The sequence below is a fragment of the Ambystoma mexicanum genome, chromosome 1p (assembly GCF_040938575.1).
Source record: "Ambystoma mexicanum isolate Mex_15411 chromosome 1p, UKY_AmexF1_1, whole genome shotgun sequence".
Classification (NCBI taxonomy): domain Eukaryota; kingdom Metazoa; phylum Chordata; class Amphibia; order Caudata; family Ambystomatidae; genus Ambystoma; species Ambystoma mexicanum.
Window position 1 is genome coordinate 845,331,350 of NC_090921.1, and position 144,179 is coordinate 845,475,528.

The window sequence follows — 144,179 nt, forward strand, 5'->3', positions numbered from 1 at the left end:
ATGTTTACGGGATTCATATCCCCTTTCTTCATTCACCATTCAGGATTCAATTCTCTTTTGCTCGACCTCATGTATTACCACTTTGAGTTCCTTTGGCAGCCTTCCTGTGGCCCTCTGGTTGTGGTTGTTACTCTCAAATGGGACTCGACCAGATTCTTTCAAATTAGCACCCACATGGTGCTGTTTTCCCTCTGCACCTGGTCTGCCCTTCACATTCTTAACAGTTCTTTCAAAGTTAAATATGGCCTTGTTTTTCAAAGCTTGCCTCACTCAACACAGCCCGATTCTTATCAGTTCTCCCCTCGACTTAACCGCTGTGATGAACTGCTTGGCCTCTGGGCTTCTCTGGAGTCAAGGCCGGTACCACATGCGTGGAAGTCTCTGTATCAGCATAGGCTTGCCCTGTGTACCATTGACATCTGCAGCAGGACACTTGTGCTATAGTTTGCGGTCTTAGATTCTCCTCCACAAAGGTTCTGCGGGCCTGGGACAGAAAGGGAAAGGTCACCCCTCTCCTCACCATGCTCCCGTTTCCCACGGCCTTTCTCCTTCACTTGAGCTTCCAGGTAGTAGCTGTCTCAATGTACTGTCTACTGTGTTCGCCTAACACTTTGCTCTCTGGGTCCACCTTTTATCCCTATGGGGAAAGTAAAGGGTTGTCAGGTGTGTGTGATTCTGAACAATTGCCTGACTTTGCCTGACCCTGGTATTGTAACATGTCAGGTAAACGGCTCTAGTGTTAGGCCGTTGTCTGCTATGTTGCACGAAAGTGTTCGCAGTTGAAAAGGGGGGTGGTTGTGGTTTGCAATGTCCTACATTAGAGGATGGGGAAAAGGTGTTAAAGGAAGGGGGATACCATGTCTCACCCGTCGGTGTCCCACTCCCACTGCCCGAGGACTCCCCATCCAGGTGATCCTGCCTCATTGGTCCACCCCCAGGAACAGGATCCAAAAGTGATATCCGTGTTCTGCCCACCTGGATGACAGATCACCAGCTCCAACTCTCTAAGGGTCAGACGCTTCTCCAGACAGACAGTGGGGGGTAGATGTCTGTTCTCGGCTCAGGCCTCCCGCTGGAACAGCCTCCCTGCTTCTCTCAAAATTGAGCAGGACACCTAGGGTTCAGGAATGAACTCAAGACCTTCCTTTTTGCTTCTGCTTTCTCTCTCCCTTGCTGAAGTCCCTGACTGCTGCACATACTGGTTACCTGGCCACCCACTGAACTTATGGGGCCAGGCTCCTGCATTACTAGTTGCCCTTGCACTGCCTCCGGGCCTCCCAACCACTTAAGGGACTGTATCAGCACTTGTGAGCCACTTCCCGGCAGCACTTATTAGCTAATTGCACTCTCCCATCCGCCTCGCCCCTGTCACTTCTCCCCTCCAACCCCACACTTGCACGATGTGAATGGCCTAGTAAGATCATTGTTATGTCCTCCTTCTGTCCTCCCTTCCTTGTCTTGTCGCACCTAGAAACACTTGTGTACAGGCGTATTATAAAGTACTTATCATATCAATAAGTAAGGTAATATTTCGAACAGAGTTGCTCAAAAACTCACTGACACTTACTTGCTCCATCCAGCTGCAGTGTTAACACCTTAAAAGCCTCTACCTAACAACTGTAGACCAGTTACACACACACACACACACAATTATCACTATGCTCCTGCTCACACAACTACGTCCTCCCACCACCCATTTAATCAGTCCTCCTTTGCCACTCTCATCATGCACAATGAACAACCTAATCTATTACCACCTATTTAAGTATCATAAACCAATGCCCTAACCCACTATCTTATTTTTCACCAACAAACAAATCACAACTATTGCTACTCAACAAAACCAAATAACATAGATGTCCTGCCACCACAGCTCATCCCTACTCTATCTACGATTTTAATGGCCAAGTGCCCTAAACACCCCCATACAGCTACCTAAGCTAACCACATCAATAATACTATTTCCCCATCCCACTAAGCACTCCTATTCATTTTAAATCTCCCTATGCCAGTACTAATCTTATACACCACCGTACCCATTTTTTTTTACATAACCTAACAATGCATGATAAAGCAGACACAAATTAAAAGAAACACATGTAAATTTTACAATACAACTCTCAGCCACTTCTCAACAGAAAACCTTCACTCCAAAATTACCAATTCAAATTAACTTCCACAATTCAAACGCACTACAAAATCAGCAATATAGAGTCATAGAGAAACAGCTTAGTGCGAAGTGCAGAAGTGTTCAGTCTGTTCTACACTTCCTTTCCGAGAAGTCACTTTTTCTTGCTGCTGCTTTCTTTTTCAAAAGTATCCTCTGCCTTTAAGAAGAATACTTCAAAAAGTCAGCGAGATCGCCAAGCGAAGTGCGGAAGTGTTCAATGGGTTCTACACTTCCTTTCAGAGAAGTTGCTTTTTACTGCTGCTGCTTTCTTTTTCAAAAGTACCATGTGCCTTTAAGAGAATACATCAAAAAGGCTGCAAGATTGCGAAGCGATGCATGGAGTGTTCAGTGTGTTATACACTTCCTTTCGGAAAAGTCTATTTTTCTTGCTGCTGCTTTTTTTCTCAAAAGTTCCCTGTGCCCTTAAGGAGAATACTTCAAAAAGAAAAGAAGCAATGTGAAGTGTGGAAGTGTTCAGTGTGTTCAGGTGTGGGCAGGCTGGCCAAGGATCCCCTCTACTCCACGGAGCTTGCTTTCTATGGACTGCGACGGTGAAATTTGGTTGCCTTACACTGTGTTGGCGGCTGGCTCTAGTGGGAGTATACTGGTGAGTTTCTTTATCTGCATTAAAATAACACTGCCTGATTATGAAACTCCCGAATTACGCACTTCGAGCGCAGCTGCAAAAAGAGCTCATAGCCTAGCCCCCATTAAAAGGAAAAGTAAGGTACGTGGGACACACAATCCCCCTGCACCCAAAAAAGACAGGCAGGACTTAAGTATTGCTACTCCAACGAAAATGGCAGGCTTTTTTCGTCTGGCTATCAGAGTACACATGGAAAACTCTGAGAGTATCGATCTTTCCATGCCTCATATTAATAAGGATACCCTTGCAGAAAGAGTTTCGTTTGGGTCACCGACTATTGATAATAGTCAATCTTTACTCAAGATGTGTGTTAGCTTACAAAGCATTCTTTGGGGGGAGCAGGTGCTACCCACGACAACCCTAGGACTTCATAATATGATTGGCACTCAACTTTCGGCGGCTCCAGATCTACGAAGATTCTTGTCTTCTTCTGACTCCTCAGACTTATGCAGTATGGATGAGAGCTGTTTGCATTTGGCCACCATCACTTTTGCAGAGGCCACAGAAGCCTAGTCTCCTACATCATGTGATAATATCCTACTGGCTAAAATGGATTCTTTAATGATGTTGTGCTCAGTAATGCCTGAAGAACAACATGAGCAAAAAACATTCTGGCTAAAATATTTGATGTTATTCTTGCCTGTCGCATTGGCTCGCTTCAGGATGTACCCTTGGATATAGCAAGCCAGCCACCACTTGAAGCCTCGAACCGCCATTACTTCTCAAGAGGACTCATGCTGTATTACCCATTTTGAGAGGCCTGCATCACTACCTTTGAATATTTTGGCCCCTGACACCTTGTCTGCTAACAGGGTGCAGGATGAGAAAGGCCTCTCGGCGGCCTTGATTTCTGTTGTAGGCCCTATCTGTTACTCTGCCCTGGTTTAGGGTCAAAAGTAAAACAAAACACCAGAAGAGTATGTTTTGAAATACGGGGCATGATACAGCTAAAAATGTGCATACTGATACACAGCTTAGTACTTACTTGCTGTGACCTGTCCTCTTATTGTTCCCGATGCTAGGGGCCTGCTGACAAAAACTTTATGATATGATATGATATGATATGATATGATATGGCATGGCATTTGTAACGCGCCTATACACAAGTGTTTCAAGGCGCGACGAGGCAGGGAGGGGGGAAACAAGGGGAGACAGACAACGATCCTACTAGGCCAGGTGTCATTCAGATCGCTCAAGTGCATGGGTAGGGGGGACGGGAAAAGTGCAAGGGGGAAAGGGAGAGGGGAAAGTGCAGTACAGGGTTAGTAATGAACAAGATAAATAATAAGGACCAGCTGGTGGCAAGTGCAAGATAAGTGCAGACAAGTGCTGGGAAGGGGGGTTGTAGGGATACAGAGACAGTCCCGCAGTGCAGGGGTTGCCAGGAAGGCAGTGCAGGGGAGAGTGGCTGGGCCAAGGACCGAGATTGGTGAGTGGCCCAGTTACTGATTCAGTACAGTTTCAGTGATTTAGCAGGGGAGAGGGAGAGAGAAAGCAGAAGCAAAGAGGATGGTTTTGAGGGGCTTCCGGACCCGGAGATGGTTCTCCTCAAGTTTCAGGGAGGCAGGAAGGCTGTTCCAGAGGGAGGACCCTGCTGCGGAGAGAGATCTCCCCCCAACTCGTTGCTTGGAGAAGCGGCTGACCCTGAGGGAGTTGGAGGCGGAAGAGCGAAGTGCTCGAGAAGGAAGATATTTAGGAAGGGAGAGTTGAAGGTAATTTGGCCCCAGGCCCCAGAAGGCCTTGTGGACAATGCAGATGTTTTTGAACTTAATCCTCGCAGCCACAGGGAGCCAGTGTAGCGATTTCAGTCCTGGAGAGATACGGTCCATGGGCTTGAGGCCAAGGACAAGTCTTGCAGTCCTGTTCTGGATGAGTTGCAGAGTGCGGAGAGTAGAGGCAGGCAGATTTAGATAGAGGCTGTTACAGTAGTCAGCTTCGAGAGAACCAGGGCTCTGGAGACAGTGAGCTTCTGGGGGAAGGAGAGGAAAGGAAGGATACCTCTGAGGAGGTGTAGCTGGTAATGTGACTTCTTAGAAACGTCAGAAATGTGAGGAGAGAAGGAGAGTGTGGAGTCGAAGATGACCCCAAGGTTTTTTGCCTTGCAGGTAGGAGCAGGAAGAGGGCCAAGAGAGGCCAGCCAGAGAGCTGCAGGGAAGGAGGGAGTGGGTGTGCCGATGAGTAGAATCTCGGTCTTACTGGCATTAAGGCAGAGGTCGTTGGCGGCACATCATTCCTGGATAGCAGAAAGACAGTCAGAGATGAGGGACGGAGAAGAGGAGGCCGAGGGTAGCCTGAAAATGAGCTGGGTATCATCCGCATAGCACTGAAAGTTGGGGCAGAGAGCAGCGATGCGGTGGGCGAGAAGTGCCAGATACTGGTTGAACAGCCAGGGAGAGAGGTTAGAACCCTGGGGGACACCACAGGTAGAGAAAAAGATGTCAGACAGGAAAGACCCCAGTTGGACCTGGGAGGGTCGATTTGAGAGGAAAGAGGTCAGCCAAGCCAGAGCCTGACCAGTCATACCCAGGTTATCACGGAGGCGGTTGAGCAGGATGGTATGGTTGACAGTATCAAAGGCAGAAGATAGATCAAGCAAAATGAGAACACATGGAATGTTAGAGTCAAGGTTCGAGAGCAGGTCCTCACGGATGTTCAGGAGAGCAGTTTCCGTGCTTCTGGCAGCTCTGAAGCCAGACTGATGGTCAGCAAGGCTACCAACAGATTCAGTATGGAGATTAAGCTGGGAGATGGCAAGTTTCTCCAGGAGCTTGCCCAGGAAAGGAGTGATAGAGATAGGGCGATAGTTAGCTGGGCAGGACGGGTCGGAAGAGGGTTTCTTAAGAAGGGGGTGCACAAGGGAGTGCTTGAGAGGGGATGGGAAGACTCCAGAGGCGAAGGAGTGATTGCAGAAGTCAGCAAGGGCAGGATCCAAGGAGTCGATGTGGTCCTTAATAGTTTTGGAGGAGCAGGGGTGGACCTGTGTTGACGAGACTTTCATAGATCGGACTTGTCTCGAAACCTCATCAGCAGAAAAAAGGGGAAAGGCAGAGAAGGAGAGAGGAGGGGTGGCTGCAGAAGGGCCAGAGGATGGGCAGGAAATGGTACATTCAAACAGGTATCTCTTCGGGGGCCTTTGGACAAATGGCTTTGCCCTGGAATTCTACTGACTACAAGCCTCGAATGATGTTATAGCCATGGCAACCTTTGGGCCCATTGATTATGAATTCTAACCTGGCAAACACCAACCCCCGGCATACCCAGGTGTCTTGGCCAGCCCCTGCATTGTACCATCAAAACCACAAAGAATGGGTGGTGCCTCAAGTATCTGCAGTACCCTATCCCTCTTCTTTTATACCCCGGTCCCTTCCCCCTCACCATTTGGATCTAGGTAACAACATGGCCAATGATCACAATATTAATCCAACATCAGCCATTAACAGTAATAACCAAGCCACTAGAATACCTGAATTGTACCATAAAGGACATCTACCTGATTCAATGCCGAGGATCTTTCCTCCCCCTTCTGTACGCAAGGGCTGCTCACCCCATCTAAACATACTTAATGGGACAAATGCCTAGTTTCAAGGCAAACAAGTTCTGACTCTTACGTAAAACTGGAAGGGGCCAACCTGAGTGATGAGAGCCCATTTCTTAATCGATCATTTCTTCTTGATCTTTGGCGCAAAATTCCAAGACATGGTGGCATTACTGCTGAAGATATCCTTCATACAGAACTCCCTACTCCATATAGTACCACCAAATGGCCCTTGATTGAATTTATCTCACCAGTTTTTTCAATTGTATCGAGCACCTGTAATGCTAATCTTAGTGGGCTTTGTTTTTAAAAGTTTGTAGGAAACACATACTCAGCCCTGTGGATCAAAGTAGTATTACTGCCTTGTATGTTAATCAAGTGAGACTGGTTTTTCATGCTAAACCGAGTACAGAAAGGGCTAGTCTACGTGCCTCACCTCTAAAACATAAGGAGATTGTTACTGGGCAAAAGCAGGTTATACAGTGGATACCTGACATGTTGAGTGCCGGTAGCCAATGATATATCAATAGTAAACTTAATATAGACTGCCCGTGTTGGAATACTCGTGGGTACCATTAAATCTTGGTGCATTCGGGGGGTCTTTCCTTTATTACAGAATGTGAGGTTTTTATGCTACAGGAAACTTGGCTCACTCAAGATTTTTCTATTGATGGGTTTCAGGTCCTTTGTCGCCCAGCCACCCGCCAACCCTGTGGTCGTCCCATGGGGGTGGGGGGTAGCTATAGGTGTACATGCACAATTTATTCTGACACAATACACCATTGGACCCTCTAACACTAAAATTCTTTCTGCAGTCATCTCTGATCTTTAATGCCTTCGGGTGCCCATATTGATAATTAATGTATATGCTCCCCGGTCTGATGGAGGACACACTTGTTGGATGAATATTGGTGAGGGCCTCCTTTTTATCCTGGTTTGAACAGTGCCCGAAGGGAAGAGTAATTTTAGCAGGTGATTTTAATTCTCCCACGTTCAATGCTCACCTTGCCCTTGTTGGTGACATTCTGATCCCCATTATACATACTGAGGCAGTGCCAAAATGCTGCTAGAACTGCTGGTTGGGGAAGGCTAATTGGTTCATTTGATATCTTTTGTATTAATACCACTGGGGACCAGGCTAGGACCCCTCGTCCCACATGGACTAAAGGTAGAGTATATTCCTGTCCTGATTATGTTCTAGATGATTATGAAACTGCCTTTTAATGTAGTGGCCTAATTATAAAACTTTCAAGGCATAGTGATCATGCAGTTTTGAAATGGTCCATTCGGTTGGACAAGCCTAGCTGTAATAGAAGTTTTGGTTATAAGGTCACTGTAAAAACGCAAGGCAACCGCATTATCTGGACATAATTGAATTTAAGAAAGCTTACAAAATATATTTCAGAAACTAAACCTACCCTCTTATTCTGGCTTGAATACCATGGTTGAGATTTTGGTGGGATGATAAAGGCACTGGGCAAACAGCTTGGTTTAGATAACATCATAGCTAATAGCGGTGCTACTTGTCATGGTCCTTTTGACACTATAATACATAATAAAAGAAGGGAATATTTCCATGCAAGATCTATGGTAAAGAGAGATAGCGATTGAAAAAAGGAGAATAATGTCACATTTGGCGACACGTTAAAAAAACTGGCTTAAGTCGCACAAGGTCTCATTGACTAATGTTAACGGGATGCTTCTTTTCAGGTTAGTATGTGGAAATGATACCAAAATATTATGGTCTTTAATTAGGAGATTTATTTCAGCCCAGACAGGCTCAGGAAGATAATGTGATTTCAGGTATAACTTGTTCTGATGCAATAAAAACCCTATATTATGATACCAAAATTAAACTTGACCCTGTTGGACTTTCGTTATCTTTCTCGGTTGAGATCTTATCATTTGATACAGATGATTTATTATTAATCATTAAGAGACTTAAGAACTCCCATGCACCTGGACCCAACCTCTTGTTTTGGTCTACTACTCTGGCACAACCTTTCCATAATATTATGATAACGGTCAGTATCCCTGATAGTTGGCGATGACAATACTTGTCCTTATATTTTGGAAGGGAGATAGTTGTAGACCTGCCAAGTATAGGTTTCTTGCAATGATGGATGGTAGTGAGAAGATTTTTGCTATGATGCTTCTAAAGAGATTAAGCAAATAAGCAGATGAAAAAAGCTTACTTAACAAACTCCTAACTAGCTTCAGAATGGAGCATGCCACTAACTTGAATATTTGTGCCATACATTGTCTTATGTCTTAAGCAACCCGCCCCAAGGCTAAGAAATTGTATTTGTGTTTTGTCGACTTTAGTAAAGTCAACACTGTGCCTCGAGCTTGACTTTGGGCAAAACTGCTGACTTGGGACATTGGGCCGTGCCTCCTACTTTTTTATTAAAATGCGTCATACTGACATTTTAGCTATGGTCTGATTAAATCAAGAGGGACTGACCACTCATCCCATATTGACAAATAGCCTAATAAAGCAAGGATGTGCCTTGGGCCCCCTTCTTCATAATTTATACTTCTCCGACATGGCCTTGGCTTTGTGAGCTGCAGGTAACTTTCCCCCAAAGTTGGGGTGTGAGCCAGTGGCTTGGCTTGGGTGTGCCAGGCCACTGGCTGGACCACACCCTAATTGGACTTCAGCACTCTATCGACACGAAGTCGGTATACACTAAGAAAAATAAGTCAAAAATCAACATTGGAAAGATCAAAATCCTTATTGTTTGCCCGCGTTCCAGGGGTAAGTACACCTTTACTTATAAACTGGATGACGCTCCTTTGGCGATAGTAGATAATTATACCTATCTCGGGCTCCCTATTAAGGATTGCCCTAAGCAGTGTTTTTATTTTGATATTATTTTGAGTAAGGTTTTGAGGAAATGACTAGTTTACATAAGTTACAAGGGTGGACAGAACATAGATAAACTAATATCCATATATAAGTACAGCATTGTACCCAGAATATTATATGGTACTAATTCCCTCCACAAATCTATATGAAATGGCTTAAGATCTTGGAAGGCAAGATACTCCGCTCTATTATTGGCGTGCCATCAACTTTTCCGGTGGAGGTGCTGAGGCTTGAGTTTGGGCTCCCATCTCTTAGATCAATGTAGCTACTTCAATAAGGCAAACCTGTACTCTCTTTCCATTTACCCATGTTACATCAAAATCGTCTGCTGGGTCGATAGCCAAGCAACGCCATTAGTTACTTACCAGATCTCTTTTTTCTGAAGTACAGGCCTCTATTTCGAAATATCTATCCGATATTGGGCCTTTTATTGAAGATCTGATCTCTTCCCCTACTGCCACAAGGGAAATGAAAAATAAGACAACTGTATGGAATATAAACTCAAGTCTCTGCTACTTGCATGGAAAAAAAATGAAGCCATGTTCGCTAAAAGTTTTTTTTTTAATTAACATCGTACTTATTTAGTCAAGGCATGCAGTATGCAATTAAAACTTTTCATTATATACCTGAGATATTCCAACTAAAGTGTATATTGGCACTTGAACTGGGGTACCTTATGAAGAAAGACATTGTCACCTATGTAAATCATCTATTGTATCTTCTCTGCATATTCTTACTGATTGTGCCACTTTATATAAACCATGTGAAAAAGGATATGATACACTGGTTCCCAGTATGGATTTTATCACTAACAACCAATTTTGGAACTCAATATAGTGAATTCAATCTATCGTAATCACTGCCTCTGCCTTTTCTATTTGGAATGAGGCCCTCCGTATAATGTAATAGATCTCAATGTTTCCTTTTTAGTGAAATGATGTTCTTACTACTTTGTAACAAAAGTAATTTTAAATGTATACTATGTATCATTGTAATGTTTTATTTATGTATATACAATGCATTGTGCTCCTGTCATTATGACAAATTCTTAATGTTTTCTATGTTTATTATGTGCTTAAGGTTTTTTATTAATTAAACAAATGCACAATAAGATAAAAGAAACACCTTAATGTCCAATAACAAAGCACATACACACACAAATCCTATATTTAACAAAGCTAGAATTATATTGTTTAGTTCGCACTAGTGTTTCTTATTCACTCAGATGCATATCCCATCTTCCAAGTTTCACTTGCAAATAAATGTGTTGTAACATAACTATAGCATAACATGTCATACTGCTTCATCACTCTCCTAAAAACAGTGAAGTAAAGTATAGAAAACAATGCTTATGCACTTCACTTAAACAGACACCTAAACATACTTAATTTACCATAGAAATCCTACAATTCATAATGTACACAAAATATAGAAAACACACTCACCTTCAGCTGCTCCAGTGAATGAATACATCTTCACAATAGCCCAACACAGACCATCTGCACACTCTAAGCTCTGGGCTCAGAATGTCAAAAGTTCACAAAAAGGTCACTTTAATAGCTTTCACAAATCACTAGCACAAAAAGAGGACTGCATAAAGCAAACTAGTACATGTCCAAAACATCTTTATTACAACATATAGCAATCAATGAAACCCAACAAATCCTTCCAAAGAATACCTTGAAGAACATTTACACACCTTTTTGTTTTTTTAATATGTCAAATTACATAACGGCAGCTATAACCCCGGCTACAGGACGAAAACCCACATATAGACACGGCAGCACGTACATTTTTCAAATATACCAAAAAACACATATCACAAAGGTTTCAAATTGAATTCACACATGCCATCAGATGAGACCATCAAAACGGAAACGCATGTAGAAATCAATACTTAAGCATCCATAATATAATATGATCACTGCACCAAAACACAAACGGTTATAACCGCGGGTACAGCTAACGGGTACATGTCTGCGGCTACCAAAGCCTGCCACAAAATTTGACGCACAATTGCAGCATTCATAGCCGCAGATTGGGTCAACCGTCAGTAGCCGCGACTACCTGTAAAATGTTTACACATTAAAAAAGACATAAAACAAGCTGTAACAATTCAAACAACATAACAGTACACGTAAGATCATGAACTCAATTTCGGACCACTCCCCCCTACTCATGCAGTGGAAGGTTAGGGGACCTAGACCACCGATCCCAACGTGGAGAATGCCCACTGCAGCACTTACTGACCAAGAATTCAGAGAAAACCTGAACGCAGCGCTGGAGGAATACATTAACAACAACAAAGGCTCAGTGGCAAGTTGGGGCACGCTATGGGAAGCCATGAAGGTAGTGACGCGCGGGGAAGCCATAGCAAAAGCGGGAGGTATCCGCAAAAGACTGAAGGCTGAACTAGAACGACTAGAAGAGGAAATAACGAAACTGGAAACGAACCCCAAAGCTGGCCCAGAGGGGGAAGTTAAACTGAGAGAAGTCCGAGAAGAATGTGCCTCAGCCTGGGACAGGCTCGCTAAGTTTGATTTTGCAACCCACACCGCCAGAACACACAAAGAAACTGACAAACCTGCAAGACTGCTGGCCTGGCTCTGCAAACGAGAGAACCCAAGACACCTCCCAACCGAAATCACAGACGACAATGGGACAACACATAGAACACAACAAGGCATTAACGAGGCGTTTGCGGTATTCTACACCAAACTGTACGCCCACGACGAACAGGTGCCCAGAGACGAAATCAGAGACACCTTAGAAGAAATAGGACTCCCAAAACTTTCTGACGAACAAAGGGAATCCCTAGAAATGGAGATCACTCCGGAAGATGTGGCTGAAGCGATCAGATCCCTAGCGACATGCAAGACCCCCGGAAGTGACGGCCTCCCACCCGAATTTTACAAAACATATGAAGCAACACTCACCCCTATACTCTACGAGGTCTACCGAGAATCATACGAGAACGGGATCCTACCCAACTCAATGAAGGAAACGATAATAACCCCAATCCTCAAACCAAACAAACCCCACTCTGAATGCGACTCCTATCGCCCGATAGCGATGTTAAATTATGACAGTAAGATCCTCACCACCATCCTGGCCAAGAGACTAGCAAGAGTGGTGGGTGCTATAGTCCATAACGACCAAAACGGCTTCGTCCCAGGACGCAACACAACAGCCAACCTCAGAAGGCTACAACACACCATGGCTGAGACATACTCGAGAGATGAGGACCTGGCAGTGTTGTCGCTTGACGCTGTCAAGGCCTTCGACTCCATATTCTGGGAGTGGCTGATTGAAATGCTGAGAGAATTTGGCTTCGGAGAGGGCTTTGTGAAATGGATCAAGGTACTTTATAATTCACCAGTGGCTAGAGTCCGGACCGGAGGCACGATATCTGAATCCTGGGACATACAAAGGGGTACCAGACAGGGCTGCCCACTGTCACCAATGTTGTACATCTTGGGACTGGAGCCGATAGCCATATATTTCCGGAGACAGCTTTTTGATGCGGGCATAAGAATGGGAAACAAGTACACCATAATATCCCTATATGCAGACGACGTGCTCCTGTACATAAAAGACCCCCAACATAATGCACAAGTGGCACTGGATGTACTGGACAACTACGCACGCTACTCCGGAATCAAATTCAGCAGGCAGAAATCTTGTGCATTTCCCCTGGCTAGGCTCAGGGGACGGAATGAAACGGACCTGCCAAATGTGGGGATGAAATGGCAGCTGGAAACATTTAGATACCTAGGTGTCAATGTGAGACACACCCCGGAACTAACACATGAACACAACACCGAAGCAGTAATAAAGGGCCTCCGAAACTCTATGAAATTTTGGTCTAAATTGCCACTAGCAATGATGGGCAGGGCAGCAATTGTCAAAATGATAATCCTGCCCCGCTTCTTGTATTACTTTATTAACATCAGTCACTACATCAGACCTCCATTTTTCAAAAAACTTGAAGCAATAATCAGGGACTTTCTATGGGGACCAGCCAGACATAAACTGTCATTATCTACTCTCACACTACCGTACAAAGTGGGAGGAATACAACTACCTGATCTACAAGCATACTACCTATCCGCACAGCTCACCCATGTCACGAAATGGCTTTCAGATGACCCAACCCCCGAATCAGAGATGCTGGAACAAACGCCCTCCAAGCTGTTCCCCAGAGAGACACTCTGGAACCCACTGAAGCAGACACAGAATGATCCAATGATTGCAAAACTGGGTAGGCAGATATGGTCTAGAACTTGCCTGATCCGACAAATGAAACATCCCTACTCCCCCAACATCCCCATCCTGGTGGACGCATGCAGAACCCAAACAGACCTCGTGGTAGCAAGAAGCTGGGAAAGAGCCGGACTCTATGCCTGGGGAGATATGTTCGACGAAGACGAATTCAGGGAGTTCGAAATGCTTCAAGCAAGGGAAGGACTCAACAGTGGACAGTTCCTGTGGTATCACCGACTCAGACAAATAGCCAAGAAGAAATGGGACAGCTGGCCGGAAGAACCCACCCCAGACCCCCTCCTGCAGGAGATGTATGACCTTACAGATGGCTGGAAACCAATAACTAGAATTTACAGTCGATTAATGGACAAGCCCAACCCGAAGAGTGCATCATTGAAAGAAAAGTGGGAGGCGGATCTAAGGATCACACTAACAGACAACGAATGGGAAAGAGCGTTAACCTATCCCAAAGAGGTGTCAAGAAACGCCAGATTTAGACAAATTCAGCTATATGTATTGTATCGTACGTACATGACTCCACAAAGAGTGGCTGGTTTCAGCAATAACACATCTTCAAAGTGCCCCTGGTGCAGTACAGACGATGCAGACTTAATGCACATGTTCTGGACTTGCGCCAGAACGAGAAAACTCTGGTCCAAAGCACAACAGACCTGCACAGATGCTGGGATGTCCAGATATGAATGGAGCCCGAAAGAATGCTTATTAGGTACATATCCCAGGATAAGCAAACACAAGCATATAACCAAACTGATGGACATTGCATGTATTCTTGCCAAAAGAACAATAGCAATGGCATGGAAGGCGCCAGGAGGGCCCAGGCAAGAGCGATGGATTAAAGAGTTGGAGAGATGGACAGAAGCTGAAACCAGAGCATGGCAGGAAGGAACCAATGCAGAAGATGATGGCGGGAACGACACTCTTGAATCATGGAAAGCGCTCCTCCGAGACATAAACTTTGCCGCCGACCACAAGCCCCCCTAGGCAGACTGTCTACACCAGCGAGAAAGAGCAAAACACCATCCCAACGTCATGGGTTCCTTGGATGGGTCACCCCTGGCGCCCCGGAACTCCAGCCGTCTAGACCACCGGCCCAAACTGAACTTGAAAACCATATAACAAAAATCGAAGACTGTTTAGGTTGTTAGTTTAATTGTTCTCATGGTTTTATTTTTCTTATGCCTCGTCACCATTTGTATGTAATGCAACAAAAGTTAATAAAAATACGTTTAAAAAAAAAAATAAGATCATGAACTCAGAAACACATGTGAAATTGTGTAATGTAAAAACAAGGGAACACCATGATCAATGCACAGAAATTGAAATCGCCAAACCTGTGGCTTCACACAACCCAAAAAATATTATGATTGCGGCTACTCCTACCAAATTACAAAACGTCCCATTGGCTTGCTGGTACCCGCGGCTACACCCACCAAATAAAACCATGATGTCTCATTGACTTTCTGATACCTGCAACTATGTATGAAAACCGTGGCTGCAATCCACCTGACTGGGCAGGACATTTCATTGGTTGCTTTTGTAGCCGCGGCTATCAAAAAAACAAAAACAAAGTCCTAAAAAATATGATGCTTGGCTAATTAGGAAATTATTCAGAATGCCAAAGAACCTCACTATTGAATATATTTATTGGGAATTTGAACTGAAAGGAGTTGTCATTGAATGCCTGCAAAAAAATGTTGTGTGCTATGAAAATTTGCTGTTTTCGGATAATGTGAAAATCATTGTTACATACATGCAAGCCCATTTAAAAAACGATAAATACCTTATTAGTGCAACAATAGGAAAACTCATCAAACAGCATAAGAAATGGTCAGTAGGCTATGTGAGATCTTCTGATAGTATACCTCACAAAAAGTTCAAAGTGGTTAAAACAGAAAATGCAAGTATATAGCCAGGAGTCACACTTGGTTGAACTTGCGACTAAGAGGTTGAGTGGGCATTATCGTGAGTATTAGCAGAGACAGACTTCTAAGCCCCTCTACATAACTGCATATCCAAACTCTCATATATTGAGAAATTATCTGTTAATGAAATGTAACTTCTGTGATACCCTTGAAGTAGTAGGAGTAAGGCTACAGAGAACTCGTATTGATAGATTGTGTCGCCTATGTGGGTGCAATGTGAAGGAGACACTAGAACACTTTCTTGTGCATTGTGGAAGTCTAAAATAGATTTGCACATCATTTTTAAAAGCATATGATAATACAGTTGAAACTAGGAAATTATATGAATTTTATGGTGACATTTTATTGGAAAATAATGATGATTTTCAAAGGTTTTTTATAAATTAAGAATTTTAGATTGATGTTTTAGAGAGTTTCATATTAATTGCACATATGGACAAGGTGAGCAATTATGAGCACTGAGTAATCAAACTGTATGGAAATATGGTGTTCAATATATCTGATTTTAAACTTGAATGCATAAGTGTATGTGTAATTTGTAAGTTTGTGTTATATATACAAAGCCGTTGGCTGAAGAGTATATTACTAATAAATGTAAATGTAAAATATTGTCACACGTTTCTCCCCTTCTCACCTGTTTGTTTTCCTTTCTTGTGACGCTCTTGGACGTAGCTTCCTTTTTCCTTACTGTCCGGGATTGTATAAACCTGGACACAGGTCTTCGGAGTCCAGCGTGCGGTTGTAGCCTTCCAAATGGAAGCGTTCAGTATCCGGGCGAGGAACCAGTTTGCAGACGAGTCGGCTCGAAGGAGTCGGGCTCCGAGTCCGAGCACGAGGAATTTCCAGGAGTAGTCCACGAAACAGCTAAGGGGATAGGGTAAAAATGAATACCAGGAAGGAAGGAAGAAAATAGGGTAACAAGGAGAGCGTGAAGCGAACTTCGGAACGCACGTCTAGCTACACCAAGCAGTAGTGTTGAGACGCGCGGCGCCGCAGAGGTGTGGCCTTTTTCTAGGAAGCTGAACGTAGTAAGAGAAGGCTGGCGTGCAGCTTTTCGGAAGCGCCAGCCATGTTGGTAGAACCGCAGAGTTAACAGCGCGGTGCATCATGGACCATGAAGTCCAAAAAGGGTGGGCTCGGCCGATCATGACAAATATATAACCAAAATATATATTTTCAATCAGAAAAATACCCTTCACCTCTATAACAATTCCCAAAAAAATCAATTATTTCTCTAAGCTCTTTCTTGAGATGATGAATTAATTTTCTTTTCCCAAACAAAATAGCCTGTGCTCCCTGTCAAACAATGTCTCCACAATTGTAGCATAAATCTCTCATTTCAAACACTTCATTGAGAATAATATTATAGAACCAAAAGAACTGTGTAAGCCAATGCTTTCCCAACGCATCACCTATATCCTCAACATTACTATGAAACCCATTCTCAAATTCTCCACAGGTTTCTGAACAATCAAAATGTTTTCCTTCTGATATTGGCTCCATGTTTGAAATATCCAATACACAATGAATGTAACACCAAAAATAGCACAATCTACTACAACTACACCTCACTCTCAAGCAACAAAAATGTACTATGCACAAAAACTCTTAATACAATGATACAATATAATATACAATTTCATTGACACATAAAAACATCAATCAAAAATACATTCTCTGATAGGTTCAACAAGTCAACATCCTCTGAGGTACTTGACATCCTATTGACAACCACCCACCACAAAGATAATGAACAACCAATCAAAAAGTAAATACAAACATTAGACCTTCTCTCCTCTTGTACTCGTCCTCCATTGCTAGTTCTAATATCTGAAGTGTCAAGCAGTATTTCTTTTTACCACAGCAAAATGAAAAAACTACATGCAATGGCTGGAGGGCAATTATGCAACAGAGGACGACATATAAAAAGAAGATGATGAACCAGAAAATGCACCAGAAAAAAATGCAGCACAATCAGGATTTTGTAAGTACATTATATATATCCATTCAAAATAAAACTAACAATTATATTTAAAGGAACACATACGATTGTCCAAACACATATAATCTCCAAACAAATATAATGTATCTACATACTATAAAACTACTAAAGATTTTTACAATAAACACAAACAATTTTAAAGTCTATTATATCCTCAATTGATTAAACATATTTGTTCAAACAGATGAAGAAGTGATTCAAATCTCAAAAACATTCCAACAGCAACCAACACAACAAGTACCCACAAATGAAATGATGGATTCCTTGAAAGAAGTAAACAGATTATTACTTAATATTCAACAAGAAATACAATCTATAAAAAAGGATATTCAAAATCTAAAACAAATCATGGACAATAAGCCTTCTGATAATTGGGCAACAGAAGAAGATTTATCATGTGTTCAACCTAAAACTAAACGTAAATCCACAACCACATTCTCACCAAAATAAAGCTATTATGAATAAACTTTTTTTCCATATTTATTTACCTTTCCAAATATGTGCACTTATATGTATTATAAATGTATAAAAAGTATTTTTAAATGTTACAATTACTTATAGTTAACAAACAACACACTCAATACACAAAAACAATTCCACGTACGTTTTTTTCCAAACATTTTCTATTGCCGCGGCTACCAACAACCCAATGGCTCCCCATGTTTTGTAGCTGCGGCTATAGAAGTGTATGTTTTTCTATTGGTAAACTGAGTATAAAATATTAAAAGCATAAGAGACAATAAAAAAGCACATAAAAAGACAGCTTTTTCTGCATTGCATCTTTAGCATCTTTAGCCGTGGGTGAAAATGATCAAATTCGTGACTAGGACCCACCCCGAGTGACCCCCAGTACTCTTCTCCATTGATAGTTCTAATATCTGAAGTGTCAAGCAGTATTTCTGGAAAATAGAAAACTACATGCAATGGCTGGTGCAAATCCACTGGGATAATGAGTACGATACAGCTACAACAAAATAAAAAAATGACCAAAATGTATTTACAAAACTCTATCATTTGTACTACCTCACAGAAAGCTCAAAACAGCTAAGAGTACTGTATAGCTGAAACTGCATTAAAAGTACAAATACAATCAATTAAATCTTCAACCTCACTAACATGAATACAAAAACGAAATGCCTACATATAAATGCCACTGATTGCACATTTAATTGTGTAAGGCCATGTTAGGGAAAGTTAAGAAATACATTAAAAGATACTTGCCACACAATCAGAGCAGATGAAACAAATAATAATAAACTATAATAAACTTTACCTGCTAGCAGTAACTACTATAACAAACACACACAACACTGCAAATAAATCTTAAATCATGTAAACACTTACGTTCACATTACCCACACTCCTACCATGTACACAGGCAGCGTTCTGCAATCAAAAGGATTAAACTGCAGAAAATGGTGACTTTTATACTTTCCAAAATGAATACCAAAGAGGACTATCAATAAAACTGCTAAAATTGATAACACATTTTCCCCACAACCTATCACAATCAGCTACACAAAAACAAAAGTAGCAATAACCAATAAAAAACAATCAAACTGATATAAATCAATTTTTTTCCCACCTACCATCTTTCATAGCCACGACTATTCGAAACAGCTACAGACCCTAGTTTGTATTTGCGGCTACACGTACATTTTTATGCAACCTAAAAATCAAACTAAACTAACCCACAAAACTTAAAATAAAAGAAGAGAACACCGGAGCACATCAAATAACACACACAAATATTCTTCTGTGCTGTATCATCCACATAACAATATGACTATTGCACAGAAAATGTAAATATTTAAACACAGCTACAAATATAACCGTGCCTACTGTCACAACCAATTCAATGATAAAAAGTCTAGACACGCTCACATATGTGCTATCTGTAAATGCAGTTATATGACAGCCCTTCATGGATGGTTGTCGATAGCCGCAGCTAATCGCTAACACCACAAACTTATTAACACCCTCCCATACTATAAACAAGTGGCCCTAACATCCCTACCAACCCCATCAAATCCCCATGGTCCTTTTCCATCTCACTCTAACCCCTAAAACACTCTAGGTATGTATGTAACAATGAAACAAAACATGGCAAAACTAATGGAACAATTTCCTCACACCATCTTTATATTTTCCAATATGACTCAGAGGCAAAAATGCAGATTGGCCACCAAATGTAATGGTAAAATCGGGAAATCCCAAATAAATGTTAACATACCACTTTCCTCATTCATTAGAGACCACAACCAATTATGGATATTCAACAACAAAATACAGTTCTACATGGATAATTTCTATAGACATGATGGAGTACACGTAACCATTGAAAGAAATGCGGTATTCCTTGAGAACCTCAAAACAATACTGCAGATGTACTAAAATACTACACTCAGTGTATCCCAAAACAGTCCTTTTAAGGACTATTTATGACATATGAATACACAAATACAATAAAATATGCAACAAAAATATTTGTTCTCATGCCTGCATATACAGTTTATTGACTTTTATCATAGCTGCGATTACAAAACTTTGATTGAGAAGAGAGGGACTCACTTCAGATTGAAAACTACAACAAAACTTAAAACATCAATACACCACAACACAGCTCAAGCAGCAATGTATGATAACTAAAATTAAAGAAAGCTAAATAAAGATAAAAATAACAACAATAAAGTAGGCAAAAAAAACTAAGAAGCATAAAATCTAATAGCATGAGAAACTCTACAGTATATGGGGTGTCTAAACTACAGCAGAAAACACAGATGCCCCAAGGGATATAGCCGTGAATACAGAACTCCTCTTGCCCACGGTTATTTGTATTCTTTTGTAACCTCTGATATAGTCACGAATATTGGAAAAACAGTGGGAAAAATAAATGTTTTCCTGCCCCCTCAGGCTATCACCAATTGCCGCCCTCATCTATGCCAGCTCCCTCCACTCCCCAGACAGCCTCCTCACCTCCCCTGCCCTCTCCCTTTCACCCCTGTATTCTTCTCCACAGTATTCCCAAAAAAGGATATTGTTTGTGCTTTGCTATACCCACAACAAGAGAGTGCACTTCTTCTGCTCATTTCGCCATGTACACTATGTGACTGATATCCTGAACATGTGACACCAAGAGCAATAGTGACAAACCCAAAAGCACCTTGAAATGTCAATTGCTTGTAACTGGACAGAATGTAAATCGAGCCCTTCATCATCCACTAAAACATTGGCAGAAATTCCCTGGCTGGGTTAACAGCAGAAATTGAATCCTGAAGCCTGTTTAAGTAGCTAGACAAATGCTGGCATTGCAACAATCAGCTCTGATGTGCATAACATCAAGACTTGCCTGGCCAAGTTCGAGATCAATGTCATAGCCCTTAAGATCAAAGACAGGGGGCCTGCTTTACAAAACCTTTTTCAATTGGATTGCACTATTGCAAAATGTGTTTGTAAATCAGGCCCAGGAGCTGTGAAGACAACATCAGGAAGATGAAAAAGATGGAAACTGAATTTCAATCGCTAAGCAAAGCGGTTGAGGAAATTAAGAACCACAGCCGGCACAACAGCCACTATATTTTTGCGGTCACACAGATTCGCAAAAGACAAGAAACGATTCAATTTTTCAATACTTTTTTTTCTCCAGCTATTGGGCCCAAAGGCAACATTTATATTGGATAACCAACGGGCACATAGACTAGGGCCAAGAAATCCCCTGATCTGAAATCATTATGTGTGTTTTCCACTATACACAAGTTTTAGGCATTCTGAAGGCTGCCTTAAAACTTCAACCCCTAGAAGTTGCAGGGCAACAACATTTACATCTAACAAGACTTTACCAAAAGGAGGCAGTATAGGGTAGATCCCGCTTTCTCTCATACATTGTCGCTAATGCTTGGCGGTGGTCTGTCATATGGCACACACTCAAAGCATTGGCCCTTTAAGCGTGGACCCTGTGAACTAAACCCAAGGCAGAGAGTCAGTTCATGTCTTGTAAGTGTAGCTAATAATACAGTGGTAGTACCGCTGGCCAAACTGTGCTGTGAGAATATGCCTGTTGCAGGAGTTGTCACATGGGCCTTCCTGTTGTTGGGTCAAACTCCCAGGTAGGTTCAGGGCTACTAGGGGTTTGCGATCTCAGAACTCGTGGAAGGCCAACTCCTTCCCTTCCCAAAAGGAACGTAGGCCCAGACTGACAGCAAATTCAACTGCGGTTTACTACAGCCAGAACCAACAGGGATCAGTACAAGGATAACAGAGAATCCAGGGACATCTAAATGAGTTCTGGCTCGCAGGCCAGTTTTGTTACTTCCTGATGCCAGAATGACGCTACAACCTGAGCCCATCTCCGGAAAACCTATCATCATCCGGGATTGGGAATTGAGTGGTAGTCCACCTATAGTGGACAGTATATATGTTAGCTCTTGCATGTCAGGTGGCTGGTCTGGTCCATCCCTGATTATCTAAGTCTACACAATGTTGCAGTGTGAGCATCTTATCATTGGTTCTCGCACGTTACTACCCAGCTCTAGGATACTGAAATGTGATTGGCTATAGCTGGCGTCCACCAGGGCTGGGATTAGAAATGGTTCCCAGCTCAATGTCATCCTTTTCAAGGTAACAAGTATAAGTATTTGTCTGTATTGTAACGTGTGTGCACTACCATTGTCTATGAGAGTGCCGTTCATAACATGCAACTCTTGTCTTCTTGCTGCAACAACTTTGTTGCAAGCTTCTGTCTGGTGGCTTTGATACCTCGTCTCTTCCCAGCGTTGGTGTCGATTCATCATTTAGGCTTGTTGAGTCAGGTATTTAGAGACCGTTGCAACACTAGCAAAATCATATATTTTGCCTATCAGAGAACTACAAAGCGCCAGTCTCCATGCCAAACCTGCAACCCTGTTCCTAATAGGCAAAGTATCTACCCTGGGGATGAAACTAACGGAACACCAGGGCTTAGGAAGAATTTACCAACCCATTTACAGCAGACAACCTGAGTAAAGCAATCAGGCTACCATAAAACAGGCTGAGATTTTAAGAATTCGGTTACTGTTCAAGGAGCCAGGAGTTCTTTTGTGGATTGTTGACAAAGAACTAAAGACTTTGGAAAAGGTTGACAAAAAGGATAGGAAGAGCTGGAGAAGGAGCAACACGTGTGGGACGAATGAGCTAGGAATTGAAGAGAAGTGGTAAAAATATTATACGTAATGAAGTGGCAAGAGGCATCAAGAGGGGAGAAGGAGCTGGACATGAGCAGGAGATTGGAGGTGATGACCAGAGAGAATTGAAAAGCAATGAGATAGAGAGCAATAAAGAGGAGAACATTGTAAAGGAGAATTGTAGTATAAAGACAAACCATTTAGTTCAGGAGAAGGATCCTCATGGTGAAGGAAAAGAGAAATGTGGAAAGAGGTAAAGAAGACAAGAGACCACTATGATTTAGAAGGATGGATGTGCCCAAAGGGATGAAGAAGTGGGCAGAGATATAGGGCAGGTGGAATAAGGGAAGGAGCGATGAATATATGAAAGTTGGTTAAACTAGAAGAAATAATTGGAGGAGAGAGATCAGGGGTTGATGAGAGAAGTGGGAGATTGGAGCACAAAAGTACAGACATGGGAGAAGAAGGAGATCTGGAGAAGGGGCTGAGAGAGAATTGCCAGAATAGGGAGCATAGAGAAACTCTGAAGGTTGAAGAAAAGGAGGAAACATGATGCGTGGAAAGGGAGATAGGATGACTGGGAGAGTCAAAAAGTAGTGTGGAGAAAGATGAGGGTGAGTATAGAATTTGAAGAAAGTAAGGAGAAATGCTTTGAGAGGCAGGCTAGTGAAGATATTGATGTGAGAGAGCAACTACTTTGCAGAGGAAGATGAGTTTGTTGTAGACAATAATGTAAGTGGGGAGGGGCACTGCAAAGATTAGCTGGAGTTGAACTCCAAGGACAGTCCAGACAAGGAAAGGATACCAGCACAGGGTTTACTATGAAGTGGCACATCATTAACCATTGGGAAGGAAACTGTGAATATGCTGGCGGCCATTAGCGTTAGCTCTCATAGCTTATGAGGTACAGCTAACATTGCCATGGCATCTGCCCAGGACTCTAATCTCTTGGTTTGACCACAAAGAGCTGACATCTACACATCTGTCTTTTCCAAGAAAAATAACATGTACAAGGAACTAAAAAGAACAAGTGAAGGGGTGAGGAATGGGAGATGTTAAGGTGAGACTGCGACTGGGTTGTGGTCTAATAAGAAGTCTGGAAGGAGATGTGACCTGGGCTAACAGATAAAGCAAGACAGGTTCTGTGAATATATTTAGACAGATGCTCTGTCCTGAGAAGAGAACCATGAGGGAACCCGTAGCTGATTTGGAAATTTTTGTTAACCATGAACGTTTGGTACTACCCAATTTAATCGAATGTTATTGATCGAATGGTATATCTGGACGCATTCAATCAATAAAATTCGATCAAATTCGGTAATCAATACCGAACACGGGGACGCGGGTTGCGGGGTGTCCTCCGCTCCCCATGTTTGGTATTGATGGCCTTCAGGGGTTGTGGGGTGTCCACCACTACCTGAAGATAGGAGGCGGGGACGATAATAAGGAAAAATAAGAAAAGGGCACAATGTGTTGTTGGATCTGACACCCGTTAGAGGGCCGGAACTGATGCTGCAGGGTCAGGAGAGGCAGCAGATGAGGAAAATGTAAGTGGGAGGGTGGGGGGTGTATTGGAGGGGCTGGGGGTACATAGATTTGCAGGATAATCCTTACCATTTAGTTGAGCTTTATTCCTTCCTGGTTTATCCCTGTCAAGTTTCTGACATATCCCAATAAACTGATGATATTTGTTTGCCCTCACTCGGCTTTGATAAGGCACTAAGCCAAAGAAAAGAGTGCAGAAGACATCTGGATTTTAGATAAGGGAAATACAGCCTGAAGATTCAGAAATTGCAACAGTCTCCTCAGATGTTTCTAAGTCATTGTACATGTTGACGGTTTATACAGGTAAGCAACTTTTTGAAGTCTTTCAGCCCTCCTCAGACCTCTAGAAATTTTACTACAAAATCTCAAGATTTACTCTGACTTCATGTTAGAACTGATTTTCGATTCTCTGGCCTGGTGGACAGATGTATAATGATAATGATAATTATGTGTATGAGCTATATTGTCACAGGGACAACTCTTGGGAGCTGTAGCCAAACCAGTTCATTTAGCAGTGACAGGCGGTCTATGCCAAGTTCTTCAGATGTGGTGAGCTTGTAAAGGGTCCACAGTGAGTGCACACAATGGTAATCACAAATTACACATAGACATGATGTATAAAAATACAATTATCATTTATTGGCCAAAACACTATAGAAAAATGTCTACTAGCACGTAGAGCTATCACACAATACTAGCAAAACAGATACACATATACATTCACTTATCAGAGGTAATAAGAGACATCACAAACTCCTGCAAAGGAAAGGTAAGGTTATATGTAAAACAAAGGAGGGTCTGGGAATCTCTCTAGCAGCACAAACACAGCCCAATGACCTGTACTTGCGTGAATAACCACTGGCAGACACTCTACCAAGTCGTTAGCTCACTGTCCCTTTCACCGAGAAGAAATGTCCCCACATATCAGTCTTTGTCCTGCCCTGGGGCAATCCAGCACCGAAATGCTAGGCACTTCTCCTCTGAACAAGAGTACCAACAGCAACCCCATACACCTGTTTCAGCCTTGTTGGGCATCATCAGTGAGGTGAAGCTGTGCCTCTCTAAGAACAGTGAGCAAGGGGTCCACGCCTGGATCGCCCTGGTAACTTAGGGTGAGACCCAAAGTTAATTTATGCAAAACAAAGGGGGGTCTGGGAATCTCTCTACCAGCACAAACACAGCCCAATGAACTGTTCTTGGATGAATAATCCCTGGAAGAGACTCTACCATGTCTTTAGCTCACTGTCCCTTTCACAGAGAATACATTTCCCCACATATCAGTCTTTGTCCTGCCCAGGAGCAGTCCAGCACCAAAATGGAAGGCAATTCTCCTCTGAACAAGAGTATCAACAGCAACCCAAACACGTGTTTCAGCCTTGTTGGGCATCATCAGTGAGGTGAAGCTGTGCCTCTCTAAGAACCGTGAGCAAGGGGTCCACGTCTGGATTGCCCTGGTAATTTAGGGTGAGACCCAAAGTTTATTTATGCAAAAGAAAGGGGGGTCTGGGAATCTCTCTACCAGCACGAACACAGCCCAGTGACCTGTACTTGTGTGAATAACTCCTGGGAGAGACTCTACCAAGTCTTTAGCTCACTGTCCCTTTCACAGAGAAGAAAGTTCCCTGCATATCAGTCTTTGTCCTGCCCTGGGGCAGTCCAGCACCAAAATGCTCAGCAATTCTCCTCTGAACAAGAGTAGCAACAGCAACCCCATACATGTGTTTCAGCCTTGTTGGGCATCATCAGTGAGGTGAAGCTGTGCCTCTCTAAGAACAGTGAGCAAGGGGTCCACTTCTGGGTCGCCCTGGTAACTTAGGGCGTAGCTAGCAAGTAGAGCTATCACACAACACTAGCAACATAGATACATATATACATTCACTTATCAGATGGCATAAGAGACATCACAAACTCCTGCAAAGGAAAGGTAAGGTTACATGTATGCACTCAAGGTCCACAGAGGAGAATTATCCCTAACTTAAATTGTCCAGCCCTGAGATGTCGTGCAGCCTTTTACCCAATAGTTCAGGTAAAGTTCCACAGAATATTTGAGCAGGGGAAAATGCAGGTAGGGTATTTTAGGGTCCAGTGAAGGGTTCTAATTATCAGAGTACAAGTTAAACTAGCTAACAGAAGTAGACCCAACTTTCAGACGTCTTGCATAAGCAAGCAATGGCAAAGCCAATATTGTTATAATTAAGTTTATTATAAGCCCATAAACGTATAATGGGAGTTTAGGGGTAGGTAAAAATCAATGTAGCTTACCGCCCATACTCCAATTCTTCCCCAGGTTGCTTTTCTTGCCGAAAGTCTCAGTCCTCGATTCGCAGGGGTTGCAGGTTCTAGCTAATCTCCTGTTGGTGTATTTCACTGTTGTAAGGACTCTCAAATGAAGAATGCAGCAAAACTCCATGCAGGACCCCTCTCAGGACTGGACTCGGGTCAGTTAAGCAATTTCGGATGGTGGTCACCACAGCACGGCAACACGTTGGGACTCAACTGCTGCAGTGAGACTTTCCCTCCTATATTGGGTCCCCTTGACGCTAGGACTCAAAACTGTGACGTCGGCAGCACAGTAGCCTAGATTCGGAGCTGGTCATCCACAGGTCGGTCCCAGGACACTCCTGAAGGCACTTCTTTGCAGGGTACCGAGCAGACATCAGGAATGGATGTTCCCTCCACTGCCGGGGTCACAGCTCCTTCACAGGACTGCTAAAGATCTGCAGCAAGACAGGGTTTTGGCTCCTTCAGGTTTCTCTAGGATCTCTGAAGTGTTGGTGCAGGGGTTCTCTTCTTATCCTAAAAGCCAGGTAACAGCAGCTGCCCTCACTAGCGAATGACAGAAGTAGCCCACCCACATACCCTTCCAGTGGTCCAATCAGGACCACTGGCGGGAACACTCATGCATATGACTCAGACACACTGAAACCAGTTTGTGGATTGGGACCAGACAGTCCCAACCCACATCCTGCCAGCAAACACACACAGCCCTCCAGTAGCACGCCAAAGGCTTCTGCTTTCCTGGGTACTGGAAGTCCTTAACAAGATGGCAAAAGGACAAGTGGAAAAATCTTGTGACACCACCATGTTGGACCATTAGCCACAGTTAGTAGCCAAACATGGTAAACGCGGTAAGGCTAAAACAAAAAGTCCCAAAAAGTGTGTAAAAAACACTGCTGCCACCAGCTTATCCTTTTAGCACACCTAGAGTAACCAAAATCCTCTGAGTGTTAGTCTACGGCACAACAAAAAGTGTACCCCATTGTACTGCAGTGTAAGCTGCATTTTACAATTATAAAAGTTACCACGAGTGATACAAAGTAACCAAAAGAAGTAATACTGTAACACAACTAAGGTAAACAATGTTTCACAGTACTGACAGCCTGAAGGACATGTCCGTTTCCCCATAGCATATGAGCAAAAGCCAGTGCAGCGAAGCTTAAGGTTTCACTATAGTGCAAAAAGTGCAGATCAGTATCAAAAATAAAAGCAAAATGTTTGGGGGTTCCATAAAGATGAAAGGAAAGTGTGCAGCAAAGAGAAATATTTCCTAACAATTCATGGCAAGAAATTAACACAATAGTATAGGATATGGTGGTTTTCCCAATGCCTCACAGTGTTTCAGGCCGGGCCAATTCTTTAATAAATTACAAATGCAAAAGCTTTGAAAAAAAGTTGGCTTCAAGGGGCAGGTTGGCCGTGGGGTGGCCTTTTATTGGATTTCCAATGGAAAATTCGGTTTTGTTGGGGGCTGACTAGGAGCGGACAAGACTTCCCTCTTCTGCAATGCTATTCAAGTGGCTGGTTCTTCTCAGGTTCCCAATGTGGCTACTTCCCTTGACACAGAGAAAGTGTTCAACTGCATCCTGTCTACAAATGGTTTGGATTGGGTCCAGACATGGTTGTGATGATAAGCATATTGTATAGATTCTCAAGATCCTTTGTCTTCTTCTGAGGAATTGCCATCTGGCAAGGTTGTAGAAGCCCATGTTGTTTTTATTAATTAATGAAATGTTGTGGGTAATTCCATCTCTGAAAGGGTAATTTGCCAATCAAGTTCCCCTTTAATAAGCTCCATGCCAAAAGCATAGAGTACACCTGTGCTCTGCTGCATCAGCAGCCTGATCTGCAGCACCTACTCTTCAGTGGTGCAGAACAGGTTTAGAGGACACAAGTGCCCAGCTGACAGCTGCAGTGAAAGTCCAAGTCCCTGCAGCATAGGGATGGCATTTTGAGACTTGCGTCCCAGCACCAAAACCCTATAATTATGAGTCCACTGTTCTGGTGGCAGAATAATCTCTAAAAATAAGCCATATCTGAGTTGTGGTATGGTGAACAGTATTTCCCATAATTATTGCAGCCACAGTAGTTTGTCATCACACACGTGCCGGCCCTATGAGCCCAGGTCATCTGTGAAAGGACTATATGTATTCTCCAGAGACAAGGCTGTCTTGGCTACTGATAGCAGTAATGTAGCCTTGGGTATTGCCTCTCTTTGTTCCTTTTGTGAGGATAGGTAACACCCATTCACTGAGGAGAAGCCTCACACCTGGGTGATGCATATCTAAAGTCCTTTAATTCTATTGAGAAGGGAGGGGGTTGGTCAGTCAGATGGAACTCTTGTAAGTGTAGCTAATAATACAGTGGTAGTACCGCTGGCCAAACTGTGCTGTGAGAATATGCCTGTTGCAGGAGTTGTCACATGGGCCTTCCTGTTGTTGGGTCAAACTCCCAGGTAGGTTCAGGGCTACTAGGGGTTTGCGATCTCAGAACTCGTGGAAGGCCAACTCCTTCCCTTCCCAAAAGGAACGTAGGCCCAGACTGACAGCAAATTCAACTGCGGTTTACTACAGCCAGAACCAACAGGGATCAGTACAAGGATAACAGAGAATCCAGGGACATCTAAATGAGTTCTGGCTCGCAGGCCAGTTTTGTTACTTCCTGATGCCAGAATGACGCTACAACCTGAGCCCATCTCCGGAAAACCTATCATCATCCGGGATTGGGAATTGAGTGGTAGTCCACCTATAGTGGACAGTATATATGTTAGCTCTTGCATGTCAGGTGGCTGGTCTGGTCCATCCCTGATTATCTAAGTCTACACAATGTTGCAGTGTGAGCATCTTATCATTGGTTCTCGCACGTTACTACCCAGCTCTAGGATACTGAAATGTGATTGGCTATAGCTGGCGTCCACCAGGGCTGGGATTAGAAATGGTTCCCAGCTCAATGTCATCCTTTTCAAGGTAACAAGTATAAGTATGTGTCTGTATTGTAACGTGTGTGCACTACCATTGTCTATGAGAGTGCCGTTCATAACATGCAACTCTTGTCTTCTTGCTGCAACAACTTTGTTGCAAGCTTCTGTCTGGTGGCTTTGATACCGCGTCTCTTCCCAGCGTTGGTGTCGATTCATCATTTAGGCTTGTTGAGTCAGGTATTTAGAGACCGTTGCAACACTAGCAAAATCATATATTTTGCCTATCAGAGAACTACAAAGCGCCAGTCTCCATGCCAAACCTGCAACCCTGTTCCTAATAGGCAAAGTATCTACCCTGGGGATGAAACTAACGGAACACCAGGGCTTAGGAAGAATTTACCAACCCATTTACAGCAGATAACCCGAGTAAAGCAATCAGGCTACCATAAAACAGGCTGAGATTTTAAGAATTCGGTTACTGTTCAAGGAGCCAGGAATTCTTTTGTGGATTGTTGACAAAGAACTAAAGACTTTGGAAAAGGTTGACAAAAAGGATAGGAAGAGCTGGAGAAGGAGCAACACGTGTGGGACGAAAGAGCTAGGAATTGAAGAGAAGTGGTAAAAATATTATACGTAATGAAGTGGCAAGAGGCATCAAGAGGGGAGAAGGAGCTGGACATGAGCAGGAGATTGGAGGTGATGACCAGAGAGAATTGAAAAGCAATGAGATAGAGAGCAATAAAGAGGAGAACATTGTAAAGGAGAATTGTAGTATAAAGACAAACCATTTAGTTCAGGAGAAGGATCCTCATGGTGAAGGAAAAGAGAAATGTGGAAAGAGGTAAAGAAGACAAGAGACCACTATGATTTAGAAGGATGGATGTGCCCAAAGGGATGAAGAAGTGGGCAGAGATATAGGGCAGGTGGAATAAGGGAAGGAGCGATGAATATATGAAAGTTGGTTAAACTAGAAGAAATAATTGGAGGAGAGAGATCAGGGGTTGATGAGAGAAGTGGGAGATTGGAGCACAAAAGTACAGACATGGGAGAAGAAGGAGATCTGGAGAAGGGGCTGAGAGAGAATTGCCAGAATAGGGAGCATAGAGAAACTCTGAAGGTTGAAGAAAAGGAGGAAACATGATGCGTGGAAAGGGAGATAGGATGACTGGGAGAGTCAAAAAGTAGTGTGGAGAAAGATGAGGGTGAGTATAGAATTTGAAGAAAGTAAGGAGAAATGCTTTGAGAGGCAGGCTAGTGAAGATATTGATGTGAGAGAGCAACTACTTTGCGGAGGAAGATGAGTTTGTTGTAGACAATAATGTAAGTGGGGAGGGGCACTGCAAAGATTAGCTGGAGTTGAACTCCAAGGACAGTCCAGACAAGGAAAGGATACCAGCACAGGGTTTACTATGAAGTGGCACATCATTAACCATTGGGAAGGAAACTGTGAATATGCTGGCGGCCATTAGCGTTAGCTCTCATAGCTTATGAGGTACAGCTAACATTGCCATGGCATCTGCCCAGGACTCTAATCTCTTGGTTTGACCACAAAGAGCTGACATCTACACATCTGTCTTTTCCAAGAAAAATAACATGTACAAGGAACTAAAAAGAACAAGTGAAGGGGTGAGGAATGGGAGATGTTAAGGTGAGACTGCGACTGGGTTGTGGTCTAATAAGAAGTCTGGAAGGAGATGTGACCTGGGCTAACAGATAAAGCAAGACAGGTTCTGTGAATATATTTAGACAGATGCTCTGTCCTGAGAAGAGAACCATGAGGGAACCCGTAGGTGATTTGGAAATTTTTGTTAACCATGAACGTTTGGTACTACCCAATTTCATCGAATGTTATTGATCGAATGGTATATCTGGACAAATTCAATCAATAAAATTCGATCAAATTCGGTAATCAATACCGAACACGGGGACGCGGGTTGCGGGGTGTCCTCCGCTCCCCATGTTTGGTATTGATGGCCTTCAGGGGTTGTGGGGTGTCCACCACTACCTGAAGATTGGAGGCGGGGACGAAAATATGGAAAAATAAGAAAAGGGCACAATGTGTTGTTGGATCTGACACCCGTTAGAGGGCCGGAACTGATGCTGCAGGGTCAGGAGAGGCAGCAGATGAGGAAAATGTAAGTGGGAGGGTGGGGGTGTATTGGAGGGGCTGGGGGTACATAGATTTGCAGGATAATCCTTACCATTTAGTTGAGCTTTATTCCTTCCTGGTTTATCCCTGTCAAGTTTCTGACATATCCCAATAAACTGATGATATTTGTTTGCCCTCACTCGGCTTTGATAAGGCACTAAGCCAAAGAAAAGAGTGCAGAAGACATCTGGATTTTAGATAAGGGAAATACAGCCTGAAGATTCAGAAATTGCAACAGTCTCCTCAGATGTTTCTAAGTCATTGTACATGTTGACGGTTTATACAGGTAAGCAACTTTTTGAAGTCTTTCAGCCCTCCTCAGACCTCTAGAAATTTTACTACAAAATCTCAAGATTTACTCTGACTTCATGTTAGAACTGATTTTCGATTCTCTGGCCTGGTGGACAGATGTATAATGATAATGATAATTATGTGTATGAGCTATATTGTCACAGGGACAACTCTTGGGAGCTGTAGCCAAACCAGTTCATTTAGCAGTGACAGGCGGTCTATGCCAAGTTCTTCAGATGTGGTGAGCTTGTAAAGGGTCCACAGTGAGTGCACACAATGGTAATCACAAATTACACATAGACATGATGTATAAAAATACAATTATCATTTATTGGCCAAAACACTATAGAAAAATGTCTACTAGCACGTAGAGCTATCACACAATACTAGCAAAACAGATACACATATACATTCACTTATCAGAGGTAATAAGAGACATCACAAACTCCTGCAAAGGAAAGGTAAGGTTATATGTAAAACAAAGGAGGGTCTGGGAATCTCTCTACCAGCACAAACACAGCCCAATGACCTGTACTTGCGTGAATAACCACTGGCAGACACTCTACCAAGTCTTTAGCTCACTGTCCCTTTCACAGAGAAGAAATGTCCCCACATATCAGTCTTTGTCCTGCCCTGGGGCAATCCAGCACCGAAATGCTAGGCACTTCTCCTCTGAACAAGAGTACCAACAGCAACCCCATACACGTGTTTCAGCCTTGTTGGGCATCATCAGTGAGGTGAAGCTGTGCCTCTCTAAGAACAGTGAGCAAGGGGTCCACGCCTGGATCGCCCTGGTAACTTAGGGTGAGACCCAAAGTTAATTTATGCAAAACAAAGGGGGGTCTGGGAATCTCTCTACCAGCACAAACACAGCCCAATGAACTGTTCTTGGATGAATAATCCCTGGAAGAGACTCTACCATGTCTTTAGCTCACTGTCCCTTTCACAGAGAATACATTTCCCCACATATCAGTCTTTGTCCTGCCCAGGAGCAGTCCAGCACCAAAATGGAAGGCAATTCTCCTCTGAACAAGAGTATCAACAGCAACCCAAACACGTGTTTCAGCCTTGTTGGGCATCATCAGTGAGGTGAAGCTGTGCCTCTCTAAGAACCGTGAGCAAGGGGTCCACGTCTGGATTGCCCTGGTAATTTAGGGTGAGACCCAAAGTTTATTTATGCAAAAGAAAGGGGGGTCTGGGAATCTCTCTACCAGCACGAACACAGCCCAGTGACCTGTACTTGTGTGAATAACTCCTGGGAGAGACTCTACCAAGTCTTTAGCTCACTGTCCCTTTCACAGAGAAGAAAGTTCCCTGCATATCAGTCTTTGTCCTGCCCTGGGGCAGTCCAGCACCAAAATGCTCAGCAATTCTCCTCTGAACAAGAGTAGCAACAGCAACCCCATACATGTGTTTCAGCCTTGTTGGGCATCATCAGTGAGGTGAAGCTGTGCCTCTCTAAGAACAGTGAGCAAGGGGTCCACTTCTGGGTCGCCCTGGTAACTTAGGGCGTAGCTAGCAAGTAGAGCTATCACACAACACTAGCAACATAGATACATATATACATTCACTTATCAGATGGCATAAGAGACATCACAAACTCCTGCAAAGGAAAGGTAAGGTTATATGTATGCACTCAAGGTCCACAGAGGAGAATTATCCCTAACTTAAATTGTCCAGCCCTGAGATGTCGTGCAGCCTTTTACCCAATAGTTCAGGTAAAGTTCCACAGAATATTTGAGCAGGGGAAAATGCAGGTAGGGTATTTTAGGGTCCAGTGAAGGGTTCTAATTGTCAGAATACAAGTTAAACTAGCTAACAGAAGTAGACCCAACTTTCAGACGTCTTGCATAAGCAAGCAATGGCAAAGCCAATATTGTTATAATTAAGTTTATTATAAGCCCATAAACGTATAATGGGAGTTTAGGGGTAGGTAAAAATCAATGTAGCTTACCGCCCATACTCCAATTCTTCCCCAGGTTGCTTTTCTTGCCGAAAGTCTCAGTCCTCGATTCGCAGGGGTTGCAGGTTCTAGCTAATCTCCTGTTGGTGTATTTCACTGTTGTAAGGACTCTCAAATGAAGAATGCAGCAAAACTCCATGCAGGACCCCTCTCAGGACTGGACTCGGGTCAGTTAAGCAATTTCGGATGGTGGTCACCACAGCACGGCAACACGTTGGGACTCAACTGCTGCAGTGAGACTTTCCCTCCTATATTGGGTCCCCTTGACGCTAGGACTCAAAACTGTGACGTCGGCAGCACAGTAGCCTAGATTTGGAGCTGGTCATCCACAGGTCGGTCCCAGGACACTCCTGAAGGCACTTCGTTGCAGGGTACCGAGCAGACATCAGGAATGGATGTTCCCTCCACTGCCGGGGTCACAGCTCCTTCACAGGACTGCTAAAGATCTGCAGCAAGACAGGGTTTTGGCTCCTTCAGGTTTCTCTAGGATCTCTGAAGTGTTGGTGCAGGGGTTCTCTTCTTATCCTAAAAGCCAGGTAACAGCAGCTGCCCTCACTAGCGAATGACAGAAGTAGCCCACCCACATACCCTTCCAGTGGTCCAATCAGGACCACTGGCGGGAACACTCATGCATATGACTCAGACACACTGAAACCAGTTTGTGGATTGGGACCAGACAGTCCCAACCCACATCCTGCCAGCAAACACACACAGCCCTCCAGTAGCACGCCAAAGGCTTCTGCTTTCCTGGGCACTGGAAGTCCTTAACAAGATGGCAAAAGGACAAGTGGAAAAATCTTGTGACACCACCATGTTGGACCATTAGCCACAGTTAGTAGCCAAACATGGTAAACGCGGTAAGGCTAAAACAAAAAGTCCCAAAAAGTGTGTAAAAAACACTGCTGCCACCAGCTTATCCTTTTAGCACACCTAGAGTAACCAAAATCCTCTGAGTGTTAGTCTACGGCACAACAAAAAGTGTACCCCATTGTACTGCAGTGTAAGCTGCATTTTACAATTATAAAAGTTACCACGAGTGATACAAAGTAATCAAAAGAAGTAATACTGTAACACAACTAAGGTAAACAATGTTTCACAGTACTGACAGCCTGAAGGACATGTCCGTTTCCCCATAGCATATGAGCAAAAGCCAGTGCAGCGAAGCTTAAGGTTTCACTATAGTGCAAAAAGTGCAGATCAGTATCAAAAATAAAAGCAAAATGTTTGGGGGTTCCATAAAGATGAAAGGAAAGTGTGCAGCAAAGAGAAATATTTCCTAACAATTCATGGCAAGAAATTAACACAATAGTATAGGATATGGTGGTTTTCCCAATGCCTCACAGTGTTTCAGGCCGGGCCAATTCTTTAATAAATTACAAATGAAAAAGCTTTGAAAAAAAGTTGGCTTCAAGGGGCAGGTTGGCCGTGGGGTGGCCTTTCATTGGATTTCCAATGGAAAATTCGGTTTTGTTGGGGGCTGACTAGGAGCGGACAAGACTTCCCTCTTCTGCAATGCTATTCAAGTGGCTGGTTCTTCTCAGGTTCCCAATGTGGCTACTTCCCTTGACACAGAGAAAGTGTTCAACTGCATCCTGTCTACAAATGGTTTGGATTGGGTCCAGACATGGTTGTGATGATAAGCATATTGTATAGATTCTCAAGATCCTTTGTCTTCTTCTGAGGAATTGCCATCTGGCAAGGTTGTAGAAGCCCATGTTGTTTTTATTAATTAATGAAATGTTGTGGGTAATTCCATCTCTGAAAGGGTAATTTGCCAATCAAGTTCCCCTTTAATAAGCTCCATGCCAAAAGCATAGAGTACACCTGTGCTCTGCTGCATCAGCAGCCTGATCTGCAGCACCTACTCTTCAGTGGTGCAGAACAGGTTTAGAGGACACAAGTGCCCAGCTGACAGCTGCAGTGAAAGTCCAAGTCCCTGCAGCATAGGGATGGCATTTTGAGACCTGCGTCCCAGCACCAAAACCCTATAATTATGAGTCCACTGTTCTGGTGGCAGAATAATCTCTAAAAATAAGCCATATCTGAGTTGTGGTATGGTGAACAGTATTTCCCATAATTATTGCAGCCACAGTAGTTTGACATCACACATGTGCCGGCCCTATGAGCCCAGGTCATCTGTGAAAGGACTATATGTATTCTCCCGAGACAAGGCTGTCTTGGCTACTGATAGCAGTAATGTAGCCTTGGGTATTGCCTCTCTTTATTCCTTTTGTGAGGATAGGTAACACCCATTCACTGAGGAGAAGCCTCACACCTGGGTGATGCATATCTAAAGTCCTTTAATTCTATTGAGAAGGGAGGGGGTTGGTCAGTCAGATGGAACTCTTTACAACTGGAGAAATATTCCAACCTTTTTCTTTATCTCTGCCTCTATTTTTCCATCCTGTCCCCACCACGTTCAGTAGCACAACACGCTTTGGTTGTAATGCCAGATAAGAAAGTCCACTGGTTACAAGCAAGGGTTTGGACCCCCTAAAGCTGACTGGCTGGGTGCCTTTGTCTTTAAACAAAGGGGTCTCTCACCCCTTCTCTGATTCACTTTGGAACAAACACCTAAGGAGAATTTTGTTAGATTTGTGTTGGGAGAGTTGACTTTCCAGAGCCTTCCACCAGCAAGGTTAAGTATGAGTGTCCAAGGAAAAGGCAAGCTTTGTTGCCTACCCATCCCCAGGGCACATTGGGGGTGAATTTGCTTCTGGAATAAGACCTGCATCTCTGCCAGTCACACTGATGCCCAGGTCCTCATAGTGATGAAGGACTCCTGACAGTGTGCAACTTTTATGTCTTACTTCAATAAATAGTCATTATGGTCCAGACGGAGGGGGCTTTCTTCTTTGTTTATCCTACTCTAAAGATAGCAAGGGAACATTAGAGATTACAAGGGGATTCTTGTTTTCTACACTGGTTGCTGCATTTGAAGACCTCATCCATTGTAAGTAGTTAAATCTTGTACTGATTATTGTGACAGCAAAGCTAACAGCAACTGTCTCCCTTTCTGGGAGCCTGTGAATAGGGACTGCACTTGTCCCTGAAACCCCAGAGTGGGGTTCACTGCCTCCTGAGAACAAAGACAACCCAGAACACTGTGTTTCCTTGCATCGAACCAGTTGAACTATCTGTCATGAGCGCTACTCCCGAGGAGCCAAGACTGGCCCAGCGTCCCCGGAAGCAGGCTCATCATCCGCACCCCCGCTTCCAGTAGACCCCTACAGGGGCCCTTTGGACCATGTCCTGGCGCCTCTGGCGCTAGGCTCATAAGGAACCACAGTCCCGGCGCCATGGGCGCCGGGCTCATATTCTTAAAGTGTGCAGTAGTGATTGGGTGGACTTACCTGTGGCAGACCATGCTGTATACTCACCTAGAACAATCCAAGCTGGGTGAAGTCCCAGCCACTGGCTGGGAGGAACCAATCCTCTGTTACAGGAACTCTTTTCATACCTGGGTGGGGCTGATGCTAATCCTCTGACACTGGAACTCTTTTCTTACCTGGGTGAGGGTGGAGGAAGAATACGCACCAAAGCACTTCTCCACTATTTAAACCACGCCCGATAGAATTCACGTGCTTCGCGTTACTCTGCAACAGCAGCAGGACGCTCACCGAGTCGGCTCCTGCATTCCAGGTCCAGACACACCCTCAGCTTCTCGAGCAGCAACCTGTGGATGAAGAAAAGGCACAGGAACATCTACTCACCAGAATTCAGCCACAAGAGTCCAGTCTCCAACAACCTGCAAATAAAGACATAAGGTTAGAAAACGGGCAACACGCTCGCAGCTGCGCTCGCTTACCTTATCCATCCGTGATCACACCAAAGTTCACCGCGGCCTTCGCTTCGGCAGCATCCCAGCACCTGGAAGACAAAAGACATTCTTAGTGGTGTCCGAGCCGAAGGGTTCGCAACTCAGTTATACTTACGCGCTTCTTCACGCGCAGCAGCGGCAGCATCGCCCTCAGCATTTCGGCATCTGAAAGAAAGGAAAAGACATTATTAGAGGTTCCCATTTTGAAGTGGCCACAATTCAGTAATACTTACGCGCTTCTTCACGCGCAGCAGCGGCAGCATCGCCCTCAGCATTTCGGCACCTGAAAGGAAGGAAAAGACATTATCAGAGGCGCCCATTTGGAAACGGCCACAATTCAGTTATACTTACGTGCCACCGCACGTGCAACAGCGGCGGCATCGCCCACAGCATCTCGGCACCTGAATGACAGAAAAGGACATTATAAAAGGGTGCTCCTTCAGAAGCGGCCTCAGATCTTCTATACTCACGAGCCTCTTCTTGCACAGCAGTGGTGGTGTCGCCAACAGCTCCTCGGCACCTGAAGGACTATTACAAGCCACAAAAGGACATTGAGCCTAAACACTGAAATCATCCAGTGACGTAACTGGATTTCACGCGCCCCTGCACCAGAAGCAGGATGGAGAGCTCGGCTTTACTAAACCTAAGGTGAGAGTTCGTGGAGACCAGTCGAGAACCAAGAAGTGGGAAAAGCAGAAGATTGGTGGGAGAACTTATACAACCAGCTTGTAATTACCCCTTTTTCTTCCACCTGCAGAAAACTCACCTTACAAGCCAGACAGTCAATATTCGGAGGTCCGGCCCAGAGCGTCTTCCGAGTTCTACGCCTCATCATAGTCATAGAAGCAACTGTAGCAGTCCAGTTTGGGTCAGTGCCTCCGTGGGAATCAGGTGAGCGTTACAGAACGCGAAGCCTACCAATAATCTCCTACCCAGGCGCTATGGAAACTTCCGACACAGACCAATTGGCCCATTTGTTGGGGGAATTAAGAGCTGAAGTCCATGCTGCTTGCCAGGAAACGAACGCCCTTAAGAGGGAATTGATAATGTCAAAAGAACGAACTGACGATCTCGCCAGACAGTTATTACAGAGTCAAGCGGGGCAAACTCCTCTACCTAACTCAGGGGGGAATTATACCCCAGTTACTTCAACCAATCCCGTTCAAATCAACCTACCTGGAAATGTGCCATTGGCACCACCTGAACGCTTTTCTGGTGACCTTAAAAGATTTGCAGTGTTTATAAATCAATGCCGACTGCACTTTCTTTGTAGACCCGCAGCCTTTCCAACTGACCAGACCAAGGTAGCCTTTGTACTTTCGTATCTTAGCGACAGCGCCGCTGATTGGTCGATCCCTCTGGTTACACAGGATGACCCAATTCTTCGGAACTTCTCAGCCTTCCAGGCGAGTATGGAGAGACTTTTTGCAAGACATTCCCATGGGCAGGCCCTGGACAACGAACTCCTCTCCCTGCGACAGGGCAACCAGGACCTCTTAGCCTACATTGCATCTTTTAATAGGTTAATCGTGGAAACTAGATGGCCCGAAGATAAAAGGATCACGCTATTTCACAGAGGTCTGCATGGTGAACTTAAAGACGTCCTTGCCCAGGTCGTGAATCCTCCTCAGGACTGTTCGGAATATATTGATTTGGTGGTCCAATTGGATCATAGGCTCCAAAACAGAAAGGCGGACCGATCCAGGTTTGAAACCCGAGTATTCACGAAAACACAAAGCAACGCCAAAGGGGTCGACACCGTTGAACCTATGCAGATTGGGGCCGTAAAGGGTCCCTTAACCCAGAAAGAGCGTGACAGAAGACGACAAATGCAATTGTGCCTCTATTGTGGAAACTCTGGACATTTTCTTCGAGATTGCCCGGTAAAACCACCTAAGAAGACAGTAGGAGCTTCTGACAAGAACTCTGAAAAGCCTGAGCCGGGAAACAACCTCGCTCGACAAGTGTAGAGGTCCGCTTGACGAGCTTAAAAAACAGTTCTTTGACCTCGCACTTCATAATGCCTATGGTCCTCGTAAACCCAAAGCAACCAGAATGTTTGCATGCTATTAAGGCATACATTGATAGTGGAGCAATAGGAAATTACGTGGACCGCGAATTGGCTTCCAGGATGAACCTACCTCTTTGTCCAAAGGCGGTTAAAGACTTCATTACCACAGTGGATGGGACCGAAATCGCCTCCGGACCGGTAACCCATACCACTGCTGAAGTGACATTACTAGGCCAAGACGGGCATCGGGAGGTAATTGTGTTCGACGTGATCAAGGCTCCTCAATTCCAAGTAATCCTAGGAATCCCTTGGTTGGAGAAACACAACCCTCAGATTGATTGGCGAGCAAAGACGATAATGTTCCCTGAGAGTGCACCAAACTGCTATCCACGACCCAGCATTGGCCTAGCGTCAGCAACGACTGACGGTCCACAGTTACCTCAAGAGTATCGAGAGTTCCAAGATGTTTTTCAAAAGGAACAGGCTAACACCTTGCCACCTCACAGATCATACGATTGTCAGATAGATCTGCTACCCGGTGCAACTCCCCCTTGCAGTAGGATTTACTCCCTCACCGAGCCTGAGAACCTTCATCTGCGACAGTATTTAGACCAGTATCTGGCCAATGGCTTTATCCGTCCGTCAAAGTCTCCTGCATCCTCGTCTCTGTTCTTCGTACCAAAAAAAGAAGGTGACCTCAGAACCTGTATTGATTACCGTGCTCTGAATCAGATAACAGTAAAAAACAGATACCCCTTACCTCTGATCCCGGAACTCCTCGACCAGGTGAAAAACGCCTGTATTTATACCAAGCTTGATCTCCGGGGAGCTTATCATTTGGTACGGATCAAGGAAGGTGATGAATGGAAGACGGCATTCCGCACTAAGTATGGGCTATTTCAATACCAAGTGATGCCCTTCGGACTATGCAATGCGCCGGCCGCCTTCCAATATTTCATGAATGACGTCCTCAGAGAGCTCATTGATGTCTGTGCTGTCGTCTACATAGACAACATTCTTGTGTACTCATCTTCGGAAGCTGATCATCGAAATCATGTTAGGGCGGTCCTTGAAAAACTTCACCAACATAAACTCTTTGCCAAGCTCGAGAAATGTGCCTTTCATGTCACCGAGGTCGAATTTCTGGGATTTATTCTGACACCCAAAGGAGTCCACATGGACTCGAGAAAAGTTGACGCAATCCTCAAATGGCCATCTCCTACTTCCGTGAAAGGCGTTCAAAGCATGCTAGGCTTTGCCAATTTTTACCGCAGATTTATTCCAGAGTTTTCACGAGTGGTAAAACCCATCACATCCCTCTTAAGAAAAAATAAGCGCTTTGAATGGTCTGCAGAAGCTGAACAAGCCTTCCAAGAGCTAAAGGCCAAGTTCACCTCGGCGCCAATACGGAAACACCCACGCCCGGATCTCCCTTACATCGTTGAAACCGATGCCTCCAGCTTAGCAATGGGAGCAGTTCTATCACAAAGGGATCCAGAGACTAACCAACTGCATCCTGTGGCGTTTTGGTCTCGAAAGTTCTCGGCGCCTGAGATTAATTACACCATCACGGACAAAGAGCTTTTAGCTATTAAATCCGCAATTAAGGCCTGGCGGCATTATCTCCTCGGGGCAAAACACACCGTTACCGTGATCACTGATCATCAAAATCTACAGTATCTGAAAACCGCCAAAGCTCAATCCTCCAGACAGCTTCGCTGGGCTCTATTCTTTGCTGAATTTGACTTTGTGATCACTTACCGCCCGGGCAACAAGAACGGCAAAGCGGATGCTCTTTCCCGAATTGGAATGGGAGATAACGTTGTCAATCCCGAACCCGTACCAATAATCCCTGAACAAAGGATCTTGGGTCTGATTTCTTCGCAAACCATCGAGGATATTGAGGCAAAAACTAAACAACTTGTGACCCCATCAGACTTACAGAGCTGGTTACAAAGAGGAGAGAACTTCACCGTAAACAATGACTTGCCTTATTTCCAAGGACGATTATTTCTACCACACGCCGATTTACAAAAACAGGTAATCTCCTGTTATCATGATTCATTAATGGAGGGTCACCCTGGCATCGCCAAAACCACAGAAAAAGTGAAGAGACACTTCTGGTGGCCTTCATGGAGAAAAGACATAAAAGAATTTGTGATGTCCTGTGGTGTGTGCGCTCAAAACAAGGGTCAAAAGAAAAGGCCGGCTGGTCTTCTGCAACCATTAGACATTCCACCGTGTCCCTGGCATACCCTTTCCATGGACTTCATCACAGACTTACCCTCTTGTTCCGGGTACAACACTATTCTCGTTATTGTGGATTTGTTTTCTAAAATGGCCCACTTCATTCCGCTAAAAGGCTTACCTTCAGCTTCAGTACTAGCCAGAGAATTCCTTGAAAACATTGTCCAGTTACACAGCTTCCCGTCGGTACTAATCTCTGATAGAGGAAGCCAGTTTATTTCTCACTTTTGGCGTAGTTGTTGTCGGTCAGCTCAAATCGATGTAAGACTTTCAACCAGCCATCACCCCCAGACCGACGGGCAAACCGAGAGAACAAACCAGACTCTCGAACAATATTTACAATGCATGCTACAACAGTCTGAAAGCAACTGGAAGGACATCCTTTGGATAGCTGAATATGCATACAACAATTCAGTTCATTCGGGAACCGGGAAGAGTCCCTTCTACATCTTGTATGGAATTCATCCTCGAACCTCCAACCTCGACCCACCTCAAGATCTTGGAACACCCACCGTAGATCAGTTGCACTCTGTTATTACCCAGGCTTTCAAGGAAGCGACTGCACATCTACAATAAGCTAAAGAAAGGTACAAAAAAGGAGCAGACCAACACCGAAGTGATGCCCCTCAATACCAGGTTGGGGATCAAGTCTGGTTGTCCACCAAACATTTATCACTAAAAGGACCTCGCACCTTCAACCCCAAATACCTGGGACCATATTCAATTACGGCCATAATTAATCCAGTGGCCGTTAAATTAGATTTGCCAACTCATATGAGAATACATCCTGTGTTTCACGTATCTCTTTTGAAACCCATGCAACCTGGAACCAGACTGACCAGACCTCCAGAACCCATTCAGGTGAATGGAGAGCCCGAATTTGAAGTTAAAAACATTTTGGACTCCAAGATCATCAAATCAAAACTATTCTACCTAATCGACTGGAAAGGCTACGGACCCCAGGAAAGATCCTGGGAACCCTATGACTACGTCCATGCTCCTCGTCTAGTCAGGAAATTCCACCGAACCTTTCCCGATAACCAAAACCCCCGGGGAGGACAAGTTTGGGAGGGGCCTTGAGGGGGGGTGCTGTCATGAGCGCTACTCCCGAGGAGCCAAGACTGGCCCAGCGTCCCCGGAAGCAGGGTCATCATCCACACCCCCGGTTTCAGCAGACCCCTACAGGGGCCCTTTGGACCATGTCCTGGCGCCTCTGGCGCCAGGCTCATAAGGAACCACAGTCCCGGTGCCATGGGCGCCGGGCTCATATTCTTAAAGTGCGCAGTAGTGATTGGGTGGACTTACCTGTGGCAGACCATGCTGCATACTCACCTAGAACAATCCAAGCTGGGTGAAGTCCCAGCCACTGGCTGGGAGGGACCAAATCTCTGTTACAGGAACTCTTTTCTTACCTGGGTGGGGCTGATGCTAATCCTCTGACACTGGAACTCTTTTCTTACCTGGGTGAGGCTGGAGGAAGAATACGCACCAAAGCACTTCTCCACTATTTAAACCACGCCCGATAGAATTCACGTGCTTCGCGTTATTCTGCAACAGCAGCAGGACGCTCACCGAGTCGGCTCCTGCATTCCAGGTCCAGACACACCCTCAGCTTCTGGAGCAGCAACCTGCGGATGAAGAAAAGGCACAGGTACATCTACCCATCCAGAATTTAGCCACAAAAGTCCAGTCACCGACAACCTGCAAATAAAGACATAAGGTTAGAAAACGGGCAACACGCTCGCAGCTGCGCTCGCTTACCTTATCCATCCGTGATCACACCGGAGTTCACCGCGGCCTTCGCTTCGGCAGCATCCCAGCACCTGGAAGACAAAAGACATTCTTAGTGGTGTCCGAGCCGAAGGGTTTGCAACTTAGTTATACTTACGCGCTTCTTCACGCGCAGCAGCGGCAGCATCGCCCTCAGCATTTCGGCATCTGAAAGAAAGGAAAAGACATTATTAGAGGTGCCCATTTTGAAGTGGCCACAATTCAGTAATACTTACGCGCTTCTTCACGCGCAGCAGCGGCAGCATCGCCCTCAGCATTTCGGCCCCTGAAAGGAAGGAAAAGACATTATCAGAGGCGCCCATTTGGAAACGGCCACAATTCAGTTATACTTACGTGCCACCGCACGTGCAACAGCGGCGGCATCGCCCACAGCATCTCGGCACCTGAAAGACAGAAAAGGACATTATAAAAGGGTGCTCCTTCAGAAGCGGCCTCAGATCTTCTATACTCACGAGCCTCTTCTTGCACAACAGTGGTGGTGTCGCCAACAGCTCCTTGGCACCTGAAGGACTATTACAAGCCACAAAAGGACACTGAGCCTAAACACTGAAATCATCCAGTGACGTAACTGGATTCCACGCGCCCCTGCACCAGAAGCAGGATGCAGAGCTCGGCTTTACTAAACCAAAGGTGAGAGTTCGTGGAGACCAGTCGAGAACCAAGAAGTGGGAAAAGCAGAAGATTGGTGGGAGAACTTATCCAACCAGCTTGTAAATATCCCTTTTTCTTCCACCTGCAGAAAACTCACCTTACAAGCCAGACAGTCAATATTCGGAGATCCTGCCCAGAGCGTCTTCCGAGTTCTACGCCTCATCATAGTCATAGAAGGAACTGTAGCAGTCCAGTTTGGGTCAGCGCCTCCGTGGGAATCAGGTGAGCGTTATACTATCGTTGAATCGGGGTCACAGCATCTCTGAACATCACAATCCTCCCGAGCTGACTTTGACACTCGCTAAGCTATTCAAACTCAAAGTGCAGGTTCAATCCTGATCTACGCTGCTCTATGCTGGCTGAGCGCCTCATTGCCTCGGCACGAACTACAAGCTCTTCATTGCATCTGCCACCTTCAAACCGTTGCTCACCCTGCCAACATCTTTGCTGCCAATAATCATTGACAATTGGACCAAACCTGGTGCATCCTCCAGCCTTGACTGTTGGACACTGCATTGAGCCACTCAAACCGGATCTGCACATCCAGTCGCCAGCATCTTCGTTGTCTACTCCATTGTCAAATCAACCCTGGTGGAACACATCCACAGTTACCCAAGCACTTCATCGAACCAATCCTTCAGACCAGGACATTCAGTCACCAGCTTCCTCGAATGGTCCGTCATATCGATTCTTGTGGTCCTCACGATCCGCTCATCTCCAAGCATTGCCTTCAAACCACACATCCTCCATTCAACCCCAGCTCGACACAGCTCCCTGCTAGGACACCGTGGCTGCCACACTCAAACAGCCTTGAACTGTACAAACAGCACCAAACAGCCTGGTTCACAAAGAAGGTACTATTTATCCATAACTACCCTCTTAGTCCACTTTAGGTCCTAGAGACTGGCTAGGTCTCTTTCAAAAATGTAATTGTGGTAGTTGAAATAGCCTTTTCACCCCTGTATTCACACCCACAGTTCTCTTTTCTGCCTATTCTGTTCTTCCCAAAATGGGTGGAATTTTGTAAACATGTTCTACTTAGGTTTTTTGCAGATTGTGTGTTTTTTTAAAGTATACATTACCTCAGTACCTCAGTAACAGTACCTCTATGTTGTTATGTTTTGAATATAGGTTCACCTTCCATAGAAATTAAATGTCCAACATCTGGTCCTGACGAACCTCCCGATACCCCTGGGGTCGCCTACAAAGCCAATTCGAGTGATATCCACAGTGTCGTCTCCTCTCTGTACAAAATGCTGCTGGCTGAGACCCCAACCCTCCAAAGCACGCACTGAATGGGCAGACAAACTGGGCCTCGAGATCTCTGACATCTATGGAAAGGGATGTGCTCACACACGAACAGAGTATCCCTTAGTTTCCACTACTGTGTCATGCAGTTTAAACTGGTTAATTGGCTGTATTATACTCCCTGAAAAATCTCTAGGTTCACAAGTACTGGTACACATGTCTGTGCCTGCTGCAAGATGGAGGGTGCAGGCCACCTGCACATGTTCTGGACATGTTGCATATTGGGAGATTTTTGGGATGGGATTTTGAAAGCCCTCACTGACATCACCGGCACAGTGATCGACCCTAGTCCGCTGGGAATCTTGTTTGGAGTGTGGGGAAATGATGATACCAGACGGATGGCTACATTTCCAAACATGGTGGCCAAGAAATATCTGCTTCAGTGCTGGAAAAACCCTCCCTCACCCCCAACCTTTCAGAAATGGCTTAATGCTCTCACCTGGTCCCGGACCTGTGAGGAAGAATACCTGACAATGCTCCCAGTACACTTTCGCCCCAAGAATGTATTGTTAGGGAGAATTCTCTGTAAAGGCTAATTTCCCAAACCTAGTGAGTCCCCCAGCAGCTTTGCTGGATTTTTGGGGTTTATTTTTTTCTCCTGCTAAGAGTGAGACTCTTTTACTCCCACTCTTAGACATGATTTGAGATGTTCCTTTATCTTTCCATATGTTTTATGGGCTATGGGGTCTTTTACTCCATAGGGTCTCATGTGTTTTTGATGTGGGTTACACAGCACCCTCCGTGCCGTAACCCAGGGGTGTCGTAGCGACCCCCCAACATAGACTCCATACCTGGGACTGACTACTGTCTCCCAGGGCATGTAAAGTCACCATTGGCTTTACTAGTCCCAAATTATGAACAGAAACCAGTACAAACCATCATATTGTGGACGCACTGGTCGGGGCAATTCGTTTGCCCCGGGGTCTGTTGTTCGAGGGGGCACGTCTCCGTCCCCCCTGATCGAGTTTTGGCTGGTGGCAGTCTATACTACTTTTTATATTCGACCGCGAATATATCTCTATGGGATTTTCCCATTGTTGGAGGCTACCAACTTTAATTATTTAATTCTTATAGCCTCGAACATACAGCCAGTTTATTTATTTAATAATAATTCACCGGTTGGTATTTTTTGCCAGAACTCGATTCTAAAATGGCGTTTGTGTTCTCTTCTGTGACTCCAACCCAAGTCGAGCCCTTTGTTCCACTTTTTGGCGGGCTTCTCCACAGAAGCCTCCAAAACTGGTGCCACTCTGTCTGGGTACCACAGGGGGTGTGGGAGGGGGTTTAGGCACCCTGGACTGAGTTACCTTGGTAACTCAAGTCGCACTCTTGTGTGATTGGCCCAAGTGGTGAGCCGGCCGGCTCACCACTTAGCATGTTTGATTGACAACTAGGCTGAATGAATGGGGGTTTGCTGCATAAAAGCAGGGCTTTGGGGACTGGAACTTTAGAAGTCGCCACAGGACCTAAGAATCCGAGGAGGGAGAAGCTGAGCCGACCTGCAACGACGACACCACCGGTGGAGCCCTGCTGAACCGTCTCACCACTTTTCCCGACGACAGAGGAGATCTCCAGTCTGGAGAGTCTTCTTCCTTTGACTGGTGGGGATAACCAGTTTTGCCTTCTTTTCACCTTCCTGGAGCATCTCGTGGCCGCCTTGCCCGTGCCAAGCACCCCGGCAACTGGAATACCACGGTTTACCACTACCGCAAAGAGAAGGGTAGTACCTTTTAACCGAAGAACTCCGCGGCTGGTTTCTTCCCTGGCAGTGCAACGACCTTCAGCTTTCCTCCACGGCGAGACCTCCTCTTCCTCTGAACGAAACACCGACTTGCACCCGCTGCCAGGAACAACTGCCCCCGCTGGTGCTTCCTTCACACTTAAGGTACTGTGTCCCTCCTGGCTTCCCTTGCAACAGATCATTCAGGGTGACAGTGAAGCCTCAACTTTCTAACCTGGGCTAGCCTGGGACAACCTAACTAACTTTTCCTGACTTTAATTTCATCCTTTTGTGCGGACTCTCTACAAGACTCTTTGGGCATAACCCCACTGAGTGAACCTGGACCCCTTCTGCTTGCTCTCTCCAAGAGTGGGCCTTGCATTTGACTTCCTTGCTCTCCAGTAGAACTCTGCCTATCCTGCCTTACTGTGGTTCTTATAAAAGTATTGAAACTTGTGTGCTTCCATAACTCTGCCTTTTTCCCTCTCTTTTTTAATAACTTATTAGAGTGCCATCTCATGTTAAGTGCTCACCTCTGTCTGAAAATAAGTGGTGTTTCTCACTAAGACTTGTCTAATAAGTAACTAGGGTTGTATATATATGATAGTGACTGTGTGCTGAATTTACTCACCTCTTTTTGCTAGTGTGTCTTTAAATAAATAATTATATACTTTTACACCAAAACTCTGGTCAGTGTTTGCTTGTGCTACTGTGTCTCTGTACCTATTGTGTATACTCTATATACTGCCTAACTCTTCTTGAGGGAAGTCTGACTGCTCAGCCACAGCTACCAAGTGAATCTGTGTGGTACAGACTGCTACCAAGTGGGTTTACTGCCAAACACCTGTAGTCTTAAATCTTTTGCAGTGGTCCCCAATGGAACTGCACAGGTTTCTGCCTAACATGTATGGACAGCCTTCAACAGTTACCTTATTAATCAGGCTGAGAGTGCATCCAGCAGTAGCTTGCCTAGGGTCTCACAGGGATGTGCTTGAATGTCATGGTGTTTTACAATTTACTGCTTCTTCCTCCTGTTGATGTATTGCTTCCTCTCCATGCAAATTGTATTGACTGTACATTGTGCTCTGACATGTGTGTTTGCTGTAAACCTCTGCCAATACATTTTTTAAAAAAAATGTCCATCATCTGGTGAAAATCCACTGGGATGATGAGTATGATACAGTTACAACAAAATAATAAAATAACTAAAATGAATTTACAAAACTCTATCATGTACTACCTCACAGAAAACTCAAAACATCTGAGAGTACTGCCCAGCTGAAACTGCACTAAAAGTACAAATACAATCAATTACACCTTCAACCTCACTAAAATGAATGCAAAAACTAAATGCCTGCATATAAATGCCACTGATTGCAAATCTAATTGTGTAGGACCATGTTAGGGAAAGTTAAGAAATACATTAAAAGATACTTGACACACAATCAGAGCAGATGAAACAATAATAAACATGATCTGCTAGCAGTAACTACTATAACTAACAAACAACACTGCAAATAAACCTTAAAACATGTAAACATTTTATAACACTTATTTTCACATCACCCACACTCCTGCCATGCACACAGACAGAGTTCTGCAATCAAAAGGATTAAACTGCAGAAAATGGTGGCTTTTATACTTTCCAAAATGAATACCAAATAAAGAGGACTATATACCAATAAAACTACTAAAATGGATAACACATTTTCCCCACAAACTATCACAGTCACCTACACAAAGACAAAAGTAACAATAACCAATAAAAAACAATCAAACTGATTGAAATCAATTTTCCCCACCTACCATCTTTCATAGCCGTGGCTATTCGACACGACTACAGACCCTAGTTTGTATTCGCGGCTACATGTACATTTGTATGCAACCTAAAAATCTAACTAAATCGGCCCACAAAACTTAAAATAAAAGAAGAGAACACCTAATCACATAAAATAACACACATAAATATTATTCTGTGCTGTATCATCCAGATAACAATATGACAATTGCACAGAAAATGTATACATTTAGACCCAGCTACAAATATAACTGTGCCTATGGTCTCAACCAATTAAATTATGAAATGTGTAGATACGATTACGCACATGCTATCTGTAGATGCGGTTATATGACAGCCCTTCATGGACGGTTGTCGATAGTCGTGGCTAATTGCTAACACCACAAACTTATTTCCATCCTCCTAGACTATAAACAAGTGGCCCTAACATGCCTACCAACCCCCTTCACTCCCCATGGTCCTCTTCCATCTCACCCTAACCCCTGACCTAACCCCTAAAACACTCTATGTATGTATGTTACAATGAAACAAAACATGGCAAAACTAATGGAACCATTTCCTCACACCATCTTTATATTTTCCAATTTGACTCAAAAGCAAAAATACAGATTGCCCACCAAATGTAATGGTAAAATCGGGAAATCCCAAAGAAATTATTAGCAAACCAGTTTCATCATTCATTAGAGACCAAAGCCAATTATGGATATACAACAATAAAATGCAGTTCTACTTGGATAATTTCTATAGACATGACATAGTACACCTAACCGATGAAGGAAATGCGGTATTCCTTGAGAACATCTAAACAATACTCCAAATGTGCTAAAATACTACACTCATTGTAGCCCCAAAATAGTCCTTTTAAGGACTACTTATGACATATGAATAAACAAATACAATAAAATAAAATATGCAAAAGAAATTTGTTCTCATGCCTGCAGATACATTTTATTGACTTTTATCATAGCCGCGATTTCAAAACAACACAAAGCTTAAAACATCAATACACCACAACACAACTCAAGCAGTAATGTATGATACCTAAAATTAAAGAAAGCTAAATAAAAATGACGACAATAAAGTAGGCAGAAAAAAACTAAAATGCACAAAATGTTATAGCATGAGAAACAATACACAAAGTAAACTACAGTATATGGGGTGTCTAAACTACAGTAGAAAACATCCCTTTAATATACATTTTTTTTAAAGTCTCTTCTGTTTTTCTCCACAGTTTCACATGTACAAAAATCTAAAAACACACAACCCAAATAGATAACACTCCAAAAGACCTTCTGGGTCACTGACCATGGCCTTTTGGCCATGGCCAGTGATTTTACACCCCCAACATCACCTATATTTACCTATAAAAACAAATGAATAAAACACAGGTGCTCCAAAAGATAGAACTACGAATACAGAACTCCTCTTACCCACGGGTATCTGTAGTCTTTTGTAACCTCTGATATAGTCGTGAACATCAGAAAAACATCAGGAGAAAAATGCTTTCCTGCCCCCTCAGGCCATCACCAAGTGCCCCCTTATCCATGCCAGCTCCCTCCACTCCCTAGATGGCCTCCTCACCTCCGCTGCCCTCTCCCTTTCACCCCTGTATTCTTCTCCACAGTCGCCCCGAAAAGGGATATTGTATGTGCTTTGCTATACCCACTACAACAAGAGATTGCACTTCTGCTCATTTCGCATTATACACTATGTGACTGGTATCCTGAACATGTGACAACCGGAGCAATAGTGGCAAACCCAAAAGCACCTGGAAATGTAAATTGCTTGTAACTGGAGCAAAATGTAAATCGAGCACTTCATCATCCACTAAAACATTGGCAGAAATTCCCTGGCTTGTCTAACAGCAGAAATGGACTCCTGGTGCCTGTTTAACTCGCTAGACAATTGCTGCAACAATCAGCTCTGATGTGCATAACATCAAGACTTGCCTGGCCAAGTTTGAGATCCATGTCATAGCCCTTTAGATCAAAGACAGGGGACCTGCTTTACAAAACCTTTTTCAATTGGATTGCACTATTGCAAAATGTGTTTGTAAATCAGGCCCAGAAGCTGTGAAGACTTCATTAGGAAGATGCAAAATATGGAAACTGAAATTCAATCGCTAAGCAAAATGGTTGAGGAAATTAAGAATCACAGCTGGCACCAACAGCCTCTACATGTTTGTGGTCACAGAGAATCGCAAAAGACAAGAAAGGATTACATTTTTCAATACTTTCAGAGGACGTTCTGTTCATTTGTACTTACGCTGCAGGAAGGAACGTGTGTGAGTGTTCACTGAATCCAGCTCAGCACTGCGAGTCTCCAAGACTCTTGCTGCCCTGTGCTCACTCCCAGGAGGGGGCGGAGCCTATTGGCAGTCACGTGCTGAATCACGTGACTTTTTTCTGCTGTAAAAGCCGGCCACAGTCGCCCGAGTGGCGAGGACGTTCTGTTCATTTGTACTTACGCTGCAGGAAGGAACGTGTGTGAGTGTTCACTGAATCCAGCTCAGCACTGCGAGTCTCTGAGAATCTTGCTGCCTTGTGCTCGCTCCCAGGAGGGGGCGGAGCCTATTGGTAGTCACGTGCTGAATCACGTGACTTTTTTCTGCTGTAAAAGCCGGCCACAGTTGCCCGAGTGGCGAGGACGTTCTGTTCATTTGTACTTACGCTGCAGGAAGGAACGTGTGTGAGTGTTCACTGAATCCAGCTCAGCACTACGAGTCTCCAAGACTCTTGCTGCCTTGTGCTCGCTCCCAGGAGGGGGCAGAGCCTATTGGCAGTCATGTGCTGAATCACGTGACTTTTTTCTGCTGTAAAAGCCGGCCACAGTCGCCCGAGTGGCGAGGACGTTCTGTTCATTTGTACTTACGCTGCAGAAAGGAACGTGTGTGAGTGTTCACTGAATCCAGCTCAGCACTGCGAGTCTCCGAGACTCTTGCTGCCTTGTGTTCGCTCCCAGGAGGGGGCGGAGCCTATTGGCATCACATGCTGAATCACGTGACTTTTTTCTGCTGTAAAAGCTGGCCACAGTCACCCTTGCAGCGTTAAGCCCGTCAGGGGTAAATGTCATGATCACTGCTTCCAAGGAGCCAGGACCAGCCCAACGTCCTTGGAAGCAGGCCCCTAACCATAATCCTAGGCACCAGCCGGTCCCCACGGGGACCTTTTGGACCATGTCCTGGCGCTAGTGGCACCAGGCTCCTCAGAATCATAGGTCCTGGCACTGGAAGCGCCGGGCTCATAATATGTGTGCAGATGCTTGGGTGGACTTACCTGCAGCAGACCATGCTGCTTACTTACCAGCCTCTTAGAAGTCCTCTGTGAACAGGGACTACTTTCTTACCTGGGTGGGGCAAGCTCCACTCCCTGGATTCAGCACTGGAAAGCTTCTGGAACTGGAACTCTTTTCTTACCTAGGCGGGGCCGTGGAGGAAGACGCCTCATCACTCCAAGGCTATTTAAACCACACCCGATAGACGAAACGTGCTTCGCGTTATTCTGCATCTGCAGCAGAACGCTCACCGAGTCTGTTCCAGCCTTTCTTCTTACGATCCCGAATCTGCAAGAGTCATACTCACCATTCCTGCATCCTGAATCTGCAAGAAGCATACTCACCATTCCTGCATCCAGTCGACAGCAGCACCTGCAGAGACAAGAAACAGCAGGTTAGCAAGGCAGCCTTATCTCACAGTGCTACTCACCTGATCCATCGGCTGCGGTCATTTTCGGCACGCTGCACCTCCGCCTGCGAAGACAAAAGCATTGTCACTACTTACCGGCACTCCGTGAATTCTGGATTTCTTCACACCGCATCGCCGCCTGCGGAGATAAAAGCATTGTATCTACTTACGGACATTCCGCGGACTCCGGCGCTGCAAACCAACTTCTGAAAGACAAAAGAAGAGACATTAGACAGGTATTTACTTACTCCCATCGCGCTCTTCGCAATAGAACGCCTGCTCTTTAGCACAAACTACGCTGCAAGGAAAAGACAGTTAGAGCGCTTGCATTTACTCACGCATTTCCAGGCGCTTCACTCCATCTTCCTCAAGAGTCCTGCAAGACAAAAGGGAGAAAAGCATTATACAAAGTCCTGTTCAAGGTTAACGTGCCTTGCACCTAAAGACTATAAAGACTAAAAAGGTGTCTGGAAACTCACCGCTTGTGCAGTTAACGACGGTAACGGTCTTCTGAGTCCAAGAGGCCTATGTTTCACCAGTGAAGGAACTGGCAACAGCGCCCTGCACCAGACGCAGATGGAGAGCCCAGCATTCACCTATCTAAGGTGAGCACGTTGACCTGGGGGCTCTACGGAGAGGGAGAGAGAGGAAGAGGGACATTGAACAACCCAGACCATTAACCCCCATATTCTTTCACCTGCAGAAACCTCACCCTACGAGTTCGACACACAGTGCGAAGAGGTTCGACCCCAGAAGCCCATCGGGTTCTGCACATCACCTTTCGAGTCACAGACACCTTCCTGCCAAGATCAGCGCCTCCGTGGGAATCAGGTGAGCGTTACAGAACGCGAAGCCCACCGCAAAACTCCTACCCAGGCACAATGGAAACCTCTGACACTGATCACTTAGCCCAGTTGCTCGGGGAATTAAGAGCAGAAGTACATGCAGCTCGTCAGGAAACAAGCTCTCTAAGAAGAGAACTGATAATTTCCAAGGAGCGAACAGAGGACCTCGCTAGGCAATTGCTACAAACGCAGGCAGGACAGACACCCCTGCCCGCTCCAGGAGGAAGCTATCCTTCTGCATCATCTGTAAATCCAGTGCAAATCAATCTACCTGGTAATGTGCCCTTGGTTCCGCCCGAACGTTTTTCTGGTGACCCAAAGAAATTTGCAGTGTTCCTCAACCAGTGCCGCTTACATTTCTTATGTCGACCAGCTGCATTCCCAACAGACCAGACCAAAGTGGCTTTCGTGCTTTCTTATCTCAGTGGCAGCGCCGCAGATTGGTCGATCCCTTTAGTCACCCAGGATGATCCGGTTTTACATGATTTCCAGGCCTTCCAGTCCAGCATGGAGAAACTGTTTGCGAGACATGCACAAGGGCAGGCCTTGGACAATGAACTTCTTTCATTACGACAGGGTAATCAAGACCTCTTGACCTATATAGCCTCATTCAACAGACTCATAGTGGAAACTCAATGGCCCGAGGATAAGAGAATAACGTTTTTCTACAGAGGCCTGCGTGGAGAGTTCAAGGATGTGTTAGCTCAAGTTGTGAACCCTCCACAGGAATGTTCGGACTATATTGACTTAGTCGTCCAATTGGACCACAGATTACAGAACAGGAAGGCTGATCGTTCTAAATTTGATACCCGAGTGTTTTCTAAACCACAGACTTCTACTAAGGGAGCTGACACTGTGGAACCCATGCAAATAGGGGGGATGAAAGGTCCTTTAACCCAAAAGGAGCGGGAAAGAAGAAGACAGCTGCAATTATGCCTCTATTGCGGGAACTCCGGGCACTTTCTTCGAGACTGTCCAGTGAAACCAGCTAAGAAGGCTGTAGGAACCGCAGATTCCAGTACCTCAAGTTCCGAGCCGGGAACGACCTAGCCCGGCAAGTGTAGAGGTCCTCTTGCCGAGCGTTAAGATCTGTCCCGTGACCTCGCATTTCGTGGTGCCCATGATCCTCATTAATCCTGCACGTCCAGATCGTTTGCATGCAATTGAAGCTTACATCGACAGCGGAGCAATCGGCAATTATGTGGACCGTGAAATCGCATCAAGGATGAATCTACCCCTTGTCCCTAAGGCAGTAAAAGACGTCATTACTACAGTGGATGGCACGGAGATAGCCTCCGGACCAGTAACGCACGCCACCCAAGAAGTGACGCTAGTGAGCCAAGATGGACACGGGAGAAAATCGTGTTCGATGTGATCAAGGCCCCTCAGTTCCAGATCATTCTGGGAATCCCTTGGTTAGAGAAGCACAATCCTCAGATCAACTGGCGAGCAAAGACGGTTCAGTTTCCAGAATGTTTTACCACTTGTTATCCTCGGCCTGAAGTTTCAGTGGCGGCGATCTCTTCAGAGGTTCCCACATTGCCTCCCGACTACCAAGAATTCCAAGATGTCTTTCGGAAGGATCAAGCTAACACCCTGCCTCCTCATAGGTCTTACGACTGTCAAATAGACCTGATACCCGGAACAACTCCTCCTTGCAGTAGGATTTATGCCCTCACCGAGCCAGAGAATCTTCACCTCAGGCAATATCTGGACCAATACCTACCTAACGGGTTTATCCGTCCTTCTAAATCTCCAGCTTCCTCGGCTTTGTTCTTCGTTCCGAAAAAGGAAGGAGACCTTAGAACTTGTATAGATTACCGCGCCCTGAATCAAATCACCGTTAAAAACAGATACCCGTTACCTTTGATCCCTGAACTCCTGGACCAAGTCAAAGAAGCATGCATATATACAAAGTTGGATCTCAGAGGAGCCTACCACTTGGTACAAATAAAAGAAGGCGATGAGTGGAAGACGGCCTTTCGCACCAAGTATGGGCTATTCGAATATCAAGTGATGCCCTTTGGACTTTGTAACGCTCCTGCCGCTTTCCAGTATTTTATGAACGATGTCCTTAGAGAACTCATAGATGTGTGTGTTGTTGTCTACATTGATGACATCCTTGTCTATTCATCATCTGAAGAGGAACATCAGAAACACGTTAAAAAGGTTCTCGAGAGACTGCGTCAACATAACCTTTTTGCCAAGCTTGAAAAATGCGTTTTCAACGTAACTGAAGTTGAGTTCTTGGGATTCATATTGTCACCTTATGGGGTTCATATGGATTCAAAGAAGGTTGATGCAATCATCAAGTGGCCATCACCAACCTCGGTAAAAGGTGTTCAAAGCATGTTAGGCTTCGCTAACTTTTACCGCAGATTCATTCCTGAATTCTCTCGGATAGTCCAGCCCATCACCGCTCTGTTAAAGAAGAACAAACGTTTTGAATGGTCTACAGAAGCAGAACAAGCTTTTCAGGACTTAAAAGCTAAATTCATTTCTGCTCCTGTTCTAAAACATCCTCGCCCAGAACTCCCCTACATCGTGGAAACAGATGCTTCTAGTCTTGCTATGGGGGCAGTGTTATCACAAAGAGATCCGGTCACACACCAATTACATCCAGTAGCCTTTTGGTCCCGCAAATTCTCGGCTTCCGAGATCAACTATTCAATTACAGACAAGGAACTTTTAGCTATCAGATCGGCCTTTAAAGCCTGGCGGCATTATCTTTTGGGAGCCAGACACACAGTCACCGTAATGACTGATCACCGCAATCTACAATATCTGAAGACGGCCAAAGCTCAGTCTTCCAGACAGCTTCGTTGGGCTCTGTTTCTGGCTGAGTTTGACTTTATAATTACCTATCGACCCGGCAGTAAAAACGGAAAAGCAGATGCCCTCTCTCGGATGGGAGTTGATGAACATTTGACCAATCCAGAACCAATACCCATAATCCCAGAACAAAGGCTTTTGGGGTTGGTCAACGCTCAATCCTTTGAAGACATCAAGACTACAGTCAAGTCACTCCTAACTCCGGCCGATTTGCAGGACTGGCAATTAAAGGGAAAAGAATTCTCAGTGGATCAAGACCTACCTTATTTCCAAGGGCGATTGTACTTGCCCTGTGAGAAAATACAAAAACAAGTAATTTCCTGTTATCACGACTCTCTAATGGAGGGTCATCCTGGCATTACCAAAACCATGGAAAAGATCAAGAGACATTTCTGGTGGCCATCATGGAAGAAGGATATTAGAGACTTTGTAATCTCCTGCGGTGTGTGTGCCCAGAATAAAAGTCAGAAGGAGAAACCAGCCGGCCTGTTACACCCTCTGGATATTCCTCCCTGTCCATGGCATACCCTGTCCATGGATTTCATCACGGACCTACCTCCATGCTCAGGGTATAATACCATTTTAGTAATCGTGGATCTATTCTCCAAGATGGCTCACTTCATTCCCCTGAAGGGCCTACCTTCGGCTTCGGTATTGGCTCGAGAATTCTTAGAAAACATCGTTCGGTTACACGGTTTTCCCTCGGTTTTAATCTCCGATAGGGGAAGTCAATTCATCTCCCACTTTTGGCAAAGTTGCTGTCGTCTAGCCCAAATTGATGTAAGACTTTCAATCAGTCACCATACCCAAACTGACGGACAAACCGAGAGGACAAATCAGACTCTAGAGCAATATCTGCGTTGCATGCTCCAACAAACTGAAAACCCTTGGAAGGATATTCTTTGGATCGCTGAATACGCTTACAACAATTCGACTCATTCTGGAACCGGGAAGACTCCCTTCTTCCTATTATACGGACATCATCCTAGAACCTCTAATCTGGATCCTCCCCAAGAATTCGAAACACCTGCTGTGGATCATTTGCACTCTGAGATTACCCGTGCTTTTAAAGAAGCCACTGCCCATCTGCAAAGAGCTAAAGCTCAAGTCAAAAAGGGAGCAGATCGACACCGTAAAGAGGCCCCTCACTACGCAGTAGGAGATCAGGTCTGGTTATCCACTAAGCACCTGCCTCTAAAAAGACCCCGCACCTTCAACCCGAGATATCTTGGACCTTACCCCATCTCTACCATAGTTAATCCGGTGGCGGTCAAATTGGAATTACCTGCGCATATGAAAATACATCCAGTATTCCATGTCTCCTTATTAAAACCAGTACAACCAGAAACCCGATTGGCTGAACTCCCAGAACCTGTTTTGGTAGACGGAGAACTCGAATTCGAAGTAAAGAACATTCTAGACTCCAAGATCTCCAAATCTAAGTTATATTATCTGGTTGATTGGAAAGGATACGGCCCCCAGGAAAGGTCTTGGGAACCCTCTGAATATGTCCACGCACCTCGTCTGGTCAAGAGATTCCATCTGAATCACCCCGACAAGCCAAAACCCCCAGAGAAGACACGCTTAGGAGGGGCCTTGAGGGGGGGTACTGTCATGATCACTGCTTCCAAGGAGCCAGGACCAGCCCAACGTCCTTGGAAGCAGGCCCCTAACCCTAATCCTAGGCACCAGCCGGTCCCCACGGGGACCTTTTGGACCATGTCCTGGCGCTAGTGGCACCAGGCTCATCAGAATCATCGGTCCCGGCACTGGAAGCGCCGGGCTCATAATATGTGTGCAGATGCTTGGGTGGACTTACCCGCAGCAGACCATGCTGCTTACTTACCAGCCTCTTAGAAGTCCTCTGTGAACAGGGACTACTTTCTTACCTGGGTGGGGCAAGCTCCACTCCCTGGATTCAGCACTGGAAAGCTTCTGGAACTGGAACTCTTTTCTTACCTAGGCGGGGCCGTGGAGGAAGACGCCTCATCACTCCAAGGCTATTTAAACCACACCCGATAGACGAAACGTGCTTCGCGTTATTCTGCATCTGCAGCAGAACGCTCACCGAGTCTGTTCCAGCCTTTCTTCTTACGATCCCGAATCTGCAAGAGTCATACTCAGCATTCCTGCATCCTGAATCTGCAAGAAGCATACTCACCATTTCTGCATCCAGTCGACAGCAGCACCTGCAGAGACAAGAAACAGCAGGTTAGCAAGGCAGCCTTATCTCGCAGTGCTACTCACCTGATCCATTGGCTGCGGTCATTTTCGGCACGCTGCACCTCCGCCTGCGAAGACAAAAGCATTGTCACTACTTACGGGCACTCCGTGAATTCTGGATTTCTTCACACCGCATAACCGCCTGCGGAGATAAAAGCATTGTATCTACTTACGGACATTCCGCGGACTCCGGCGCTGCAAACCAACTTCTGAAAGACAAAAGAAGAGACATTAGACAGGTATTTACTTACTCCCATCGCGCTCTTCGCAATAGAACGCCTGCTCTTTAGCACGCACTACGCTGCACGGAAAAGACAGTTAGAGCGCTTGCATTTACTCACGCATTTCCAGGCGCTTCACTCCATCTTCCTCAAGTGTCCTGCAAGACAAAAGGGAGAAAAGCATTATGCGAAGTCCTGTTCAAGGTTAACGTGCCTTGCACCTAAAGACTATAAAGACTAAAAAGGTGTCTGGAAACTCACCGCTCGTGCAGTTAACGACGGTAACGGTCTTCTGAGTCCAAGAGGCCTATGTTTCACCAGTGAAGGAACTGGCAACAGCGCCCTGCACCAGACGCAGATGGAGAGCCCAGCATTCACCTATCTAAGGTGAGCACGTTGACCTGGGGGCTCTACGGAGAGGGAGAGAGAGGAAGAGGGACATTGAACAACCCAGACCATTAACCCCCATATTCTTTCACCTGCAGAAACCTCACCCTACGAGTTCGTGCGAAGAGGTTCGACCCCAGAAGCCCATCGGGTTCTGCACATCACCTTTCGAGTCACAGACACCTTCCTGCCAAGATCAGCGCCTCCGTGGGAATCAGGTGAGCGTTACAGTAAAGGGCGACGACTGTTGTGTGGCTGTTAGATGGCTTACTCAAGTTGACTACAGCAGAGTATTGTGACTGTCATGACGGCTCAATCAGGCATAGGAGGCCAGGACGGCCCAGTAACCCGACGAAAGACCATCCAGCAACGTAGGATGCAGAATCCCTGGCCTGCCCTTAAAGCGGACTCGTCACTCGAGACTTTGAAGGTAAGCTCTGCGTCACGTAAACGTGTGCCAAAGAAACATTTGGAGTCTTCACACACTTGACCTCCATTGATTGTAACAAATTGCGCACAGACGGTACGCCCCTTGTAATAACAAACAAAACTTTTGAAGGTTTATCTACTAATGTACCTGAAGCCAGTGCAGAAACATCCATATTTGAGAATCGGGCCGAAAATGCAGGCTCAATGAGTCTTACCATTCCACTCGATAATGCTGACACCTTAAACTGTCCGTCGCTGTATGATCACGTTGACCGAAGTATTGATGCAACGTCTGCCGACGATCTCGTTGTCGAAGAGGTGCGGCAGAGTCAGGTAAATAATCCTGCGGATCCTTGTGTGTCCGAATTCGCCTCTGAGAGCCAAGTTGAGGCCACAGCTGCAACGGCAGACTTGGATAATGAGGCTGTTCACCCCGCCAGTCCTCGACAAAGACCATTATTATCTCTACTTGATTTACGACCTTTTGAATGGAGTGCAGTGAGACCAGCACCATCTAATCAAAACCAATCTGAAATGGGTGATGAGTTTTTCACTGCATTCGATCTAACAGATGCAGAGTTAATGGAAGCTTCGCAAGATGAGGAGGATAATGTATCACTGAATGACTCGACCGTAACATTGCCGAAGGCCGCATCAGTACTTGCAACTTTCATCGCTGACAACGACGACACAATCCTGGCTGGCAGTTCATCAGTAACCAATATAAACACCAAGAAACATATGGTTTCTGATAACATAGAACTAAGAATAGTGCCACGTCGAGAAATTAAAACAAAAACAATTACAGAATCACCAGCATGTGCTATATTCACATATCCACGGCCCCATTTTTCTGAGAAAGACAACGTTATGAAACAAACGAGCAGTTCAGTATCCGTTCGTGTAGATCAAAGACCTCAAATTGATTCACTTCATAGCAACCTCAAATCCAGCAACGAAATTTTGGAATCATCTTGTGGGGTGCAGAGGGACGTCTTAACGGGAAATCTCATTTTGACCGGTCAACCAACAGGCAACAACTGTGCCTCCAATGATGGAGTAACCCAGGAAACAAGCCACTTGTCGCATAAATCTCGCATTCAACATCACAAGACACCTCCAGTGTGTGTACCGAGAATCAGGGGAACGCGTTCAATTCAATTACCCTCATCAAAAGTCGCTTCAATTAATGCAACTGGGGACTCACTATTAACATCTGATCCCCAGTCAGAATCAGTAAACAGCATTGACTCAAATTCAGCAGATAAGTCCGGTGTGGAGTCGAAACCCAGTCTCTCATCAGCCGCTGTTATGCAGATATATAATAATGTATTGGCTGCTTCATCTGCAGCTCTCTTGCCATTCTTGAAGATGTATGAGTCCCTTCATGAGGCTCATAAGTATCAGACCTCACTTATAATTTCATTAAAAGAAATGATGGACAGTTTTGACTCAGCCACAAACTTCTTACAAGCTCAGCTGACGCAGGAAGCTGAACGAACATTGCGGTGGCAAGAACGCCTAAGCGATCTTGCCGCACGCCATCATTGTCAAAACGATTCTTTATCTGACGGCTTACTTGAGGCAGTGAAGTGGATGCGACATTCGTCTGCTGTGACGAATTCTAAAACCGAATCTCGACCAACTGTTGTATTGTGCGAGGGAAGATCTGATGTAACTTCAACCCTCACTGTTGAACCCACGACTCAGGACCCAAATAATTCACAAGAATGGTCTATAAATAGACCTGAAATAAAATTAACATCCAAGGTGATTTCTAAAACAACTTCTCATTCTGGTCTAGGTTCCTTTGTAAGTGAAATATACCTTGTAATGACCTAGGTCCAGTTCAATCAACGTGTCAACCAATGAACGAACAACCTTTAAAACACACATCTACGATGTCTACGGCGCCCTTTGGAATTTTCCAAGGACCAGCTAAATCATTGGAGGAAACGTTAAAGAAGGTTGACAGTGTTTCGAAACGACCATTGGTTCAAACAAGACATGGAAAAGGAGGGCAGGCAATCAGAAAAGGAACACGGTCTCAGAAACCACAACATTTTATTCGAAATGTACCTGCAGACGCCAAGTCAGGTCTATTTGACCGGGTCGAGACGTCTATTCTGAACGTCCCGAACATCATAAAGGATGGAGAAAATCCAACAAAGGACCTTGGCTCATATGTAGTTCCTCCTAGTAAGCGTCAAAGAGTTGACTCTGATTTGGAAAGTATCACAAGCAATTCTCCCAGATCTACGATCGACATCTGTGATCTTTCCACATATTCCGATGATATAGCGAATGAACAACCTGCATCTAATTCTGGAGTGGCTTGGGAAGCCCCTCAAGGTCGACGCCCATCGATTTTAACCTCTGAGTCAAACAGGAACAAGAAGCCTGATCATAGGCCAGGGACATCTGAGGAAAATAAGGAAAAGATGCCATCACGACTGAATCCAAAACACACCAGCTCTCAAAAAAACAAGCCAGCACGCTACATATCACAGGCCTCTACATCATTGGGATCTGGAAATAATTTTGCGACTTGTAAACTGAGATTGCAAAATCTCCATCAGGACGACGACGATTTGAACTTGAATCGCAGCAATGTGATGAAACTACTTACCTGCATTCCTTCACTTCGAACAATCACGTCTGATGACATACGAATTGTGAAGTATGCAACTGAACGATGCTGCAACCAAGTTCTATTGCATATCTTGTCAGCTCTAGTTCGTAATACCATCTTGAATGCTGCAGATGAACTACTGAGCTGTGGATTCGACATTTCACTTGAACCATCTAGTTCCGGCTCCGCCATGTCAAAGTCCATTCCAGAGCACGTCGCTCTCAACAAAGCAGAACAAAGATGTTTTGATTTATGCCGGAACCTGCATAATGCGGGTTCTCAAAGATTGCGCTCGAATCAGACCGCAAAACACAACATGCGAAACGGAAAAGTAAACCGGCATTAGCCACCAGCCATCGCAAATGATTGTTTGCGAGAATTTCTTTCTTGGAATACCAGAGGGTTCACCCATTTATTCAATCAATTTGACGTGGAATTGGGAAAGGTATTTGTCATCTGCCTACAAGAGACATGGTTAAGCGTGCCCCCGGTCAGTGATGGATTTGTGATCTTATTAAATCCAGCAATTAAAAATGCAAAGGGTCGTCCTTCCTCTGGCCTACTGCTGATGCCACATGGTGGCAGCTTATAGACTCATTTACTCCCAAACCATTTGTGCAAGGAGCCTTACTGCAATCAAACAACCAAAATACAGGGACAAGGAAGCACTTGCTTATTTTAAATGGGTATTGGAACCCGAATAAAATCAACACAAAATCCTTCCTTGATTCAATGATTTATATCATTGATAAAGCCATACTGAACTACAATAATCTTTCAATCATTTGCGCCGGTGATTTAAACTGTACATGGTTTAAATACGATCATGCTAACCAGATATATAAGTTAGCTCCGACCAACGAAATAGTCTGTCGTGGGCACAAGTGGAGTCAGGCGCTTTATATTCGGAACTGTCAAATGGTCAATGGACATGTGTCAGGAGATCAACCACCCAGACAATCATGGTCGAACAACAAGGCTCACTCAATCATTGACTACTTTTGGATTTCACAAAATCTAATTGAAAAAGAATTGTCATTATCAATTCTACCTATGCCAAATAGTGACCACAATCTTATGCGGCTCACTTGTACAGTGGAATGGTCAACAGAAACTAGATCCCATGACATTCCTGTTTTAGTGAATGCTGGCGGAAATCGTCTTAGGATCGATAGATCAAAAATACAAAAAATCAATCAAAATTTCACTTATGACGAAGAATCGTCGGTTGAGTACGATCCCTTGTTTTCAGACTTTGTAACTGTAAGAGCGTCAAACTCTATTATGGGTCAAAAATATAAACATCTATCATCAATGATACTGACGCAAGCCAAAAAAGCGATGCGACGGGATGTGAGGAACCTGAAGAAGAGGCATATGATCGCCAACGATACAACCTCCATTAAAATCGCAATCCATAAACGTCGCCAACTGTATCGAAATTGGCTAAAATCTCAGAAATTCATAATAGAACAAGACAAGGCAGAGTTACTAATGAAACAGATAGTCCAGAGGAACACATGTGAAATATGGGCAATCCTCAACACTGGTAACTCAAAATATCAGTCCATCGTAACAAACGGGATTGATTCAGCGCAATGGGAACTTCATTTTGTGGGGTCATTAGGGAAGTGAGAGGGTTCTCCCAATTCTCCTGACCTTAGTCCCTCCCATGTGGTACTCCCGCAGGACACCATCCCCACGGTCAGAGTCAGGTAGCAGCTGCCTCTCTCTGGCAACATGAGAAGGGTCCCAAGACAGGGTCCTTAGGATGATTACCTCAGATTCATCAAAGTTACCCACCTCCCCAAATCTCCAGTGATGATGATGATTAACCAACTATAAATATAACTGTCTGGCTGGGTCCTGTCATTCACACTCCCAACCTCTCTTAATGCAGTGAAGTTTAATAATAGTTCCCTTACCAGCAACAATCTGTTGCCTCTCTCAAAACCGTCTGAGAGTTAAATGAAGCTTTAGACAAGTTTTTCCAAAAGTTTGAGGTTCAACCTGGCCTAATTGCCTGCCACTCAATTGGTTCATGGTTTGTTTGTGCATGTATGTTGTCCAGGCCCAATCAGCAGGATAGGAAATATGAATCGCTTAAATTTATTTGAGAATCATGATTTAATTGTCAACATGTGGTAATCCGTAGACTGTTCAAATAGCAGATGCTTGAAAAGTATTTTAGTAGAACTGCTGGATGATGGTGTGAAGAAAGCCCTAATAAGAGATTCATTTTGAATAAATACCATGAATTATGTACTTAATGGTCCAGAGGTTATGTTAGCTTTACAGCAAGAAGTTATACAACGTGTATTGTTTGCTGTTGCAGAGTGTGAAAGGTTACATTCTGCAATGGTGGCCACTGAAGTGAAAAGATCATTGAACTGAAGTCAGCTGAGGTTTTAAATGGGCAGGCAATGCCATTAGACTACAACAAAAAGGCATAGGCTGGCTTGATTTACTTGGAGAAGTTGACCTCTAATTCATTAGTCAATTTCTGGGACTCTGTGACAAATGTCAAGTTAAGCTGCAAAGAATTTGAGACTTGTGACTGGTACTACAGGTAGAGTTAGTGAGCTGGGACATCGACATGATTACAGATTCTTAAAGGGATGTTTGTGAAAAAATCACAGTTCCCCTTGTTCTTCTTTGGCAATCACATTCTACAGGTCTCATTGCTTGATGTGGAAATAGTTGACATAGCTGGCACTGTCTGTGAGGAAGACATGCCTTACGTGGCATTGTCTGATGTACAATGTTTGACAGCACTATTCTTGATTGCATTTGAGGAATTGAAAGTTGCTGCACATTTTGCATGTGTTACACAGGCCAACGGGCCACATTACTACATCCTCCTTAATTAGTTCTAATATTTTGGCTTATTAAAGCATTTTGAAAAGAAAAAAAGCATGTTGTACACATGTCTGATCAGGCAAGTCAGCAGATACCTTCAATGAAATTGCTACTTGCTGATAAGCCATACACATATCAGATAGTTAAGCAAATCTGCAAAACATGCAATAAGTCAGGTGTTGAATGCTACTGTGAAGCCCGACTTAGTTGTTTCATGTTTCAAATCTAATGCACACACCAAATGCCTTTGCAGAGCAAACTCTCTACCTGCTATGGATTGACTACTCTTGAGAGATTGATTGAGGCAGAACCAGATGAGGTGCATCCTCAATTTATGTCATGTTTTTCTAAAAACCATCACCTGCCCAGATTTATCACTTTAGGTCAGACCCTTACACCCTGCAGTTTATTCAAGAAATAGTTTCTGATGTTACCAACGTATACCATGCATATAGGTTGCACCTCCTTTCGTGCTATGACAAACCAGTAAGTTTACTGGGATGTCTATTCATTTACACATATCGGGTTTGTTTTGTGAACCATGCATTTCAGTCCATAGCGCCACAATTGCCAACCTTTGGAAGTATTATCTTCCAATGTGGTGGCCTGAATTACCTGGCACATAGTTTCCTTGTAGTAGGTGCACACGTTAATTTGGTCACGTGACCGCCACGCTAGATGAGATGCAGCTTGGAGTACTCATGGGAACCCGATACTGCTGGAGCGAAACCACAAGCTGCTCAGACACCTGGGCGACTGCCTTCTACCCCTCGGTAAGTTTGCCCGCAGTCTAGCGTTCACACTAAATCAGTAAAAGGCTTGCACCACTTTAACACCACCACTTTAACAATCCAACACAGAATAATATTGCCCGCTCTCTTCCTGTTTATATATAGGAAGGGTTTCTCCCAGCACGGATATCTCCGATGCCACAGAGGATGCTGCCTAATTCAGGGCAACTTGTGCCCCACTAAGAATACGGACACACCAACGTTTGCGGTATGTCGTGGATCTTCTTGTGCTTTCATATGTTCTACACTGCACAACCTCTCCACATTATTGATTAAATCCTATCACCTTGCAGGAGTCTAAGCTTGTGTTCAGCACAACTGGAAGTTGTGCTCCAACCTTGTGCATGATATACGGAAGAGATATCTTTGTCTCCCTGATACAAATAAAGGGTGTGTTTCACCTTCTGGATGAAAAAATATTTCTCTGTACTTTGCTTTTGCTGGCTATCATGTCCTTTACACTGACAGGTGGAGGTGTTACACAGGGTGTCAGGTGTTGTAGATAGGTGTTCCATCACAATATTTTTACCCAGTTATTTTTGCATAGCGATCTCAACATTTTATTGTCTTTTGGTTCTCAGGGGTTCCTTTTGGTCCTGATGAAGGCAGAGCTTTACTACAGTTGCGCCAAAACGTATAGCCTCTTTGAAACAGCAGTGGACATAGCTGCAAGGCTGCTAAGTCGTAGTGATTGTAACTGTGCCTTACGTAGGTCGATGTGGCTCCTTTCCATTGTCAAGAAATGTGTTTACTTAGACAGGCATATCTTGAAATAACACATATTGAATCCATTAGACAATTAGATTGTTCTCTTTTTCTTTTGCTCCCTGACTGACTGACCGACTGACACATATTTATTTGATGAATAAGTCAATTGTGTGTTTTTTATGTGTTTTTTATGTTCTTTTGATGTGTCCAGTTTGTTTATGTTGTCATTCTAAGCACTTGATATTTTAGTTTTTATGTCTTATATGCTTGTTTAAAGATAAAATAAATTAATTGCATTTTTGCAAAATAAAAAAAACTTGCTGCACAATGCCTTATCAAATATTTCGATGTTGCCATATTTCCTGTGTTTAGACTTCCAGGAATGAGTTAAATTTACCCTGTGCACTGCAACTATAAACACCAATGAATTAATGTCAATTCATTTCTGTATATAAATTGTTTCCAGGTAGGACCATTTTCTGTTCATGCTTCTGAAATCTCCCAACCGTTTTCGCATTAAGTTCTCATGATTATGTTTGCGTTGCTGGAAAAAGAAAGTGTACCAGTGGATTCTTTCATTTGACTGTCCTGTGACAGGCTTCATGTTTGCACAGGTTGTAACCAGCCGAGAGCCAAGGCTGTGCAACCTTTGATACCAGATGACCAGAACATGACTTGCAGTCAGTGTGGTGCTTATTTACAATCCTCACAAGGAACTTACCATCTCAAAATTGTTTTCTACCAATGTTCAAAAGATACCAAACTGATGGCTAAAGGACCCAGACAAAAGTTTGGAACATTGTGCAAGGCCAGCCAGGTGTCTATTTCACTGAGAACATTTGGAATCAGATTCCATGATGGTATCAGCATCCACTATTGTCATTGTACAAATTGGATATGAGGATAATCAAATAGGCTGTTGTGCAATGAGGCTATGCTTTCATGCAAGCTTTGATTGCTTAGAAATGTAACCCCTTAGCTGCCATGGGTTTTCCCCCAGTGCCAAGGCCTTTTTTGGTGATTTCGGTATGTCGCCATTCAATGCCTTGTAACGTTTTTCTTACATGAGATATCTCGGCCAAATTTGGTCCCGTTTTTTGCCACATATAGGCGGTCGTAAAGCCACCAAGGAATCCTAGCTTGCTGTAGGGGGGTGAGAGAACATAACCCAAAAGGGAGAAAGTTTGGGGTTTTTTCAGAAAATGCCAATAAAATGATGTACAAAGAAGCCCGTGTTTTATTTCCTTGTAAGTTCTAGAAACAAATTGTTTGCTGTGCTGAATTCCCCATTTTCCAGGCTTTCATGAACAGGTTGATTGCAAACCAAAAAAAACATATTTTGATATGGTTACCAGCCGTGAGAGTTAGGCGATTTTGGCCTTTTTTTCCACTAGGACATGCGTGGAGGGAATGGAAGAAAAGGGTAGGAAAGCTGAATGGGAGGACAGAAAGGCATACAGACAAATTTCAAAGTTTAGGAAGGGAGATTTACGCAGGTCAGGCAACAACTATGTAGGGAGAAATTCCATAGTTTGGGGAACAATTGGGAAAATGACAGAAAAAAAGGTATGTGGTGGTAATGGTTGGCCTGGTAAGGCAATGCCTTCTGTGAATTTTGAGAAAAGCAATGCTCCGCTACATTCCCCTGACTCTTCCAGTTTAGGAAATCACAAATATTTTGTAAAGTTTCACAAAACAAGCAATACCACAAGCCAAAAATTGAGCTACGGTGCACAGCTTTTTTATGCTTACGGCCTGAACAGACGTACTTAGCATGTGTAAGTAAAGAAAACAAACGTGGTGAGGAAGGGCATACAAACCTTTTTTGATAGAGCACAGGCAGACTTGTGCAGGTTTACGAAAGTTTATAGTGCCTAAAGCACCGACTAAATGTAGGTCATGTTTGGGAAATGAAAGGGTTGTGTGGCAAAGTGAAGCAGCAAATGATCGAAAACATTATGAAAAACATGCAAACACGACAAATGTCCTACCTTCCGCATTCCCACAGGTGTCCTGATGACAACGGTACCTCACATGTGTGGGTACACCTACCTGGGCGCAAAGGGAAAGGCTAACCCACTGGTAACCCCAAGTCTTTCGGCAGAGCAGATTTTGAGGAATTTTGCTCATGTGGACAACCTACAAATGTGGGCGGGGGTGTAGCAGCCACCAAGGAAAACAGGAAACCCCATGCATTTCCAAAAAGAAGACATCTCAGGGAATCCACAGAGGTCTGACTTGCGCAAATTGGTACATAATGTATTACCCACAATCCCTGGCAAAGTAAAAAATGTGGCAAAAAAACCCAACATTTTTGGACATTTCACTCTGCCCACCCACTGAACCACACGACCAACAACACATGTCCTACCTTCCTGCGTTCCCACAGGTGTCCTGACACAAATGGTACCTCACATGTGTGGGTGCATCTACCTTGGCCCAAAGGGAAAAGGCTAAACCACTGGTAACCCCAAGTCTTTCGGCAGAGCAGATTTTGAGAAATGTTGCTCTTGTGGACAACCTACACATTTGAGCCTCGGGTGTTGAAGCCACCATGCATTTCCGAAAAGAGGACATCCGTGGGAATCCACAGGAGTGTGACTTACGCGAATCGCCCCAGAATTTATTACCCACAACCCCCGGCAAAGTCTGACATTTGGTGAAAAAAATCACAATTTTCAGACATTTCACTCTGACCACCCACCGAAACACGCCACCAACACCACATGTCCTACCTTCCCGCGGTCCCACATGTGTCCCGATGAAAACGGCACCGTACATGTGTGGGTGCACCTACCTTGGCGCAAAGGGGAAAAGGCTAACCCACTAGTAACCCCAAGCCTTTCGGCAAATCAGATTTTGCTCATATGGACAACCTACAGATTTGGGCCTTGGGTGTTGAAGCCACCAAGGAAAACAAGGAACCCCATGCACTTCCAAAAAGAAGACACCCGTGGGCACCCCCATTTCCACTAAAAACATCCATGGTGTTTAGAGGCCCCCCCAGACCCACCCAAAACAAGTTATAATTTTATTTCTTTATGTTTTTTCTTTAGGTTTCTAGTATTTTAGAGCATCCCATGTAGGTCACGGTGTGCAGAGCTTTATGGAGTTCCTCATGGGAACAGGAGCCCTTATCTTGTCTCGAACCCTAGGGGGGTTGTTGAGGAGCAGGCTCAATGAATGTGGCAATCACATTCTACAGGTCTCATTGCTTGATGTGGAAATAGTTGACATAGCTGGCACTGTCTGTGAGGAAGACATGCCTTACGTGGCATTGTCTGATGTACAATGTTTGACAGCACTATTCTTGATTGCATTTGAGGAATTAAAAGTTGCTGCACATTTTGCATGTGTTACACAGGCCAACGGGCAACATTACTACATCCTCCTTAATTAGTTCTAATATTTTGGCTTATTAAAGCATTTTGAAAAGAAAAAAAAGCATGTTGTACACATTTCTGATCAGGCAAGTCAGCAGATACCTTCAATGAAATTGCTACTTGCTGATAAGCCATACACATATCAGATAGTTAAGCAAATCTGCAAAACATGCAATAAGTCAGGTGTTGAATGCTACTGTGAAGCCCAACTTAGTTGTTTCATGTTTCAAATCTAATGCACACACCAAATGCCTTTGCAGAGCAAACTCTCTACCTGCTATGGATTGACTACTCTTGAGAGATTGATTGAGGCAGAACCAGATGAGGTGCATCCTCAATTTATGTCATGTTTTTCTAAAAACCATCACCTGCCCAGATTTATCACTTTAGGTCAGACCTTTACACCCTGCAGTTTATTCAAGAAATAGTTTCTGATGTTACCAACGTATACCATGCATATAGGTTGCACCTCCTTTCGTGCTATGACAAACCAGTAAGTTTACTGGGATGTCTATTCATTTACACATATCGGGTTTGTTTTGTGAACCATGCTTTTCAGTCCATAGCGCCACAATTGCCAACCTTTGGAAGTATTATCTTCCAATGTGGTGGCCTGAATTACCTGGCACATAGTTTCCTTGTAGTAGGTGCACACGTTAATTTGGTCACGTGACCGCCACGCTAGATGAGATGCAGCTTGGAGTACTCATGGGAACCCGATACTGCTGGAGCGAAACCACAAGCTGCTCAGACACCTGGGCGACTGCCTTCTACCCCTCGGTAAGTTTGCCCGCAGTCTAGCGTTCACACTAAATCAGTAAAAGGCTTGCACCACTTTAACACCACCACTTTAACAATCCAACACAGAATAAAATTGCCCGCTCTCTTCCTGTTTATATATAGGAAGTGTTTCTCCCAGCACGGATATCTCCGATGCCACAGAGGATGCTGCCTAATTCAGGGCAACTTGTGCCCCACTAAGAATACGGACACACCAACGTTTGCGGTATGTCGTGGATCTTCTTGTGCTTTCATATGTTCTACACTGCACAACCTCTCCACATTATTGATTAAATCCTCTCACCTTGCAGGAGTCTAAGCTTGTGTTCAGCACAACTGGAAGTTGTGCACCAACATTGTGCATGATATACGGAAGAGATATCTTTGTCTCCCTGATACAAATAAAGGGTGTGTTTCACCTTCTGGATGAAAAAATATTTCTCTGTACTTTGCTTTTGCTGGCTATCATGTCCTTTACACTGACAGGTGGAGGTGTTACACAGGGTGTCAGGTGTTGTAGATAGGTGTTCCATCACAATATTTTTACCCAGTTATTTTTGCATAGCGATCTCAACATTGTATTGTCTTTTGGTTCTCAGGGGTTCCTTTTGGTCCTGATGAAGGCAGAGCTTTACTACAGTTGCGCCAAAACGTATAGCCTCTGTGAAACAGCAGTGGACATAGCTGCAAGGCTGCTAAGTCGTAGTGATTGTAACTGTGCCTTACGTAGGTCGATGTGGCTCCTTTCCATTGTCAAGAAATGTGTTTACTTAGACAGGCATATCTTGAAATAACACATATTGAATCCATTAGACAATTAGATTGTTCTCTTTTTCCTTTGCTCCCTGACTGACTGACTGACACATATTTATTTGATGAATAAGTCAATTGTGTGTTTTTTATGTGTTTTTTATGTTCTTTTGATGTGTCCAGTTTGTTTATGTTGTCATTCTAAGCACTTGATATTTTAGTTTTTATGTCTTATATGCTTGTTTAAAGATAAAATAAATTAATTGCATTTTTGCAAAATAAAAAAAACTTGCTGCACAATGCCTTGTCAAATATTTCGATGTTGCCATATTTCCTGTCTTTAGACTTCCAGGAATGAGTTAAATTTACCCTGTGCACTGCAACTATAAACACCAATGAATTAATGTCAATTCATTTCTGTATATAAATTGTTTCCAGGTAGGACCATTTTCTGTTCATGCTTCTGAAATCTCCCAACCGTTTTCGCATTAAGTTCTCATGATTATGTTTGCGTTGCTGGAAAAAGAAAGTGTACCAGTGGATTCTTTCATTTGACTGTCCTGTGACAGGCTTCATGTTTGCACAGGTTGTAACCAGCCGAGAGCCAAGGCTGTGCAACCTTTGATACCAGATGACCAGAACATGACTTGCAGTCAGTGTGGTGCTTATTTACAATCCTCACAAGGAACTTACCATCTCAAAATTGTTTTCTACCAATGTTCAAAAGATACCAAACTGATGGCTAAAGGACCCAGACAAAAGTTTGGAACATTGTGCAAGGCCAGCCAGGTGTCTATTTCACTGAGAACATTTGGAATCAGATTCCATGATGGTATCAGCATCCACTATTGTCATTGTACAAATTGGATATGAGGATAATCAAATAGGCTGTTGTGCAATGAGGCTATGCTTTCATGCAAGCTTTGATTGCTTAGAAATGTAACCCCTTAGCTGCCATGGGTTTTCCCCCAGTGCCAAGGCCTTTTTTGGTGATTTCGGTATGTCGCCATTCAATGCCTTGTAACGTTTTTCTTACATGAGATATCTCGGCCAAATTTGGTCCCGTTTTTTGCCACATATAGGCGGTCGTAAAGCCACCAAGGAATCCTAGCTTGCTGTAGGGGGGTGAGAGAACATAACCCAAAAGGGAGAAAGTTTGGGGTTTTTTCAGAAAATGCCAATAAAATGATGTACAAAGAAGCCCGTGTTTTATTTCCTTGTAAGTTCTAGAAACAAATTGTTTGCTGTGCTGAATTCCCCATTTTCCAGGCTTTCATGAACAGGTTGATTGCAAACCAAAAAAAACATATTTTGATATGGTTACCAGCCGTGAGAGTTAGGCGATTTTGGCCTTTTTTTCCACTAGGACATGCGTGGAGGGAATGGAAGAAAAGGGTAGGAAAGCTGAATGGGAGGACAGAAAGGCATACAGACAAATTTCAAAGTTTAGGAAGGGAGATTTACGCAGGTCAGGCAACAACTATGTAGGGAGAAATTCCATAGTTTGGGGAACAATTGGGAAAATGACAGAAAAAAAGGTATGTGGTGGTAATGGTTGGCCTGGTAAGGCAATGCCTTCTGTGAATTTTGAGAAAAGCAATGCTCCGCTACATTCCCCTGACTCTTCCAGTTTAGGAAATCACAAATATTTTGTAAAGTTTCACAAAAGAAGCAATACCACAAGCCAAAAATTGAGCTACGGTGCACAGCTTTTTTATGCTTACGGCCTGAACAGACGTACTTAGCATGTGTAAGTAAAGAAAACAAACGTGGTGAGGAAGGGCATACAAACCTTTTTTGATAGAGCACAGGCAGACTTGTGCAGGTTTACGAAAGTTTATAGTGCCTAAAGCACCGACTAAATGTAGGTCATGTTTGGGAAATGAAAGGGTTGTGTGGCAAAGTGAAGCAGCAAATGATCGAAAACATTATGAAAAACATGCAAACACGACAAATGTCCTACCTTCCGCATTCCCACAGGTGTCCTGATGACAACGGTACCTCACATGTGTGGGTACACCTACCTGGGCGCAAAGGGAAAGGCTAACCCACTGGTAACCCCAAGTCTTTCGGCAGAGCAGATTTTGAGGAATTTTGCTCATGTGGACAACCTACAAATGTGGGCGGGGGTGTCGCAGCCACCATGGAAAACAGGAAACCCCATGCATTTCCAAAAAGAAGACATCTCAGGGAATCCACAGAGGTCTGACTTGCGCAAATTGGTACATAATGTATTACCCACAATCCCTGGCAAAGTAAAAAATGTGGAAAAAAAAGCCAACATTTTTGGACATTTCACTCTGCCCACCCACTGAACCACACGACCAACAACACATGTCCTACCTTCCTGCATTCCCACAGGTGTCCTGACACAAATGGTACCTCACATGTGTGGTTGCATCTACCTTGGCCCAAAGGGAAAAGGCTAAACCACTGGTAACCCCAAGTCTTTCGGCAGAGCAGATTTTGAGAAATGTTGCTCTTGTGGACAACCTACACATTTGGGCTTAGGCTGTCGAAGCCACCAAGGAAAACTGGAAACCCCATGCATTTCCAAGAAGAGGGCACACGTGGGAATCCACAGAGGTGTGACTTGTGCGAATCGCCCCAGAATTTATTAGCCACAACCCTCAGCAAAGTGCGAAATTTGGCAAAAAAATCACACTTTTTGGACATTTCACTCTGCCCACCCACTGAAACACACCGCCAACACCACATGTCCTACCTTCCGCATTCCAACAGGTTTCCCAACGAAAACGGTACCTCACATGTGTGCATGCACCTACCTGGGTGCAAAGGGAAAACGCCAAACCACTGGTAACCCCAAGTCTTTCGGCAGAGCATATTTTGAGAAATGTTGCTCTTGTGGACAACCTACACATTTGAGCCTCGGGTGTTGAAGCCACCATGCATTTCCGAAAAGAGGACATCCGTGGGTGTGACTTACGCGAATCGCCCCAGAATTTATTACCCACAACCCCCGGCAAAGTCTGACATTTGGTGAAAAAAATCACAATTTTCAGACATTTCACTCTGACCACCCACCGAAACACGCCACCAACACCACATGTCCTACCTTCCCGCGGTCCCACATGTGTCCCGATGAAAACGGCACCGTACATGTGTGGGTGCACCTACCTTGGCGCAAAGGGGAAAAGGCTAACCCACTAGTAGCCCCAAGCCTTTCGGGAAATCAGATTTTGCTCATATGGACAACCTACAGATTTGGGCCTTGGGTGTTGAAGCCACCAAGAAAAACAGGGAACCCCATGCACTTCCAAAAAGAAGACACTAAAAACATCCATGGTGGTTTAGAGGCCCCCCCAGACCCACCCAAAACAAGTTATAATTTTATTTCTTTATGTTTTGCCCATTTCCTAGGGGCAGATGTGCACATTAGTGTGCCCAACTGATCCCAGGGTGGGCAAAACGTACTGCCCCATGCATTGGGGGGCCATTCCAATGTATTCTGGTGGCCCTCTCCCCCCACCCCAAATGGATGGGGGCATCTCTTGTACTCCTTCTTCTGCCCCCAGGGAGGGCTACATGAGAACCCCCCATCCATTTGGTGTCGGGGAGGGGACCAGCCCCCTTTCCACTAAAAGCATCCATGGTGGTTTAGTGCCCCCCACACCCACCCAAAACAAGTTATAATTTTCTTTTGTTTTGTTTTTGTTTCGCCCCTTTCCTAGATGGGCACATGTGTGTGCCCATCTGCCCCCAGGGTGGGCAAAACGTACTGCCCCATGCATTAAAGGGCAATTACAATGTTTTCTGTGGGCTCTCTCCCCCACCCCAAATGGATGGGGGGCATCTCATGTGCTCCTTCCTAGGGGCAAATTGCACTAGCAATCTGCCCCCAGGGAGGGCTACATAAGATGCCCCCTATCCATTTGGGGTGTGGGGAGAGGGCAACCCCCCTTTACACTAAAAACATCCATGGTGGTTTAGTGCCCCCCCAACACTCACCCAAAACAACTTATATCTTTTTTTTGCCCCTTTCCTAGGGGGTGGCAAAATGTACTGTCCCAGGCTTGGGGGGGCCTGTGCCGGTATTTCCAGTGGCCTCTCCCTCCACCCCAAATGGGAGAATCTCATGTACCCCTTCTTAGGGGCAGAAATCTAATTAAACGTACTGCCCCAGAATTGGGGGGGGGGGCTGTGCCAATATTTCTTGTGGCCTCTCCCCCCACCCCAAATGGATGGGGGGCATCTCATGTACCCATTCCTGGGGTCAGAAATAGGTGGGGGGAGAGGGCCACCAGCCCTCTCAAGGCATGAACATCCTGGTGGTCTAGTGGGCCCCCGCCGGGCAGAGCCCACCCAAAATGTTTTTATTTTTTCCCCCTTGGGGGCCCAACACTTATGGCCCCATGCCTTGGGGACGGTGGTGGGGAGATGGCTGCTTACTGTAAGCAGCCCCCTATACCTCCCACTTCACAAACAGATCCCTGGTGGTCTAGTGTCATTGCTGGGCGTGGATCAAGTGCTTTGCGCCCCATCTGAGGGAGAAAAAGAAGAAAACGTACCTTCTGTTTTCACCACGTCAGGCGAAATTGCTGCCGCAGTGAAATTTACTTTCAGTTTCACATCTGCACGCATTGTGCAGGGATCGCACAAAACAGAATGCCAAAAAGGACGACCTATCTCATCCTTGGCAATGCCTTTTCCTGATAAAGGCCGTCAGACTAGGATAAGCCATCAGAATAGGATAAAGGCCAAAACACAGTTGTGTCGACATTTTGTACTGCATAGTGTCTGTCACACACACCGGGCACTTATTATTTTTTGTTGTTCAGATCAATACCAATACAATTCCCCTCTCAATTATAACAGGATGTACTGGTGAGATACTTTATACAAATATGTACTGAATATCATTATGATTATAAATGTTATTGTATGTTTATTGTTTGGAAAGTTTTAGGGTCACTTACCTGTGGTTATCAGTGATATGTATTAAATCTTTTTTGGGCTCTTTTGGTTTTAACCGGGCTCGCCCATATCATTTATTATAAAAAGTATGTATTACCTGGGGAGATCAGGCAATAGTCAGGTGCCCTCTTTTTTCGATATATTCTGTATTTATTCAGAGCAATAATGCCTTGTCTCCCCTTCCCTTTCCCGGGCACTTCCCCCATACCCTTTCCCCTTGTACTTCTCGTTTCTCACACTTGCACACTATAAATGACTCAAAGCCTCGCAAGATCATTTGTCTTGTGCTCCCCCTGTCTTCCCGCCCTTATCTTGTGAAGCCTAGAAACACTTGTACATATTGCTTTTTTGTTTTTTTTTATTGGATGTTTGGCCACATTGTCCACTGATCTTGATGGTGGTTTGGCCCCAATGTATCTACAATAGTGGCCATACACAGCCTTTTGAGACACTGTTTAGTATTTCAACAGTATGTGGTTCCTTCTGACTTACGAGGGTGGAGGAACCTCCAACTGCATGTGTTAGCCCTGCCACAGGCAGACTGTGAGTAGGAGGAGAGTGTGACATAGTAACCTTTAAAGCAGATCGGCATTCAGACTCTTGTTGATCTCTACAGCAGCTGCAGGGGTGAAAGGCTACTGTGATGAATCAAGGAAATTCGTCCATTCTCCCTAAAGGGAAGCCCTGCAAGGCTAGGGAGGCGAGCCTGCTCCTCAACAACCCCCCTAGGGTTCGAGACAAGATAAGGACTCCTGTTCCCATGAGGAACTCCATAAAGCTCTGCACACCGTGATCTACATGGGATGCTCTAAAATACTAGAAACCTTTATATGCCAAGACTGGGACAAAGAAACACCCAACAGATGCCATTATTTTATGGAAAGAGAACATGTCCCTTTAACTCAAAATATCCAATCCACTGGGATGAGGATGTTGATAAAAATGCAGTCGAGAAGCCACAGAGAGAGAAGCGAGAGAGGAGAGAGAAGAGAGAGAGAGGAATGCATGCGCAGGCCAGGGAAGGCTCCTAGCCATGTGACACCTGGAGAAGGAGGAACTCATGATGCCCGTGAGTTTCAAACTCACTCAGTACCCAACAGTGGTTCGCCAGAGTTATAGTGAACCCAAAGCACGAGATGCCGACAGGGCAGGAGCAGGAATCTGGGAGAAGGTGGTCCACAAACCATCGCTGATACCACTGCCAATGTAGAGCCGCAAAGTTTCCAGTCACGGAACAGAGCACCAGACACTCCGAGGAAATGAGAGACCATAAAGAGGGCATGTCAAAGAGGATAAGGCGGCAGTGGTCTATAACAAGAGAGGAGGTGCCTGAGGAACAATGGCTTCCAAAGACATTCTCTTTCAAAAGCAAAGATAACAGGGAGAATGGGAACCCAGAAGGTGTCATTATACCCCAAAAGCAACTTATCACAGTAGGAGCCACGAGACAAAGTTAACCCTGAAACAATTTAACTTGATATGTTGTGATACAAGAGAAGTTATTGAAAATATTAATACTGAGAGAAAAGGACTGTGGATAACAAAACCCTGGGAAAAAGGGGAAAAGACAAAGTTAAGCTTGAAACCCATGAAGCTAAAATGTTGTGGTACAGGAGAAATAATTATTTAAACTCTGAAAGAAGAACAGTGAATAAAAATACTGTGAGAAAATGGGAAAGTACATTCTATACAAGAAGAAAATAATGCCAAAGAGAGAGAACTTGGTGAGCCAACGTTTAGAGGAAATAGACAATTGAGCATACAAGAAGTCAATTAGACCAAAACAAGTTGAACTATAATTTCCCAGGAGGGAAAACCTACTTGAGCAATGGTACCTTCAAGGGTAAGCTGAGACCAACAATCAGAAATATAGATCTTATAAAAAGATCCTCAAAATGGATTACCAGAGGAGGGAAAACTCAATAGCCCATATGAAGAACTACAGAGATTGATCCAAGAAGTCACAGGAGACTATTTGAGGATTGTGCATTGAAGGACCCTACTGACTCGTAATAGAAGTAAACAAATAAGCATTGACCCATTGCTAGCGCTCTTCATACAAGTATATTTTTTATTTCATGAAAAAGAAAAAGACATACATTCACAAAGTAATAATAAGCACTCCATGTACTGCTAAGGCATCACAAAGTAAGACACAGACAACAGATTCAACTTTCCTATATATGTCAGGGTGGAGGAAGGCCTAACTTGACCTATGCTGATGTGGGATTTACCGACCTAAAAAAACTAATAATAGTCAATGTCAGTAAGTTAAAATGAAAAAATCGGTCTGTGCCCAAAATATATGGTTGCCCTCACAACTAAATCTATACAAGTTGTAGGGATCCCAGCAACGAAAGTAAATTGCGTGCAAAAGTTAAGGTTCTGAGCTTCTTCCAGCTCTTTGGCTTTCTCTTAGCTTCCCCTTCCCCAAGTGCAAAATAGTTCCACAAAGATCTCGGGGTTCCCTTCCCCAAGAGCTCAACACAATTCAGCAGTTCTTCAAAGCAAAGTCCTCTGGGTTCCCTTCCCCAAGAGTTCAATACAGTTCAATAGTTCCTCAAAGTAAAGACCTCAGGGTTACCTTCCCTAAGGGTTCAATACAGTTGATAAACAATTCCTCAAAGCAAAAACCCTAGGGTACCCTTACGCAAGGGCTCATAAAGTCTCAGGGAGTCCTTCCCCAAAACGCCACCACTTTCAGTCTGTAAAGGTCAAAAGTTTGTTCATCGGGAAGGAAATCACCAAAACGCAGACTCTTTCAACCTGTAAAGCTCAAATGTTTGTTCAAATACTCTGGGTCTCTAAATAGTACCACTTCAATGTCCTGGTTCATTCCCAGTGGGCTACTCCGTCTATGCGCCATTGTCGGACACACACGGTCCACCCATCACAGGTCATGCAACCGATAGCTGTGCTTTCCTTGGCTCTTTTCAAGTAGGTGTTCCTTAGTCTAGGTGCAGTTGTTGGACCACATGGTCCACCCATTACAGGTCACGCAACCGATAACCCTGCGCACTTGGCTGTACTAATGTATTCTTTAGGCTTTGGATAACACAGGTTTCTTCCTCTATCAACCTGTAGCTCTGTGGACTCTTGTATCTTGAATTCACACTTAGTGCACCTTCTTCGTGGAAGTCTTTTGGCTTAGTCAAAACTTGTATCTCAAACAGTTCACCACATGAGGGTTTAATCCTTCTCACCCCCTTGCTTTTACTTCACTCAGAGTGAGTCACTTGTGCCAAACGTTGTGCGTAATGTCTTTGACCAGATGAGTGCTTAGGATGTGTGGTCTGATTAGAATATCAAGGTATCTCTACTCTGTCACTCTTTCCAGCATCACTCCCCCCAAACACCAATTTTGGGGGCCCTTTGCATGCATCCCCTTACCGCATACCATGATTCTAGTCTTGCTTGTATATGGGCTAAGACCTAAATTAGTCGCAAAACATTGTAATGCATGTAATGATACCCAGAGGCCTATCTTAGTGCGGTCCGATATGGCTGCATAATTCACATATGACATTCACAGAAGGGCCTCTTTCCCATATTGTGGGGGGAAATTTGACTGCTCCTTTAACCTGTGGACTAACTGGGAAATGTACAAATTGAACATCAGTGATGCCAAAGAGCATCCCTGTTTCAGTCCTTCACCTCTGGCGAAAGGCACTGATAGGTCCCCATCCTGTGACAGTCTGATTCTGACCTCTGTTCATTCTAGAGTGCTTTAATAAAATATAACAAGGAAGGATCTATCTATCTTCCAACATTTCCCACAGTTTAGCCCTGTCCACACTGTGAAATACGGATGAGAAGTCAACAAAACAGATATAAAGAGATGTCCCAGAATAGGCATGCGTGTCCGACATTAAAGTCACCAAGGTCCATCTTGAATGGGTTGTGGCACACCCCTTACTAAATCCTGTTTGTTGGTAATGGAGTAATCCCTTTACCTCCACCGAGGCCATAAGTAATTCTAGCAGGAGGCTAGCGAAGATTTTCAAACTACAATATAACATGGCCAGTAATCTATAGTTGGCTGGGATGTCCCAGGGCCCTTTTATATGCACTGGGATTTAGATTGCAGTATGCCACGTTCTTGAGATAGTTCGTGTTTTGCATATATGTTTAAATAGTTGCTGCAAGATGTGCGCTCACAGCACCACGTCAGCTTTCAGAACCTGATTTAATAGACCATCTGGCCCAACCGCACTAGAGGCCTTTGCTTTATTAATACATAGCTCTAGATCTGCATCCATTACATGTCTACCCACTATTGTATTTACCATGGGTATGTCTTCCCCCGGCATCTTTTGCCTGCCCCTAAAATGCATATTGATAAAACCTGCCCAATTATCCTCAGAAACCCCTACTATTTCCAATGGGTTCTAAGGATTCCTTTCTAGCCCTGCTAGCCAGTGCCAGAATTTCCTAGTATCATTTATCCTGATTAGCCTATTCACATATCTCCAGCCCATATAATTTTCTGAAAACCTGTGATTCCTAAGCCAGTTCTTCTGAGAGGCCCTCAGTATGCCTAGTGCTTTCCTCTTGGAATAGGTGTTTTCTGGATATTTTTCAGGCAGGTGAGTTTAGCTCCTGCTTTTTTTTATCATAGCAACGCAGTTTACTCTGAGGGCCATTCACTTTGGCAACGCATCTATGGTCCAATGGGCCGAACCGGGGGCACATATTACTTAGATCTTTATTGCAGAGTGTAAGCATTTCCAATTCACTCAGCCCACTGTTTCTCAGCAAGTTATTGATCTGCTGAATCCTTCCTGCTGACCATCAGAATCTATTTCCCTCAGGGTTCACCTCCGTATTTCCTCTCAATCTTTCTCTGGCCGTCCCCTGGATCATACAGAACTTCATAATTAGCATCAAATGATCACTTGTCCCCGGGTCTCTCCCTCTCACTCCCAATACCGGTTTATACTAGTAAAGGATTACCCTATTTAGGATTTGTCCCAGGACCTGTTGGTCATGCGAGAGCCCTGGGACAGATCCCTATATTGAAAGAATGTTGAGAAGAAGGACCTAATCGATTTGCGCAATCATGCATCTGACCTACCAATTCTTATGGTATATGGAAGCATGACCAACCGGTCCTGGGACAAATCTTAACTAGGGGAATACCACAAGAAGTATTTTGCCTTGAAAACAACCAAGTGTCGAAACATGTGTAGGCTGAAACAATCAAATAAATTCAATACAAAACAATTTGGTGACTCTTAAGATTTATGTAAATACAATAGCCAAATAAGGGGCATTGCGCACCATGACTGACTTAGGCATAGCACAAATCACCAGCACAACCCACTAATCACCTGGCTTAAAGCTCTTGCATTGTTACAAATACTTTCTACAACCAGGAATGAGACAAAGGTTGCAACCACCCAATTGTCAATGCTGTTAAATTTGGGTAGTTATGATATGATATGATATGATATGGCATTTGTAACGCGCCTATACACAAGTGTTTCAAGGCGCGACGAGGCAGGGAGGGGGGAACAGGGAGGAAAGACAGACAACGATCCTACTAGGCCAGGTGTCATTCAGATCGCGCAAGTGCAGTTCCAATTTCGTAATGTCTTTTGACGAATCCTAAGTCAAGAATCATGTGTAGCAGCTCAGGTAGCCAGGATCTATTTACAAACGGGGTCTGTGCAGTGGTATCCTTTTCCATTAATTTAATATGAACTATATCGGCACACCAGACACTGTCAATTTTTCCCGCTCCCAGTCCCTCAGCTCTAGGCCTTGTTTTACCCGGTCAGCCCAGGTTTATAGCAGGTATCACCGGATGACAGCTTTGTAGGGGGGACATATCAATCAGTTCTCTGAGAGCCCCTAAGACCGAATGTGTTGGTGGTGATTTTCCAGGGGGCTCACTCCCCATATTTGGTTGGGCCCTTTCTCTCTGCAACACTTTTATACTCCCCTCGTGATGGCCATCCCTGATGATCCCAGGACAGGCGGTTTGTTCCTTTTTGGACTTGATCGCTTGCTGTTCTCCAACGGCCTCCCCGGCTGCACAGGTGGCCCCTGGATGGTTACCGTCTCCTTAGATGGCTTTTCCTGGGGTCCGGTGATCCATCTGTCTATCGGGCCTCTGAATGTCGCCTGCCTTATCTCTCCATCCTCAAAGGTTTTCATCACTCTGACCCCTCCTTTGAGCAGCAGTTTTCTCTTTGTCTGTGTCACCACAGATCGCTTTGCCTCTGGTTTTCCCAATGCACAGCTCCCCCTTCTCATTCATCTACCTTTTTAATATTCTAACCTTACAAGGGGGTGAATGTAGAGCATTTAGCATGGAGAGTTCGGCACAGATGGCCTCCAGCACCCCACTATCTGATTGTGCAACCACATATACCCTTTCTTGTTGGTTTACCTCAGGTCTGGGGGAGGACTTTGCACTTATGGAACATGTGGCTATTTGGGGGTCAATTTCACAATAATGCCTGTCTTTTACAGACCTTAGCAGAGTTGCTATGCCCACCAGCTCCTCTTTTAGTGATAGTTGCTACTCTTTTAGTGATAGTTGTCACCAGACATATTGGAACATAGTAAAAATAATGTCTCCATTTTTGCCTCCAATGTTCCCAGGGAGTTTTTTTACTCATGGGGAAACACATTTATCAGGTTCCACCATCTCCACCCCGGTCTCCCCCAAACTCTCCTCATCATCACTTTTTCTCGTGCGAGTCTCTGAGGTGGTCATGCAATTTTCCAAACTGGGGGTTCTGGAGAGGTTTGAGCACAAAATATTGTCTTGCTGAAAACCTGCTAATGCCATCGAGTTTCTCCTTACCACGTGGCCCAGTTTCAGTAGAGAGACATTATTGTCTATTGATGTCACTCAATCTAGGTCTGACCCTTCCATTGACGTATTTTCTGTTGCATTCAAGGTCATTGGAACCGCTAACTTAGCTGGGGTAAAAAAATAATTATTTTATTTTGAGCTGGGAAGGCGGGTTCATGCAGCCTGGCGGCTTTATGCATTTCTTTTTCCAGAGCTCCATTTTTGCTGCAGCTTTCTTTGAGACCCGGCTTCTCGTCCGCTTACTGTGAGTCTTCATCTTTCTTAAGGTTTCCCCACATCCGCAATAATCCTCCCACACATTTTTACAATGGGGCAGATAATTTAAGAGCAATGCAACGCCTTACCGTATCACCGTGGAGTGAAATGATCTACAGCTTTCTCGGGCAGGCTGGCTCCTTCTCCCTCTAGCCCTCGGTCCCATGGACCACAGAGCACTTGCATCCATTTCCGTGCATGCTCCGTGCCGGAAGGGTGCTTATGTAGTCTAGGAGTCTCCTTCCTCTTTTCTCCCCTGTCCAATCACGTGAGCAAAAAGCCCAGGTTCATTCAGTTGAAGGGCCAGTAGCAGCAGCATATGTATGTTGTCCCAGGCAGTTAGTAATCACCACAAAGTATGTCCGCTGTCCCAGGCAGTTAGCAGCCACCAGCACAGCAGATTCCAGGAGGCAAGGGTACACACAGGTACCACAGACCACTTGCACGCACTTCAACCTTTGGTCCTTTGCAATATGCAAGATAGCAAGATGCAACTCTGTGGGTAATCAGACAGGGAGAGAAAAGGCAATAAAAACCACAATGTTCAAAAGGATATGTTCTTGAGTTGCAAAAAGGGATTAAGGTGACCTTGCCAGTTTCAAGAGCCTAAAATGGACTTGGGGGCAGTTATCAGGCATTAATACCTTTTGCAGTTATTATGCTATGACAACGGTAAACCTGGTTTCTCAGTACTGCTAGGGTGTTTGAGTCAGTTCGAGATTTAGTATTTATTTGCAGTTATATAGCGCTTTACGCCAAAGCACGGCACGCGATAATTACAGGACAATATAAAGTTTAATGAAGAAAACATTAAGAGGTAAAGATATTAGGAAGAAAGAAGATGGGCATTGAGTCGAGAACGGAACAAGGAATAGGATGAGTGACAGTGAAGAGAAAGAAAAGAGCGTTCCAGTGAAAAGGTGCAGGCAAAAAAAAGCACAAAAGGAGGCACAGGGAGGATGAGGAACTGCGAGAAGGAATTAGTATTCAGAGATTAGCGAGCGAGAGGGAGAGTAGAGCGATACAAATGAAGATAGATAGGGAGGAGCAAGATTATGAAGAGATTTAAAGAAATTGAAGAGAAAGCACTAGTGAAAAGGAAGCCAGTGAAATGAAGTGAAGAGGGAGAAGCCAGGAATGAGATGCGGACACAGTGAGCTCAAAGGTTTGGCTATAAACCTTTATTCAAAATAAAAGAGCAGTGGAAAAGGCCTCACTACCCCTACTCTAGGAGGTATTGCCCTACCTCCATCAAAACAAAAGGTATATCCAGTCTGAAAGTGTCCAAAACAAAATGTCCTGTGTCTGAAATCCTATCCTTGCCCTCACCTTCTATGAAACAAAGCTAATATGTGAAGGGTAATGTTGTTGGCCTGGTAAGTGCCCAAACGTTCAACTTCAAATGAAATGTATAACTCCAACATAAATGTTGCCAATGGATAAAGGTCACGGTTCCAGGGGACAACTCCCTTCCCCAGGTTTCTCTTCAAGACACTTCAAATTCCTAAGGGCAAGAATCTTCCTTAGGGCTCATTTTTCTACAAAATAATTTTATATATGTATTTATTTTTTGGTTATTTGCAAAGCACCTGCACAACAAATGGTGTTTCAAGGCACCACAAGACAAAAGAAAGGGGGGAGGGACAGGAAAGAAAACAACAATAACGGTCCTACTAGGCTTTGAGTCATTTGGATTGTGCAAGTGCAATAACAAGAAGTGCAGGGGGGAGGGAATGGGGAGGTGTAGGTTGGGCGGAAGGGATAATGCTAGAGTGGGAGGGAGGTGCGGGGCAAGATGACGTATAAGTGCAGGGGAGTGGAAGAAGAGGGCCCATGGGGCTAGGCAAGTGCTAAGGGGGACGAGGGGGTGCAGGGAGTACAGGACTACATGCTAAGTGCATTGGTGGGGGTAGACCAGGCTTGGTAGGGATGCAACCCCACCAGACTTGTCAGGAGAAAATGGGCCCGGAAAAGCAAGTGTGGGTTGGGGGGGTCAGGATGACAGGGTGCTGGGTTAGACTGGGCGAGGGACCAGGCAGGCAGTCAATGCGACAGAGGGGGGCATTAGAAGGGGAGAGGGAGAGGGAAGGAAGAAGAGAAAAGGAAGGTCTTGAGAAGCTTCTGGAACTTAAGGAGATCCGGCTCAAGCCTGAGGGGGGTAGGGAGGCCATTCTAGACGGAGGCTCCTGCCGAGGAAAGAGATCCACCTCACCCCCAACCTCTCTGCTTGGAAAAACGTCTGGCCTGCAGAGGGTTGGAGTTAGAAGACAAACACCAACTTTGGATGTAAGTCCAACTTCGTAGGATAACTGGTGTACACCTGCCAAGTTATTTTCTACTTTGTTTAACGTAGCTTTCATTTTTTATTTTGTCTGTGTATTCTCCTGCCAGGACTTTTTTATGTGATTTGTTTTGCACACTGTCAAACTTGACTTTGGCCTGGTGTACTTTCCTGCCAGGACTTTTCATATGATTTACTTCATACAATTGTAAATTTGCCTTTGCCATGTTCAATGTCCTGGTACGGCTTTTCATCTGATTTGCTTCATACAACTGCAAACTTGCTTTTGCCTGGTTTACTTTCCTGCCAGGGCTTTTCATCTAATTTACATTATACAAATTGGAACTTTCTTTTCTGTCCCATTCATCAGATTTACTTTATACAATTACAAACTTGCTTTACTCTCACATTTTTTCAGTAAACCCTTCTGGTAATACTAGGTGTCATATTCCTTCTTATTCACTTCAGAAATGTTTGTCTTGCTCAGGCAGCATAGCCAAAGTGTTCCGGGGGTCCATTCTCTCTCTCTAGGACTCACTGGTGTCTTGTGGCATTTTTCGGTTCCTTCGCGGTAGACAGAAGGTACAGCTGTAGTGCCCTCCTCCACCTCACAGGTCCACTGGCTTCACCGTATAGCTTCCATGTCCTTTGCGGCTCCCGTTTTCCTCTGGGCTTCCACACCGTGTTCGGGAGGTGGTGAGGCTGTGTCCAGGTTCCTGTTGCCACTAGGATGTTTCTTTTTTCTTCTCTCTCAAATCTGATGCACGGTGAACCAGGCTATGTAGTCCTTTCTCTCTTGCCTTCCTCCTGAGGCTACCGGATTCACAGTGGTGTTGATGTCATCACATTCCCTCGGTTAACACTGAGAGGGCTCAACTTCCCCAGGTAGCATTCTCTCACTCCATGCTGGGTAAAACCTTTAAATGTCCCGGCACCTATCAAATGCTCACAAACACTGGAGCGTCTATGGTGCATCTCGTATCTGGTGATGTGCATTACTCAATTCAGCCTTCTTGTCCAAGTATTTTTAGATGTATGGGAGTTGTAGGCAGTTCTTGCTGTCTTGTGTATAGAGTATTGGAAGGTGTTATGTGGGATGTATTTACCCATGCATCCGAGCCCTACCTCAAAACTGTGCAGTACTGACATGGAAAACCTCATGATGGCCAGAGCTTCCCAGAAAATGCACAGGGAAATGCATGAAGAATAGGCTGCCACTCATTTTGCCGATGTTATGGGCACAGAAGGACACTGCCTAAAACCACCATTGGACTACCCACACAGTAGTCTGAAACCATTGGGAATGGCAATGCTGATTGCCAAAAGCAAACCCATAACTGTTGGGAATTCATTTTCTTAAATCCCAAAAATGGGTGCAGTACCAGTACTCACCACTATCCAAAAGCCGGCAATTTAAAACAACACCAGATTTTACTTTTTTTGTGTAAAACTGAATGAACCCAAAGCAGGCTAAAGAAAGACTTACTGTGAGGTGGATACAATGTAAAGTGATATTCTGAAGTGACTTGAAGGTTTATAACAAGACTGGCTTAGCTGTGGATTTCAGCAGTTTAAGTAAATTTGGACTGAAAGACACTAAAAAAAATCTAAATGTTTAAATTGACTGAGTGACCTACTTTTGAGTGTCACATAGGTTGCAATTGTTTAATTGTCATAGTTTTAAACTTAGAATCAGCCTTCTAGCTGCATATGTGAAAATGTTTAGTTTTATTTGAATGCAGAAACTGGGGAACAGAAATGACAGCTTAAAGAGATTCCAATTTGCCTGGCAACTACCCCCATCAGGAGTGAAACTTGAGTCACAGCTGTGTTCCCAGGCCTAGCTGCCCTTTTGCTGCTCACACTAAGGATATGCCATCTATCTGATAATTGAATTACCTGTGCTCTGCAGGAAAGTGAACAAAGCCCTGTCCTGGCTCAGGCAAATGTTTTATTGGCAGGAGTCGTAAATGGTCGTAAAAAGTGGCTTCCTCCTGAGGAAAGGGGAGGAGCACTGCCTGTGAGAGCAAGCTGGCTTGGCAGAACTGGAAAAACCAGAAATGCAACCTTGTGCTGAGGGTAAACCACACCCCTTTGGAGCCAGAACATAACTTTAAAAAGATGAATAACTCATAAAGCGGACATGTGAAAATGTTATAAATGATACCATAATTCTGCCCACATTTTAAGAGGTTTTTCGACCCGGTGGCGTGTTCAGGGGGGTTTTAGCGGAAAAGTGGATATTACTCTAAATGTATGCATGTTAAAAATCTGAAACTTCATCAGTTAATGTCCCTACTCCCTGCACACATGTATGTAAAGTTGGGTCAATGTCAGAAAGTGAAAAATCAGTTAAAAAGTCAATTATCTGCCCTTTCTGAATGCAAGCTCTTAGAAACAGCAGATTTGGAAAGAGACATGGCTAAATTCAGCCACACCATGTATATGTAATTTCAAACAACTGTGTAACTCTGAAATATGTCTTTTATTATCAAATATAGAATGTGTGCAATCTGACAGAGGAGTGTCCTATCTGCAAGCCATAAAATGACATCCCTCTGACTCACAGTTCATTCCCCAATCAAATGATAAATGGAAGTTTGACCAATTAGAAGCTGAGAGAGAGGTAGGGTCAGTGATGCTAGAACACACCCACATTCTAAACACATAAAAGCAGACAGACAGGACAGATAGGGACCTTCAATTCCATTTGCTGCAACGCACTCTGCCGGACCATACAACATCCAGAGATCCAGACTTCAAATTCATCAACCTCCAGAAAGCCAAACTAGAGACCAGACCAGAGAGAAAGCAGTGCTGTACCCAGAGAGACCCAGACCAGCAGAGAGAGCTGACTCAGATCACTGTGAAGTGCAGAGGCCAGACCAGACCAGACCAGAGTCCAGTTTAAAACCCTGACCAGATCCGTGATGAGGCCCATTTCACTCAAGAATATAGTGTGAGTACCTAGAAAACTGTGCAGAACCAATCTCCTAGTTAAAATAATATAATTCAATCCATTTTTAACCTAAGTAGAACTGTAGCTTAGAAATTGTGTTATCCTGCCATCATTTTTAAAGCTGAAAAAGTGTGCGTTTAAAATTTCAAATCTGAAAAACGACCTTTATTCAATCGTTCATATCTCCGCAACCGTTTGTGCTAGAGACTTGCAGTAACTTTCATTTTGAAGCTGAGATCCTAGGCTTTCCTAGGACCCCAAAACGATAGAGATAGTCCTTGTGGTTCCTCTGTAATAGCGCTCGGCGCATCCGCGAATTTTACCGCGATTTGCAAATTTCTTCACATGTAAAAACTGCTGCTGCTTGCCTTCCATTTGCCAGAATTTCGTTTAACCTGCTAACTATCCCTGCATCATTGCTAGTGTGAGCCTGGACTAATATTAACTAGATACCACTCACCCTGAACTCTGAAAGGGAATTAAAAAGCATTTCCAGCATATTTCTCATCCATTGCTAGCACATATCAAAGCATTTGGGCCTGTGTTTTCAAAACTCCTATCTGTGTTTTCAAACTTCTGTAGTCTAAGCTTGCTGGGGTGAACTGAATCACATTTTATTGCATTTCTGAGAACTGTGTGTTTTCCTTCCATTTCCTTGCCTTGCATCAAGGGGGGGAGGGGATTGCCAGAGAAAAGTGATTACATTGTTTTGTTGAAATCATATCGAGTATCTCTATACTGCATTTCATTCATTCAACCTTGCATCCATTTGAACTCTATAAAGCATTTTGTACCACCTTCTTCTTTTGTTCCTATTTACCAGTGTGCTACCTTATCCATTTCATCTCAACTCCTTAGTAATTATAAAGAAGTGTGCTAGTGCCAGATTCTCTGTTGTTAATCTGTATCATATCAGATTAAGTGTGATATTCAATTATTAATTTATTATAAAGTGTCATATATATATCTATTGTTTAAATTATCAAATAAACCCTTTTAACTTGCAAAACAGAACTACTTCTTGGCTCAGTGGGGTCAGGGGGATTCCAAGAGAGGGGTGTTATATAGGGGTAGTCATTCAGAACGCATGAACTGGACCTAAAGATATATCAATAAGGGTTTTCATTCAGTATTCTAGACTAGGCGTTAACTTAGCTATAGTGCTGAATTGAATCCTCTTACAAATTGGGGGCTCGAGCCGGACGTTTGGGTTAGAATACCACTTGTGCAGCTTAATACAGTGTGCTAACTGACGGGATACATACATCCGGTCGGATCACCACGCTGCATTACGCTGTGAAGCATTCCTCAAAAGGGACACTCCAAGAAAAGTTCTGTTCTGCAAAAATAAAATACAAACTTCTGTAAGTCAGGACAGAGACCAATCTCTAGAATGACGACCTTAGTAGACATGAAAATAGCCAGAGAGCACCTCTTGCATAAGCTATTTGTGAGAGGTGAATGGACCGAACAGGGCCAGGATGTGTGGTTGCAGGCCATCACACAACAGGTCACTGAAACAGGGTCAGATATATATAGAGATCAGGGTCCCTTACATGTGGCCCTGAGTGAACTATATATGGCTCCTAAAGCCAAAGAGGAACACAATAAGATTGCCAGGATAGCAGCATACCTGTACCTATATATGGGAGACATGCAGGATAGATGTGCTGAAAGCCAAAATCTGGCAAATAGGCAACAGATGGTGTTAGAGAAGGTCCAATCTGACCTGGTCTCTTCTGAGCAGAGGCTGCAGAGGAGCCAGGAGTCAGAAAATGACAGCAGACTGTACATCACTAAAATAAAGGAGGATATGGATGTGCTGCAAAAGGAAAAGTCAGAACAGGATACCAGATTTCTGGCCTTGCAGAAGGAACACCAAGAAGGTTTGGACTCCCTACTGCAAAGCCAGAAAAAGCTGGAGCAACAACTGGACTTCAACAGGGTATGTGCTGAGCAGGTAGTCACCCTGGCCCAGTTCTCCAGGACCAACCAGGAAGCACAGAGGGAAAATGAGGCTCTCTGCCAGCACAATGAGAGGCTCCAGCAACAGGTAGCGATGCAGGAGAGACTGATAGAGTCGAGTAAGGCCTTAACAGAGGAACTGAAAGCACAAATGCAGGCTCTTGCATTGCAACAGGGAGCAGGGGCGGATAGAGATGAGGTCCGCTGGGAAAGAGAGATTCCTGACCATAACCGCAGGAGCCCTAACACCAGGGGCCTTCATCTCCCCCAGTCCCTGGACTCTACCACCCCCATGTCCCCTGGCGCACATGAGCACAGGGCCGCAGGGATGGCAGATTACTATCCAGCTAAGAGTATGGGGCTCATAGGCCAGTACCACTCAGGAATGGAGGGGTGGGCATCCGGGTATGGGCACCCAAGTACAGTACAGTTCAATGGGGAACCCCAGGAGAGTAGGCCCATTAAGGGCATCCTGAAAACCTCTGCCCAGTTAGGTCAGTGGAGGGGGTACCCATCAAATCCTGACAGCAAGGAGGAATCTGAAGACTCCTCTGAGCTGCGCAGGACACAGGAGACCAGGTCCCCACATTCTGCCAGCCATTCCCAGGCTCGCAGAATCCGGGAAAACCTGGAAGAACAGACGGGAACCTCTGGGAGCAGTGCCTCTGAGTCCGAGGAAGAATGGACAAGGGTTACCCGAACCAAAAAGGCCAATAAGGCAAAAAGGGCCTTGCTTAAGGACCCCTTAAAGCAGATTAAGGCGATCAGGAGCGTCATCACGCCTTACCATAAGAACGCTAAGTATTCTGTTTGGGAGCACTTAGAGTTGTTTGAACAAATGATGGAGACTTTCCATGTGAAGGACAGCCAAAGCTGTATTCAATATGTAAAGTGGACATTCTCCCCAGAATACTCCAGTTTCTTTGCGGGGCTGGAGGATCAAAATCATTTAAGATGGTCCACATATAAGGCGGCCATCCTGAAACATTTTTCTGTTCACAGAAATCCTCAAGAGGCTCGCAAGGCAGCCTACAATTTGCAATGTGGGGAGGATCAGGCCCCACAAGAATTTGTGCAGGAGTTAAAGCGTGCTTTTGCACAGACCACAAGAAGGGTGCGCACAGATAGTAGAGAGTTCATAAATACGTTTTTCCATGCCTTGCCCAAATACATCATTACCCAGCTCGTGAGGGATTTTCACGAGAAAAGATCCTTAGATTGGGTCATTGAACAGGCTACCCGGATCTATGAGGTGCAGAAACCGATAGATAGCAAAAGTAATGCCCAGAAAAACCCCAAAGCCAACAGCACCCCTGCTGCTGCCAAGGTGGCAGAGGTAAAGGTCACCCCCGTTTTGGATTTGGAGATGGGGGGGCCCAAAAACCTGCCTGCACCTAATAATGCTAGGCCCAGGAGGTCCTCGGGTCAGTCACAGACAGGGAGCCAAGGAGGCAGCCCCACAAATAGGGTCCCTCGCTCTCCTGATTATGTAAGTCCCTGTTACAAGGGAAATCGACCCATCCAGGGTTATGTGTGGACTCCTCCAGCCCAAGGGGGGGGATCCAGCCAAGCACCTAACCCAGGGAACTTCCCTCCAAACTTCCCACAGGAGGGCAGAAATTTACCAAACCCTGGGCAGAACTTTTTCCCCAGATATCCTCCCGACTTTCAGCCCCAAAACCATCCATCCTTCTTTCCCCAATTCCCTGAGCCCAGACCACTGAATCCGGGAGAGGGGAGGCCAAGGGTGGAGGGGCACCCAAATCTTCCCAACCCGGGGTATTACCAGAGGAGGGACAGCTACCCTTCCCGGGATCAGCCCAGGGGAGAAAACAGGGCCCCGTATCAGCCTGAGCGGGTTTCCCAGTTAGAGCGCCAGGTTCAAAACATGGCGCGGGATCTGGGTCACATACTGAGGGCTCAGCAGAACCCTCAGATGGGCGTGCCGGCGCAGAACGCACCCAACTCTGGACCTGGTGCTCCAGAACAATGACGGGGGCAGCACCCCGATAACTCACCGGTTCCCAGGGAGGAGGCACAAAGGGAAGGGGGGTGTAAAGCCTTGGAGGAAGCTTCCTTCCTCACTTGTAAACAGCCCCTGGAAACCCAGGAACCGGAAACGAAATCTCTTGCCCCTGAAAGTCTGCCTCCTAAGGAGCAGAGGGGGGGTAGGAGAAACAAAAGACCCAAACAGACTCAGTTTGAGGAGGAGGTACAGATCTTCCAATTTGAGGGAGAGGGATCCTCAGAGGATCCTGGGAAAAGGATCTTCTCCTTCAGAGAGGGGGGAACTCCCCCCAAAGAAAAATGGGTCCCTAGGGATGCAAATCCAGACTGGGGAGATGTGGAGACTGAGCTACCGCCGCCCACTATCTCATCCCAGAACCAACAGCAAGAAAATCCCCTGGTTCAAACCCATCCTGGTGACTGCCTCCAAAAAGGGGGGGGCGGCCCGGAACCGGAGCCAGGGGAACCCACAATGGCTCTGATCTCCAGTTGCCAAATTTTTCTTTCAGATTCCCAAGGCCCTCCACAGAATTCTGCCCAAATCTCTTCGCTAGCGATGTCCAAAACCAGAAAGTTAGCCCACCAGTTGTCCAAAAATGTACATTACCTGTGCCCCCTTGAGGAGAAGGAGGGAAGATATTATGCCCCGGTACAAGTACAGGGGCAGGGTACAATCTCGGCACTGGTGGACACGGGGTCTCAAGCTACCCTTCTGTCCAGAAGGGCCTTTGACGAACTGAATGCAGGAAGGGGAGAGAATTACCAAATTCCTCTCACCTCTCTTCCTGGACAACTACAGAACTTTGACGGGAAGGAAATTCCCGTCGAGGGGACGGCAGATTTGGACATTAAAATTGGGCGACATAAGTTGAAACACCCGGTCATAGTTGTGACCCCAGAGGGCACCCCTTGTTTACTAGGGAATGACCTCCTGAGAAGGTTGTCACCCCTAATAGATTGCGTAAACAAGGTCCTCTGGACCCAGACTAGCCGACCCATAAAATTGAAACAGAGTGTCAACCATGTTAGTTTAAACGGCACCTGCCACATGGTTGAACAAAAATCTGACCAAGTAGAATTTCACTTCCAGAACCACCAAATTCCAGACGTGACAGTCATAGCAGTAGGACAACAGACTGGTGATGGGGGGTCCTCTCTGTTTCTGAAAATCAACCTTCCTTCCAGTTTAAGGTGGTATTCCACGCTGGAAGGAAACACTCTGAAATTCTATACTAATCCACAATCAGAAACTCCCACTCCTATAGTCCAGAAAGATGTGAAATCAGCTCAGAGCCTGGCTGAGATTCAGCAAATTGGAGAGCAGTTTTTCATCCCTGTTCAGTTAAATGAGGGGAAGGACTCTGTTCTCGCTCGAGTGTGTGTGAACAACGGTAAGAGCTTCATCAGCGAAGCCATGTTTCGCCAACTCCCAAAAGATCCAGCCATTCCCACCTTCAAACTGATAGACAAGTGGGAAATGGACCTGGAAGCACCCAATTCAAAACATCTCCTGCCAAGCAGGTGTATGCTCAAAATCTCCATTGGCAACAAGAGCATAGTCCATAATTGTTGGGTCGTGCGAGACGTCACTGCCGCCTTTTACTTAGGCAGTGACATTCTCAATCGCTTTGCCATTAGTTTGAACCTAATAAACTTCAAAGCTTGGTCCCGATTAGCGGATAATCCCATGGGCTTTGATGATCCAGAAAAAGCATTTAGGTCAGCTCAATTGCTACCGTATGCAGTTGAAATTCAGGTTAAAGAGGAAGTCACCATCCCAGAAAGGACCCGACAATTCTCCCTGGAAGTGAAAGTTAAAAGGGGACAAGAGTTGAAAAACCCTGATGCTTACATACATCTAAACGCTTCTCTCCAACAGCAAGGGTTGGGGGTAAACCCAACTCCATTAGTCAACATAGAACATGACACCATTCCAATAGAGGTGGATAACAGCGACTTAAAGAGTATTACTCTAGCCGCAGGCACCATTATTGGAATGGCGGTTGATGACCGACATTTTTCCATTGATTTAGGTAATGAACTGTTAGGACCAATCCCCAAGGACTGTTTTGACAGTGACAGTGAGGACAACACAACACCAGACAGGATTTTTACCCGGCATGGGGGGAACTTCCTGGTGTACACTTCCTGCCCTTATGGTAAGGAAGATGTGACTTGTGACTTCAGGACGGATGAGGTGATTTTCCAGGTTCATGAAGGCTGCCTTGCCCACCTGAAGCCTCCAGTCCAAATCAGCACTCTGACCAGGGACTTCTCCACCCAGCTGGAGGAGGCCGCTGAAATAGCCAAGCCAGAAGTCTTTCCAGGCTTCAGGCAGATGGTGGAAGAGAGAGTCAACCTAGCTGATGCCTGTGTGACTCTGGAACAAAAGCAAAAGTTGAAACAAGTTTTCTTGGATTTCCAAGATCTCTTTGCGGTAGACTCATATGACTGTGGTCGCACTGACATCCACACAACAACAATCCCCACGGACCCTGGCATGACTCCAGTGTTTGTGAAGCAATATCGCTTGCCTCTCGCATCAATGGAGTCCCTTACTGAAATAATTAAGAACCTTGAGTCCCGGGGAATAATCCGTCCAGTCCACAGCACCTTCAATAATCCGGTGCTGGGAATATTGAAGCCAAACGGCCAGTGGAGACTCTGTGCCGACCTCAGGGAGCTCAACAAACGGGTCCATACTTCCCGATGGCCTCTGCCCTACATTGACCAAGGGCTGGCCCAGATCCAGGGGTCACAGGTATTCACTGCAATAGACCTGACCAATGGATACTGGACCGTGCCTGTCAGTAGGGAGGACCAATACAAGCTGGCTTTTACCTTTGGGGGCCAGCAGTACACATGGACCCGGACTCCCTTCGGATACCTCAACTCCGGCAATGAATTCAACATTTTTCTACACAAGGCCATGCCCGACCTGGGTGCGAGGGGTAACCTGGCTTATGTAGATGATGTCCTCATCAAAAGTTCATCTGTGGAGGAACACATAGCGGAGATCCGTTATGTTCTGACACAGTTGAGGGCCGCCGGAGCAAAACTTTCCTTTCAGAAAGCACAGTGGTGTAGAACCCGTGTTAATTTCTTGGGGCATGAGATTACTCCTCATGGCCTCTGTCCCCAGGAAAAGAAAGTGGAAGCACTTCAGAAACTGAAAGACCCCACAACCCTGCGGGAACTAAGGAGCCTCCTTGGACTGACTAATTACAGCAGAAAGTTCATTGAGGGCTACGCAGAGATCACTAGACCCCTGATTCATCTCCTGAAGGGGGGGGTCAAGTGGGAATGGGGTCCAGAACAAGCCGAGGCAGTAAAACAACTCAAAAGAAGCCTCTCACAAGCGCCTTGCCTAGCTTACCCTGTCAGAAACAAGGAGTTCTTCCTGGAGACGGGGTTCTCTGATACGTGCTTGACGACAGTATTATACCAAAAGCATGACAAGGTCAATAAAGTAATCTCCTATGCGAGCAAAAATTTATCCTCTGTGGAGGAAAAATTCAACGATTGTGAGAAGGCACTCCTGGCAACGGTGTGGGCATTGAAGAATTACCGCCCGTTTATCCAGGGGGAACACATCATAGTGGAGACTCCACACCAGCCTCTGCAATATCTCCAAAGTGACAGAATCCGGGCCGGAAATGTGAGTAACTCCCGAATTACTTCCTGGATTCTGTCAATGCAAGGCTTTCCTGTGGAGGTCCGATATGGCCAAAACAAGAAGAGTCCCCTCGCGCAAGGTCTGGCTGACTTGCATGATTGTGCCAGAGAAAACTGTCTCGAGGACGAAAGTCTAAAAATAAAGGACAACATGGAGGCATACCTTAATTCCCCACACAAAGTCTTTGAAGAGGACAAGTGTGAGGGAATGCCCACTGTCTATGTGGATGGATGCTCTTACCATGTTGACAACGACGGGGAGAAAGAACTGGTGGCCGGCGTAGGGAATGCATGGGTGAATGAGTCCCCAGAACCCTCCGCTGGATACAAAATTGGTCCCCGAAGTAGTCAGGTGGCAGAATTGATGGCTGTGCATCAGGCCATCCTCACTGCTGTCCAGCATCAACTCCACGAACTGGTCATAATCACAGATTCAGATTATTTACGGAACGGGTTCGTGGAGCACCTGGTTAATTGGAAAACCAGAGGCATGTTATGTGCTAACAACAAACCCTTGACACATGGGAAGTTGATCCAAAACATTGATGATCTGGTCACATCGAATGGGATGACCATCTATTGGAAAAAGATCAAGGGTCATTCCAAAGTAGAGGGACCAGACAAAACTGGAAATGACTTAGCTGATCAGCTGGCCAAAACCGGGGCCATCCAAGGGGATCTAATTGAGATTGAGTCCCTGTTGGGGGAAATCCAGGTCACTGCTATCACTAGGTCCCAGACAAATGCTCACAACAACCTTTCAATTGCACAATGGAGTAAGGAGACCCCTGATGCTGATTTGATTACTGCTCAGAAGGGGGATCCAATAATTGGTAAATTTTACCAGCACCTTGAGGACCCTGAGAACTTTCCCCTGACGGATACCGATTACATTGGGAAAGAGGACCTAAGAGTGTTGATGAAATGTCCAAAAATGTTCCGAATCCAAGACGGTTTGTTGGTAAGGAAATCCAAAGCTGGCCACGATCAGTGGGTGGTTCCTACCTCATTCCGAAGCCTGATGTTAAGTCACGCCCATGATGCGGCCACTGCCGGTCACAGGGGGTTTCACACAACATTGGAAATCTTAAGAGAGGTTGCATACTGGCCACACATGGGCCAGGACCTCAACCAATATTTGAAGGGTTGTCTTGTGTGTGCACAATTTCAGCCGACATCCCTCACACACCGGGCGCCTTTACAAAAGAGGGGGATGACCCTGCCATGGTCAGATTTACAAATCGACTTTGTAGGCCCTGTGATTCGCTCGGCTAGGGGGAATAAGTACATGTTGACTGTGACATGCTTGTTTACCAAGTGGGTGGAATGTCTCCCAGCCCCAAACTGCAAGGCAGAAACTGCAGCTGCCTTGATGATTAACCACATCTTTTCCCGTTTTGGTCTACCTCAAAGGATTGAGTCAGACAGAGGTAGCCACTTCACCAGTGAAGTAATGACAAAGATGTGGGAGATACTGGGGGTCAAGAGAAAGCTGCATATTGCTTATAGACCAGCTTCCTCTGGGGCAGTAGAGAGATATAACCGGACAATTGTGAGCATATTAAAGAAGTTTGTGGCAGATTCTGGGCCAAGTTGGGATATCCGATTACCTCTGGTCCTAATGGCTATCAGATCTACCCCTTCATCTGCAACCAAAATGTCACCATTTGAGTTGATGACTGGACGCAAGATGGTGCTTCCTCAGCATTTGCTCTACAGGACCCAAGAGCAGACACTGATAAATGCCTCCACTACTCATGAGTATGTAGAGAATTTAAGGAAACACCTCCAACATGCTTTTGCTTATGCTCAGCGGAATCTAGAAAGATCAGCTGATAGCATGAAGACCCACTATGACCTGAAAACTTCCAGGAAGGAATATCAGGTGGGGGACCGGGTCTATCTATACAACTTCCAAAGGAACCAGGCCAAGCAGCGCAAATTTTTGCCTACATGGAAGGGACCCTTTGAGATCATCGACAAAATCTCCCCTGTGGCCTACAAAATCCACATCCCCAAAGGCGGTTCGGCAGAGGGGGAAGACAAGTGGGTCCACATAAACCAGTTGAAATGTTGCCATCCCAGGCACACTCTGCAACAACTGGAGGAATCCTCTGGAATCCTAGCGGGTACTGGCTCAGACTAACTCAGTTCCAATCATAAAACATACCACATCTAGTCTCTAAAATATTGTGATTTGCATGAAACTGTCTCTTAGTTATACTGTTTTATTTCAAAATAAGAATGTAATGTTTCGTTATGATAAAATGCATATGCTGCCCCACTATCCCAACAGTGGTGGAAAAACGTCTATGAGTAGGTATTGCCGCTCTTCCTTTGTCGTCCTAGGAGAAAGAAAATCTGAAGACGGGCCAAGGAGGACGATCCGGAGACCGGGAACGAAGATCCAATGGGCCCAGTGGACCGCCCAATACTCCCATCAGGACCGGCGAGGAGAACCGATCGATCCGACCGGATGGAGGAAAAGATGCTGAACTGTGCCGTTTATTGGAAGAAGATGAGGAAACATCCCAGGTCTTGCGAGTCCCATTCGTGAAATAGAATGGCCATCGCAAGAGGGGGGCTTGTGGGATGTATTTACCCATGCATCCGAGCCCTACCTCAAAACCTCATGATGGCCAGACCTTCCCAGAAAATGCACAGGGAAATGCATGAAGAATAGGCTGCCACTCATTTTGCCGATGTTATGGGCACAGAAGGACACTGCCTAAAACCACCATTGGACTACCCACACAGTAGTCTGAAACCATTGGGAATGGCAATGCTGATTGCCAAAAGCAAACCCATAACTGTTGGGAATTAATTTTCTTAAATCCCAAAAATGGGTGCAGTACCAGTACTCACCACTATCCAAAAGCCGGCAATTTAAAACAACACCAGATTTTACTTTTTTGTGTAAAACTGAATGAACCCAAAGCAGGCTAAAGAAAGACTTACCGAGAGGTGGATACAATGTAAAGTGATATTCTAAAGTGACTTGAAGGTTTATAACAAGACTGGCTTAGCTGTGGATTTCAGCAGTTTAAGTAAATTTGGACTGAAAGACACTAAAAAAAATCTAAATGTTTAAATTGACTGAGTGACCTACTTTTGAGTGTCACATAGGTTGCAATTGTTTAATTGTCATAGTTTTAAACTTAGAATCAGCCTTCTAGCTGCATATGTGAAAATGTTTAGTTTTATTTGAATGCAGAAACTGGGGAACAGAAATTACAGCTTAAAGAGATTCCAATTTGCCTAGCAACTACCCCCATCAGGAGTGAAACTTGAGTCACAGCTGTGTTCCCAGGCCTAGCTGCCCTTTTGCTGCTCACACTAAGGATATGCCATCTATCTGATAATTGAATTACCTGTGCTCTGCAGGAAAGTGAACAAAGCCCTGTCCTGGCTCAGGCAAATGTTTTATTGGCAGTAGTCGTAAATGGTCGTAAAAAGTGGCTTCCTCCTGAGGAAAGGGGAGGAGCACTGCCTGTGAGAGCAAGCTGGCTTGGCAGAACTGGAAAAACCAGAAATGCAACCTTGTGCTGAGGGTAAACCACACCCCTTTGGAGCCAGAACATAACTTTAAAAAGATGAATAACTCATAGAGCGGACATGTGAAAATGTTATAAATGATACCATAATTCTTGTGATTTTTCTGCCCACATTTTAAGAGGTTTTTCGACCCGGTGGCGTGTTCAGGGGGGTTTTAGCGGAAAAGTGGATATTACTCTAAATGTATGCATGTTAAAAATCTGAAACTTCATCAGTTAATGTCCCTACTCCCTGCACACATGTATGTAAAGTTGGGTCAATGTCAGAAAGTGAAAAATCAGTTAAAAAGTCAATTATCTGCCCTTTCTGAATGCAAGCTCTTAGAAACAGCAGATTTGGACAGAGACATGGCTAAATTCAGCCACACCATGTATATGTAATTTCAAACAACTGTGTAACTCTGAAATATGTCTTTTATTATCAAATATAGAATGTGTGCAATCTGACAGAGGAGTGTCCTATCTGCAAGCCATAAAATGACATCCCTCTGACTCACAGTTCATTCCCCAATCAAATGATAAATGGAAGTTTGACCAATTAGAAGCTGAGAGAGAGGTAGGGTCAGTGATGCTAGAACACACCCACATTCTAAACACATAAAAGCAGACAGACAGGACAGATAGGGACCTTCAATTCCATTTGCTGCAACGCACTCTGCCGGACCATACAACATCCAGAGATCCAGACTTCAAATTCATCAACCTCCAGAAAGCCAAACTAGAGACCAGACCAGAGAGAAAGCAGTGCTGTACCCAGAGAGACCCAGACCAGCAGAGAGAGCTGACCCAGATCACTGTGAAGTGCAGAGGCCAGACCAGACCAGAGTCCAGTTTAAAACCCTGACCAGATCCGTGATGAGGCCCATTTCACTCAAGAATATAGTGTGAGTACCTAGAAAACTGTGCAGAACCAATCTCCTAGTTAAAATAATATAATTCAATCCATTTTTAACCTAAGTAGAACTGTAGCTTAGAAATTGTGTTATCCTGCCATCATTTTTAAAGCTGAAAAAGTGTGCGTTTAAAATTTCAAATCTGAAAAACGACCTTTATTCAATCGTTCATATCTCCGCAACCGTTTGTGCTAGAGACTTGCAGTAACTTTCATTTTGAAGCTGAGATCCTAGGCTTTCCTAGGACCCCAAAAGGATAGATATAGTCCTTGTGGTTCCTCTGTAATAGCGCTCGGCGCATCCGCGAATTTTACCGCGATTTGCAAATTTCTTCACATGTAAAAACTGCTGCTGCTTGCCTTCCATTTGCCAGAATTTCGTTTAACCTGCTAACTATCCCTGCATCATTGCTAGTGTGAGCCTGGACTAATATTAACTAGATACCACTCACCCTGAACTCTGAAAGGGAATTAAAAAGCATTTCCAGCATATTTCTCATCCATTGCTAGCACATATCAAAGCATTTGGGCCTGTGTTTTCAAAACTCCTATCTGTGTTTTCAAACTTCTGTAGTCTAAGCTTGCTGGGGTGAACTGAATCACATTTTATTGCATTTCTGAGAACTGTGTGTTTTCCTTCCATTTCCTTGCCTTGCATCAAGGGGGGGAGGGGATTGCCAGAGAAAAGTGATTACATTGTTTTGTTGAAATCATATCGAGTATCTCTATACTGCATTTCATTCATTCAACCTTGCATCCATTTGAACTCTATAAAGCATTTTGTACCACCTTCTTCTTTTGTTCCTATTTACCAGTGTGCTACCTTATCCATTTCATCTCAACTCCTTAGTAATTATAAAGAAGTGTGCTAGTGCCAGATTCTCTGTTGTTAATCTGTATCATATCAGATTAAGTGTGATATTCAATTATTAATTTATTATAAAGTGTCATATATATATCTATTGTTTAAATTATCAAATAAACCCTTTTAACTTGCAAAACAGAACTACTTCTTGGCTCAGTGGGGTCAGGGGGATTCCAAGAGAGGGGTGTTATATAGGGGTAGTCATTCAGAACGCATGAACTGGACCTAAAGATATATCAATAAGGGTTTTCATTCAGTATTCTAGACTAGGCGTTAACTTAGCTGTAGTGCTGAATTGAATCCTCTTACAGTTACCAGTAGGTCTTATTGACGGTTGAAGGGAATCAGCAACATATTCCATCCATGGTAAATGGAAGGGGTACCACTAGTTGGGAAAGGGTGATGCAATTTCTTATCCAATGATTTATCACTTCTCTGAATGTCACCTCCCCTCAGGTGATCCTCTCTCATATAGCTACCCTGAGGGTCAGGATCAGGTAGCACCTGCCAGCCCCTGGCCACACAAGCGAGGTTTCCCCAGAAGAATGAGTGATGACATCATAAGGTTCATCACAGAAGCTAGAGCTGGAGAAATAGATTCACGGGATGATAAAGAAAAAAGAGGACTGATAGAGGAGTTGTTAATTGAGTGGAGGGTAGCAAGATGAGTCACAGGAAGGCCAAGAAGAAGAGGAGTGTAAGAGAACAGATGAGATGTAGCTTAGTAGCAGGGAATGAAAGAAAATGTCCAGCAAATCAACAGGAGCGAGAGAGTGCAGAAATCTGTGGAGTAAAGGTAAGGGAAGAATCCATGTATACACCAAGGTTGCAAGCAGTAAATTAAATGGTAAGGAATTACGGGGGAAAGAGATGGACGTAGGAGGGAGAGGTGGAGATTAGTAGTGACATGATTCTTATAACCTCTACCTCACAGAACCTTTCCTCTACCCCAAAGCGAGTGTGCTAAACCCAGCCCAGTAGGGGCTGTGCCAGGAATAGAGGTAGAGAAAAACATATATCTGTCACTATGCATCAAAAGAGAGAGTAGGCACCGTTACTCATCCACACAGGACTGATTTACTACTGTCATGTAATTTACTAATTTACTGAAGGTTAAGCCTTCTACTAACCCATTCCTTATCAGAAACATGCACCATATGCAGCAAAATAACATACAATACTTTAAATTGTATTGCAACAGAATACAGAAAAAAGCTGAATGTGCTTTTACTCAGCATTCGGCAGTTACCAAAATACCGAATTCCATTATACCGAACAAGGGGAGCAGGGATCCTGACGGTGTCCCCCACTTCCCTTGAACGGTACAATGGGTTTGGGGATTGCAGGGATGTCCCCTGCTTCCATTTCATTGATAGCGGGGGTCAATACAAAACTAAATGAAACAACAACAAAAAAGGACCCTGGAGTGGCAGTTCCCACCCACATTAGGGATAGGGAACTGATGTTGGAGGTAGAGGGGATTCGGGGCATGGAGAAAGAGCGTAGGTGTGTGGTGGACATGTAAGTATGAGTGATGGGGTAGTGGGGAGGGGGAATGTGGAAAAGAGTGAACTATGTGATCACTGCACAACTCTATTTTCATATTCAGCATTTCGTAGATGTAATTTCGGGCCGTGCAGTGATCACATAGATCCCTTTAAATAGATGCCCCACACTTAATGCACATGCTTATAACTTGATTCTCATTAATGCATTGCCACTATTATTGTAACTACACATAACACACACAATATGAAAAGGTTACACATGAAAGTCTGCTTTCATTTTCTAACTCAATTGTATGCTCATCATTTCTCACTAAAAAGCATCATAAAATGATTTGCCTTCTCAATACCTCTCCTTTTTCCCCATGTGATATTAAACATACAATTGACACTCTTACTCACTATAGTCTTCTGATAGTAGGGAGATGAGAACTGAATGCTGGATGCCGGGAGCCTGCACCTAGAGGAAGGCTTGTTGTCTGTACCATCCAGGAAAATCCAAAAATATCAAATCCAATTAGAAAAAAACACCTATCACAGCCATCAGGGTCTCTTTACCGAAGGCAGCAACAGTAGAAAGACTTACGATGATTTAGTGCCAAGTGGAATGGACCATGAAGCAAAAATAAAACAAATCTGAATACAACAGTTCCATGGGTAGTGAGCAGAAACACCAGCTACTGAGAAGGCACTAGCTCTGACTTCTTTATTTTGACTGAAAACCCTAGGTCAAATAGTATTTGCATCAGTGTGTAGCATGAAGATGTTGCGTTCTGTGGGGAACTGGCCTGGAGGAGCCAGTCATCCAGGTAGGGATATATGTGGCAACCATCTATTCGGAGAACAGCAGCAATGGCATTCGTTATCTTTGTGAGCACACATGGTGCTGTGTTCAGTCAAAACGGTAGATCTTCGTACTAAAATTGATGGCCCATCACCTTATGTCATAGCATTTGCCTGTGCGGCTGCCAAATGGGGACATGTAGATAGGCTTTCTTCAGATCCAGGAAGCACATTCAATCTCCTCTGCACAGTGTCTTGGCTATTTGAGCTGTTGTCAACATCTTGAACTTTTCTTCTGCGAAGAAAAGGTTTAGGTATGATAGATCTAGCACTACTCTCAGGCCAGCCTGGTTCCTTTTGTGAATAGCAAAAGTTCATCGAGTAGTAGCACAGACCCTCCACCTTCTGTGGTACTATTTCCACTGCCTGATCATGAACCAACTTGATCATATCTCTGAGGAGAGCCGATGATCCTATTTGAAGCAGGGGAGGTCATGGAGGATGGAGGGAAGGAAGCAAGAGTCGAAAACCTGTGGAAATGACAGAAATGAGCCACAGGCCTTGAAAAAGGTGACGCCATAGTAACACATGTCGGGCTAACCTGTACCTGACAGGTGTGTCATGGACCCGGATGCTGGCTTCATTGCTTTTTAGGATCTGAGGCTTGGGTGGAGGAGGGGGATGAGAAAAAACCCTTGGTTGCCATACTGCGTTCTATGATGTGTACCGGGCAAACGATCAAGTTTCCTGGCTCTTCTGGCAAGAAAACCTCTAAAGCCTCTGAAGGAATAGGGCTTGTACTCCAATTTTTGCTTAAAGCTTGATAATTGCTTTGGAGACGGCTATTACAAGATTGCCAATGATTCGCTGTCTGTGTGCTTGTCTTTTTCTTTGTTGATTCCTCTTCTGTTGAGGAATGGAAAAGGTCTGTTCCCTCAAAAGGAAGATCTAGTATTCTGTCTTGCACATCAACTGTACATTTAGTGGCGTGCATTCATGCTGACTTCATGTTCGTAGAAACACACATGGCTCTGCTGGCTGTGTCGATGTGCGATACTGATGCCTCCAGAATATCCTGAGAAATAACCTTTGCTTCTCATAGGCCTACTTTGAAGGCTGCTTGCCCTTCTACTTCCAGATCAGGCAGAAAATCACCTATTTCTCACCATAACCTCTGATTTGCCACCGCAAGCAATGCATCAGCATTAGCTTGCCTGAGGAGCAACCCTGCATTCAGGTATAACTTTTTTCCAAATTATTTCAAAATCTTGTCCTCTCTGGATGAACAGGTTATTTCCGTTGATGCTCAGGAAGCAGGCCCTGTTGATGGCTTTGAATAAATAGATGCAGCGACCACCACAGAAGAATGTGATTGAAGGTCAGAGTTTAATAACACAGCTTCTTCCATTTGCCTGAAATTTTATCCAAAGGCTTGTTTGTAACTAAGGAGGAGTGGGGCTTAAGCCCCATTTTGTTTGCTACCACTAATACATCCTTTTGCAAAGCGATACCGAGTAGTTAGTTTGCCTGAGAGGCAAAATCTCAGACAACATCCCTGCTTCCTGTTGCTCCTGGTGGGGTGCAGGTAATCCTAAGAATTCAGCAAGACCTGACATGCGGTCATGAAATGCTTTCACTGAGTAAAGTCTTCATCCTCCTCATCTATGTCTCTGCAGAGAGACTTGACTCCCTGAGCATCAAGCCCTGGAGCCACGTTGTGAATTGTGTCGAGTGGCTGAGTGGGTGCAGCAGGAATTGACTGTGTTTGTGGAGTAATTACCAACACCGCAGGAAGCGGTGGTGCAGGAGGAGAGGGCAAAGGCACCAATACTTGAGGATCTGGTTGAGGACTCATTGGCTGAACCTGTGGTACCATCTTCCTGCTCAAGATGCCCGTCATCAGCAACAAAAACCGGTCAAAGAGCTGTTCCTCAGGATGCTGCTTGAGACTATGATTTTCTCTGTGATGCAGCTGAAGCCGCAGCAGCCGCTGGTATATAAGTGGTGGAAGTTGTTGCTGTATAAATGGAAGCAGCCTTTGGTGTATAAGTGGTGGAAGCCGTTGGTGTATAAGTGGGGCAAGGCTTGTGAGAAGCGTGTATGGTGTGATAGCCCGTAGACCCAGATCTATGCCCTGATGGTAATGGATATGCTGTACACAACGGCGATTGAGGCCGCTCTCCTCTTGAATCACCATAGCCTAATGATGGATGACTGTCTGGCTGCAAGGCCCACTCTGAAGGAGAAGAACACACTGAATAGTGTGACTTTTACCCTGGGGTACGTCATAGAGCATCAATTTGGTTTGCCGCCATAACTGGGCATGGTCGATTTGGGATACTCAGAGGCTATTTGCTCCGAGTAGAGCCCCGACGAGTAGGCTCTTTATTGCTCTTGGAATGTTTCCTGGTACTGTGAATGACCTCAGACATGGGATGGGGGAGACTGAGTGCCCTCAGATGTAGGCCTGGTAGTCATATCATGTAAAGGCACCCACTCAAGTGTAGTTCTGGTAGTAGAGTTTTGCAGCCCCTCAGACTGGTGTCTGCTAGAAGGACCTTTATGTCATGACCTACAGAACATGCCCCTTTTGGGCTTCCTGGTCCTTGTCTCAACGGGGCTTACACTCCCTGGTACTCCCAACATGGCCGTCCATTGTGAAACACCTTCCTCGCTCTACACGTTGGACGTAGCGTGTTCTATTTATAGACCGCGGCTCTGCGTGTCTCAATGCTATTGCGAAGTAGCGACCAGACGTGTGATCCATAGCTCGCGGTACTGTTTCCTTGGTTCTTTCCCAGCCTAACCCATTCCTAGTCCCTTTCCTTCCTTTCTTGATTCCTGGACTTGTGTGCTGAGTAGCGCACTCTGTAAATATCCCAGATTCCTAGATCTTTGCATCCCGGAACTTTGAACGCACGCTGGAGTCAGAAGAGACTTGTGCAGCCTTATTCAAGACCTGATCTGTCCGCAAGAAGGCATCGACCAAGAAATCCAGCAAAGATCGAACTCAGGTGAGAAGGGGGGAACTTCTTGACAGTTTGAGACGCCACCCGACCGAACTCGATATGGACATGGAAGCGGCCGTCCAGGACCTGATGCGTGGCATGCAAGAGCTATCAACTGAGGTGCAGAATCTAAAGGCGGAAAACGCTGCTCTCAAATAATTAGTTATATCCCGTGATTCTGCCACAATAGAAAGTGTGTTGCTGGGCGACATAGTGGACAAATACGATGGGTCGGCCAAAACCCTTCGCGGATTCCTCGATTCATGTTTGGTCCACTTTACTTTCAAGCCTTACTACTTTTCGACTCCCAGGGCTAAGGTGGGGTTCATAATTTCCCACCTTTCAGGAAACGCCTTAACCTGGGCTACGCCCCTCGTTAATTCCGGCGATGCTCTCCTAGATGACTATGATGGGTTCATACAAGCCCTTAAGACCATGTTTGACCGTCCAGAGCAGGTCTATAGTGCCCAGGAACACCTGTTAGACTTTCAGCAAGGATCCCAGGATATGCTCAACTATGTCACCCGATTCAAGCAATTAGTCAAGGAAGCTGATTGGTCCCCTGAGGTGAGTTTTACCCTTTTCAGGAGACGACTGAATGAGGAGATTACGGATGAGTTGGCCAGAGTGGCTCGCCCAAACTCATTCCAGGCACTAATGGACCTTGCCATGCAAATAGATTTCCGTATCCAGGAAAGGAAGGCAGAGAAGAATAAATCCAGAGGTAATCCTCTGAAAGTGTCCTTTGAGAGTACCACCAAGACGGACACAAACCCAAGCTCAGTCTCTGAACCAGAACCCAGGCAGATAGGAGCCTTCCGTGGACCTATATCCCCACAAGAAAGGATGAGAAGGATTCATACGGGGTTGTGCATGTATTGTGCCTCAGACAAACACTTGGTTAGGGAGTGTCCTCAAGCCCCTCCTCGGCGTTCGGGAAACACCAGCTCCCAATCCTAGATGGAGCAGAGCTTCGGGAGAGAGATGTTTGCTCCACATCAATTCCATCGCCCTCCAAGAATAAGACCTATCCCATTCTGGCCTTGGTAGACTGCGGAGCTATGGGAATTTTCATTGATCAAAATTGGGTTGTTAGTCATCATATTCCATACGAGACACGAAGCACCATGCAGCCGGTGGAAGCAATCGACAGAAGACCCCTCACCTCAGGACCCATAAGCCTGCAGACAAAAGAGATCCACCTTTCTATAAACCATCACCAGGAGCGGATTACATTCGACATCATTAAGTCAGCTCATTACCCCATGGTATTGGGTATGCCCTGGATACAGAAGCTCAATCCGTATATCAATTGGACAGCAGGATCACTATTCCTAGGCTCAGAGTTTTGTATGTCCCACTGTCTATTCCTGGATCCCTCCTCGACACCCCCTAAAGAACCACCAAGAGACCAGCAAACACCACTCATGGTTTCCAATATCATACAAGTCCCAGAGGCCTATCAGGGATATGCTGATGTATTTTCAACTGCCATAGTCCAGGCCTTACCCCCTCACAGACCTGAAGACTGTGCCATAGATACAGATCCCTCAGCAGTGATTCCCTTCAGCAGAATGTTCATCCTTTCCGAACCTGAGAAAAAGGCCCTCCGAGAATACCTGGATACCAACCTTGAAAACGGCACCATAAGACCCTCAAAATCTCCAGCGGGTGCTTCGTTGTTCTTTGTTCCCAAGAAGGACACCAAGGAACTCAGACCTTGCCTCGACTATCGTGGCTTAAATCAATGCACCCTCAAAGATCGGTACCCACTGCCCCTGATCTCGGATATCCTGGAAGCTGTGAGAGGCGCCGTAATATTCACGAAGTTGGATCTCCGGGGTGCCTATCATTTGATCCATATCCAGGAAGGAGAAAAATGGAAAACAGCCTTTAGAACACCCTTTGGTCACTATGAATATCTAGTCATGCACTTTGGACTAGCTAATGCCCCCGCAGTTTTTCAACGTTTTATGGATAGGGTGTTTTCTGACGTGTTATTCCTCTTTGTCATTGTCTATCTGGACGACATATTGATCTTTTCCAAGGATCCTCTAAAGCATGAAGAACATGTAAAGGCAGTATTACAACGACTCCGTGAACACAAACTTTTAGCCAAACCCGAAAAATGCTTGTTTCACGTTACTTCTGTTCACTACCTAGGATTCATCCTTAGCCCAGAAGGAATTGGCATGGGCCCTTCAAAGGTAAAGGCCATACTGGCATGGCCCGCTCCCACGTCCATGAAACAAGTTCAATCCTTCCTGGGGCTTGCCAACTTCTACCGGAAGTTCATATCTACCTTTTCTGAGATCGTTCAGCCGATCGTTGCTCTCTTGAAGAAAGACACCCCTTTATCTGGTCTACACCGCAAGATAAGGCATTCCAATGTTTAAAGACAGAGTTCACGCAAGCCCCCATCTTGGCCCAGCCCGACATAAATCGACCATTCCTAGTGGAAACGGATGCCTCTAACAACGCCATAGGAGCGGTCTTGAAGCAGGAACTTGAGGATAAACTGGAACACCCCATTGCTTACCTTTCACGAACCCTGACTCCCAGTGAGACACATTACTCCGTCCTGGAAAAGGAACTGTTAGCCATCCGCCAAGCCTTCACTGAATGGCGACATCTACTTGTGGGTGCTAGATATCCAGTTCAGGTCCGCACGGACCATCAGAATCTTCAAATTCTACAGTCATTGGAATGTAGGAACAGTCGTCAGGCGCGTTGGGCCTACTTCTTTGCCCAGTACCAGTTCCACATCACTCATGTTCCCGGATCACAAAACATGATTGCTGACGCCTTATCTCGACGCCCTGACTATGTAGCTACTGAAGATAGAGCCTATACTAAGATGTTTACCCACACGATCTTTGTAGCTCAAGCAGTCAATCTCCTGGAAGAAATTCGAGTGCAAACCCAATCCTCTGATCTCTGGAAGGATATTTCAAGGAGGAATCAATGGAACCTAAGAGTTAAGGAATGATATTTATTCAAGGACAATCCACTGGTCATTCCTACACAGAAATTACAACAAAGAATAATAAACCTCTGTCATGATACCCTTCACTCCGGACATCGTGGCATAACCAACACCCTCCGTCTCATACAAAGACAGGTTTGGTGGCCTGGAATGAAGCTTGTACTATCTGTAGTCAAAATAAATATGATAACAAGAGACCGGCGGGTCTTCTACTGCAACCTACACTGACAACAAGGCTATGGGAATTCATTTCTACAGATTTCATTGTGGAATTACCACCTTCGCGAGGATACACAACCATCATGGTTACCATAGACTTGTTCACTCATATGGCTCATTTTACACCCCTGTGTAAGCTACCATCCTCGTCCGAGCTTGCTGGAATCTTCCTGGAACACATATTCCGTTTGCATGGACTTCCTTCCAAGATTATATCTGATCGAGGACCTCAATACGTCTCTCAATTCTGGAAACATCTCTGATGCATTTTGGGAATCCAACGCGCCCTCTCATCTGGTTATCATCCCCAAACCAACGGGGCCACAGAACGTGCTAATCAGACCCTGGAGCAGTATCTTCGATGTTTCGCCACCAAGGTTCAGGATCACTGGTCGCTCCTGATACCCGTGGCTGAATTCGCCTACAACAATTCCGATCATTCAGCACTTAAGACCAGTCCCTTTTATTGTAGCCAAGGTTTCCATCCATCGGTTCTACCCTCTGTTCTCCCTCATCCTACACCAGTACCTACTGTCCACTCCTGGATAGAAACGCTCATCAACGTACACCAGGAGGCCAAAGAAAACTTAGAGAAGGCCAGAACACAGACTAAGAGGTATGCGGATTCCAAAAGAAGACCAGGCCCTTCTTATGCAATTGGTGATCAAGTCTGGTTGTCCTCGAAATTACTACCCTGACACCTGACAAACAAGTTGGCCCCTCGGTATTATGGTCCATTTCCTATCAAGGAAATTATCAATCCAGTTTCAAACCGGATCAGCCTACCAGACTCCTGGAAGAAAATTCACCCAGTATTTCACACATCCCTATTAAAACCCTACACCCAATCCTCCCGGAAATCCTGCCGACCTCATCCTCTGCTGGTCGACAACCAATTGGAATATGAAGTATCCCGAATATGTGACTCCAGGTATAAACGGGGTCAGCTTCAATACCTGGTTGATTGGAAAGGATATCCTCCTAGTGAAAGAACCTGGGAACCACTTTCTAATCTCAAAGCCCCTCGACTGCTCAGAAGATTTCACCTTATACACCCGGACAAACCTGGAGGAACGGGTCTTCGGAGGAGGCATGCTGCCATGACCTACAGAACACGCCCCTTTTGGACTTCCTGGTCCTTGTCTCAATGGGGCTTACACTCCCTGGTACTCCCAACATGGCCGTCCACTGTGAAACACCTTCCTCGCTCTACACGTTGGACGTAGCGTGTTCTATTTATAGACCACGCCTCCCGCGGCTCTGCACGTCTCAATGCTATTGCGAAGTAGCAACCAGACGTGTGCTGCATAGCTCGCGGTATTGTTTCCTTCATTCTTTCCCACTCTACCCCATTCCTAGTCCCTTTCCTTCCTTTCTTGATTCCTGGACTCGTGTGCTGAGTAGCGCACTCTGTAAATATCCCAGATTCCTGGATCTTTGCATCCCGGACTTTGAACGCACGCTGGAGTCAGAAGAGACTCGTGCAGCCTTTTTCAAGACTCGATCCGTCCGCAAGAAGGCATCGACCAAGAAATCCAGCAAAGATCGAACTCAGGTGAGAAGGGGGGAACTCCTTGACACTTTAAGCCCCTCAGCGACTTGCCTGGTAGAGTCAGATGACCCCTTGGGAAGTGTACCAGTAATCAAGGTAAAATGGTACCAGGCCCGTCCCTGCACCGGGACACCCCATACAGTATGGAGGAAAGGGGACGGGACGTAGGAGTAATGGGCAAAGTTACACTTCACCAAGGGGCTGCCTCGCAGATACAGAAACACATAGGAAGTGAGGTTGGAGAACAAGGCTGTTGCTGCCTCTGGAAATGGAAAAGTAAATGGTCAAACATCGTTTTGTTGTTTTGACTTTGCCAAGTTGGAGTATTCTAGCTTTATGATGAAAGAGACTCATGGATGGAATAAACATTTTCATGAGAAAGCACGATAGTAGTGTGGAAACACATGTCAATTCGTATATTTTATGTTTCTTCTATTCCTTTGTTTTATATTTTTTTTATATCTAATGTTTCAACTTGGGCATTCATTAACACTTGAAATAAACTTAGCAGATAATATTATGAGACACAGCCATTAGGGATGCTGGCACATTTGCATAAGACCACTGCCCTTATAGCTGTTGGTACTATGAGGCCTGATGCCATTAGGGCTGCTGGCATGATATAACACTGACTGTGCTGTAGGGGCTCGGTGCTGTGAAGCAGTGCAGGTCTTCAACAAGTGCGCAAAATAGGATTGTGTGTGGGGCATGAACTAGAGGAAAAGTATTGTCAACCCAGGATGGGAGGAAGACATCGGAAGCACCTAGGTTAGTGCGGGGCATTGAAAGCGGGGACTTATCACATGAGTGGTGCATCAAGTGCACAGGATGGAGACGATGAACTTGTGAGAAAAGCAACAATGGACTAAGTGGAATTTACCTCTGAGGCGGCTGAGAACATCTACTTTGGAAAAGAAGACCACCCTAGACCATATATGATCTCATTCTTTGTTTATAAGAAAGATTGCTGTTGGAAATATAAGCAGGTATGCTGCCGTTTTTTGGTTTGCATTGCAAAGTAATAAAGAATCCATGCCCCTTGCTACTCACTGAAAATCCATTGTGTGGGCTGCATTTCCTCCACAGTAGATAATGATGCCCATCACTACCTATATGACTAGAACCAGCGTGGGCACTTTATTTTATAAGTAAAATCACTTTTATAATGTACCCAGGGGATACAGCGTTGCATTATCTACATTGAACGAATATTACCGACTTAAATATGTTAAAATATTCATGCCCTTTTTCTAAAGAAAATAAAAACCAACGAACGAAAAGGAAATGAAATGCAATTTCAAAATAAACAAAAATAAAAAAGACTGCTACTGTGACTTGCTGAATTCAACTTGATGTGCAAATGCGTCTTAACGCTGTGGTTTTCCTTTTTATGTGTCTTTTTTGGCAACAGTGCTATGCGGCTAAGAAGCTTAATACATTAGGAAAATAACGAATGGCCCTTAAAATACGTTGCTTCCATTCATAGCAAACCGCTGATTTGTTGTCCGTTTCCCAAACATTGCCCCCCTTTCAGTAATAGATACAGTGTGTGCATGATTATTAACAGCAATTGCCAAACCTGTTTGTGAAATTGAAACTGCAAAGCATTCCCGTGCTCTGCAGGCATCGCCTGCTTGCAACAATGGGTTTGAAGTGCATTGCTTTCCGAGGCACTGCATTATTGTAATGCTGTCATTTAGGTGTGGGTTTGTAAACATAAAATGGCATCCATGCCATAATAATCGGAACTGCAGGCCGAGCCTTGCTTGCTGTGAATTCTAAAGGTAGGCTCTGAAGGAGGCTGACAGATTGCCAGAGGAATGCATGACTGTGTCAAGAGTCACAGATTTCATATTACAGTAATAATACTTACTGGCATCACTTTATGGGGGATAAGGAAGATGGATGGCGATATGTTATTGTGCTGTCACTCGGCCTGCATTCTAACCATTCTCTCTGCGCCTGGAATGGGAAAATGTGTACTCCGCTCAGAAGAAATCTTCCGCACACGGCTGTTCTGCGGGAACTCTAAAGAAAGGGCACATCCCTTCAGGAATGAACTAATCCGATAGGTGCGACTAGTGGCCGGCAGTTTTGCAGCTAAATCATGCCTTTTCCTGCTGCCTTCTGATGCAGAATCCATGAGGTTGATGGGCATGCAAATGAGTTGTTGACAGGCTCGGACTGGCCTATAGGGCAATATGGAAATGTTCGAACAAAAAACTCAAAATGTTAGTGTGGGCCAGTTTTTTGGGTCATGGTTGGCTACTTTTTTGGCCAATGTGGTTCAGCTTGATGAATTACTTCACTATGAGGCTAGTAGTTTAGACCATTGTTACTGAATAAAGAATATTTAAATTGCACAATTTGCATTACATTTGATAAAAAACAATGTCCCCTTGGGTACTATTCAAACAGTCTGTCACAAAAGGAATGAATTGCCATTTGAACGTCGGCCACTTTTTCATTGTTGCCTGAAACTATTTTATGCCCCAGTCCGACCCTGGTTGTTTTCGAACGTGCATCTAAACCGACAACAAAGTAGATCAAATTAGAATGTCACTGCCTCACGTTTCATTGACAGTGTATATTTCTAATGGATCATCATATTATGCTTCGTGCAGTACATGTGCAGTAACTTAATTTCAGTGATATCATAAGGTAGAGTGATATGGCATTCCACTTGACCCTTGAAATAAATCACAGAAAGAGACATCACATGATCTCTGGCCCAAATGAAGGGACATATATATATATATATATATATATTACAAAAAAAACTTTCCTCCTCCCCTTTATGCTTCAAATTAAAACCGAAAACCCCCTGAAATTCGCCAGTTATGGTAAAGTAAGCCCCCAACCCTGCCACCACCCCTGTGCACTGCTAACACTAACACCCAGACCATGAAATATGTCATCTCAAATGTGAATGCTGACATCAATGACGACATCACTTGTTTAGCCCCTTTCTTTTCCTTCCCTGCCATACATATATATGTGCATTCAGTAAAAAAATGTCACTAAAGGAATGTTATACTTCACAGTGCAACCAAACACTACTGCACATTCCCCCATTATAGGAAGCTAAGCAACCATAACTCGCACCATCTACGTGCATAGCTAAGACTAACACCCAGGGCATCAAAGATGACATCACAAATATCATTGATGACATCACTGATGACATCAGATGTGTGCTCACTTATTTTGGTGCATTGAAAAATGTAGGCTAGGTGGTTTTATTCACTGACCAGCACAATATGAAAATTGAAAAGGTGCTGTATACCAAACCCTTGTCGTGTGTTCTTAAAGTACTTTCCTTAGGGTCTGGTGTCAGATCATGATGCACATGCATGGGGCAATGGCCAGCCTCAAACACACAATTAATTTGTATACAGGAAGATAAACTGTGGGATGCTGCTAGTTCTTTCTACGCTACTTCAGTTTCCCTGTATGTGCCGCTCAGTTAGATGCATTGGGTCGGCATATGTATTGTTTGTTTTAGCACAAGTGTGTATTAAAGGAATGGTTCGCCCAAACATTTTTATTTCAAAAACGATTGGCGTTTTTTTTTTTTGAAGTCCCTATGTAAAATTTTGAGCAATTCAAGCTCAAAAATTGAAAAAGCAAGCACATTTTGTGAAATGGCTGCCCGCCTGTGCTGGCTTTTGCGGCACTAATGAAGGAAAAGCCAGCCAGCTGTAGTAAACAAAAGCTACCACTGGGTGGCTTTTCCTTCATTGGTGCCGGGACTCGGAGGACGCGGACCGGAGACTACAGACAGAAAAGCTGCAGCTGCATCTCGGTAAGTGCTATTTATTTTTTTTAAGAAATAAGCACTAGCTGCGTTTTTTTTTCTAAGTTTTCATGAAATTGTGGAAATGAAGTCGTTGAGCAGAATATACACTGTAATCATGTGATTTTGAGAGATATGTAGTATAATCTACGTACTTGACATACATTTAACATAGAACATACAGAACCCCCTCCCTATTGATATTGGAAAGGGACGGACTGAGCACCTGTTTGCGGACGGGTTGGACAGGATCAACATTACCCAAAGAGGCGGGGGATAGCTGAAAATGTACTATTGTCTTACACAAAAATGTGCAACGTAGAAGAAGGACATAAAGATATTATAAGTAGTAATAAGTAAATATGGAAACCTGAAGCTGGGAAAAGAAAACGACACATTTAATAACCATGTAGAATAAAGTGGATAGTACCATAAAAAAGAAAGGATGCCCCCAGCGTAATCACTTCACAGAAACTCGGCAGCCTGGAACGACAGTGGACGGACGCAGTAGGACGAAGGGACATTACAGCAAAAGAGTGAGTGCAGGTCATTTTTTTATATGGGTGATGTATGTGGTGCAGAAATAATAATTTATTTCTGTTGTTTTGACTCAGAAATTTCTAGTACTTTGGAGTGGCTGATGGAGTATTTCCCACATGAGGAAATGTCTGAAGACAGCGACAATAATGGTACAGAGTGCTCTGCATATGCAAAATAGTGACTAGTATTTTAGAGGTTAGAGGCATTCAACTTATGTATTTTATTTTTGAACATACCAGGAAAGAAAAGAAGAAAGGGCAACAAACGAGACAGAAGAGGACAGAATAAAAATGATAAAGCAGAAAATGGACATATTGAACGACAATTTTCAAAGTTTACGGGAGTTTGTGGAGGACTGTGTGAGAGGAAAAGTTCGTTATCATTGCCCCACTTGCACCTGCCTGCTTCTCCATTCCCTAGTGAACCATCCCCAAACCTTGAACAGGAAAATAGATGTATTGACGAAATATCCATCCCTTCTTCCCCTCACAAATCTACTCCTCATAACCAGCCCGTGTTGAATCCTAATTCCCCCATATTTGTTTCAGTGTCCGCTTCCCCCGCTATTTCTTCAGATTGATGTGTGTGTGTGTGTTTGAAATGTTTTTGTACAGTAGTTGTAGAGAAAGCGTTTGTGTGTACAATTTTTTTTAAAAAAGACGTAAAATGTTCGCGAACACCGCGCCTGTTCGACCTATCCGCAAGGAATGGAATGTGGGTGCTGTCTAATGTCAAGTAAGACGGATGTGATGTGTGACTGCACCATCTGTTGAAATTGTGCGTACATGAACAGAAAGGGGTGTCCTAAGGATATACTACCTCGGCGTACCGCTTGGAAACGAGATAATACATGTTCGTAGAACAAACCAGATGTCCAGAATGGGTGTAAATGAGGAAAATGGGAGTGTGTGAAGGACAGTATAGCGGTCTGTATCGGGCGCAGCCAAAATGGTGCAGTCCGTAGAACAGGCACGGTGGTCGGCAAGTTCGTAGGCAAACAAAATGGAGCTGTCCTAAGGACACTGGAACTGTCGGCACAGTGAACATAGCATGCGTGCACATGCACAGTAGAAACGTAAGTATTGCGAACATCGCGCCTGTTCCTAACTGTCCGTCTCACTTGTGTCGCACTTTGAAGTAGTTTGAGAACCCGAACACTGTCCGTAGGACACTTGTGCGCATGCGCACATTTGATTCTTTGCATTTGCTGTCCAGGGGACTTTCATTACTGGGGCGGATGTGTTGAGGACGTCCTCATGTGACCGCACCTACGCTGAGCGTGGGGACTAATTTCCGCGGTTGGTGTGCTTCTGCAACAATACAATTGAACTTGTAGACACAAGGCAAAGTATTGTAGAGTGTAAATATGTAATTTCACACATCCCAAACAATAGGCCACCTCAGGACTTGCTGTGTAAAATGTGTGTCACGAGGCACGTCCCTGCACCCCTACAAAAGGCCACACCCCCGAGCGCATCTTCATTGTCCTTCTTGCTATAGCAGATTGAGGTGTGTTGCCTTTACTGCTGTAGTGACCAAAAGGATCGGTATGGCTTCCATGGCTGCTGTTGGGTCATTAGCCTCTGCACCACCCCCAAACCCGCCACCACCACCTCCTCACCAAGGGCCTGCAGAGAGATAAATGGGTGAAGATGTAGAGATCGACGAAGAAGAGGAGGAAGAGAATGAAGTGGAGGAACTCGGCACTAGGAGCACTCGGCAGGAGTCGTGGGTGTGGCGGTTGTTTTCCGTTTATGGGAAAGTACCAAAAGCACGGGGGAACCTGGTATTGTATTTGTATTTATTTCATTTGTATAGCGCAAACCAGGCCCGAGGGCAACCAGGTGCATATCTTAACAGAACGTTACAGCAATGACAAATAGTCACAATAGTCCTAACAGATGTGACAAAGGTTACAGTTGGCATTACATAAATCAAAGCAGCGACGAAAGCAGAAATGTGTGGGAGCAATGCAGTACAGGGTCCCAACAGGCCCGAACAGGATCAAGAGGATAGTTGTTAGTGTGAGGTAGCTAGTCAGAGCTTAGCTTTGTGTTTGAATAGGCTGAATGAGGGTGGATTTCTGATGGAGAGTGGTGTTGTGTTCCAAAGCTTAGACTCCAGGACTGGGAAGCTGGCGCCGCCAGCTGTTTGGAGCTTGTATCTAGGGATCACGAGACCTTGAGATTGTGCAGATCTGAGTACTCGCGATGGTATGTGCTGAGTGAATCGCGAGGCTATATATATAGGGGCCTGATTGTTTACACATTTGTAGGTGAGGGCCAATGCTTTCAGAGAAATCCTTTGGGCGACTGAGAGCCAGTTTAGGTTCTTCCTAGTTTCTGAGATGTGGGCTGATCTGGGGATATTGAGGGCAGCTCTAATGGCATTATTTTGGGTAGTCTGAAGTTTGTTGAGGTTACCCTGGTTAGTGCCTTGATACATTGCATTGCAATAGTCCAGTTTGGACATAACCAAGGTCCTGGCCAAAGTGATGCAGTTCTGGGTGGTGAGGAATGGGCGACAAGCTGTGATCAACTTGCAAGTGTAAGCCGACACGGCAGCCACTGCATTAGTTTGTCTAGGTGAGTGAGGAGTCAAGGTAAATTCCTAAGGTTTTGGTATCTTTGGAAACTTTAATGAAATTATCGTCAATATTAAAGGAGCCGAACAATGGACTAAGTTTGCTTAGTCTCTGTTGCGTACCTAGGATGAGAAGCTCTGTCTTGTCATCGTTGAGGCACAGCTTGTGCTGGGCCATTCAAGCTTGGATGACATAGTAGATGTCATTAAGGGCTTTGGAGTCAACAATGTAGTCACCAATGATGGGAATGAGTATCTGGGTGTCATCAGCATAATTAGTGTAGGTGACACCCAGATAGTCAAGCACATCAAACAGTGGTTTGGTGAAAACATTGTAGAGAGTTTGGGAGACACAGGACCCTTGAGGGACTCCACATGGGACTGGTGTAGGATCAGCAGATGAGGTAGGTGAGAATACTCTCATGTGCCTGTTGTCAAGGAATGACCTAATCCAGTTAGATGCATTGTCGGAAAAGTGGGCAGCGGATTTCAGATGCTGACATAGTATTTGGTGATTGACCAAATTGAAGGCCGCGGATAAGTCCAATAGGAGTAAAAGGGCCAGTTTGACGTTGTCTTTTATGTCCTCGATTTGAGTTTTGATGTCTAAAAAAGCTGTTTCTGTCCCGTGCTTGGGTCTGAAGCCAGATTGTCTTGTGCCGAGGAGGTTATTTGTTTCCAAGTAGTTCTGAATCTGTAGGTATGCTGCTCTGTCAAGTATTTTTAATAGGAAGGGTACAGTAGTGATAGGTCTGTAGTTGGTTGGTGTCTCAGGGTCTAGAGTCGTTTTTTTTAGGAGAGGGATAACCCATGCGTCCTTTAGGTTGTTAGGTACCGTTCCAGTTAGGAATGAAGAGTTAATGAAGGTGGTTATAAAAGGAGCGAGGTCAGGAGTCGCCTTGGCAATTGGATGGTTTTAAGTTACGAATGATGTTTTCAACCTTGGGGATGGTGAGTGGGGTGAAGCTGAAAGGGGTGTGAGAGAAAGAGGCTGTGGTAGTCGTAAAGGGTTTAATAGAGGGGGAGGTGAGTAGAGTAGTTTGTCTGGCATTCATTTCGGATTGCAGGGTGGTTATTTTGTTGAGGAGTGCGTTTTGGATGTTGTGCACCATGTATTGTCTTTACTACAGGTATCAGGAGCAAGGGAAGGGGATTCCAATTCTTTAAGGATTTGAAATAGCTCCTTAGTGTTAGATTCTGCTTGGGAGATACGCTGGTTATAAGTCTCCTTTTTGGCTTGTAAGATCGCTTCCTTGTAATTGTGGGTGGTGATGATGAGGCGATCTTTGTTAGAGTCGCATGGATGGCTTTTCCAGAGAGATTCAGCCTTACGCTTTTCTTTACGTAGAACTCTTAACTGTGGGGTGAACCAAGAGTTCAAATGGGCTTGTTGTTTGGCTTTCGGTAGTTTGAGCGGTGCTATAGTATCAATGATATGATATATGATATGATATGATATGGTATTTGTAACACAAGTGTTTCAAGGCGCGACGAGGCAGGGAGGGGGAACAAAGAGAAGACAGACAACAATCCTACTAGGCCAGGTGTCATTCAGATCGCGCAAGTGCATGGGTAGAGGGGAAGGGAAAAGTGCAAGGGGAAAAGGAGAGGGGAAAGTGCAGTACAGGGGTAGTAGAATAACAAGATAAATAATAAGGGCCAGCTGGTGGCAAGGTAAGTGCAGACAAGTGCTGGGAAGGGGGGCTGTAGGGATACAGAGACAGTCCCGCAGTGCAGGGGTTGCCAGGGAGGCAGTGCAAGGGGAGCGTGGCTGGGCCAAGGACCGAGATCGGTGAGAGTGGCCCAGTTGCAGATTCAGTGCAATTTCAGTCAGGAATTTAGCAGGGGAGAGGGGGAGAGAAAGCAGAAGCAAAGAGGAAGGTTTTGAGGGGTGTTTCTGGAACCGGAGATGGTTCTCCTCAAGTTTCATGGAGGCAGGAAGGCTGTTCCAGAGGGAGGCCCCTGCCGCGGAGAGAGATCTACCCCCAACTCGTTGCTTGGAGAAGCGGCTGACCCTGAGGGAGTTGGAGGCGGATGAGCGAAGAGCTCAAGAAGGAAGATATTTAGGAAGAGAGAGTTGAAGGTATTTTGGCCCCAGGCCCCAGAAGGCTTTGTGTACAATGCAGAGGGTTTTGAACTTAATCCTCGCAGCCACTGGGAGCCAGTGTCTGCGAGGCTCCCAGTGGCTGCGGGCTTTAAGCAGGCTTTAAGCAGTGTTTGATTGAAAGTATCTACTAAGACTGTGGGGTCGTTATGTTGAGATGCGCAGTTGTTCAGGATAGGAAGGATGAGGGGGAGTAGTTTATCCCTGGTAATGTCTTTTTTGTTCCTTGTGGGAATGGCTGGCGCTATGGTAGGTGTGGTGTGGGGGTTGGTGGCTGGTAAGTGGAAGATGATGATGTGGTGGTCAGATCAAGCACAGGCAAGGTTGGAACTTATAGTAGTGTTGCAATTAAGATCAGTGATCCAGTCAAGCGTTCTGCCCTTAATATGGGTAGGTTTGCCAATGCGTTGCTGGAAGCCCAAATTAGCTAGTGTGGTAGCAACCTCAGTGGCCATGAAGTGTAACCAGTGCGAGGTCGTGTTGAGTCGCAGGAGATTTGGAGCGTACAGTTTTGGTACGACAACCAGGAAGCGACACCTCACTTTGTTCCACACTGCGGACATTCACAAGGTGGTGCCATGTGAAGAGCGTAGTCGTTTGAGTTCCTCCACAGCATCCTCGGTATCCGATCTTCCCACCACAAGAGACACTCCTGTGGGGGAGCACCTCTCTCCAGCTGCCTCACAAGCCATTCGCAATGCTGTTGACCCTTACCTTTCAAAGGTGACAGTAGTGTGCACGTATTGTGACGCAGTACTCTGCAGGGGCGAGAGTTTTCGAAGTGCTTTTGAGTCTGCAGTCACCGAGCACCAGAAGATCTGCTCCTTACCTAAATAAAGCTCACCCTAAATCTTTCTCTGTTCAGTTGCCCTTTTTTATCCCCGTGGCTGGTGTCCCTTCCTTACCCTCCTTTCACCTCTTCTCCTAGTGTGCTGTGTGCATAAAAACAACAAAAATTACAGCAAAGGCTCTTTTCAGAGACGCTTTTCTCAGTATAACAATAGAACTATGAAGTGACGGCCGTAGACCCCTGCAGAGTTCTGAAAAAGTTTACGGACAGTGATAGAGGAAAAAAGGGAGGGTGCAAGAGGAGCAAACGCAATAAAGTGTACGTTGGGAGTAAGTGGCGGCTCTGAAAAGAGCCTTTCGGTGGTGTGTTGTGTGGGTCAAAAACAGTGGATTGGGGAAAACGGATTGTCAGATAGGTTAGTGTGATTGCAAAGAAAAATCTGATTGCCAGCATATGTGAGGTGGACTCCATCTCTGCGGAAAATGAAAGTGCTGCGAAAACAAAATGTTTTCATTGTGGAAAGAGGACATGCCAACATCTCTTAAAAATGCACACATAGCCTTATTCACATTGTGTCTCGCTTTCTCCATTTGTGGACCAAACGCAGAAGAACGCAGCCATATTTGTCTTTGGGCAATACAGGGAAAAAAGTATTTGACAATTTGGAAACATGTCCATGAGCTTCGCAAATCCTTCCTTCATTGCAAATTGCAAAGAAATTCCAGATACATGGCCTAAACTGTTTCCTCCACAATGAATGATCAGTATATCTGGAGGACGCTTGGTCAGTAAAGTAACACAAAGAGGTACCAAGTCCAGCCATCTCATGCTACGCACGCCATGCCAGTGCACTTCCGCATGTGGAAATCCGAGATTTGTAGATAAACTGCAGCTTTCTGCATGCACCTTCAACCAATGTATCCATGAGTCTCCCAAAATCCAGATAATCTGTTTTCGAGCATGGAAAGCCATGGCTGTGTGGTCTCCTGTGAGGGAGAAGACGGTCTTACTAAAGTACGCCGGTCAAAACACACCTACTGAACTTTATGGACCAATCCCTAGCTCCGCTCATTCTCATTTACATGCGGCTCCACCCTTGAATCCCCGGTGGTGATATATGCTGGCTGCTAACTGCCACCATGTTCGCGGACATGTACAGGATCAGAGCGTGACGACGGTACATTGAAGTACTATTCCCCTTTTTCCGCTTTAAGGTAGGCTCTGAAAAGAGCCGTTTTTTAAAAGTTTTGGCCAGATACCATACAGACATCTGGTATTTTATGTATTTTTGTGTATTTTTTGTCCTTGCTTTACTCTTGCAAACATTACAGAACCTTCCCTAAAGCAAGCCTTACATTCCAAAAGAACATCGCATTTCCCAAAGAAGATAACGCAACACCATCTCCTTCAAAGTAATGCGCATTGTTTGGAGCAATGTTATCGTGGCTACAAAAAAACATACCAACTTGTAGCATGAATGCACAGATGCTGCGATTGATGATACACCTCCCGATGCTTTGATCGGGACAGAAAACAGAAGTGTTGTTCCACTGTACTCTCGGGAGTAAAGCAGAAAAAATGACTTTCGTTGTTGGGAAGATGGTCATGAGTGCTTCAACCAACTGTGCCAAATCTGCCAACAAAGTACGTGAAGTAAGGTATCCCAAATGGCAAGCACCGTAGTGCAAAATTACCACATGAGGAGTGGTCATCCTACGCATGTCTTTACAAACTTGCAGAATTGCCGCAGCATTGGCATCAGTGTCAGCGCTCCACACCACCGAAATGGTGTGCGACATGCCTACTCTCGGCATAGTGTTGTAAGCCTTGCACAAAAATGTCTCCAAGCATCAAAACCCTGACCTTCTCCACCTCTGCCATCTTCAGTGTGCGCACCGTCTTTCCACACAAAAGAGTAATGTGAACTTCTCCAGCATTGGATCTTTCATGAATTCACATGCTTAGAATATTCCCCGTCGTCAGGCTGGGAATCCTCGGTAAGTTATATAGACCTTTTCCATAGGGAAACTTCCGACACTTTTGTGTCCTATCTACGTCGTTTTGGGCCGCCTACGGCAGCGCCACTAGGACGTAGAGGTATAAGTAGCCCCGCCCCCACGGCTCCCTCAGATTTCAACCTTCTTCCAAAGTAGTGGGATTACCTTGAGTAGCTACTATTTTATTAGGTTGTGCGTTCTTCTTCTTCGACTGTTTCTTTTCGAAGAATGTCTGGAAAGGCGTTATTTCCTCCGTGTGCTACATGCGGTCTTAAGAAAGTATATGAAGGAGACGGGCATATGGACTGTATTTACTGCCTTCACCCTCATCATATGGCGGACACGTGTGAGATCTGTCAGGGCTTCTCACAAAAGACCCTAAAAGACCGCAACAGACGCCTGGTTACTTGGCTCAATGACGGAGCGGGTGCGTACCCAGCATCGGAGGTAGGCTCTACAGCCTCGAGATCTAAGTCTCCTGTCCCCCCTCGTCGATCAGTGTCGGCGGAGCCTCCGGCGAAGAAATCGCGCTCATCTGAAAAACGCCCCTCGGAGAAACATCCTGCGAAGTCCTCCTCTTCACATAAGGCTTTGTCTTCTTCCTCCTCATCTAAAAAGGAGAGAAAAGACTCATCTAAATCCTCCTCAGGAGACCGTCATAAGTCTACCTCGAGTCGAGAGTCCTCGTCCCACAAGTCGAGGTCAAAAACGTCGGGAACGCCTCAAGGCCCTGCTCCACAGACTTCATCGACGACGATCCGGTCGTCGACGCCTGCTTTGTCTTCGGCGACGGCTCTTCTAATGGCTATTTCGTCAGGTCAAACAGCGCCTATGGAAAAGATGTCATCGTCGACGGTGGCCCCGTCGGTGGGATGGCAACCGGAGGTTTTTGATCCGATCCCGCCTGAGGCCTTGCTGCAACCAGAAGCGGCTTTCTCCATCTCGTCGGCAGAGGATGACCGTGATCCGGTCGCACATCCAACCGATCTGGGATTACACCCAACTGGTTCGGGGTCGCTCTTTAGTGGAAGTGCCATTCCAGTTACCTCCTTACTGAATCCCCAGGCTGTTCTGTCCCTGGAGGTGTTAAACACATTACAGAAACTGTTGGAGCGGTTGGACACTCGGTTACCTCAGCTTGTCCTGACAGTGTTACAGGCCTCGCCAGTCGTCGACGAGCCAGGCCCGGCTCCTCGCCCTCCATCCAGAATTCCTACAGCTTACCCGGTTGAGGAAGATCGTTCTCGTCCACAGGAAGAAGGAGAACTGTCAGAGTCGGAACGTGAAGGGTCGGGTTCAGACATCTCGTTATCCCCCTCAAGGGACCCTACATGGGACTGTTGCCTACGTGCGGCACGTAACTTTTACCCAGTCCTTCCACCCTTTCTACAGCGGTACCAAAGCGAGTCCCTCATTGGACACAACTAAGCGGTCGCACAATCATCCACCAATCACATAGAACATCGCTAATTTTAACTCTGTCATCAACATTGCGCACTTCAAAATTACTGTCGATGATTCTGAATAGAAGTCGCATACCATTGCAAAGCACCTACTTCACAAGCTACTGTGCAAGGATTGCGAATTTCTACATACAGCTCCATACATGTCCACATGCCTCAGCATAGAGTACAGGTATGTATATTTTAATCAGAGAACATGTGGAAGCCTTATGATTTAAATTAGACAAAATAATGCCGCTAAATGTCCATAGGGAATACATAACAACGCACCCCGTTTAAAGTGCGAGATTTGCCGATTTGTCATTCACAAATCGCACAACTGCTTACTGTCTTCTGCATAACCTGTACATACGTTGCAAGCATGCCTATTTAGGGCAGACCTCAATTTTGTATGTGAAAGTCTACAGTAATGCTACTTGCAATGTGATCGTATGAGAATAGTAAGCGCTCCCGATTGTAGTGCTGACATTTCCTTCTGAGGGTCTCCCGATTTTTCGACATCGTGCTTTTCATTAACTAGTACAAAATGTTTCCCCATCTAGTACTTTGCCCTATCACGTACAAACCTCTCTCCTATGCATAGTACACTTTGTAAAGAAAAAGGCATTTCCATACCCTTAAAAGATTTAGTTATTTTGAAGGACTTTCAAGTACCATATTGCAAGTACTATGCAAAGACTGCACAGAGTGAAGTGAAATGTGCACGTGCACTGGATTGAAATATGAAAGTTCAATCCTCTGACGAAAAAAGCACAAGTAATTTCTGCAGTATCATCACTGCTGCAAACACACAAAGTAATTGATTTTGTTTTTTTAATTCACAGTGAAGACTACTCTCCTGAGAATCAACAGCATCTACACTGCAGATGACATAACCGAAGAAACCTGGTCATCTTGCACAAAAAAGTAAGTACAGTACAACTTTTATATTGTAACTACTCCTTAAAGAGGCTGTGTGGGTTATTTGTTTATTATGGGCACCAAAACAAGCATTGATTTGTAAACCATTCTACCTACAAATATCCATATATTGAACAAAGAATAACATGCAGAATGGCTGACAAGTCCCTGTGTGTTTGGTACTGAAATAACATAGGTAATCCTTAGAAGGTTAGATTGTGAAAAGAAGTTGCTGTAGCAAGGTTTTGGCATTTCGGTTATTAATAATGGTTCTCGTCACAAGTAGGCCACTTTGTACTCTCATCTGAAGCACATTGTAGTAGTATACAGACAGCAAAGTAGCCTTACCAAATGATTGTTAGAGTTCACTGTACGTTGACACATCATGACAAAGAGCTTCTCCATCAGACTTATGTACACATGCACACTGCACACATACATTGGAAAACAGACCAAAGTATATTTTTTTTCTCAACAGACACCAAAGAATGCGTACCATAAAGCAACTCTGTAGAAAGGAACGCGGAATTAGAGCAAAGAAAAATAAAGGTGCCCAATGTAAGCAGCCACCTGTTGTAGAGTTTGTAGAGAATCTTGGTACAAACCAGCTAATGCAGTTGGGTAACATAATAAAGAAAGTCTCAACTACCGAAACTGTACCTCCTCCATCAAAAAGTGTCACAAAACACAGAAATGTTGTCAAAAAAACGTCTGCTAGTACAGCTAACAATGTTCCTAATAATCCTGATAGTGTAAGAAGAACCCATAGTAAAAAAAAGTATTTTAGCAAAAATGTTTCGTCACAGAGTCCTTCAGAATCTACTAAGAAGAGGACCAAAATCATCCTCACCCCTTAAAACGTACCGTAGAAAGTTAATTCTACAGCAACTCGTAGACAGTGCAATCCTTCTCAAAAGGAAGTTGTTCATATTAGTGTTAAATAGGATGAAAGCACTAACAAAACTAAGTACCAAACTACAAAAGAAACTCAGCAATAAACGGAATGTGAACAAAAATAATTTCTTGCATGTTTGTGGTAGTGAATGGAGTCACACAACAACCACAGAGCCATGTTTTAATGAAGAAGCATACAAACAAAATCAAACAAACTCAATTGCCATCCATAGCAGTGGACGAGGGTATGAGTAAATCAATACTACCATCATGGAACAAGAAACACTGCTTACAAAACTATCTCCTGAAAACTCAGAATTACCTCTCGATTCAGCAGAACCACACCGTCCAGTATACAAATGGCAGTGCACATCAATGTGTGCCATTCCAAACAAAGCTTTCAAATCTTTACGTCAGTTCCTCAATCAATATGTAAAAGGTAAAGACAAAAGTAAAATGAAAGTGCTGCAAAATATGGATAATTGTGCAGTGCGAAAAGACACAGGACTAAAAGGACATTCATTAGCCTGCATTTCTGGGTCTATTTGCAAAAGTACATTCCATGATATCAAAAGAATATCAGTACATCCTTCCAATGTAAGAAATTTAGTGTATAAAATATACTATGCAAAAAGTCCAGCTTCATAATTAGGCAATTTAAATACCACTCTTCTGCATGGTACACCCAAATACTTACAAGAAGAAATGGACCGTATTCAGAAAAGGTATTTTGGAAGTGAGAGCCACTTAGAAAATGCAACAGTTTTAGAACATACTTGCAACAATTCTGCACATAGCAACCTTCTATTACACACATACAGAAAAGAAATAGTAAAATTTAAAAGGCCATCGGCTGAAGTACCAAACCATGTGTGTGTGTGGGTTGCCGCAGAACGTTTTACAAAAGGAACACAAAAATGTGGAAATAGCATACAAAATGGAAAACAATGAAGACTCTAAATGGTTTGAATTAGCTTCGTACCTTTTAGCTGAAAACAAATATGAAATAACTGAACGCCTAATATGTCGCAGTTACTGTACTGCAAAATTAGACAACATCCACACTCCTTCACGTGCTACTACAAATAATTTGGAATTGTTTCCATTACCAAAAATCCTGCAACAGCTCAATTTGTATGAAAGCAATTATACGCCTTCATCCAAAAACAGCAAAATTACCTTCCTGTGAATTGGTGAAAGGCATTTGTGGCAAAGTAGTTTACTTGCCATTAGATCTAACGGAAAATGTACACACTCTAGGAGTGGAACGTTCAATAGAGCATTCTTTAATAGTCTTGGTAAATGGAGTTTCAAGAAAGGACAAAATAATTTGGCAACAATTAGTGGACTTACACAAAGTTAGACAAGCATTCAAATATCTAATAGACAATAATGAGTACTACAAGGAAATAAATACTGATGAAAGCTTAAGGCAAACAACTGAAATAATTCAAGAGCCATCAGAAACTGGACAATTCGAACCTCTGGATCCAGCTACAGTATCCACTCTTTTGGACCATTACACAATCCATCCATTGCATTCCAATGAAAGCATAGATGATGCACTAGAAACTTATGAAATGCGACAAACCAAAGGGTCACCAATGAGTATTTGGGAAAAAAGTATAGAAGCACGTGCTTTTCCACTGCTATTTCCTACTGCTAAATGTGGAAGATACGAGGATAGACCCACTCAGATTGGGGCATCAAAATACCGCTCATTACGAATGTATTCGCGAGATCCCAGATTTAGGCAAAATGTGGAATACATATTCCACCTATTCTATGAAAGTGAATTAGCAACACTATGTTATGGAGTTGCACACATTCTTAAATCTGGAACGCACTTTCAAAATATGTCAGCTACACAGTTAATACAAAAAGTACAAGAAAAAAATGAGGTTTTACAATCAAGTATAACAAATTTGTTTGCAAACATGCGTGGTACAAAGGAATACTGGTTCAGACGGTACGCAGAAGTGCGTTGCATGATCAGAAACCCTGGACCACCAACTTGGTTTGTTACGCTAAATTGTGCAGAATATGAATGGGAAGATTTGCATGAGTTCCTACGCATAGCAAACAGCAACAAAAACAACATAGATATATTAACACCTGGAGAACTTTGCTCTCTAGATCCAGTTAATGTCTCAAGATATTTCCATCATTGTTTCATTGCAATACTACACTTTATTTGCAATAAAACTGTTCCTCCCCTTGGAGAAGTGCAACACTCCTTTTGGAGAAAAGAATATCAAGAGAGAGGAGTACCACATATTCACATTCTGTTATGGATCAAAGGTGCACCAAAATTTGGGCACAACAGTGATAGCACTGTTTTGCAGTTTATCCAAAAATATGTCACATGTGAAATCCCTTCACAACAGACACATAGTGAGCTGCATAGGCAGATTTTACAATTTCAAAGACACACATGTGGCAAATACTGTCGCCGCAAATACAAAAACAAAGATAAATACTACACCAAATGCCGCTTTGGTTTCCCTAGACCAGTTACAGAAACAGGTAAAGTAAACAACTTCATGTCTTCAGTTCGACATAGTGTTAAAGGTAAATCACCTAAAACACTTATTACATAAAAAGAAGGGAGGAATCAAAATATAGCAATGATTACAATGCAATCATTGCCCTATTATGGAATGCAAACATAGATATGCAGTACATTGCAGACAATTCAACTGCTGTTGCACGATATGTTACCGCCTACTTAACAAAAGCAGAAAAAACAGAGCTTCAAGACCTCTGGGATGACCTAGCATCAGACAAAACATTATCACAGAAACTGTGGAGCCTAGGCATAAAAATGCTCTCTCATAGAGAATGTGGGGCCTACGAAGCAGCAGATTGTTTAACCGGCACTGCTTTGTATGGAAAATCAGACAACATGCTATGGCTCAGTCTTGGTCCTGCAAAATCTAGAAAAAGAGTGCTAAAATCATATGAGGACATAGAAACAATTGCCAGAAATGATCCCAACAGCCAAGACATTCTAAAAAACAATTTACTGGACACATACTATCCGAACAGGAGTACCACTCTGGAAAGCATGTGTCTATACCACATAGCTCAAAACTTTGCATACAAAAATAATGTAAAACCCGATGAAAGCAAACGTAGATATAGAGTGACCGATTGTGAAGGGAGCTTAGTGAAACTTAACAAACAAAGCTTAATTAATCATGTGAATTGTCTCCTCAACAGAAAGAACTCTATTACATGTCTCTGTTACAACTTTTCAAACCATGGAGAAAAGAGGAAGACATACTAGATACTTATGAGTGCTATGAAGATGCTTTCAAAGCAAATGAAAGCACTATCACCGATGTGAACTTTACGCAGTACAAGACAATGTTACACAATGAGCAGTAACAGGAAGAAGAACTTCAGGCCCAACTAGATAAAGACTCTTCCGACAGTAGTCAACCTTCTGTAACAGGAAGTCCAGAACCATTAGGACAACCACTAATAGCAAATGAGGCTGAAGTAGCTATGACAGAAGTAGAAAACACCATGTATCAGTATCAAGAAGATACAGAAGACTTAACAGTAAAACAAGCAAAACTTAACAACGATCAGCGCACCATTTTTGAAGACGTAACAAAACAAATTGTACATGGTGTACAACACGAAAATAAATAATGTACCTGTCAAAATTACAAACCTATACTGCTGTACATCAGTGGTGAAGCTGGATCAGGGAAAACATTCTTAATCAAAATCATCAGCAAGTTCCTTCAACAATTGACAAACAACAAACTGTCAGCTGTTGTAACAGCCCCCACAGGTTTAGCTGCCTACAACATAGGCGGTGTGACTTTACACCTATTACTACTGCTTCCAGTAGAGCATCAAAATAAATTAGACTACTACAAACTTTCTACAGAAGCTGCAATGGAATTACGTAGAATATTGAAACAAATGAAAATGCTACTAATAGATGAAGTGAGCATGGTCTCCAACCTAATGTTGGCTTTGATTCATTTCAGATTGTAAGAAGTACTTAAAAATAATAACGAAGAACTCTTTGCAGGGAAACACATTATCGTTTTCGGAGATCTTCTACAATTGACACCAGTGAAAGGTGAACCGATTTTTAAAACCTTAGGCCACAAACTCTGCGGGAAAACTGTTGGTAGCATAGGTAATGTTAACCTTTGGCAACATTTCCAATACAGAGAATTAACTGAGAATATGCAGCAATCTGCAGATCTCACTTATGCCAACATCTTAAAAAGTATTAGAGTTGGTGTATTATTGCAGGAAGCACAAGCTATATTGAAAAACCGGCAAATACATGCACTTTATGGCAATAATGCATGTGCAACTGATGTTATGGAACAAATAGCGCACACAAATGTCAATTGTATGGCCTTAATGCCAACTCTTGCAAGCTGTTTCAAATTCAATAAAACAATGTTAAAGAAAGATATTCAAGCAATAATAGAAATTAGCGCCACAGACAAACTAGACGTACATGGTATGACAGTACCCATGTGTGAGCAAGCCACAACAAGACTAAATAGTTTAGAAAATTCAATCTACAACACAGCTGGGTTGGAAAAAATATTGAAATTATCATTAAATTGTAGAGTAATGCTTAAACGTAACCTTGACGTAGAGCAAGGGCTAGTTAATGGAGCACTGGGCACAGTTGTTGGCTTTAAATCATACCCACGTGATAGCAACACTCAGTTTGTAAATATTCGCTTTGATAAAGTTTCAGAAGTGAAAAGGATAGGGCGCTCAATTCCTCGATTCCTTCTCTTCAAAGACATGTATGTACGTAGAGAGCAATTTTTTCTAACTCTTGCATACGCAGTTACCATTCATAAATCCCACGGTCTTACCCTAGAGTAAGCTTTGATAGATATAGGAAACGAAACACACAAGGCGATTCATGGAATTAATGTGCGCCGAAAATTCCCGCGCAGAGCTGCCAAAACGTGTGATTCGCAGTAAAAGTGCGAAAATCGCAGTGCAACTGCAAAAATCGCAGGGAAACCAGCGCACATCGATTCATGGAAGTCCGTGCGTGAGAAAAATATTGGATGTGCGCTGAAAAAGTGCGCGGCGCACGCCGGCGCACAGGTCATCCAACGGCGTGCGCCACGGCCGCTGCAAAATCGCACATAGAGCGGCGCACATTACAAAAGTAGGCGTAACACGGGGCGTAAGACTCGGAATGGGGAACAACGCGTGAAAATAAGGGCGTCACGGGGAAGTACAGGTGGCAAGTGCGCGGAACGCCCACACGCTCGCCTACAACTCGTATTCATGGAATCGAATAGGGCAAACCAGCGCACGGTCAAAGACGCGCACAGGGCCAAACAAGTACGCCACAAGAAAGCAGGCGGTAGCGTCCCTGCGCCTGAAATAAATGTGCGCCAAAATGTGTGCTAACAAAAAGCACCCATATACATCTATGATGAATGATCCATACAGCAGCCCTCTAGGACAAATGAGGTGCAAAGGGGTACTGACAAACACGGACACCCGCTGTGTGAAAAATAGCATGTGCGTGTATTACGGGGTTCGCGGGAAGTTCCACATGCGATTGGCCTGGGCACGTGCATTCCGGGGTGCGCGGGAAGTTTCACACGCAAATTTGCAGGGTACGTGTATTTCGGTGTGCGCGTGAAGTTCCACACACAATTTCAGCAGGGCACCCTCCACCAGGCCCCCACTCAAGTCTCCCAGCACCCCACCCCCCAGCACTGTAGGGCACCCTCCACCAGGCCCTCACTCCTGTCCCCCTGCACCCCCACCCCCTTGCATCCAGGGGCACCCTCCATCAGGCCCCCACTCATGTCTCCCAGCACCCCCACCCCCCAGCACTGTAGGGCACCCTCCACCAGGCCCCCACTCCTGTCCCCCTGCACCCCCAGCCCCCTGCATCCAGCAGCACCCTCCACCAGGCCCCCACTCCTGTCTCCCTGCACCCCCACCCCCCAGCCATGCGATTTGCCTGGGTACGTGTATTCCAGGGGTAGTCTCACACGCGATTCCATCAGGGTATGTGTATTATGGGTCCGCGTGAACTTCCACACGCGATACCAGCAGGGTACGTGTATTACGGGGTTCGCGGGAAGTTCCACATGCGATTGCCCTGGGTACGTGTATTTCGGGGTGCGCGGGAAGTTTCACACGCGAATTTGCAGGGTACGTGTATTTCAGTGTGCGCGTGAAGTTCCACACGCGACTGGCCCTGTGAGAGTGGGGTACGTGTATTCCAGGGGTGGGCGGGAATATTTACTCGCGACTGGGCCTGGGAGAGCGTGTTACGTGTATTCCTGGGGTGGGCGGGAAGATTTACACGGTCGCCTACAACGCGCAAAAAAATAAAAGGTCCAATCCTGAAACACGTACGCCAGCATGAAGCAGGCGCACGTCCCGCGCAGCATAAAAGAGTGCGCAAACAACAAACAAGCTCAGATGCCAGGATGAATATACCGTTCCTAGCAGCAGTGGCTGTGGGATACCGCAGGAGGAGGAGAAGGATAGTCAAGGCCAGAATCTTCACACCCAGAACCAGCCTATTTGGTATGCCTGATGACCAGGTGTATGGGAGGTACAGGTTTCCACCACACATAATACTCGACCTGGTCAGTGAGTGGGAGGATGGCCTCACATCACCCACCATGTGCTCCCAAGCACTCAGCCCCCTGGAGAAGGTCCTCAATGTACTGCACTTCTTGGCTACCGGATCATTTCAGCCATAGTGGGGGGGTGTCACAGGCCACGCATTCACGGTGCCTACACCAGGTGTTGGCCATCATCACTGCACGCCCATCAGTCAGCAGGCACATATACCTGCCCAGAACACCTGCAGAAAGGCAGGCTGTCAGCCAGGATTTCTACAGGGTGGCACAATTCCCCAAAGTGCTAGGTGCCATTGATTGCACCCATGTGGCGCTACGTCCCCCCAGGGCATCTGAGCACATCTATAGAAACCGCAAGCACTGGCATTCCATCAACGTCCAGGTAGTATGTGATGCCAAGGGAATCATCACCTCAGTATATGCCAACTATCCAGGGTCCACCCACGACAGCTTCATTTACAGGATGTCAACCCTAAACCGGGACATGGAAGCTGGGTGGCATGGCCATGCATGGCTGCTTGGTGAGTAGAAATGCCACAGCACACGCATGCATGACAGATACAGAGTAATGCCAATACCCTACTAATGATCCCCATCACCACCTCCCCAGGGGACAGTGCCTACCCTCTGAGCACACACATGATGACGCCAATTCGGAACCCCATCACGCCTCCCGAGGTAAGATACAACACAGCCCATATTGCAACACGGGGCATAGTGGAGCGCACATTCGGAGTGCTCAAGTCACGCTTTCGCTCCCTTGACCGTTCTGGTGGGCAGCTGTTATACGCTCCCCCAGTAGTGTGCAGGATCATAGTGGCAGCATGTGTCCTGCACAATGTTGCAACACGCCGGGGCCTGGCTGTGGACATGGTGGTGCCCCCACATCCCCAACCACATGCATGCCCGCTGCGCATGGGAGGGGAAAGTGCACGGGGTGAGGCAGCCCGTACGCAGCTGGTGGCTAATTACTTCACATAGAAAGCACTCCCCTTTGGAGTGCACACAGCCCTGGCACATACCATCTGACAATCAATGATGACTCAATCTGACAATTCTGATGAATTAAGGGACAGTCAACTGTCAGAACCATAGCAGCCTGAGATTGTTCATCTGGAAGTGTCACAATGTGTGCATCCCTACCTACACAAACACCACCAATGCAGTGTCATCAAAAGACACACTTCCATGCAGCAAAAATGAATACCCACTTGCAAAATACAATATGAGAACAGTGCCATGTCACCCAACCCCTCCCCGGCACGGCCACACAACACACCATGGCATGTCATGCAATGTGAGAGCCAACAAATTAATCCGCACAACATGCCCCAAGTGTCACCAACTACAGTGTCCCTAATGGAAACTGGCCACACATGAAATGCTCACAGTAATGCAGGACCAACAACACACATTACCAAATACTTACCAATAATACCAATCACCTACACAACCTCCAACCTACCATAAACATGACAGTACGGACTTAAAAAATTGGTAGCCTCACTACCTGATAATGCCAGCACTTCGAACACTTCCAACCATACAGTGTTAGCGCCACGCAAGAGTGTAGGTGCACTGCTTACAACATGGACTCCAGTTCCAAAATAGACTGCCTTGTGAAGACATGAGAAATGGACCTGCAAATTAGGAGGATGAGATGGATGCAGAGGCACATATCAATACACCATGCAGTGTACAATACAACAACAATATGCACTAGGAATGTATACACAGTATTGACTACAGACTGCCCACACATCAAATGGGAGTCCAACGTCACCTTGTAAGGCAATGTCACTTGGGCACACCCTTTGCAAGCCCATGGAAACGGGAAGCAGGAGGGGTGTGTGTCACACAAACCCAAGCATCTGACCCAAATTCAGGACAAGCCTGCATGTGCCCAGCCACAATACAGCGTATGCCCACAGGAGCCACACAAGGCAACACACTGTCAAAGAAATCAAGATTAAAAAATAAAAAAATAAATCAAAAATCAAAAATGGCCATGAATGGGCCCAGGGGGCTGGGGGAGGCCACCCAGGAGGTCCGAGGACAGGGTGCACACCAAAACCCACCTGTGTGGATCTTGCGGAAAAAAAACACCTCCATGAGCTCATGGCCTGCACGGCTACCCTATTGTGGGAGAATCGCTGCTGTCGCTCTCCTCACCCTCTGCAGCTGCATCAGGAGGTGGAGGCACTATGGGAGGCAGCCCACGCAAAGCCCTAGTCCAGTCCTCCAATGTAGCAAGCATGCGGGTGTGGAAGGTCTGGTTCTGGAGGATAATTGTGCGTAGGTCCCCATGCAACAACTCACGGGATGCCGGGACCTCCTCCCTAGTTGCCTGCATCTCAGCTGAGAGCGTACGTGTGAGCCGCTCCAGCTGCTGTTCTGTCCTCGTGTTAGCTGAAGCCTCAAGCTCAACCAGAGTTGCCCTGAGCTGACGGAGTTGCACCCTCAGGGCTTCCCTGTGGCCCTGGGACTCAATAGAAATGGCTTCCCGCAGAGTCTCCAGTGCCGCCCGCCTGTCCCTGTTGGACGCCAACATGTCCTCCCTGTGTGACTGGCTAATGGAGTCTGTTGCCTGCTGTAGTTGTTCAATTAGCCTTTCTTGGGGGACAATGGAAGTGGCCACCCTATCCATGGCCTGAGCCATCATCTCAGTTGATGCTGCCTGTTGGTTTGCCATACCGTATATGGATTTCTCCCATGCGGTATTGCCAGGTGGCATACGGCCACCGTGTCGGCGGGCATCACACTTGTCTGGGGCAAGGCGAACTGCGCCTTGCTGTGCCGGCACTGCCTGAGGCTGCAGGACTGCATTCCCCCTCTGATCTGCTGGCCCAGGAACAGGATCAGATGTAGCTGAGTGTGACCCTGCATCCGTAACCACCAAAGGCGGACCTACCAACACTGACATCCCCATTGAGGGTTCTACCCCTGGTGCAGGTGGGTTGGACAGTACAGAATCCCTCTCAGAAACACTTACCTGCAACGGCACATAGGTCTCATCATCCGAATCGACACCTGAATAGAGCTCGGGGGAGGTGCACCCAGAGACACCCCTTGAGATGACGGCCTGCAGCAAGTGTGGGTTCTCACCCACCACCACACCACGTCCCTCACTGGGTCTGCACCATCTCCACAACCCCAGCAGTATCAAGTGCGTCATCCCCTGCAAAGACATGAAAGAAAAGAAATGGGAACAGGCATTAGCACCATGGAACACAATTAGGGCTGAGAAGCAACAGAAACAGTACTTCATTGACACATGTACCACATGACTATAACCCTCCAATGCATGCACTGTCACTGCGTATGAAGGGGAGGCAAATGGCACACATTGATGACACCAAGATGGAAGACCAACACATTTTCTGCATGCTGCCTAGCATGCCTAGTGACAGACAATAGGACTGAGAAATGCCTAGTGAAAATGGTGGAATGCAGACAATCAGCCTGAATGAACACAGAATAACATGCAACTATGTTGTGGCAAGATGACACTTCAAGGGCAACTGGCGTGAGGTTGGGCTGAATGTCTACTGTTGCCAGAATGGATACTGCAACACCCAAATCCTGGTGCGCAGAATGTATTGGATGAAGCACATGGGTGACCCAAACCACTCAGGCACACACCCCCTCACCTGGCACTCAATCAGAAGCACTCACACATACACCATGCACATGGATGACACACACATGCATGTGCACTCACCGGACAATGCCTCATAATCTGGCAGGTCTCCCACACCTTGGATCTGTTCCTCTGTGACGTAGGTCCCAGCAACATACTCATGTGGAGTGAGTTCTATGTCCCCTGCCGGAGACCCACCTCCAGTCACTAGAGTTGTGGCATGACTTGAGGCCAGCTTTTTCTTTGCCCTGCGCTTAAGGTCATTCCAGCGCTTGTAGCAATCATTAGCTGTGCACCTCACAAATCCAAGGGCACTTATGAGTTCCGCAATGGTCTGCCAGTGTGCCTGACGTTGTGCAGGTGTGGTCTTGCATCCTGCAGTAATCACCATTTCGCTGTCATGTGCGGACACATACTCCACAAGTGCATCAAGTTCGGCCTGATTGAAGCTGGGCTTCCTTGGTGGGCCGGACTGTGTAGCCGTGTCTGGGGCATCAGCCTGTACTGGACGAGCACTCTTCCTCTTCCGCTTGGAAGGTGGTGGTGATACTGAGTGTCCTACGCCGCTCTGGACACTAGGGGCAGGAGCCCCGGTGGACTGTGGACTAGGAGTGTGGGAATGAACACTCACCATGGGACTTGGTGCAGGCATTAGCTGAAGTGTGATGTAGTCAGGGGGAACGTCAGCAGGATGGACTAGGACCGACACTGTCCTGGCTGGGACACTCAGAGCTGGGGTGGATGGAGCCACAGCTGCCCCTGCAGCCTCCCCACCCTGCCTACTCGGGGCAGCAGATGACATAGCTGCCCCTGATCCACATGGGCTGGTGACACCAACGTGCACCGCCACACGTGGCCTAGACCTGCTGACCTGGAAGTCAGCCATGGAGTCACCCTGTGCCAAGTCTGGTGCCACAATGGGCTGGTCCAACAAGGGCTGAGCAGGGATGGTGTCAGCCACGTTATCCTCAACCAGGGGGGGGGGGCATGGGTGTCCCTGACTGGTCACCCACACATGGGGGCTAGGGGCACCCTGCAAGTCCTGGCCACGTCCCCTACCGTATCCACCACGGCCACCTCTTGTGGCTCGCCCACCTTTGCCACCCTTACCGCGTGCTCGCCCCCCAACCATGGCACTGATGTTGTTGTGCGTCTGGGAGTTGCAGTAAACTATTGTCCTGGGCAATTGGGGGTCAAAGGGGTAGGGCACTAGATGGAATTCATACCCTAGTCCTCTAGCAAGGCTGTATGTGACCCCTGGGGCAAGATGACAGGTCACGCAACGCACAGGCACCCCGAAAAAGGGAGATAATGTGCACGCAACCCCTCCTAGATCACGTGCGTGGAAAAAAAAACCTGCACTACGCTGTGGCACCCAGAAACACAAAAATGAACGTATGCGTGTCACATGCAGCCTAGACTGACCTCTGAAGGGTAGGCAACACACGGGGCAAGCACAGATGTCAAATACGTCCGCGACTCACCGTCTGCCAGGAAAAATTGCGTGAAAAATATGCGCGTGTGCGCGTTGACAACACCCCCGCCAAAAGAAGAATTGTACGCTGTCTGAGGAGACAGGACAACAGGAGTAGTGAACGCTGTTTGAGGAAACAGGCCCAGGAAAAAGACAAGAAGACAAAAAGCTGTCAGAGGTAACAGGGAGTATGAACTTGGAACGCCATGAAGTAAATCGCGTGTGAACCGACAAGAAGTACAGATTTCACCCACTCGCTCTCCACGAAAAGCACGTACAAGGAAATGGCGTTCTACACGTACCTTTTAAACATGCCCACACGTCCAGCGTCACTTCTGTGTGTACGCGCTAAGGCCCCATCCTCCAATTACACAAGCTGACACTCTGACATGCAGTCATTGGACGTGTAACATGCACCGTGTACAGGGAAATGCCTGCGCACGCACGTCACAGACACGCATACACGCTGGTGGCCTTTGGGCCAATTAATTTGCATACGTGTGCTGACGCGCGCACGCACTAAGGCCCTTTCCTCGAATTACACGCAGACCTGCTGGATTTTCACGTGCCAAATCACTCCGTATCAAGCTGGCCACGCGTAAGCACACGGAAGACCACGCTCCTGCCCAGAAGGCCGAATTACTGCCCCCCAGAGCCCTGAGCACGCTCCCACCTGCCATCTGCTGCTGCCTGATTGCCTGCTGCCCACGTGCCCTGCCATTTGCTGCCTGCACATCAGCCAGGGGTGCTGTTGCTGTGACCACCCCTGCTGGAACCGAAGACTCCCGACTGGGATTCCATCGCTCCACAGCCCAGCCCCAGGACCCAGTTGCCCACCCACTCCTGCCTCTTGGGTTGTCATGTCGGGCACTGCAACATTTGGCACCACTGACAACCCCCGGCCAGAGAGGCAGAGGGGCACCAGCGTCACTGCCACCGAAGTTGGTGTCCTGGTGGAGCAAGTCCTGGGGCAGTATGATGCCCTCTTAGGAAGTTTGCGCACCGACAAGGAAGGATGGACTCGGATCTGGACGGACATCGTGACTTCCATCAACGCGGAGGTGGTGGCAGTCCGACTATTCCATCATGTCAAGAAGCGCTGGGAGGACTTCAGGTCCAGGACCCTCAACAAGGCCCGGCGCCTCTTGAAGGCAGCGGATGCTAAGGGGCGCCGGGGCCATTTGTCGGACGATCAGATGAGGGTCCTGGAACGCATATCCCCAGCACTCCACGTCCAGGTCCTTGAGAGGCAGACCCGTCTGGAGTCGAGCGGTAAGTGTACATGCATCATGATTGTAAGCTGTGCGTGTGGTGATGTGCCAGTAGTGTGCAGGTTGCACATGTGGGGCCAAGTATGGGTGGGGGTGTACAGGGCCCTGAGGCTAACACATGCGAGGGCTCTCATGTGTGAGACATGGATGGTGCTTGTGTGTGTAGGCTTGCATGCCAAATGCAGTTGTGTGGGCACACATGTTTGGATGAATGTGTATGTAAGTAGGCATGTTCGTGATGTCACACATGGATGTTGTTTTCAGCTGCATCAGCTGTATCAGCACTGTGTACATGTGCATGTGTGTGTATTTGACAAGGGTGCAACAGTGATGCAACATGGATGCATGTGACAGCGGGATGTGGAAGCCTGATTGGCAGATGTGACATGGATGCCGATCTGAACACTCCCACAGTTGGCAGAGGTGTACACATGCATGCAAGTGTGGTGGTGTATGTGCATGTGTAGTGCACTCCCTGTGTTGCATGTGATGTCTGGCTCACCTTTGCGTGCTCATGCTGTTGTTTGTGTATGGATGGTGCTGGCTGTTGCGATATGGCTGTGGTATGGCTCATGTGTGCAAGTTGAAATGACATGTGTGCTGGCGATTTTGATGCCATGTCTGGGTTTGCCAATGCCACTCATGTACAACTGTCATGTGTGTATGTGTCAATTGTACAGTGCCCTGATGCCTGTGTTTTATTTCTCCCTGTCTGCAGCGTCAACTGATAAAGAGGGCGGAGAAGGTGCTGTGGAGCACAGCGGCGGGGATCGCACCGCCAGCCGGAGACGCAAGGTCCGGCTCCCCTCCCAGGTTGTGATCTCGTCGGGGAGTGAGGAGTCCGGTGCCGCGTCCCAGGCCTCAGCTGCCGGGGGGAGGTCCAAGAGGCAGAGGTCGGAGTTGGACTCCTCGGCAGCAGAAGGGGCAGCTGGGACCCCACAGGGCCCAACGGGGGAAGATGGCACGGAGTCATCCAGGTTGGTGGGGGGTTTGGTGGAGGAGGAGGCCGTGCAAGCAACAGAGACGGGGTCTGGAGGTGGGGATTCCACTGGTGCTAGTGGTGCAGTGCAGGACCAGGGACAGGAGGCAGCACAGGCCACCGCGGAGGTGCCTGTGTGCAATCCTGTCCCTGATCCTGTCACTGCATCATCTTGCACCAGAAGGGATGCCTACTTCCAGACCCGTTTTCAGGCAGGGGATGAGCTCACAACAACTGGCCTTCCTCTGCCTGCGGACGTGGCTATCCGGGTCCGGGTTGAGCCTGTCCTGACTGGTGTGGCGTTGCGTCAATGGGCCATGCGAGGTGACCTGCAGTCTTTTCATGAGGAGACTGCACGTCATCTCGAATGGCTCGTTGACCGCATCGGCCTACTGGGACAGGTCACCCAGGCCGGATTCCTCCGTTTGATGGGGCTTGCTCTGACCCCCTCCTCAACTGAACCCCCTATGCGCCAGTCGTCTTCCGTGCCATCTTCCCACCCATTAGTCACCTGGGTGCCCTGTGGAACTGCCTCTGATGGTGCGGCCAGGCTGGTGGAGGAGGCATCCCTGCCACAGTCGGGAGTCGGACGTCCAGCAGGGGTGGCCACATCAACGACTGCACCCCAGCCGGTGGAGGATGTGCAGGCAGCAGGAGCCAGGGCACGGGCACACGCACAGCAGCAGCAGCAACGAGGTGGGAGCCATGATGGCTCGGGGCCTTCGACATCGGAGGGGCAGGCATCAGCCGGAGGGCAGGAGGACCCAGGACGGAAGTGTCTTCCGTGTGGCAGCGGTTGGGCCACGCCATAGATGCGGAGCGGCAGCGGGCGGAAGTGGCACGGCTCACGATGGTCAGGGTGGAGAACTCCATGCGGAGGGCCCTGAGGCGGGCCGAGTGCCTCGAGGCAATCTGCAGGGAGTTGGAGGTGAACATGTTAACGGCCCTACGGACCCTCGGGGCGATGGAGGAGGACCGCCTCCGGGAGATTGAGCAGGAGTTCGATGATGCCCTGGCCCGGAACATCCCGAAGTGAGCCGTCGGACTGGCCCGCTGCCCTTGTAAATAGTTCTGTAGTTAGTGTTAGGTTTCCTTTGGTTTTGCATTTTTTTTTGGACCTTTTGGACAATGGGCCACATTTTTGTATATAGTTTTTTTTATTAGGTAGTGTTATTAGATAGGTTTAATTTCTTCTGTTGGGATCATGGACCCTGGATTATTTATCTGTATATAGTTGACTGTTGGATTTTCTATTTTTTTTTAATAATTTACCCTTGGAGCAATGGTCTCAATTTTAATTTTCCATTGGATTTACTTTTGTGAACTGTGACTTTGGACACCTTTCCTTTGGATTATGATTTGTGGTTTTACATTATTTTACGGACATGCTGCTTTCTTTTTTTTAATTCCCATTTTCGTTTGTTTATTTTTGATTCAAATTATGTTGCTTTTAATACATATTTTTTCTTCAAACTTCAATGTGTAGTATCATCTCATTGGTTTCATGCATATCATGATATGGGTTTTGACATTCACTGACACCCATTGTGTGTATGTGAGGGACGTGTTCATTTACAAACTTGCCATTGTGGTTGTATCATGTAATTGCCATTTCTAAGTGGGTGGATACAATACTTGGGTGGGGGTTTGGCATTTGGAGGCTGCCCATAAGGCCCAGGGATCTAGATTGTGATGACGTGTTGGCTGGGGGACATGTGTGGGGGCCTGCTGGCAGGTGCCCCTGACTGGTGGGGGGGTGGGGATGCTGGGAGACATGAGTTGGACATGAGTGGGGGCCTGGTGGAGGGTGGCCCACAGTGCTGGGGGGTGGGGGTGCAGGGGGACATGAGTGGGGGCCTGGTGGAGGGTGGCCCTGACTGGTGGGGGGTGGGGATGCTGGGAGACATGAGTTGGACATGTGTGGGGGCCTGGTGGAGGGTGCCCCACAGTGCTGGGGGTGGGGGTGCTGGGAGACATGAGTTGGACATGAGTGGGGGCCTGGTCGAGGGTGCCCCACAGTGCTGGGGGGTGGGGGTGCAGGGAGACATGAGTGGGGGCCTCGTGGAGGGTGCCCCACAGTGCTGGAGGGTGGGGGTGCAGGGGGACATGAGTTGGACATGAGTGGGGGCCTGGTGGAGGGTGCCCCACAGTGCTGGGGAGGGGGGGGTGCTGGGAGACATGTGTGGGGGCCTGGTGGAGGGTGCCCCACAGTGCTGGGGGGTGGGGGTGCAGGAGGACATGATTGGGGGCCTGGTGGAGGGTGGCCCACAGTGCTGGGGGTGCTGGGAGACATGAGTTGGACATGAGTGGGGGCCTGGTGGAGGGTGCCCCACAGTGCTGGGGGGTGGGGTTGCAGGGAGACATGAGTGGGGGCCTGGTGGAGGGTGCCCCACAGTGCTGGGGGGTGGGGGTGCAGGGGGACATGAGTGGGGGCCTGGTGGAGGGTGGCCCACAGTGCTGGGGGGTGGGGGTGCAGGGGGACATGAGTGGGGGCCTGGTGGAGGGTGCCCCTGGATGCTGGGAGGTGGGGGTGCAGGGGGACATGCGTTGGTGGGCAGTAGTGCAAGGTGACATGTGGGTTGGCTGGGAGGCATGGGCATGGTGGATGTGCTGCCTGCGGGACATGTGCAGGGTAGTCCCCTGTGGTGTGGGCCACCTGCAGGGGCCGTGGAGGGTGTCGAGTGAACAGCTGGGAGGACCCACACGGCCGATTCACGTGTAGGACTGCCCGGCACCCCCGGAATACACGTAGGCTGCTGGATTCGCGTGTGTAATTTCCATTGCACCTTGGAATACACGTACCCTGCTGAAATAGCGTGTGAAACTTCACGCGCAACCCAAATACACGCACCACGGACAATTGTGTGTGGAACTTCCCGCGCACCCCGAAATACACGTGCCCAGGGCAATCGTGTGTGGAACTTCCCACGCACCTTGGAATACACGTACCCTGCTGAATTCGCATGTGGAACTTCCCGCGCACCCCGAAATGCACGTGCCCAGGGCAATCGCGTGTGTTACTTCACGCGCACCTTGGAATACACGTACCCTGCTGAAATCGCGTGTGGAACTTCCCGCGAACCCCGTAATACATGTACCCTGCTGATATCGCGTGTGGAAGTTCACGCGGACCCATAATACACGTACCCTGATGAATTTGCCTGTCAGACTACACGCGCAACCCTGATATACACGTACACAGGCGAATCGCACTGCTGGGGGTAGGGGGGGGTGGTAGAAAGGAGTGGGGGCCTGGTGGAG